This window comes from Strigops habroptila, chromosome 2 (assembly GCF_004027225.2).
Source record: "Strigops habroptila isolate Jane chromosome 2, bStrHab1.2.pri, whole genome shotgun sequence".
NCBI lineage: Eukaryota > Metazoa > Chordata > Aves > Psittaciformes > Psittacidae > Strigops > Strigops habroptila.
This window is the reverse complement of record NC_044278.2, coordinates 79,243,905-79,388,083: the sequence shown is the minus strand read 5'-3', so window position 1 is coordinate 79,388,083 and position 144,179 is coordinate 79,243,905. Positions and strand designations below refer to the sequence as shown.

Genomic DNA, 144,179 nt, shown 5'->3' with positions numbered 1-144,179 from the left:
AGTTGAGCCAATTCTCACCCATTTAGAGAGCATGTCAGAAGGCTCCAGTGACAAGGATATCCAGTTATATACTTCCAGTGGGAACTTCAGACTTCGTCCTGGGCATCCTTGCTTCTCCTAGTGATCCTACTTTCTCACTTCTGCCTGACCAGAAGAGTAACGACACTGGAGGCAAGTGTGTAATACTTTTATAAAGAAATGGTCCCACCAGAGAAATCGCTGCAAGACTGCTTCCTGGCGTCTCAGAGAACCCTGCTCTTCTGCAGATACAACACAGAAACGCCAGTGCCGTCAGAGCACCTTCCCTTCTTCACATCCCTGCCAGTTCCTCCTCTCCCCCACCCTTGTGAAACTTCTGTCATGTGCCCAAGACATTCCCTCATGTTGTGATCCTCAAATGGTACCGCTCTTCCTGGTTTGTTTCGTGTTTTATGTTATTCTGCTATTTCTTCTCCACCTTTATTTTACTCCTTCCTGCTTTTGCTTCTTGATTTCACCAAATTGCATATTTTTGCTAACCCTGTCCTACTCCTGGTAGCACCATCCTATCCAATTTCTTCTTCCCAGAAACTTCTCACATCTTTATTTTCACCTTTATTTGTTTACAGTCAGCTACCCTGTGATGAGTGATATGTCCAAGGTGTACCTCGTGGAAAAATTCTCCAGCTGAATGCGTAAAATATAAGAGGGGTGGAGCAGCAAGTAATTCAAGAAATGAACCAGGCAGGATTGCTAACATAACAGCTTTGTTCTTGTTCTATACGTGCATATACAAAATTTAACATAATAATGCCAAATCATGCACTGCAAAGGTATTTAAGGGCATTTATTTACTTATTTATTTTTAAATAACTGACATTGTTTGGCATAGTCATGAGTGCCAGCTCGTACTAGCATACCATAAATCCTAACAGAGAGAATGTTCTGAAGAGAGGGAGAATTCAAGGTCCTGAATTTTTAAGTTGTTTTCACATGAAAATATCATATACACATACCTTTTAAACACAGTCATCTCCTAGTGTTTTATTGTAGATGCAGAATGTCTTTATTACAGTGTTGGTTAAAACATGGTGGCAGTTCCGGCCCTTTCTTTTGCTACTGTCCCAAACTCTTTTCACCAGTTTGTGATACTGTTTGTGCTTGATTTGGGCCTAAAGAATAAATGGGGTTTTTTGAAAGTTAAAGTGGAACAGCCATGTTGACGCAGGGATGTATTCCAGCCTGCTTCACCTGGGAACTGAGTTTACTTGAGAAGAATATTCAACCAAGGTTGTTTGCAGAGCTCATCAAAGGATGCCTCCCTCTTGTGATGGCGATGGCAATCCCTTCTCATGTCAGTTCGCATTAAGGCAACGGCAGTGTAATCTTTCCCTTACTGTGAGTGGCACAGATGATAGAAACTGTACTTTTTAATTAGGAAATATCATACATGCAGACATAAGTCTGGGCAGGAGCTCTTCACAGCCACTTTGTTTGTGCCGCTGCCCCTCATTTCCCATTCTGTTTGTGTCTATTCTCTTGTCTTGAGTTGGCCCTGATCTGAGGTACAGGGGGAGGAGAGGTTCTTTGTGGTGATAGGAATGAAAGTTTAGATTAAACCAAGCTTGAAGTTTAATGCAACTTTTCCATTAAAGAAAAGTGTAAGAACTCAATTTTATGCTGAATACAATAAAATACCTTGATTTTAAGAGCTTAGGAGAAAAACAAGGACATGAAAAGGTAGATTTGCAAAGAAAGTGTCTTTGTCCTTTTTTATGGTAACCTATTGATTAGGGCATGCATCCAGAGTGTGAGACATCTGGACACTAGCCCCTTCTCACATGAGGAAAAAGCATCTTAAGAGAAACTAAGAACCTGATACCATTGCACTGTCAAACTAGTCCCCAGGGCAAAGGGAGACTGATAGTCACACATCGTCACACAGAAGAATAAGTTGAGCCTGGGGCTCTTATATCTTGGCATGTCCTAAATGGCAGGTTACTAAGTAAAGGAGGAACATCTTTTCTGCCAGTATATTCTACCAAAGTTCACCAGCTCTCCTCTCTTTATTTACCCTTGTTTATTGCAAGGTAAAAGGTTGGGAGAATGCTTGACGAATGGGGCCTACATGTCTGAAAAATAATTAATGACGAATAATTAATGAAAAATAATATACACAGGTTTATAACATTGCCTCTGCCCTTGCTCAGCACTGCTGGGGAGGGATTTCAGGGGTATGTGGATATATTTTAACAAACATAACACTATTGTGATTCAAATTAGTATAGCGTGTTTCATGGAAAATGAAATCAGGAAATGAAATTGAAAAACTCAGCTAAATTTAAGCTAAATTACTCCTCTTTAAAAACAAACAGGCAAAAACAGCTAAAATAACTAAAGCTACTATGAATTAAGAATTTGGGAATGATAAGCATTCATCCTTCATTCTTTTCTCATATAAACATGTGTACATATACATATATGTATATATATTCATATGTATTTTATGGCATGTATTTATATGCTTTCAGCTATGTTTATTTTCCTTATCCTATTAAGTTTGTCACCAATATAAAACACTTTTAGTTAGAATGACTTTCTCTTCTATGCAGTATATCCTGTTCTATACCATCAAGCAGAATTGTTACTGAACAAATTAATGTACATATGTAGCCTTGAAAGCAAGCAGATGTGATCAGTCAGAGTGTATCCATAGTAATCCTTTTCCTACTTTCTACCTCCCCAGATTAAATTTAACCCCTTGGCCACAGTCAGTCAGGCACAGAGGGTTCAGGAATGAGTGGGAGCAAACTGCTCAGTGCCTAACTTGGGTCCCGAGACAGGATTGAGGTAGACTTAAATTAATTGTTTTTTAGGAAACCCAGCATGTAAATTCACTTTTTATGTATATGTCTGAGGTTAAAAATTAGAGATGCAAACCAAAATGTATATCATAGAATCATGGAATCATAGAATGGTTTGGGTTGGAAGGGACCTTAAAGATCACCTAGCTCCAAACACCCTGCTATGGGCAGGGACACCTTGCACTAGACCAGGTTGCTCAAAGCCCTGTCCAACCTGGTCTTCAACACTTCCAGGGATGGGGCATCCACAGCTCCTCAGGGCGACCTGTTTCAGTGTCTCACCACCCTCACAGTAAAGAATTTCTTCCTAAACTCTAATGTAAATCTACCCTCTTTCAGTTTAGAGCCATTCCCCCTTGCTTTATCACTACATGCCCTTGTAAAAAGTCCCTCTCTAGCTTTCTTGTAGGCCCTTTTCAGGTACTGGAAGGCTGCTGTAAGGTCTCACTGGAGCCTTCTCATCTCCAAGCTGAACAAGCCCAACTCTCTCAGCCTGTTTTCATAGGACAGGTTTTCCAGCCCTCTGATCATCTTCACGGCACTCCTCTGGACTCACTCTAACAGGTCCACGTCCTTCTTATGTTGGGGGACCCAGAGCCGAATGCAGTGCTGCAGGTAGGGTCTCACAAGAGCAAAAGGGGAAAATCATCTCCCTCGACCTGCTGGTCTCACTCCTTCTGATGCAGCCCAGTATACGGTTGGCTTTCTGGGCTGCGAGCACACATTGATGGGTTGTTTTTTGCTTCTCACCAATCAACACCCCCAAGTCCTCCTCTGGGCTGGTTTCAATCCATTCTCTGCCCAACCTGTATCTGTGCCTGTGATTGCCCTGACCCAGGTGTAGGATCTTGCACTTGGGCTTGCTGAACTTCATGAGGCTGGCATTGGCCCACCTCTCAAGAGTGTCAAGGTCCCTCTGGCTGGCAACCCTTCCCTCCAGTATGTCAACCTCACCACGCAGTTTGGTATCATCAGCAAACTTGCTGACGGTGCACTCAATCCATGTCACCAACAAAGATGTTGAACAGCACTAGTTCCAATACCGACCCCTGAGGAACACCACTCATCACTAATCTCCACTTGGACATTGAGCCATTGACCACATCTCTTGAGTGCAACCATCCAGCCAATTCCTTATCAACTGAGGGATCCATCCATAAAATCCATATCTCATCAATTTAGAGAAGAGGATGTCATGTGGAACAGTATGTATTTAAATTGTAGGATTGATCTGCAGTCCTTTATGGGACTTTACAACAAGGTATTCACAAATTGGCAGCCTATCCTATCTCTTCAAGGAGCAGACATTTAAAGAAAGCTCAGACAAACAGCAATGTAAGTGAAATTCTTCAGGAAGTAATGATTTACCTGCAGCAAAACAATATACATGGAGAGGTTTCCAGTATCTAAGTTCTGCATTTTGCCTGAACATGAGCCAAGAGAAAGGGGACTGGAAAGCATCTCAGAAATCGGAAACATGGAGGACAGGAGGTTACTCTTCCAGAAATATGTCCTTTAGTTGGAAGAAAAGCTCGGAGGAGTGAATCCCTCATGCTGGTTGAACTCCTAATTTATGAATCTGTATAAATTTGAATCCTGCAAATAGTTGTGTTCATGTCTGCTTGATTTTTAGCACAAGAAGCACAGCTGAAATCAGACTACAATCACACCTGGAGTTCAGATTACAGAACCTCTGCAGAGCGGGGCACACTTGCTCCCTGTGCCTTTTTACATGAGCCAGCATATAACAGTGGTGTCAAGGGGAAAGATGTGGGGCACTGGCAGCAGCAAAGGCCGCAAGTAATAAAAAGTGCTTTTCTAATTGGCTGCAATAATGTTTAAATTTTCTAATAAATAACATTCACACATGTCACAAATAAGCCCTAGGTGAATGTTCCAATACAGATATTTATTTGCTATACTGAACAGATTACATTTACAGAGTTATACTGCACAGCAGGGAAATCACTCTACATGGAGTGGCAAGGCAAGAGCCTTATAGCCATCCAGTCCCTTTTATAGCAAAGCACTTAGGCACATGAGTATTGATTTCAGTGCAGCAGCTTAAGCTTAATGTTATGGATGTGTATTGCTGAACTGGGTTGTGGAGTGATGCAGAAACCCAGCAACCTTTAGGAAAATATTTATAGGATTCAGGTGGGGTGCGATAAGCCCAAGTTCAAGTGAAAGAGGAAGACTGATTGCTGGCTTTCTTGTTCTTAATATTATCCCCTTATATTACAGGTATAACTGTCAGGGAGCTTATTTTTTAAATGTGTTAACAATTGCATTCTGCAGAAGCGTAAATGTGCTCTGTCAAGAGAAATATACTCGCAACAATTAATTCATTTTTTAATTAAGAGATTTTATACTATTTAGTACCTTAAGCTATGCAGCTGCTAGTGTTTACTGCATCTGTGTGTGTGTGTGTGTGTGTTTGGCCCTTACTTTTGTCAAAATGTTCTCCTCTGTGTATTTCTTTTTTTCCTGTTCTGTGCAGGGATGCATGAGGGAACAAGATGAAACCTGACTAATATTGTTTGGTAATATGGCTGCTTGCAGTTTATTTGTTCTCTGGTGGATTTGATTATAGCTGCTGAATTTTTACTCATTAGTTTAATGGTGGTTATTTTGCAGATTTCTTTTATCCTGTATTTTTTATTGAAACCTTATTCACAATACCACAGTGATTTGAATATGCTCTTCATGATGCAAAATTTGATTAGATACTAAGTAAGTAAGTGGTCCATTAAAATATTATTCAGATTGTTCAGGGAAATGTTTTGGTAAACATTTTCTTTGTAAGTCAACTTTTTGGTAAGGGAAATGAAAAAAGACAGATGAATGTTGCTGTTTATTTTGTCTCTCAGCATGCAAAGGGTGAGATAGTGTGCATCTGAATTACATACCCATTTGCAGTGAGGGAAAGGATCTTGCCATTAGAGGAATCATAGCATCCATTTATTATGCAGTTCAGGTCTAGACTGGCTATGCTGTAGTCCATCAAAAAGTATTTTAGGGGAAAGATGCTCATAATGTAGCAGGGAGCTCCACTGTTTGAATGATGATGATGATGCACTGCAGTTGCTGAAGCCACATAATACACATTGCTGGAAAATGTCCTGAAAAAGATTTGAGCTGGAAATAAAGATATACATTGTGTATATTTAAGTATGGCTCCATTCACTAGCAAGAGAGACTTTAATTATACATGGGTTTTCACAAACAAGTTAGTTCAGAGAGTGTTCAATTCACAAAGGTCTCTTTCTCTATACTCTGGGCTCTCTGTTCTAAGCAGTTTTGCAGCTATTGAAACAGCTGCACAATTTTTGATTTGGTCATGGATACTTTTAATGTGCACATAAAAAGAAGGGGAGAGGAAGGGAACATCTCTCTGCCAGCTCCATGCAGAAGAGCGAGCCAGCTTGGTATCTGAAGAATATTGAATGGTCTGTGCTGACCTCATGGAGCTGGAAATCAGATCTCCCTAAATCACACCCAGAGCTTTGATGGCAAGCAGTCTGCCACGTGGGGGCACATCCTTTGTCTGTGAAAGGGAGGGAGAGGGACTTGTTAAGCAGAAAGGTGAATAGGAAGAGAAAAGGTCAACTGTCAGAAGGAAAGAACACCATGTGAAGCAAAGGGACTAGAAGAAATGTCAGAAATACAAGGGAAGACAATTTCTCTCTCAAGACAGTGTACTGAAACCTTTTAGCCAGAGATCTGTGATCAGAGGAAGTCCCTCATCCCCCAGATCAACTATTTGTTTTAGTACCACGAGGCTTCTTTCTGCATTCAAGAGCTCCACGGTGCAAAGCATCAGCTGCCCTCTGCTGAGGTGTGACCATGAGGAAATATAGCCAAATTTTAGTCATAGTATTATGCAGACACAGGGCATGGAAACATTTTTATCTTAGAAGCATGTTAAAACCAATGCTACAGGTAATGGGAATATTGAAGTAGGAGGTAAAGCACCAAACTGGAAGACCAGGAACTATTATTCTTCAATGCTACCATTTGGCAGAGCAGTAGCCCTGTTGTGGGAGAAGTTCATCTGAGAGTTGAACTAGAAAAAAAGATGTCGTCTTAGGAGTGGCAATGGAAGAAGTGAGCCCTTCAGCATCACTAATGGGATTTTTCTTCTATGTTAAAGAACATCTTAGAGGTTCAGAAAGGAAGCCAAACCCAGTTAACATTCAGGGTGGTCTGGATTCAAAAGATAACTATGTCCAGGAAAAACAAAATGGTCTCAAGATACCTCTTAGCAAGACCGGCTTCTCAAAGAACTAACCTATTGGTTTTCTAGCAGTTCCAAAACCTGGTAGATTGTCCATCAGCAGAGTAAATGATACCTCATTTGTTATGAATTTACACCTTCAGGCTTACTTCCCATGTGAATTGTCTGTAGTGTCAGTGCTTGCATTACAGCTTTTCTCTTCTCTGGGGCAGCAATAGGAACTCCTACCTATGTCTATAACCACTTAACTCTTCAGCACTTGTAAAAATGTAGAACCTTACAAAATGAAGTTAAAATTGGGTAAAATATCTGAAATTATTATGGTGAAAATGGAAGATACATATGCATACATGTGTGACAATATATACATACACAGATGGTCACAGAGCGCTATCATGTGAGTTTCATATCCTTGGGAAATCAAATTACATCACTTCAGGCTGAAGAAAATAATTATGTTTGTCTTTTGTTGATGGGAAAGGTTGAGAGTTTGAGTTGTTTGAAGAGTACAAATATTGTAATAAATCAAGAATTTTGGAAACTAGATATTCTAATATTTTCAGGATTTTTTTGTCCCAAAGTATTTGCCAGACCACCACAGTATTGATAACTTTGTGGTTCTCAGTACGTTCTGAAACTTCAGTGGAAAAATTACACCTAAATGTGGAAAAACACACCCTAAACCTTCCACTAAAAAGAACAGAAGAGCCTGAATCATGGATGCAGGTTTCAAGTCAGTTTTTCCTCTCTCCCATGCCATGCTGTAGCAGTTGGAGTCTCTGGGGGATCAGGAAGCTTAAAAGAGTGCAACCATTGCATGACCTTTTTGTCTTCTTGGACAGGTAAGTATCAGAGAGAGAGAGAGAAGTGAAACCCAGAGATGGAGAGAGGAATAAATAGGAATAGGGAAGGGATTCTTCCAAATACAGAAACTGGCCAGATACACATGTGACACTTTATTTGTGTATATAAATAGTAAGAAAATTCAGGAAGGCGTAATACATGTGAAAAAATGCTGAGAACTGCAGGCAGTCTCTACAATGTATTCCAGCAAATGCAAGGGCAACACATACATGCTTATCAGTCACTCTGCCCTATTACAAACAAATCACTCTGTTGGTGCTCAGATTTGAGACAGCTTTGTTTGCAGATGGCTGGGATGCCTGCTATCATTTCCCAATGGCATTTAAATAGTCTTTTGTTTATAAAGTATCACAATATACACTGGACATCTATGGTAGATCACACTGAGATCTTGAGAGCTGATGTTTCTCCCTTTTGAGTGCAGGGGGATCTGGGGGGGGGGAGGTGTTCCAAAAATAGATTTTGTGGGGGTTTTTTGTTTTGTTTTGTTGGAGTTTTTTTGTAGTGGTTGGGGTTTTAGCAGTTGTCAACGAAAACACAGTGGTGCAATTCAGTGCTCCTTTCTGCTGCCTGTCTGCATTTTCTTTTAGAAACAATTTTCTCTTCTGCACCTTAACAGGTGCCTAAGATATGCAGCTGTGTTCCACTAGCAGGCCAGTACTCTTCTGGAGCTTATTTGAATCTTTTTCAAGGTGTAGCAGTAGTTCTTCTGCATTCATAAATCTCTTCCTGTCATTGCTTTCCTAATCCATAGACTCTCTCAGTATACTTTCTTTTCCACTTTGCATTCTGCAGGATGCAGATAGCAAGGCAGAGAAATATGACTTTCGTAATTCTTTCTGCTTTTTTACTAATATAGCTGAAAAGTCACTCTAAGAGTAGTCTTGTGACATAACATGAAATTACTAGAAGTCCTTTCCAACCCTAACTATCCTATTCTAACCCTAACTATTCTATGATCCTATGAAGTGTGTACTCAAGCAATACGAAATAACTACTATCCTATAACGTTTCCTAAACTACATCCTAAATATATCCTATATCCTACAATGTGTTTCCTAAAATATATCCTAAATATATCTTAAAGTATATCCTAAACTTTGTTTCAAAGAAAGAGATATAGCAATAGAGTAATAAATACAGTAATACAGTAATACATAATAGTAACAAACACAGTAACAAACATATTAATAACTATAGTAATGAACACAGTAATAAACACAGTAATACATAACAGTAACAAACACAGTAACGAACACAGTAATAGACATGTGGCCCAGCATAAGTGTTGTGCCCTCTGTCCTGCTCAGGTGATCTTCACGGCCCTGCGTAGATGGAGTTCAGAGGCCAGCTCCCCACTTGGGGAGATGTGCCAGCGGGTGGGCATTTGCTGGCGGAGCTGAGGAGTGAGCCCGCAAGGCCTCCTGCGAGGGCTGGGATGGGTCTGAGGGCGCTGCTCTGGCCCCGGGCCGAGCTGGTGGAACCTTCCGGCCAGAGCAGAAGGACACGGTGACGATGCCCTCGCGGCCACTGAGGTGGTGCTGGGGCCGCAGGGTGGAACTGGAAGCCCAGGCGGCAGAGCTCCTGGGGAATCCAAGCCTCGGGGAATCCAAGCAGTAAATGGGCACCTACAAGGGCACGGTCAGAAAGCGCTGATGAAGCCACGAGGGCAGGGGCGGGCGGGACTTGGCTCCTGGTTTTTTGCTGTAAAAGGGGTCATTCCTAGCACAGGAGAGAGGCACCTGACATCCATGTTCCCCTGAGGGCATGTGCATGCCTCCTGTCTAGGACCATCCTGTGCACCTCAGGAATGTTTCCTGTACTCAGAGCTTTGAAAGATGGAAAACAGGGTCTGCTACATACCCAGACACCTCATTCTTCTTCCCCTGCTTGGAGTGACTCAATTGCCCATCCCTGACAGCTCAGTTGCCAGCATTCTCTTCTTAATGACCGGTTGCCCATCGCTCCCCTCTTTGCAGGTTGCTCTTCTCTTCCTGGTGTCCTTTGAAGAGCCTGGCAGCCTTTCCATTCAATAGTATTGTTAGACAGGTGAAGCCATGATTACCTTGAGCCAGCAAAGCTAGGTAGTTTTACCTTCTCTCCCTGGAAGAGCTCTTCTGGTGTTTGCTTTCGGGAGCGACAGGAGGCACCTGCAATGGCAATGTGTAAGTTAGCAGTGGGCAAGGACCTCCCTGCCCAATTGCTACCCTGGCTCTGAAGGGCACATCCCGTGGATGGGTTTGCTCAGCTCAGCTGAGCCAGCTGTGGTGGGATCACCGCACAAAGCGGGATGGCCAACCTGCATCAGCCTTGCTTTGCACTTTGGCAGAGCTGCAGGCTGGGGGATGACCATGCTTGTCCCTGCGGCAGCAGCCCCACCTTCTGAGGGGGGAGGCTTTTGTTGACACACTGCTTGTGCACTTCACATACCTCTGCTGTTTCTGGTGCCATCTGTGGTGCTGGTGGCTCCTCATCGCCCTTGCTGGCCAGCCCAGCCACCTCCTCCCCAAGGAGTTCCTCGTGGTGGTTGATGAGGAACTCCATGAGCTGCGTCACCTGCACACAGCTAAACCGCTGGTTTCACCGAGGGGGCTGATAAGGGCTCAAACAGCCTTTCCCAGCCTGACCAGCACTTCTGTGCAGGAAGGTGCAGCCGTGGGGCTGCTCTTCTCGGTTGCTGCCCAACGGCTTTGCTGATGGGAGGAGGCAGCCAGGGCCCTCTGAGCAGCAAAGCTGGGGTGGGCTGGGGAGGCTGTATCCGGGCGGTGAACACAGCGTACCTTCCCTGTCTCCTGCACCAGGATGTCCAGGGGCAGCTCCTGCAGGGGGCTGAGGAGGTTTGGCCCCAGGCAGATGGCCATGTTCCCGGCTGTCATCTTGCTGGTGGCCACGTCCCCGCTGATGTGCAGGAGCAGGGATAGCAAGTGCAGGAGCAGGAGCAAATTGGCCTCGGGTAACTTGCTGGCCACCCTGAGGGAACAGGAGCACAACGTTAATGAAGTCGGTGTTGACAACACAGGTCTCCCAGGCTGGTCTCACCCAAGGCCACTGCCTGGTCTACAGCAGAGGGACTGCCTGCGCTGAGATACGGCCACCTGCCTTCCTCCCTGCCCTTCTCAAAGAGGCCCCTGTTGGAGCAAGCCCCAGGGCCTGTGGGAAGTGATCCCTGGAGAGAAATGCTTTTCTGTGCCCCTTTCCCCCCAAACATAAACCCCAGAGCAGCAGGAGGTGGCTTGCAGGAACCATGGCTACTTCAGGCAGGCCATTGCTTTGCAGGCGAGCCCCGGCCTGTGCCAGTCCCTGTGGAGCAGGCAGGCTGCTGCCACACTTACTCTCTCAGTGCTGCCAGCCTCTCCTGCCTCCTGGTCTTCTGCAGGGCGCTCATCCACTCCACGTACAGCTGGACTTCAAGGAGCTTGGAGGGGATCTTCCGCAGGAGGTCCTGCAGTGACAACGGCTCCACGTGAGGCTGTGGCCACTGGCCGCAGGAGCACAGGCAGCATCCCCGGCCCTCTGGCTCATGGGCAGGCAGCTGGGTTTCCGCTTGTGCTCCCGCAGGTGCCCATCAGCACCAAGAGAGCCGGGAGCTGCTGGGCTCCAGGTCAGCAGGGCTCACCTTGAAGATGACAGACAGCAGCAGCACAGGCTGGCTTTGGAGCTGGACCTCCACGCCGCTGTCGAGGGCCTCCCTGATCTCCCGGGAGGCGCGCTCGCTGGCTGCCCGATGGAAGATCCCCTCCGTGGATGGCCCGTGCTTGTTCAGCAGAGCCAGCAGGTCCTGAGTTCACAGAGGAGGAGAGTTGCTGAGCTGGAGACAGGCCCTGGGGCAGGTGCTGGGGATGGCCCCTCTCTGGAGTAGCCGGCGGGATGAGATGGGATGGGATGGGATGGCGGGATGGGATGGGAAGGGATGGAATGGGAAGGGATGGGATGGGGACTCCGTGGCCAGGCTGGCTTACCTGGATGGGCTGGGGCAGCATGCTGTCCTGGCTGCAGAGAGCTGCCAGAGGCTGGCCAAAGAGAGCCCCCTGGCCAGCAGAGCCCGACAGCCCCGGCGCCTCTGCTGCAGCCGAGGTCCTTGGCCACACAAATGGCCAGGGCAGCCTCCTCCTGCTCCTGCAGGTCCCACCTGCTGCCAAGGGAGACGGAGCAAAGAGCCGTGGAGGAGAAGCACCAGGAGAGCACTCCCAGACTCCCTCGGTGCTGTCCCCCCGCCACCCAGGGCACGGGAGAGGCATCATCATTTGGGAACGAGGGGCCCCAGGGCTCAGCTCTCTCCTGCTGCAGAGCGATGGGGATGGACGTGCCCTGCGGGAAGGGCAGCGGCAGCCCCATCGCAGCACGTGTGCCTGCCTGCAAGAGCAGGAGAGAAGGGCCATCCGGCCCCTGTCTTCTCCAAACTCACCATCCACGTGGCCACGTCCGCCTCGACTGCCGGAGGGGACGGGAGATGTCAGCTGCTTGGCACCAGCCTGCAAGAAATGTGCTGCGCTCACCAAGCAGCCTCGCAGCAGAACGGGCCCCCGGCGAGCTGCATCAGCCCCTGGCCATGTGTGAGAGGTGGGGATGGGTGAGATTGCACCGCAAGTGGCCCTGACCTGAGCCTGGCGCTGGAGCAGCTTCTCCAGGCTGCCGGCGTCCAGGGTTGTTGCCTTGGCAAGGGGAAAAGAGCAGAAGGTGAGGAGCGATGCAGCTGATGCTGGGCTGGGGCAGTCCCTGGGGGCAGAGCAGGGACAGGAGGGACACTCACAGCATTGCGGCCACTCAGCTCCTTGAGCACAAGCCTGACGGAGGGCAGCTGGGTGACGCGGGCTCCCTGCACTCCTTCTGGTGGCCTGTGCATGGGGAAGAGGCAGAGAAAGAGCTGAGTGAGACCCAAGCCAGCTCTTCCCTCTGCTGCCAGCCTGGGAAGCACTTCCACACTGCCTGGAACAGCTGGTGCCACTGGGCAGTGGAGCGGGAGCAGCGGCAGTGGTGAGGATGGGGCTGGGCAGGTGTTGGCTGGACACAGCTGGATGAAACAGCTTGGCCAGATGTGCCTGCTCAGCAGTGGGGACACCTCTGCCTGCAGCTGTGGGGGCACCTCTGCCCAGCTCAGCAGAGGTGTTCCCACGTCGTTCGGATGCCATGCGTGGAGCATCCCCCCATGATGGGAGGAAGGCTGCCCAGGCTGCAGTGCCAGGCAGGGCTTACCCAAGGAGGGCGCAGACCCACAGCTCCTTCACCGCCCGGGAACTACCAAAAGAGAGGAGAAACAGCCTGAGTGCCCGCTGTGCCCCAGCCTGCGGGCAGAGGCAGGTGTGGGGATGGCCACAGGGTCAGGACGATGCCCCGTGGGGCAGGACAGGGGTGCTGCCCACCCCTCTGGTGGGATGTAGCACCGAGACTCACCAGAAGGTGACAATGCAGGAGCCGCAGGGCCAGAGAAAGACAAGGGAGCTGCCGGTCTTCCCTTCCCCCTCCTTTTTCTGGGCAGCATCCCCTGCTGACCCCTTCCTGCCGCTCAGCACCTGGAGCAGGCCCAGGGCCAGGCAGAGCTGAGGGCGCGGGGTGCTGCCACGTCTGCAGAGAGGAGCGGCAGGGAGTGACCTGGAGGTGGCCGAGCCTGCTGGCTCCCCTCTAGCGTCTGCCTGCCATGGACATGGCCACAGGTGCATCCAGCACCAGGGTGCCGGGGGCCTGGGGCTGCTCCTTGGCTCTCCCTGCTCTAGTGCCCTGGTGCCAGGGCTAGGGCTTGGGAGGAAAGGCAGCTGGGCTCTGCGAGTCTTACTTGGTCTTGGCGATGACCATGCTGTCCCTGAAGAGGAGGAGGTCCCTCTTCTTCTTCTGGCCGTGGCCCTGGGCCACCCGCACGCGCTCCCGCAGCAGCGACTCGGGCGATGCCGGGTCGGGCTCACGTTGCTGCTCGGGGCCAGGGTCGTCCCTGCAGAGCAGACGGCGTCGGGCATGAGCAAGGCGGCTGCTGCGGGGTCCAGCTGCGCCGGCGCGTCCCCGAGCTGTGGGGGAACCCACCTGGACCCGCAGCAGCAGAGCCACTGGCCCATCCTGGCAGGGCCAGGAGAAGATGCACGAGGTATAAACTCGTGTGTAAAACACACAGAGCAGGAGTGCTTCTCTACAGGAGATTTGCACCCCTAGTGCTGCTGGCGCTGCTGAACACAGCACCGTCTCTGCAGGCACTGGGGCCATTGCTGGGCCAGCACCTTGATATACAACATCATGGTGACCTCACAACATGGGGAATGTGGGGGCCCAGGTGGGGCAGGGCCCTGTGGGGCTCTCCCCAGGATGCCCGTGTCCAGACCCGGCCCCTGGGACTGCTCCCTTTACAACTGCAGTGTCCATCAATGGAAAGTCACAGCTCCTGCAGCCGTGGTCTTGGGACTCACGGGACCAGGGAGCCCCAGGTCTACCATGCACATGGAAGACTGAGGCAAAGCAAAAGCATTAAATGCCTCTGTCTTTTCTTCATCCCCAGGTTTCACTGAGCATCTTCATCAGGTGTCACTCTGAGACTTTCTTTAGGCCTCCTCTTGCTATGAGCATACTTCAGAAAGCCTTTTGTTGTTGTCTGAGAGAACACTGTCCAGTTTCATCTCTAGTTGAGCTTTGGCCTTTCGTGATGTCTCTGTCCATGTGTGAGCCACAGCTCGGTAGTCTGCCTGGGAAGCCTGACCTTGCTCCTAGAGGGCACACAACTTCTGTTCCCACCCCAGTTCCAGGAGTTCCAAGCTGCTCTTCTGCCGCACTTGCTCGACTTCCATTGACACGATGGGCTTGCTGCTCCTTTTCCAAAGGTGGTTCTTGAAAAGTGACCAGCTCTCATGGACCCCTAAATCCTCAAAAGCACATTCCCAGGGGACACTGAAATAAGCTCGCTGTGTAGTTTCAAGTTTGCCCCTTTGATGTCCATTTGTGCTGAACTTCTTTCTCATGACACCCAAAATTTTGAGCTCAAGGTCTTTGAGATTACAGTGGCCAAAACAGCCTCCTACCACCACCTCTCCCACTAGTCCTTCTTGATTCACAAAGAGCAAGTCTAGGAGGGTACCTTTCCTAGTTGGCTCACAGAGTACTCGTGTAAAGAAATTACCTTCAATAAACACTATGCTATTCCCAGCTGAGGTGTGGGAAATTGAAATCTCCCCTAAGGACAAGGGCTACCTATCCAGAGGTTTCTCCTAATTGCCTTTAGAATAACTCGTCAGTGCTATTGTCCTGGCTGGGTGATTGCTAGTAGACACCCACAGGGACATCTTTTTTGTTTTCCACCCCCTTAATCCTTCATTTGATTGTGTTTGAAATTACTCATCAACTCAGAAGTTGTTAAGGGGGATAGATGTCCACCGAAATGGACAAAGCAAGTGTATGAGCCTTATTTCCTTAGGAGGCAAGGCTGACAAGAAATTACTACAATTAATGTCTGGCACTGTCTATATAAAACCTTTTGTCAAAGGAGGACAGAGTAGCCCAAGTGCACTGAATCCCTATAGACTGAGGAGGCGAGCGGTCACGCTTACTTTTGTGCCACTGGCCAGTCAGCCAAACAAATGGGTGGCCTACAATGCCTTAAAAATATTTCCATCCTCCAGATTTCTGCAGTGTTTTCAAGTGTAGCCTGAACACCTTTGAGCCTTGTTACAACAGCCATTCTTGTCTGCCTGTCTTAAACCTGTCAGCTGGTACCTCTGTTGGAGGGACTTTCCGTTATGAATATGGAGCTTTTAGGACTCATTCTGCCCTTCTGGCTGGCAAAAATGGATTAAATTGTGCAGGCTAGGTTTGACTCAGTTGGGTTATTATTATTATAATTATTATAATTATTATTATTATTGTTATAGAAAACCTTCACCATAGTTGTCAATGAAAAAATAGTGGAAATCTTTATTAAAAAAAGTACTAGCCTTTAGTTTTATGGCACTGAATGCTAATTTTGTTTTTCATGATAATGAGCTGCATGTGTTTTCCCCTTGCAGTGAACTGTGCTAGATGTAAGGCTCTGCTGCTAAACAAAGCTATCTTGTATGATTGCTGAAGCCTTAATACTGCCATTGCAAGCAGTCTGTTGGAAACATGCAACACAACTGCTGAGACAGTCATAACCACAGTCAAATTATAACATTTCTTCCCTATTCACTCTCCTCTGTGTTCAAACTGGAATAAAATTAAGCTCCATTTCTTGTTCTAAAAGCTTTTTTGCATATACTGTGGAGTACTTGATACATCCATTAACACTGCTGGCAACAGCGAGTCAGAGTTTTGAAGGGGATTTATTTCCTTGTGAGAAAAGAAGAGCTAGGAAAAATCCTTGCATGAAGTGGGAGCCGCCTCATGCAGTTTTGGGAAAATTTCTTGGTGTCACAAGAAATTCCAAGGTATTTTTCTCCCTAATCCAAATACTACATTCCCGCATTACTCCTATCTTGTAACACCACCCCACCCCCAAAAAGCTATAGTCCTTAACGTAATTTGTTTTGTTCTAGGTCTTACTTGATACCATCGGGATGAAATAAATATTTTTATTTTCCTTTCAAATCTCTCACTGACTAGCTGGTGGGAAATGACAGTTAGCAGTATATCCTGCTTAGGAATGTGGGTTATTATTTCATCATGCTTTTTAGTCCAACATTATATGAAAGGGAGGGAAGTTCACACAGGAGTGTATAGGAATGAGTCGGTGTGTCCTGTGGTGTCAGTATGCAGATGATGCCCAGCTTCATATAGCCTCTGACTTGGCTTCTGCAGTTGAAAAATTTCCTCAGACTGGAATTTAAGTAAGTGTGGACTCACTGAAGTTCGGCCAGAGAGGATGAGCATATCTAGACTGTGATCAAAAAGCAGATCCATCGATAAAGAGCACATGATCTATTATTTTCCTTTGTGATTTTGAGGTAAAGTCACAACCTTGGGTAGTTTACTGAGGAACAGGCTGTGATGTAAAAAAGCCAAACAAATGTAAAATACAGGGAGAGCCCTTTCCTCCAGTCCTCTCCCTGCACACACGTTCTTCAGGAGGGAGTGCAGTGCTGGTGTGATGGGAATGACCTTTTTTGGTTTCAGAGATTGCTGCTACCTCAGTTTTGGCTGTTTTTCTGGTTTTGGCTGTTTTTCTGGTTTTGGCTGAACTTTAGGGTCACACCCACACTTAATAAAGGGCCCTTTAGCAGAACATATTGTCATAGCTATGTGACCTCCATAGTAGCAGAACATACTGTCACAACTATGTGACTTCCATAGATGTGGATGTAGTCTGGTTTTGACTCAGATTTTCCAGATAGCTTAGTGACAATCTTTCTCCTCATATTACAGCAAAGTCTGTGATTGTTGGACACCTGAAGATATTTTTTTTTTTCTTTAAAAGGGCAGAGATTGTTCCAGGAATATGACTTTTTTTTTTTTCTTTCTTTTTTTCCTTTTAGAAAAGGATCCCAATTATGGATTTCCCTCCCTTTCCCCTCCCCCAAATCTGTAGTCTTGTACAAACACTCCCAATTTTCCTCACCTTGTAAAATTCATTTCCACATCTTCGTGTGGCTGACAGCTCAAGACACGAGTATTTCGGGAAGCTGCAAGGACCAGGAGGTCTCGCAATGACTCACAACTGCTACATGGCAATCCCTTCCTGCTGTGGTCCCTCTAGCTGTCAGAGCCAAGCCGGGTGGACAGCTGGGTCCCAGGCCCCAGGATGACCCACTGGACCTGACCACTGCTGCCCCCTCTGACTTGCTTCCTCCCCGGCCATGACCAAAGTGTCTCAGTAGTCCCTAAGCGAGCATAGCCCCGCTCCTGGAGCCTTGCCTGAATAAAGGGGAGGCATTTGTATTCTGGTAAGCTCTGTGCATGGCAACAGCCACAGATTGGCACTTTTTCTAGACTTCTGACCCACTTATTTCCAGGGTTTGTTTTCATGGTGTGTATGTTATCTACTGTCTTAGGGTACGTTTGGAACATGGGAAAGATTTAGCTGTTTACAGTAAGCTGCCTAATAGCTTATCTGCTGTGGCACTGGAGGGTGATAAAGGCAACTCAGCTAAAAATAGTTTTACAGTTCCTTAAATGTTGGGGTCTGAATAAACCAGGAAAAGTGCTGCATAAACTAAAATAAAACTGGGTAAAGGCACCTTTTCTTCGCTAGGCTTTATTAGTTTTGATAGAGCACCAGCATGGTTATCCACTTGGACTTGCTCATGTCATGTTAAAGGCTGGAGAGCACTCAGTTGCAGATGCCTGGGCCAAACAGTCATGTTTCTTTAGAAAATGTTAGAGGAAGAGCACATGTATACAAATGCTCCAGTTTTTGTGTTTATAAAATAAAAGTTTGGAGGTTGCTTGCAGAGTTGAAGATTGGATGTTTTTCAACACATCACCTCCTAGGGTTTGAGGACAGAAAGAAATGTCTAGATCATCTACTCTGCTATTCTACATAGCATCCACTGCAGGGCTTCCCTGAACAGAGCCTTTAAATCAGGCAGAGAAATCTGTTAGACTGTCATCTAGTCTCATGGATGATACTGCTGGTGAAAAAGAAGACATCTCAGTGCTCAATTAATTGTTCCTCTGCAAATGTCACCAGCTTTGGCTTTCACCCAGAAGGGTCTGTAATGTCTTCCTCACCGACACCATGAGGCTGGAGAGAGCGTTCTGTGGGAGAGTATGTATGGAGAGAGGCAGTTCATTAGATCTAAATCTGGGGATGAACTATCCTCTCTTTTTCTTCAGTTCCCTGCCACTTGTCCCTGTAACCAGTTTTGTGTTGGCACTGCTTATGTGGCCATGGGGTGAACCAATTCAGGGACCTGGTGCAGATGAAAACCTTAGGCAAATAGAAACCGGCAGGTTAGCTGTCAACCAGAGCAGCTCCCTGAACTGGCTCATAGCATAATGAAGTTACTGGTGCCAGGACAAATGGTCTGATACCTACACAGAGTGAGCTCTGTCCCTTCGGTCATCACATGACTCTTCTCTACATCCTCTGCAATTTATCAGCATCTTCTGAAGTGCTGATTTCAGGTACTGGTCATTCTAGTAAGGGAATGCACTAAAGCAAAGTAAAATTTCCCTGTCCTTATCCGTGTTTTTATGTTCATCTGTCCAAGGTTTGCATTGGCAGTCCTGGGGATTTAAGAGTCACTGGATTTTACGCTCAGTAAACCACCACTGTGAGGACCTGTCCTCCAAATGTCCCAGTTATCAGTCCAGATGCAAGGCGGTGCATAAGGTGTTTTCTTATTAAACGTACCACCGTTTAACTTCTAACAATTAAACAGCTTTAAAAAGCAAAGCAAAACTAAAACAAGATCTATTTTCTACACATCGGTGTTGGTGGACACTATTCCCGTGTCACATGAATGTTCAGTCTAGTTTCTTACTAGTTATTACATTGGATAGGGAGCTTTCATCTAGATAAATGGATGGCTGAGGATCGATGACAGGCTGGGAGTCTTCAAGTTCCCGAATTACCCAAGTTTTTAACCACTGTCTTCAAACACAGTTTGTTCATTTTTTTTCCTTGCTTTGGAGCTTCCCCAGGCTTCTGAGACTTTCTGCATTAGTAACTACACAGGGTCGTAAAGACACTAAAGGTAAATTGGCCAGACCTGATTAAAAGAAATACTTGTTGCTCATCTTTTTTGGATTAGGCTCAGAAGGGAAATAGTTCATTATTCTCCACAGACGTGCAGAGCAAAATATTTATACTTTTCCTGAATGAACAAGCCTCCAACTTCCATCTAGTAATAAATCAATACAATTTGTAACATTGTTCCTAATAAAATTAAATAATTTTATTCTTAATCATACTGACTGCTACTTTCTTTGTGCTCTTTTTCCTCACCTTATTGAATTTATACAATGCGATTAGTACAGAATTTGGAATTTATAGCTCAGCTCTTGATTCATACAAGTTGTGATAGCCTTCTCTTTCCCTATTAGAGTTTGTATCTATGACTTTTTAATAGGAGGTATCTGGATCCTGTCCTGGGATGTACTGGGTAACTGTAAGTCCTACTGCTCTCAATAAAAGGTGCTGTCACTGCAGGATGTACGTAACGATTTAGACAAAAACCGTGCTGTCTCTTTTTTTTACCTTCCAGACTTTACATTTATTTGCTGAAACTGTAACCCAGGATTTAGAAATATAGTATTTTTAAAGCTAACTTTCTTGATATGCAGTTAGTGGGAATTTATGCCATAATGTTACTTTGTGTTTTGACTGTTTAATCTTGCTCTATCTATTGTGGTGCACATCCAAAGAATAGCTAGAGGATATACCAAAGAAGCATGTAGCACTATTTCGACTCATCTAGAAGTTGCTTCTCCGTTATTTACGTTATTCCCAAACTCCATTTACAGAGTCACACAAGAACATTGCCAATGTGCATTTTGAAGTCCTACACACGTGGCACATGGCTCATTCCTTTGCTCTTACCTGGACTTGCACTCACTGGAATTGGCATTTGGTTTTTTTTGAGGCCCTGCTTCCAATACATTCCTCCTCTACGTATGAGTTGGTTTGGAAATGAGAGGGACAACAAGGAAACTCAGCTGTGCTAAAGGCATGGGGCCAGGAAAGAGTCATTAGTACAACTTCTTGGCTCCTAAGGGCTGTACCCTTTGCCTACCCACCCCACAAACTCATGGTGTGTGGAGGCTGATACTGCCTGGGTAAGAAATAAACACTTAGCATTACAAAGCATAGGTTGTAGTAGCTTTCTCTTACTTTGTGTTCATCAGGTTACTCCTCAAGAAAAGGCCCTATTGTAGGTTTAAACACGATTTTGGCTATAATTCCCTCACTATCATACATACAGTCATCCTCACCATTTTTCCTTTCATAGTCTTTTAAATAGCTCAGTGTTCTTCCCACATTTTCATTTACAGAATTGTTAGACAGGTGAAGCCATGATTACCTTGAGCCAGCAAAGCTAGGTAGTTTTACCTTCTCTCCCTGGAAGAGCTCTTCTGGTGTTTGCTTTCGGGAGCGACAGGAGGCACCTGCAATGACAATGTGTAAGTTAGCAGTGGGCAAGGACCTCCCTGCCCAATTGCTACCCTGGCTCTGAAGGGCACATCCCTTGGATGGGTTTGCTCAGCTCAGCTGAGCCAGCTGTGGTGGGATCACCGCACAAAGCGGGATGGCCAACCTGCATCAGCCTTGCTTTGCACTTTGGCAGAGCTGCAGGCTGGGGGATGACCATGCTTGTCCCTGCGGCAGCAGCCCCACCTTCTGAGGGGGGAGGCTTTTGTTGACACACTGCTTGTGCACTTCACATACCTCTGCTGTTTCTGGTGCCATCTGCGGTGCTGGTGGCTCGTCGTCCCCCTCGCTGGCCAGCCCAGCCACCTCCTCTCCAAGGAGTTCCTCGTGGTGGTCAGTGAGGAACTCCACGAGCTGCGTCACCTGCACACAGCAAACCACTGGTTTCACCGAGGGGGCTGATAACGGCTCAAACAGCCTTTCCCAGCCTGACCTGTGCTCACCCCTCTGGTGGGATGTAGCACCGAGACTCACCAGAAGGTGACAATGCAGGAGCCACAGGGCCAGAGGAAGACAAGGGAGCTGCCGGTCTTCCCTTCCTCCTCCTTCTTCTGGGCAGCATCCCCTGCTGACCCCTTCCTGCCGCTCAGCACCTGGAGCAGGCCCAGGGCCAGGCAGAGCTGAGGGCGCGGGGTGCTGCCACGTCTGCAGAGAGGAGCGGCAGGGAGTGACCTGGAGGTGGCCGAACCCGCTGGCTCCCCTCTAGCGCCCGCCTGCCATGGACACGGCCACAGGTGCATCCAGCACCAGGGTGCTGGGGGCCTGGGGCTGCTCCTTGGCTCTCCCTGCTCTGGTGCCCTGGTGCCAGGGCCAGGGCTTGGGAGGAAAGGCAGCTGGGCTCTGTGAGTCTTACTTGGTCTTGGCGATGACCACGCTGTCCCTGAAGAGGAGGAGGTCCCTCTTCTTCTTCTGGCCGTGGCCCTGGGCCACCCGCACGCGCTCCCGCAGCAGCGGCTCGGGCGATGCCGGGTCGGGCTCACGTTGCTGCTCGGGGCCGGGGTCGTCCCTGCAGAGCAGACGGCGTCGGGCATGAGCAAGGCGGCTGCTGCGGGGCCCGGCTGCGCCGGTGCGTCCCCGAGCTGTGGGGGAACCCACCTGGACCTGCAGCAGCAGAGCCACTGGCCCATCCTGGCAGGGCCAGGAGAAGACACACGAGATATAAACTCGTGTGTAAAACAGAGAGAGCGGGAGCGCTCCTCTACGGGAGATTTGCACCCCCAGTGCTGCTGGCGCTGCCGAACACAGCACCGTCTCTGCAGGCACTGGGGCCGTTGCTGGGCCAGCACCTTGATATAATGGAACACCATGGTGACCTCACAACATGGGGAATGTGGGGGCCCAGGTGGGGCAGGGCCCTGTGGGGCTCTCCCCAGGGTGCCCGTGTCTCTGTCATTACTGGGCAGCCCAGACATGGGCTAAAGTCAATGGTAGCTATGCTAGAATGAGAACAGGTTGAGTTGCCTGCTCATACTTTACCAATGGCTCAGACACAGCTAGGGGATCTCACTTCCTTTCTTCCATTTCCCTCTCCCTCACCACCTGGCAAAGTTCCTCACTGACAACACTGTATCCACAGTTTCTGGTATCTAGAGCTGCAGACCCCTGTTACACTGCCAAACTTGCTCATTACACTGAACTATCTGACAAAAGTGTCTTCTTCCTGTGAGCTATGGCTCAAGCCAGAGATGTTTCAAGAAAGGAGGTAGATGTAGGGTCAAATGACAAACTGCAGAGAACTCAATGTTTTTTTAGTTACAACTGGATCCCTTCATTAAGTGATTTTTTCAGGTGCATTTCCGGGGAAAAAAATCAAATCAAAATTGCTATTCTGCTTGTACAGAGTAGCAGTACACTTTACCATCTAAAATACTGGTTGTGTACCATTCTAATCCTGTACACTTTACCATCAAAATATTGGTTGTGTGCCAAAGACATATGTGCTCATGAGAGTCTAGAGGAGAGGGTTTCTAATGCAGGTTAGCACAAGACTCTTGCAGAGAAGCAACTGCTACACAAATTAGGTAGGTCCGTGCTGAGTCTACCTGGCTCATCCTACCTGAGTAACTTGGGATCCTATCACAAATCACACTCCCAGTGAGGTCAATAGCTGTTATATTTACTTCCAAAAAGAAATTTCAATGCTTCTGCTCTTTCAGAGCTCTCTGTTAACTCGTCTTCCAGAATTTCTTGTGAGAGATCAAGCTATTGTAGGAACATTGAAACCAAGGGGTTGATCTGGATACTAATCCAAAACAAAGGTCTTTGCATTAAAACTTATACTGAGTTATAGAAAAGGTCTTCAAGGGAAAAGAAAGCAGCATGAATCCATTTGCAAAGTTTCTATGCTACATAGCCAGTTTCTAACTACCTTTGATCTCAAAAGGTGGAGACATGGGAAACTTTATCTTAAATCAATGGGCCAATAGTTTTCTGTGGCATGCGTTGACGTGCAGCCATTTTTGGTTATGGGAAAGGTGAACGGGCTTTGCAAACTCTTACTAGTGGTGCTGTCTGTTTATCTACTTTAACATACTGCCACTTAGTGATAGGAGTTCAGTATGGCAAGAGAAGCTGAACTATGCTTCCGTGAAGGAGTAGACATCTGCCATAAATCAGTTCATTCATTTTCACTCTATTGTTGGAAAGACGGGGGGAAGGGGGGAGGAGGCGGGAAGTGGGGAGAGAAAGAGTTTGGTTTGGTTTCAACTGGATTTGGTTTGGTTTTTACACAAATAGTTTGGCAATAATCTTTTGTTTCCAGTCATTAGAGGTTATAAGGCTATTACTTATTGACATCAGCATGCCTCTTAGGTTAAAGCCTTTTACTTGTATATTTACACATTCTTTTCATCATTTCAGACGTGTGTCACTCATGCTTTGTCTATGACCCATCTTTGTATTTAACATTGATTTTGGACCTGACATGTAGCTTGTCTGAATCTTACTAAATCCTGTGAAAATTAGCCTCATAAATAGGGCAGAAGAACTGAGCTCCTAAATTTTGTCTGGATCGTATCTTGACTCCCAAGCTACATTCTTTGGATTTTACCATGTGTGGGTTTTCCAATAGCATAAATATCCCTTGTAGGAGGCACTGCAACTGATGTAAAATTTCCTGTTTGTTGTTATTATCCTGAGCATGAGATAAAATTACTTATATTTGTTTAGTCACAAAAAAAATTTAATATTCCCTGACAGTGGGTTGTATTTTCATTACAAGAAAAAAAAATACAAAAATACAATTAATAGACTCTTCCTGATCTTTCAATCCAGTTCAATATTACCAAGGGTGACTGGGTAGCACACATTGTCTCTATTGTGAGTTTGCCAAAATCCACATTAAAACTGTTTCTTTGGGAGGTTTGTCCCCATTTTTCATGTGGGAAAGCTTTCTTCTTGTCCCTGTACTCAATAGAAGAAACTATTGTAATCTCTTGCATACATTCGTTATGAGTGAAACTCACTTTATGACACAGATGAAGCTTAGCTCTTTTCTCCCCCCCGAAGTTACCATGAGACACTTCTAGAAGGCAGTCTTATCCTGTTTTGGTTCTTGCTTTGGTCTCTTGATTTCCTTTCTAAATGTGAGCTTAGACCCTGTCCTATTGTCTCTTGTGATAGAAAAATATTATCACTTAGTCAGAAGATTAATTTGGAAGGAGAGATTGTTACTACTACGAATTACCTTCATGTTGTCTCATTGGTGAATAAAATGAGATAGGTATCAAGTTTTTGGGCAAGTTCTGCTATCTCTTTGATTAGTTTTAGAAATGACAGTAGTTAAAAGACCTCTTCTCCTGGTGATTGCTTTGTACTTTCCCACCACTTGCACTAATAATTGCAAAAGCAAGTGGTGGATTGTGAGGTTTTAACCCATATTTTATGGGTCACAAATGGGCTCTAAAAACACTGCAGTCTTGCAATTTCATCTAGAGATAATTATTAGATAATGTCAGTAGTAAATTATTTGCTGCTCGTAAACTTCCTCATATTCACTACCCATAGGTAATAAACTACTCCACCATCTTAAAGAGAAAGTATGTTTGAAACTATTTGCTAGCACTTTTAAGTGTTGTACACACAATGAGGAAACCATTGCCCCAGCATGGCATACTCAAAGTAGACATATCATTACACATGCTGGACTAGAATCAGATACACGACTGTCAATCCAGACCAAGAGTCGTGGAGTTACTGACCTGCTTGGAGTTGTCTCTTCATCCCTGATGGATCTCAGCAGAGTTGCTCTGGGTTCGCACAAGTGTAAGAGAGACCAGAACCTGCCTTTTTTGCATCATGTCCCAAATGCACTTATGTCTCCTTCAAATACATGGGAAGTTTTTGGTTCAGAAAACCTGTTCCGGTTCAATTGTCTTGTTTCAGATGACTCCTAGCCAGTATGGGGAGAACTCTTTTAAGACCTTTCTGTCTTAAAGTAGAACTCAAAGGTAAAAGGCCATGAAACCATTTTGACAGCACGAACATAAAAGGTTTAAACTTCCCAGGATAGTATTGTAAAAATAGGAGGATTATCAACTTGCTTTTTTAGGAAAGCTAAAACTTTTAGAAAAGCTACTTGGTGATGGCTGGCATTATCCATTTTACTGCACAATAATCAGCCACATCATTGCCTATAACTTGCATGCAGAGTAGACGGTGCACTATATTTCTAATCAGATCCATGTTCTATTTGCTTGTCCATTCAAGAGACCTCAAAATCACATTTTCTGTTTTAAAATATAATGAATTCAGGCAACCCAGATTGTTTCCGCACTACCACAGACCTGGCTGTTGCTGTTGTGACCCTCCCACAGAGCAGTTCACCTAATGTCAGGTAATTTAAATGATAAATTTAACAGTTAATTAAATTAATCCAAAACACACTCTTTACCTCCAAGAAAGCAAGACTGGAAAGAAAACACATTAACAGCAATTTCATTATATAATGTATTGTGCTGAAAGCTCTGCATGAAGTTGGTTCTGCCACTGACAGAATCACTTAGAAGTAATCAGGTACCAGAGTAGCCTTGACTGAAGCGTTCAATATCTCTGTGAGTGAAGGTCTTCTGCAGAAGTCTTTACCATATCTTTTTTATTAATGGCATATGGGCTCCCTTTCAAGGCAAATTTTCTTCTGTATATACATCTACTGCATGATGCCTCACATGGTTTTGTATTAGGATCTGGAACCCCTCAAAAAATCCAAAAAATCCTTTACAAATTCTATAACATTGTGTAAAGCCTCAAAGGGAAAAAACCCACTTGCTTCAATTCCGACTACTGGTAGCGATGGCTATGTCACAGTAATAGAACTACACTCAGGCCTCAAAAGTGGACTTAGGGTGTTCCCCTCTATTGAAACCACCAAAAATAGATCCTTGCTCAGTGTGTTGGGAGTGCGCTTCCCATTACTGGAGTCCTGAAGAAAAGGAAATAAGCCCCAAATCCAGGGGAACTCTGTGTCAGTATTATCTTTTTGTTTGATTTGCCTCTTTTTCACAAGACTCAGTGCTCAAGCAGATGCCCCTTACTAAAACTGCTGCCGGCAGATGGAGGGGGCTTGTCAGAGCTGTGCCTGGAAGCTCACAAGGCAGGTTGGCACGGTATCTGTGTTAGCTAATGCCATCAGCATCTCTTTCATGAGTACTTAAGTCATCCCAAATTTTTTAAAAGACTTGTCATTGTTTTTCAAGTAGATAAAAGCTCCATTACATTTCAGGCTACTGATGCTGCCTTCCTCATGAGTTAGCTGATTTGTTAAACACCACTAGAAATTGATAAAGAATCAAACCGCTGCCTAATTTACAAAATAACAGTCAACTGACACCACATTAAAAGGCTGATCAGCCATCAAAATTATTGCAGTGTGTTTATTTTTTAGATCATTTTTAGTCTTTGAAATGTCAAATGCAGTGATCCATCTGAGCTGCAAATGTGGATGAACATACACAGGAGTGTCATCCGCTTGGAGAAGAGTTGAAAGCAATTGCATATAGAAGCATTACAGAACTTTTACTTGTTCTGCATAAAATTTATGAAGAACAATGTAACCAGCCATCCTCAGTTCTGCTACTTAATCAATTTAAATTTTGAGAGAGATACCCACCTTTTAGCTAACATGCCATTGAGGCATACAGGAAAGACAGGATCATTGTACCTGGCGCATCCTGCCCCTCTGATTGCTGAAGCTCATGAGCCTACAGCCCCTCATGACACATATCTGATGCCACTTGGGAGCTATATATGGTGTTACATTTTTTAAAAAAGAGCCTTAAGCAAATCTTGTCTAGCCATATTCAGGCTTCGCAGAAGAGTTGAGCTTCTGCAGCCAGACGTCTTTATAAATAGGGCATACAGGGCATACATACTCATCAATTTTGTGTACAGAATAGTTGTTAGGAAAATAATAGTAGAATCATAGAATCACAGAATGGTTTGGGTTGGAAGGTACCTTAAAGATCATCTAGTTCCAACCCCTCTGCCATGGGCAGGGACACCTTCCACTAGACCAGGTTGCTCAAAGCCTCGTTCAACCTGGCCTTGAACATTGCCAGGGACGGAGCAGCCACAGCTTTTTTGGGCAACTTGTTCCAGTGTCTCACCACTCTCATACTGAAGAATGAAAATAAATGAACTTTAGGACTATGCAGCCCAGCTTACAGATATTACAAGAAGTAACATGCATTACTTCTTGTGAATTGCAATTTCTTGAAAGGAATTCCTTTAAATACTCTGGTTGCTACTGGTTTTCTTGCAGAGGCTGATGCCATACAGTAGTAAACAGCTGAGCTCCTTGACCTCGAGTGCTGAACAGTGCACGGGAAGCTCACACCGAAGCTTCCTCACAGCTCAGTTTAAAGTCAGCCAACCATGTGACACAGTTCTATTGGAAACTAAGCTTCATTATTTCTGGTGCTCATGGTACCACTTGTTTTTAATTAAATTACTAAATGAGGGATTACATGCAGAGCCTGCACTGATACTGTAATTGCTTCCAGTGATGAAATTCAAATTTCAAGCCGTGAGCTTCTGTAATACAAATGGATCCTTTATCCAGTCAGAATGTAGAGCTGCAGTCAGTTAAAAATAAGGTAATAGCTTTATTCACAGCAAAAGGGCTGTTCTGACATTAGCATCGTGATTGTTCTGTGACCTTTTCAAATAAACATGCATTTAAACATGCAATCATGCCAATAGATGAGTTGTACAGACACCAGAGCTAAACTTGTATAATAACAACTGCTGCCAGTTTTCTTCAGTTACGGTCTGAGTATGTGAGACAGAAGTATCCGTTTTAACAGATTTGGAGTTTTCAAAGTTAGTAAGGAGTGGCATGAGCACATCTATTCTGACCCCTTTATTACTACTGACTGTAGAACTACTGCATCACGTATGGTAATCGATGGTTGAATTACAGCACAGCATTTAGAAAAGAGTTACAGGAAGAAGATTCATGCTGCTCTTTTAGTGTAAAACAGGCAGAGAAGCAGGTTATCCCAAAACTCCAGTCTCAAGGTAAAAATGCTTACGTGCAAGAGTGGAGCATGTATATGGACGTTCACACAACAGAGAACTGGCTGAGCATTGTTTTTAAGAAGACATCAAATCTTAATTCAAGTATATCGCATAACATTGAGTCATTGTCTAAATTACCATTGTTAAAATTTACCCACAGGGTCTGAAGAGCTTGCTTTTGATGTAGAATGTGTCAAGTCACTACTTCACCTTTTTTTTTACTAAACTAAGTACTGCTTACATCTCTCTGTATAGGGCATATTTTTCAGTTTTGTTTTTATTTTGGCAATAGATTACCATACCTATTATGGTGCAACCAAGCATTCACCAGCTGCTCGCTCAGTTACCCTGCAGTGGGATGGGAGAGAGAATTGGGAAAGCAAAAACTAGAGAAAACCATGGGTTGAAATAAAGACAGTTTAATGAGTGAAAGAAAAAACTCCCAAACAAAACAAGTGGTGTAAAGGCAAACATTCATTCATCTCCTCCCACAAGCAGACCAATGCCCAGCCAGTCTCTGAGCAACCTTGGAAAGACTACTACCCTAGTTTTATTGCCGAGCACAACATCCTGTAGTATATTGAATACTCTTTTCAGAGTCACTTGGGGTCAGCTGTCCTGGCTGTGTCCCCTCCCAGCCTCTTGCCCACCCTCCGCCTCCTCACTGGTGGGATTGGGCAGGGGGGACAGTGAGCAAGCTCTTTTCAGCAACAGCTAAAACACTGGCGTTACAAGCACTGTTTTGGTCGCAAATTTAATACACAGCACCAAATCGTTGACTGTCATGAAGAAAATTAACTGCCTCACTTAATGAAAGCAAGCAAGCTGGATCTGAGATTTGATTCTTATGGTTCACAGAGCGCTGATTCCCTGAACCATGTGTCTGTGGACTAAGGCTATATAGGTGGAAGTACCTGCAGTAATTATTCAGCTTAAATTGCAATGGATGATGCTAAAGAAGCACCTGTTCTAATGTTTCAGAATTATATTTATTTTGCAACACAGATTAAAAAAATTATGAAATGACACTGGTGTTAGAGGTACATGAAGTCAAGAAAACATCCATTCCATTTTGCAACTGTAAAAGAAAAACAGATGTAAATCACTTAACCACTTTTTTGACTGCAATCACATTTTAAGTTGCTGCTGCTCAAACAGACAATTTTGATCCTGATTCCTTTTCTTGGGACACCAGTTTTCCCTGCAAATCATGGCTCTATTTCTGCCTGCTTCTTCAAAAATGGCTGCTCAAATTAAGTATATAGCTCATCTGTGTTAAGTTATGTGATAAAAATCTCATCTCCACAGATATAAAGGTGGACAGATGAGCCATGGTAAGTGGGGTAACTCAAGTAAAACCCTGCCTGGTGACTTCCAGGCCCACCACAGAAGATACCAGCTCCAGGGGTGAAACCCATCACCATCATTTGAGGGGAGCAGTCCCTTTTGGACTGATGGGTGTCACTGCCTAGGGGCATGTGACATGTTATGGGATACAAGGTTCTGGGATTGTGCAGAACTTGCTATAGGATGTGCAGGGGAGGAACTAGCTGGTAAGTAGGTAAAGTGGCCCAGGAACCAGGGGGTATCTGAGACTAAGACCTGGAGAAGAACTGGCTACTGGAAGCACCAGGAGAGTCCTGTTCAACTGTTGGAGTGATCTTGGGGCTTGAAGGTTAACTAAGAGACCCTTGTGTGCACGTATGTGAGGCACTTGGAGACAAGAGGATCCAGGGACAATTTACTGGACAGGCTGTGTGTCCGAGCCCAGCTACTGGAAATCCGTGTTGCATCTATATCCAGATTTTTCCCGCAAACAGGCCTCCATCCTGACCAGCAAGAGAGAAGAACAGGATGAAGCCATGAGTCCTGTTTGTGTTCATGTGTGTCTGCCTGGGTTGATCTGCGTGGCCAGATGGGTATGTTTATTTCTATACACGCATTGTACACACACATTTGTGCATGTACCCACTGGGAATATATCCTCAGCCTTACAGCTGGTCGAAGCTGGGTGCCTGGAGCTATGGCAGCCTCATCTCCATGGGGCTGCTAGATTCAGCAACCCACATGAACCTGTACTGATGTTTCAACACGTTGTTTAACAAATACTGAAGGCCGGATTGCCTTTGATCTAAAGGTACTATACATGCAGAAGTGTAACAGCAGTGACCTTTGTTTTGTTCCTTCATTTTTAAGTATCCCTTTTTTTATTCCTTTACTAAGGCCTGCCTTTCTGCCACATCTATGTTTGTATTATAGTTTGAAAAGGTATCTGGCAACTTACTTCATTAGCACATAAGAACTTCTTGCTCTACGTTGGCAAAGTTCATCCAAGCTCAGAGGTACCTTCTGCCTTGGAGGTATATCACCTCTATGGTCTGTCTCTTTACAGCACAGCAGTAGCATTGTCCTGGCACTGCATGTGGAAGGAAAGCTGTTGAAATAAACTGTGTACAGCATATGCAGAGCCCGCTTATTTTGTTATTCGTATTATAACCTCAGCTCATTCTCATTTTATGTATTTTGATCCAGGTATAAAGCAGGTTTTATTATAGAATATGCTTTATTATTATTCTTCCACCTCACACCCCTAAAGGTTGCAGCAGCTTCCATTTCTACCATTTGACTATTTGCAGTGCTTCAAAATAACCATGGCGTGCCTGTCCTTTTTAGCATCTAATTACACTTTGTAAGGGCTTGATTACCAAAATGCATTAAACAATAATTAGATAAGGATATTTTACATCTAAACAATAAAGTTGAAAAGAACAATATAACTGGTAATTGGCCTTGACCAAGGTAAATAATGGCCTTTTTTTTTATTTACATTTGGTTGTCCCCGTAAACTGCCTACTGGGTTGTACAGGAGTAAGAGGCTAGCAAAAATCTGAATCCCCATCCATCAGTATTAATCTCACACTTTACTGAGGCCCCATCCATTTATCTTTCCGACACAAATTAGAAATTCAAGAGTTTTAACAAATGAGCCTGCAAATGTAAACTTATTAGGCCATATATTTTTACTGCACACTGTGCAGTGCCCTCCACAAAGCTGTCCCTTCAGAGAGTGTTTTCCTATTTTGTGTTATTGATGGCAGCTAACTAATCACATTTTTAATGTTGTCTTTGGGGAGGGCTGTTTGAGTGAATGTGCAAACTAAACTACCCAGAATAAATCTACCTTATTAAATGCTTGAAATTATGTGTCTTTTACGATAAAGAAACTCTCGAGCATTGTTACATTTGCTAACCTTCTTTTTGCAGAAATCAAAAGACCGGGATTAATTAAAATAATACATCAAAACAGGGGTTTGTACAGAACATGTCTGCGCGTGAGAGAAAGGCCAAGAAAAATTGGTTAATTGGTCTCTTCATCCCTGCTCTTTTTCCCTCCATTGAAATATCTTTAAAAAATACTTTTAAACTAACCTTTTTTAGCTAAATATTGTAATTATCTAACTCTTGGAGAATTCACTAGTGAATGGATCAAAATGCAAACCTCGAGACACAGCCCTCCTCCTGCACTTGCCACAAGAGTTTGTCAAAGCTTCCACATAGCAGGAAGACTCTCTGAACAAAGTGTTTGATTTACAAAATCAGGCTATTTTATTGATAACCAATTCCTGAAAGCTTCTGTTAAGTGACATATTTAGTTATCTATCTGCTTCTTTTATGGCATAGGTGTTCATATATGTTGTCAAATTTGTAGAATTTTTGACAAGACTGGGAAAAGAAGGGACTGATCTGAATGGCATAGGCTTTTCTACAAGATCATGTTTAAAAGCTTTTAATATGCACAGATAAACATCTTTGACCAATGACATCCATGCTGTTTTATCTCATCATTCCTGGCATTTAACAAAATGATGTAATTACTTCAAGGGTCTTTATTACTTTGATAAAAGGCAGGTTAAATCATTTTAACCAATGATCAGTAGAAATGCTAATTGCCCTTTTATTGCTCCCTTCCCAGCAGCAAATACAAACATGGGTGATACCTGGATTCTTATCTTCAGGCATATTATCTGTTTCAAAGATTTGAGCAGTGAAGATGGTTTGATTTGATCAGGACCTTTAGTACATTTCATTAGTGACTCCTATAGAAAAGGCAGAGAACATTTTCCAGTTTTCAGACAGGTAGGAAATGAAACTTGAGGATGAATGATTTTATGCTTTAAAAGAAAGGGAAATATTAATTTTAAATATACTTCCTCATATAGAGAAAGGGTGAGAGTTTTAGAAATCAAGGCAGTTCAGTTTGCTTTACACCTGTAACAGTCCAAGTGGCTAATTATGCCCTGATCACCATTTAAAATCAGTTTTCATTTGAAGCAGTCATTTATAGCAGTGTTTCCATGAAAATGGAAATCAAGCACCACAGTTCCTCATATCAGTCCGAAGAAGAAAGACCATTAGCACAGGGCAAGATTAAGCTTTATGAAAGGCACACAAGTTTTATTTTCTCTATTCTTGCTAAAATACTTGCAATGAACTAGTTAGTCACCATCGTTCTTTTCTTAATTAGACTTCAGATTCTACAGTACTTGGTAGTTAATAAATTATTTGGATTATTCTGTATCAACTGTATTTGTACATTGAAAAATATGTAACCATGGGTTTACAACAGTTTTGCAGCTGTTGTACCAAGCAATCTGCTTGTTAGATGCAGTCACATTTTTAGCAAATTACTTGAAATTTTCCTGAATTTTTTTCCTATTATTAATATGTACCAATGGAGGAACCTGTAAATGCCATTACAGTAGTAAAATTATCTAGCTGAATTTCAGAGCAATGAATATTCTGCCATTTCAATACAATATATATCCTATAAATAGCACTCTAATGGATATGAAATTACAAATACTGTTATGTTGTTGAAACCCTACGGCTTGTGCTATAGAGGAGGTCAGGCAAGATGATCATAATAGTCCCATTTGGCCTTACGATCTATGAATTTCCAAGAGTTATAGGTATAGTTTAAGTGCACCCTCAGCATGAGTTGCCTTATTATTTAGCAGAAAGGGGGAAAAAGTAACATTGTTCATGCTTATACTGTAATGCAGTAGGTCAACACACATTTTACCCACAGGGTAAATAAGTTTTCTTTTTTTATATAAAACGAACAGGCAATTTAGCATATGTCTTTCTTTGCATATACCTACAGACCATGGCGATGTGTATCTTTTCTGTGCGTGCTTATTCTTTTCATTTAACTATAGTCGAGAGCTAAGCTCATGGGAAGGGGGTCAGCTTTGTATAATAAAACACATAGGGAGAGATGGACCAGTTGTCTCTCTTACATGCTGATGAAGTTACTTGCAATCTAAAGCAAAACAAAAAGCAAATTAATGGAATTTTGTTTATTCTAACATCCAACCTAAGAGACTGAGCTGAGGAGAAACCTTTATTTACCCAAGCAGACCTGGGAAAATGAGAAAATCCCCATGAATTACAAAAAGGTACTTACAGAAGCACAGGAGACTGGTTTTAATCAAACATCAATAGATATCTAGTTGAAGGATAAATGGAAAGTGTACATTTTATTAGAGCTGAGGGAATATGGCAAAACATTTTCCATTAGCACTTGTTCAAAATTTTAGACACATTTCTTGCCCTTGCTCTGTTATGTTTCTTTGACTTGCCCAGCAAAACATTTTATGGATAAGGATATTGAAGGATGTAGAACTTGAAGAAATTTTGCAATGTAATTTCTGAAATTATAAATCAGTCATTTACATCAATAACCCAGTTTGGAGAACTGCATGTTCACATTTGCTTAGGAGACAGATCAGCTTAATGAAGAAAGTTTAGAATTTAATCGCCTTTTTAAAAAACTGCCTTTAAGTTCTGCTATCACAAGTATTCTGACTACAAAACTTACCCTGAGAGCCAATATTTTGATTTGTGGCTCTTGTAGTTGTTCCCTTCCATTCTCGTTTTCTTGCACTACTTCAGAATAAATCTAACAATACACGTAACTAAGTTTAGAGAGGTAAAGGAGGAAAAACAAGGGATAAGGATTTTTTTTGTAATGAATGAAAAAATTCCAGGATTAACAATAAAATTTCCATGTTGCAGTAAGCTAAATTAGAAAAGAAAACAATAAATTAATGCCCTTTTTTCTTGTTAAAATCTGAGAAAAGGCAGAGGACAGAATCTTACTCACAAGCATAATTCTTCCTAAGACTGATATGGTGCATGAGCCTAAATATTTAATTCAGTTCTACCAGCTTCAGTATCTGTATGAGATTTCTAGATCATATCATTGCATGCTAAGAAGAGATAAAAATTTATCAATAGATATTAATCCTGGTGTTGAAGAACAGGATAACTAATGGATTTTTATTGTTCTCTTTCTATGAAGAAAATGGATTTTGAAAATTGTACCTATTTTCTTGGGTAGATAAATCTTCTTCTGCCTCTTTGATCACACAGATATCTCAGGACATTTCAGCTGTCAGGATGTATTTTTACAAGTGGGAGAAGCTGGGAGGGAATATTAGATTCTTTATGGAACATCTTGTTGAAGGTTACTCAGAATAACCTAAAAGATGTAACAACATTCTGGAAATCTCCAGGCCATATTTTTGGTCTGGACCAAGAGCTGCTGCTTCATTGATTTTCAGAATCAAACCTGTTGGCAATGGCAGCATTAGCTTCAGTTTGTCAAGTACAGAATGAAGTTTTTTGTTAGCTAACTCATTTCTTGAATTGCTGTTGCTCCTCAGTTTGGTGCTGTGCGCCTGACATGCTAATGAATAGTATCTTCCAAACATGTCTGTATCTCTCTTTTCCAAATACTTTATTTTGTAAATATGATTTGTGTATTTAGTGCAATTCATTGGCAAACTCAAGAAAGAAGAGAGGAAAGAAGGTCAACTTTGGAAAACTGTTAATGAGGAAGGACATAAAATAGTATGATGTGAAGGAAGGATAAGAAAAAGGAAACTGATAGTATTCTAGTGATCACAAACAAGCAAAATGTAGTGAGCATAGAGTACAGCATGAGTTATTTCTCCAGCTGCATTTTTAATGAGAGTAGATTTCAGTCATAAAAATGAGGAAAAGAGCAAAATTTAATGGAGAAGGACAGTGATCTCCAATACACTGAGCTGTGAATGTTAATATCTTAAATTGCTGCAGTTAAATGCATCAGTCTTCATCAAAGCCCTTCAGCCTGTTTAGCCTAGTAAAATGAAGGCTGCAATGACATGGCTCATGAACATATCAAGGAAGTAAACATCACGAAGGCGGAACAGCTATTTAAAACAAAGGACAGCTCACCATAGTTAACCTGGAGGTAAGTCCGTTTAGGTGACAAATTATATCATTCTCAATAAACAAAAAAAATAATGCCTTTTTTGGTGTACAACCTACCCGGAGAAATGTATCAAAATGTCCTACAGTTTTAAGATACATCTTGATGAGTTTATGAAATGGCCTACCCCTGTTATCAGTGAACTCAACTTGACATGAAGGTCACTTCGGGGGTTTTTTCCCCTTCACCAACAGAATGAAATGAGATTATAAAAAGGATTTTAAGCAAAATGTTTACAGTTTGGTTTTGGTTTGGGTTTTTTGGGGTTTTTTTTAATTTTATTTTTTAAGTATATTTCAGTCATATCTGCTGACAAATTATTATATTAATTTGAAAACTTTTATTTTGTTATTTTAGAACTGCTAGAAAAATATTGTTTGTACACATCTAAATATCAGCTTTTCTCATCAAGTTTTTTATAGATGCTTTAAATGACCTTGGTAGATTTGTATCCACTATGCCTATGTTATCATCTACCTTCTTAAATGACAATATATGGGCATTCAGGGTACAATCAGTGCTGATACCAAAGGGGTGGATGATTTGGATAGGTAGATGTTTTTTAGGTTGGTTTTTTTTTTTGCATTTTTGTATAGATAATTGTTTGGCTGAACCTCGTCTCCCTTCACAAAAAACAACATGACATTCAACTGTTTTAATTGGTTAGCTTTTGCTATACATTAGAAGAAGCAACATGTAACTTATACAGATAAGAGAAGAAGATACGAAATAGAAGCATGACATCACTTGTAGGTACCTTTGGAAAACTAAATCAAACCCCAGAGTTTTAAAAAATTGTAATAATTTGAACAGTACTCCATCCATGAGCTTTCAGTGCCAGTTCAAAAATAGGTCTTAATTTCAAATGAATACAAGCACCTCTGTAATAGGCTGCCACAAAATACCTAGCAGTAAGAATGTATTTTATTTACTGTTCCTTTTTGAGAAGAAAATCTTAGTCTTCATTTTGAGATAATATATGTTTCTCCAATATAGATAATCAAAAGCAAAGACATTTTCAGGATTTACAGGAGGACAAGCTAAAATGGTGAAATGCAAAGGCATATACCAGTAATAGACTGCAAAATCAATTTAAGAAGTGCAACTGCAGTTGTCTTTCCCAGGTTTTTAATTATGTGTTTGTTTGCCATGGTGGCCTAATTTAGTCAAGCAGATGAGCCAACATTAAAAGCTGGTAGGAGAGGTAAGTAATCCCCAGGGTGGGCTGCTTGTGTAGAGAGTTTAAAAGCTACATGTACAGAAGCAGAAGCCAAGGCAAATTTGAGAAGGGGGTCCACATGATAAACAGTGAAAAGCCGGCAAATCAAATTTTTCACAATTAGTTGAACAACAACTGTGACAGGTTCAGCGCTTAGCATTTTCATTTGTGTGCTCAAATTTGGTTATCTGTCCTCTTTTATGCAAATGTGATGTGACAGGAGAAGCTGGGAGCACTCAAGCAGGCCGATCACTCACAACAGGAGCTAGGTCTGTACAACTGAGAGGCCTGGATTAAATGGACTGAGTGCTGATGGATAAATGACATAACCCAGGCTGAAAGCCTCAGGAAGTGATTTAGAACTTCCACAAGATGATGCCCGGAACATAAATTGTACTTTATCCTCAAATGTAAAAATAGAGGGGAGAAAAACATCAGCTTCTGCTAGTAAATAACCATGCTTATAATCTCACTAAATCCAACATGCTTGTTGCCTACTAAAATATAAAAGTTAGGAAAACTATGTCTAATAATTGTTTATGCACCACCATGTAACTATACAACTCACTGTGGTGTTTTTGTGCCTACATGGGAGACTTGGAAAGCTGATGAGGCAATTAAAGCATTCACTCTACTTCGACAGACAGGAGCATGGCTGGTGAAATACGTGTACAAACACAAAGTATTTTCACAATGTATGTGCAAGTAATCTGGGAACAAAAATTATCTGGTCAGACAATTCTATCCTGCTGCAGAAGATACAGTAATTAAAGTGATATATTGTGCTAGAAAGCGTACTTGCACATGAAGGGCTAAAAGATGAATTATTTGTGTATAGCTCCCCCTTTGTCAGTTTATAGGAAACTGCAATTCTATAGGTAGGCTTGCCAGAAAGGTATCACAGTTTGCCCCTTTGATTACACCATTAGTACTGAATTAATACTTAATACTTAGTGGATCGTTCAAGAGACCTCCAAACCTTGATAAGGTCCTCCTAATGATAGGAAAGTTTGAATATAATGGTCTATGTATATTTCAAGTTTAAGATTTTTATTAATTTCCTTTAATGACGTTTCTTCTAACTCTGTATCTCACAGACCATCATGTGTTTTGCACTTCTCATTAAATCCAATAGTTACTACGGTCTATAAATTTTTGATTGCTAATTGCCATTTCTTTGTACGTTACCTAAAGCACTAGGATTTTTTTTTTTTAAATACCCTTTCTTTTAGTTAGTGACACTTATCACTGGAGAGGATGGATTCCTTGCAGAATGGTGGTGTCAACTGTCATTGCTTTTCCAAACAACAGGTCTTCCTCAAGGCATCTTTGTCTACCAATGGAACTAGATGCCATTATCTGCTGCTGTTGGACAAAGCTTGGCATTCAAACATACTGCACAACTCAGACAACATCTGAATTACTAACCAAACATGCCCAGTATATGTCATGGGCATTGGAACTTCGTTGGTACTAATAAGTTGTTAGGCCTTAGCACCGCAGAGACTTGGATCAGCTATCCCAAGCCAGAGATCATTCCCAGCAGAGAATGTGGATGTGGGTGTCCTGATTTGAAGCCTAATAGCGTGTATGAGAGTTGTTCCATGCCAGTTGGCCTCAGCATCAGAGAACAGTCCCAGCCATGTTTAATTCACTAGTATTGATGTATTCTAAGAGGCTGAGTACCAACATTCAGACAGGGAACAAGACACTGAAATAATCTATGTCTCCAGTGAGTTCTGCTAAAAGCAAAAGCTACAAAGACATACTGAAATGTGATAGTGCCGCATAGGCAGCAGACTAAACCACAGCATGACTGCATGACATCAAGGCATTTGGAAGCCACCACAGCCCACCACCTTGTAAAATCCTCAGGCAAGGTGATACAGGCAGGAGCATTTGCTGTTGCAAGAACATAAATGTGCTTTTGTCACCATTCGATTGTTAGGGTAGAAGTGCAACTTTTAAGCAATCATTTGTCCTTTGTCTCATAAACATTTGGTGTCAAATTCAGAAGGGCCTGAGATACCCACATCATTTAAAATTTTGTTCAGTATCTTTGTAAACAAAACTACAGAATTGATGCTGAGGGTTCCTAACACGTTATTCCCATAACTGCTAAAAAATACTAAACAGAGTGGCTAGGGAAGACTACTCATTTTTTGTTTGGACATTCAGAAGGCGCAAATTGCTGAGTTCATGAAAAGGCAATGTGTATTTTCACAAGTAACAGTAGATATGGCATTTGGGTAACACTATAGATATTTGCATACGTGCTACTGTTCAGTTTTGAGAACTCTTTAAATTGACCAGTGGACCCATGCAGATAGAAGTAGAAAAATACTTTTCACTGTGATTTTTGGACTCCAACAAAGATTTAAGATTATAGTCTACCTTCATATTAGTATTTTCATTTCTAATGTTTTTGATTACCTGATTTTAGAAAGCAGTCATCAAAGCATACATGACCTCTCTCAGATAGGAGAGTACTTTGTATGGCTCCTAATACTTCAAATGTTCAGATCAGTTCCCAGTCTGCTCAGAGAAAGAAGGGCAAGACAGGACCGTTGATTCTTTGGAGAGCTGGAGAGAGAACTGAAAGGAGTTAGGTGCCAAAATGCTTCTAAAGGTTCAACTGACACATGCTCACCTTAAAGGAACTGTAAGAGTTTAGACCTGTAACTTCCAGCTTATTCTGCAGCCATGATGACCAAAGAGGATTCCTTACTCCTATATTACAACAATATCTCATCATCATTCAATTTCCCGTCTGAAATTAAGATCTGCCCATTAAGTTTCTCATGTAACTGCTTCCTAACTTGTTCACTCAGATAACAGGATTAAACGGTTTAAATAACAGGAAAGATCCATTACTACTTGACTTGTTTAAGCTAACCTATCTGACTTGGACAAACAGGTCTGAACACACAAACACTGTCTGACTGGAAAAGTAGTCTTTCAAAGTAGCAAATGACCAATGGCACAGCATACTCTATAAGGAGTCATAACAAGGAACGCTGAATTCTGCAATCCCTAACCCATCCAGAAGGAGTCACTAAGTGAGGTTTCTCTAAAGTGGTATCTTGGATGCTACTTTAAAGTTCCAGATGAAAGCCTCCATGAAAGCACAAGGCACAGAAACACTATTTCTTTGCCCCAGTCTGTGGATTTAGCATTATTTTGCACATCTTTTATTGAAAGTCTTTTCTGTTGTGCAACAAACTAGGCTACCCACAGGTGTGGCAGACAGTGAGTGGATTGCAGGAAAGGAAACATGGAGATAACCAATTGTCTGGTCAAGAACTCAAAACCTCAGCTTCCATCTGCCTTAGTATCTCCTTCCAGCAATTTAATATAGGTAGTTCATTTCACCAACACCCAGAAAACTTGAACAAAACCAGCCTTGACACTAACCTAATCAGAAGTCCTATTGTGCATGGTACATCCTATTCTTATTCCACTTTCTTTGCACCTGCTTGGTTATCTGACTGGCTAAGGTCCCTCAATGTCATCAGGATTGCCTATGTTCCCTTCCAGTGGTTTAGCTCATCTACACAGATCCATTAGTGGCAATAATCTCTTCCTGCTCCAGCCTCGCCTCAGGGCTGTTTTACCCAGCTGGCAAACCCGAGTTCTCCTAGGAAACGAAAGTGCAGGCACTGTGGCTCTGCTGTACAACAATGACTGGGGGAGGAAGCATCTCCTAAGTAGCCTGCTGCTGCTGCATTAGCACTGCATTGACACACAAGCCACACAGCCTTTGACACAGAGCTACTATACTAACAGTAAGCTAAAGGAAGATCCAAAAGGTCTGACAAAATTCTTCCAAGGCTTCTCACACCTTCTTTGGAGGTGATCCTTGATGCATCTGAGAGTGCCTTTTTCCACTACCTCCCATGAGAACCACTGAGGGATAGACCAAAAGGAGCCAGAGCTCCTACAACAAAGTCCGTGTTTATAAGGCTGTTAAAATGACCTTTTTACTGAAATGAGTATAGAGGGTCAGCTGAAATGCAGGGCCATGCAGCTTTCTATTTAGCAGGTCACTGCTGAACCACAAGAAGTCTTTTTTCTGAGGAGCCTGTGCTTATGTTCTCAACCGCTCTTCTAATCTGTCTGTGGAAGCACATCAGCTTCCACATCCTGCTCACTAAGTGCTTTGTTAAATGTTGTTGGAAGCTGAACACATGTAACTGAGAACAGCACAGTGGTGGTATTTCCAGTGGAACTAGCTCTACTGATCCCAGCTCCTCACTCCTGCCCCAACATCCCCTGCCACTGACATCTTTTCAGCCACCCAGTGAAGTAGATTAGGAAGGTAATTCCATTGGACTACTCTGTTTCTAGAACCATAGCCCAGCTCCTCAATTACTATATTATCACACACATGCCTGCTGTGTCAAGCATAAACGATGGGCAGAAGTAACCAGCCAGGGCAGTTTTTTAATGATGCCATGGAATGAGACTATTTATGAGAACATTTTGCACAACTCAGTCCTGGCCATCAAAGAGTTACTACTGCTTTATCTAGAAAATGAGTTCTTGCAAAACACTATAAAGTTTAGTAGTGGGCAGAAATTATTTCACAGAAAGATGCAAAAGCTAAAAGATAGCTCAGTATTTGTTAATTCAGGGTGACTCCAGAGAGCAATTCATAAGCTTCTTAAATTAATATTTTTAAGGCAGTCATAAAATGTGAACTTCAGTAACTGCTACAGCCAATCAAGCTGCCATCAATCCTGCTTTAGACTACTGAAACACTGGTAATTGACACTGGTAAGTCTAACAAAAGCTTATCTACAGATAGTACCATAGCATGATATACCGCCATCTTAAAAATGGCAGTGTAGTAAATGTTACTGTTTAATCTTTTTATTATTTCCGATTCCAGTTTCTAGAACTTATTCTCTATTTCTTCAGTGTTTTCTTGGCAAGCTGCCTTCAAAAAATTCAATATATAGTAAATTTGCAGAGAAGGGCCAGTACAAGAGCAAATACATTAGTATTATCAGTACAGTAAGCATTACAGTAAATGAGGATGGAAAAGAAATAGCACTTACTTTAAACTCACTTGAAAGGATGTTTAGAGATAGTGCAACACAGAAACAGAAGAAACTAACATATTTTAAATTATTTTTAATATTAAAGTTATCAAAACATAATTTAGTGAAGACATACAAATGATATTGTGGGAAGTTCACCAATCCAAAATTGCAAATACAGACAGCATTAACATGTTAAAAGTTAACAAGATCTAATGATGACTTACATTCCTTAATTTTTCCTTATATTTCAACAGGAAAAAAAAGTGCTCTTTTTCATTCTACTATACTGCCAATTATTGACTTAACATTTTAAAAGCAGACAAATTTCCCTCCACCTCCTGAAAGATGCTGAGTAAGTACTCCTGAATATAGCAGCAAAAGAAGTTTTCTATTCTCTCTGTAGAAAGATTAACCCATTTAAAAAGTGTTCCTGTAGGTAAGCAGTTATGGTTCTGTATCCAGGCCCATTCAACCATTGTAATAATGCATGGAAGCAAAGTTTTCAGGTATGAGCAGGTAATATTTCCCTTCATTTTAAGAATTTGCTTGAAAGACAGTCAAAATTTCAGTTACTCAGATAAAGAAAGTCCACCTTTGTGAACATCCGTACTGCACCATTCTATACTGCAGCAAATTTTTCTAAACCTTCTCACTTGCTGCTTACTGGGTATTTCTAATCTTGTGGTCACAATAAAATTGCAGTTCTATTTAAGTTTACACTTCTTCTGTTTTATACAGGACCTATGGACCTATACATGGCCTATGGAGGTGTTTTGAAAACAGCAGAGATGAGTTTAAGATTGTAGAGTTGTGCAAAGAAATAAACAAACAATATCCTACCACTCTTCCCTGGTTTTTAAAGTAAAATATTACCACAGAGAATGTAGATGGAAAAATATAATTAAAAATTGTATCAAAATACATACAAAGATTCTATGTCTTATTTGCTACCAAACTGGTAGAAGTAGCACACGGAGGATATATAATTTTAAACATTATATATTATAATATATATTATATATATTAAATACCTTTCTCAGAGCAGCAATAAGGTAAATGTTACTAATCTATCAGATCTGAATGCAAACCAATAATCGTGGCAAATAAAACCAAGTAAGTTTTTTCAACAGGAATCTCTCTTCTCACAATCACTTCTCACAAGGTTTCCATCTTTAAGTGAACTCAAAGATACCGACTTCTTGGAAGTTTTCCAGCCTTTCATGATGTCTGTCCACAGGTAATGCTATAGCTGCCATCTTGTAAGGAAAGAGAGGGCATAGAATAATCTCCACATAGCTGAATTTGAGAGTTAGGAGTACTGTAACAGAACTTGTCATGCCTCAGCACTTTCTGATATTGCACTAATGACTGAGAGGGAAAACAAAAGAACACAGAACAAGTCACATATGCATCCTGCATGTTGTTGGCCTAAATGTGATTTGTGTGCATGGACGTTACACATTCAGAACTGCACACAGTTCCAAGAGCAGAGAAGCATGGGCTACCAGTAGCTTCCTAATGCACTCAGGCAAGATAGTAACAGACAGTATATAGGACGTATGAGGATGAGCAAGTATTACATATCGTAGTTGAAAAATTGCTTTGTGTACTTACACTGCACCAGTTGGGGGAGCTACAGTAGTAATTATTTGATGTATTTAATGCGAGTCTACTATAAAGCAAAGATAACTGGCTATAGTGGTGAAATTTCTTCATATCGTGTTAAGCTGGCAATTTCTTTTATAGTTTGTATAAGAAATGTAATATCATCTGCCATTTCTGCCTCCCCCCATTCTCCAGCAGTAAGTTTTAGCTTTCAACTCACTGCATATGTGCCATTCTGGAGCACAAACACATGCTTAAAAGATTCATTCTTATGAAAAGCTTTGACAAACAGGATGGAGCTACCCAAAGTTTTCTATAACTTCAACTGTAATCTATCAAAAACTAATTCAACTCCCAGAGTAGAAAAGAAGATGGATATATGCCTCCTGCAAGACAGAAATGTTCTTCTGTTTTATTCAGATTTAAACACCTGGAGTCATGTTTTATCATTGGTACCTAAATCCAAAGAGAGGTACTTTGTTACAGTTCACAGAAATAGAATTCTTGCTGACATAGTAGAGATGTATACAGGTTTCTGCAAGAAATACAAATATTAGTATGAGAACTGAAACAGGAAAAATGTCACAGAAGTGTTGAAATGAGAGCAAATTACTTCCAGTTGTTGTGTTTCACTTGTGTAGCCATAGCGCCCTCTAGCAGCCGAAAGAGAAAACACGGGGTTTTATCCCAAATAAAAAAAAAATAAAATTACACGAAATCAGAACTGTCTTTTTTTTTTTTTTTTTTTTGAGCAGAGAAAGGACGGTTTGCAAATGTGAGGGAGAACATTTCTTCATGTTAAAACAAAGTACATTAATGGAAAGGGCACTCGCCTCAGCTTTTATGCAGCACAGTTCTGCAGAACTGGGAAGCTTTATAAAATGAGAGGTATTTTCTCATACCCTTAAGGCATTTCTGTGCTTCTGTAGATCTCCCCTACACTACACATGCATTAACAGCATGCACACGATTTTGGCAAAAGGATATAGATTTTTACATGCATAGATCAACATACATTTCTGTGAAATCTGTTTTCTCTGCAAGGATGAAACATTTTGGCTCACACATCTTTATTGCACAAAATTCTGCGCAAGATGAAGACTAAATTATGACCTTTAAAACCTAGGAAACTTTTCTCCTTTCCCTAGAGAGCAAATTATTGTACAGAGAGAAGAGTTAGTGTGCCTTAGAGCTGGGAAATATTCTGTCTAGCTGCAGATCATTAGGAAAACATTTGGAGAAGTTACTGTTTCTTTCTCCCTTTACATTTAAAAGAACACTAAGCCTAAGAAGCAGAAGTCATTCTTTAGCAACTGGGAAACGGTCATCTGCCCTGTTTGAGTTTTGAGGCCTGTAAATAACATTTGCAATTTGAAATAATCTCTATAGCTTGTCAGGATGAACTGTAAGTACCAGTTTGCTTCCCTATTCCCTTTTCCTTTTTAAAGAAAAGTATATGCTGGATAATATAAAAAGATCTGAACTTCTAAAGAAAAATTTTACCCATCAAATCGTTACCAAAAAGACTTATGTGAAACTGCAACAGAGTAAAACAGATAAAAGTAAAAATACAATTTTACCCTCTCTGCATCCAAAAGGTCAAAAAAAGCCTACTGCAGACATTTCTCAGAAAAACAAAATTTGAAGAGTACATGCTTCAATTTTTTTTCTCCCAGTTGCCAACAGGGAAACACTAAAATACAGTTCATCAAGTAGCACAGACAGATTTGCTGAATGTGGTATTTCAGTCTTTGTCAGAGAAAGGTGAGAAACTGAATTAGTCAGTTGTGCTAACAAAGCAGGAAGAATCTTGGAATTCAAGAATTCAAACTGTAATATCAAAATCATCATAAAATACCAGGGAGTCAGATGAGATGATTTTCAAAGACATCAACTGGTCTCAGGATTGCAAGCTTACTGCAAGAAGAAGAAGAAAAAAATTAAATTCAACTTCACTCACATGGACAAAGTACCATCATTCAGATAAGCTTTAGCATTAACACATATAGAAGGATTTTACAAATAATGATCCATTAGGGATAAAAAAAAAAAAAAAAAAAAAAACCCCAAACAAATTTCTTGTGCAGTATGTTCTTGGAAGCCTTCTCATTAGTGTTCCAATTAGATCTGAAGAAAATTTAAATAAAAGACCAAAACCACCAGTCTATTTTTGTTGCAAGTATTTTTGATGTCTACAGATTTAAAACATGGTTCAGAATAAAACATGTAAAGGCATATTAAAACAAAAATGAAAGTAATTATTTTATAAAACTACAGTATTTAGGCAACTGCGTGACAAGCACATCAGTGTGTTTATAAAGGTCTACATGAGTTCACAAAAACTAAGCACTCACTTTCACCAAGGATCAGTTTAGAGCTATATCAGCTCAACCGAAAAACATGGGGGTTTTTTATATCTTGAAAAATAGCTTCTACTTTGTCTGACTTAAAGAGGTTCAGATGAAAGCAATCAAGTGCTCTAACATCAGTACAACCAGTACAACAGCCCACTCAGAACAGCATGATGAACAATAAAAATTGTTCAGCTTTTCATACTTAATTACTTTGGTTTTCCTCAAATTCTCTTCTATTTGTTCCAGTTGTTCTAATCTTAATGTGTTGCTGGTAACAAGTTGCTAATTGTAACTTGTTAATTGGAATAAAAGGTAAACAATATTGGACTAAAACTGACTATATCTTCTCTAGTTGCAACATAAAAACCCCGATGTTGAATTACAGTAAATGAGGTGCTTCACTGGAGCTTCACCCCTTTATGTTACTTTGTGTATTGGTACAACAGTAGTATGTGACTGGTAGAAGGGAAAAAAAAGAAATTGCCCTGTCCCTCCCCATCTATTTTTGCTGAGACCTACTAGTTCACAGATTGGTTAAAAAAAATACAGGGAACATCCCAAATAACTTTAATCAAAACCAGATTATTGTGCATCTTTCTGTGCTCTTTTATGCTCATGATATAACTGACAATAATAAATTAACCATTCTAACTACAAACCCATCAAATAAATGTACTGTTATTAAAAGTTATCCAAGGGCTGACAAAAATACTAAGCTTAAGACAGTTTGGGGACCTCTTCAGACGGTCAACAACAAAATCAGGTATTTAAAATCAAGTACAATCATGCTAAGCTGTTCTCAGATACTGAAATCACCTGGATAATATTTTTTGACTCCTTTTCTAGTTGATGAATAGAGATTGTGTTCAGAGTGTGGTTTAGAACAGAAACCTATCTTAAGTGTCTGAAAGTTATACGACTATTTTGCAACAGGTGCTCTTTCTGTTTAAAAAATGGATCTGCTTAGACTTGGTTGTAAAGTAAGCCTTCTACCTTTGCATTTAACTAGTAAATACTGTATTTCTTGTATGGGTTTTCTGATTTGAAATAAGTGAGTTTTAAGCACAGAACGGTTTGGGTTGGAAGGGACCTTAAAGAACAATTAGTTCCAACTCCTCTGCCCTGGGCAGAGACACCTTCTATTAGGCCAGGTTGTTCAAAGCCCCATCCAACCTTGCCTTTAGGAAAAGAACGAATACAAATAGTACTGGCTGTAAGTAATGCTTCAAAAAGGTATTCTTGTTACTTTACTGTTTTGTAAACAGACTGTAATACAGTCTAAATTACTGACTTCCATGGCTTAAAAGTTTTTGTAGTTCAACCAAATATGGTATACTATAATACTGTCATTGAACTAGATGTCAGATCACATTATTCAAGGCCTTTAGCATCTAGCTGGAAAAGAAAATACCTTCTTACGGGTTTACCTTTCCCCCCTCCCCTAGAAATTTTCAACAGCTGTTTGGGGAAAACCAAGGTAACCCCATTGCTGGTGTTCCAGACTAGGAAAATCCATTTGCAGAACTGTTAAAAAAATACAATTTAGGTAATCACTGTGGCAGCATGCTTGGGAATACATTCAGAAGGATCAACTAAGTAAAGAAGGGAATGAAGTCAGCGGGATGTTTGGTTTGTTGATTCAAACAAGGAAGGATGCTGCTCCAGGTGACAACAGATTTCACCAAAGGCTATGCTAGTAAGGACCTGACTGAACTGAAATGACAAGAAGCTGGCTAAGGCAGTAGCAAAAAAATGGAGCAGAGCGCAGAGCTAGAGAAGGAATACAGGGACAGAGCAAGCTGAAAAGGAATCAAATCAAGAAAGTAATTTGATAATGACAGAAATATGTACAGAATCCACTTAGATTGCAACTGGGACTCCATTTCTGATGCTGAATGGCATACAATTACAGATTGGTTTCAACTGAAACAAATATTTGGGGTTGCTTTTAAAGCAAGAGTAAACCAACCCATTCTGACCCAGGTGGTTTTCCATAATTCAGTGCCACAAGGTAACAGCAGGGGACAAAATGCACCAGTAAAAACTCCCTGACACCTTTTATTGACAGAAGTTTGAGGGAAGAAGGCGGTAAAAACAATTTTAAAAGATTTCATCCCCTTACAGGTAGACCAGGGTGCAAACAGTTATTAATGAATGAATCTTGCATGGTTGCATTACCAGGCTGAATTCAAAACAAGCAGGCAAACTTGGAATACCAATTTTAAAATTATGTGATACAGCAATTTCAGATGATTCATAAGAAACATCCCTGTAAAGAACACACTAATAGTTGTCATTAGCTTGTGTTGATTGACTGCAGCAAAAAGGCAGGATTGAACACCGGACAAAGCACGCCAGCAGTCTGTAGGCAGCATGCACAGTCCTTTCCTGTGCTGTACCTGTTCTGTAAGACACACAAAAAACCTTCGACCTCCCCAGCTGTTAATCTGGCACCTTTCAGATGCACTGAATTATTAAAAAAGAAAAGTAAGAAAGCTTGTACTTAATTCAGTGAACTAGAACAGCTCATTCAGAGCACTGGATAAAAAGGTTCTTAAAATATTTTATTTTACCTGAAATTCAGTGTAAGAGGAAGTCAATTTCCCAAATACAATTCCTTATGGCAGGATCTAGAATGTACTGTAAACAAGCATGGCAGTCAACTGTGAAATTTCAATGTGAACTAAGACTATACAAAAACATAAATGCACATTTTTGCAACAAGATATGCACATACACAGGGACTTAGGGAAAAGGACACCGATGAAATGAAAATGAAATGAATGAAAAAATGAAAAACCGAAAATCCCTAAAACCAAATGAAAACAACAAAACCAAAACACAACAAAGAAAAACCCCACAAAAAAACCCAACAAACAAAAAACCTGACAAACAACCCAAACCAAACAACACACTCCCCCCTGATACACACACACACACCAGAAAGCCCCAAACGAGGATCCAGGTGTCAAAACTCCCTCAAATAACTGAAAAGCACAGAACAAAAATTCTACAGCTAGAGCAATTCTCTCTAGGATACTACTCCTACTTTCCTCCATTCCCATTTCGGCTTTAAAAAAAAAAAAAAAAAAAAAAAAAAAAAAAAAAAAGACATTATCTGAGACTTAAAAAAAAAAAAAGAGTGTATATATATATATACATACACTGTTAACTGAAGCACTATCCTCTGCATCTATTTGTTAAATTAAATAGTGGGTTTATGCTGTTCTCATTAATGAGTTAATAGGGAAAAGAACCCCTGCTCCCACCCCCAAAAACCAGAACAAAAATAAACCCCACCACTTTAATACTTACTAAATGGATTGTCTTTTGAAAACAGACCAGCAAAATACTGCTGAATGGGAACAAAATCCTGTCTTTCTAGTGAGAGGGAGCCTTTATTGCCAAGGACTGGGCAGTTCCCCTTCTTAAGGGAAGAATGTTCAGACCTCACAGAACACCCCATTAGAAAGGCCCAGTGAAGTATTTCTGAAAGTAATTCTGTGGAGTATAATAACAATTTTTTGTATGTACATTTTAAAATGGTGAATATACGCTATAGTGTGAACTTAGTATCTGCTGAGTGTTACTTTCAATATAGAAAAAAAGTAATCAGAGCAACACAGGAATAAAAAAGATGCATTAATTTGCATAATCAATTTTTTTTAGAATACCTTTCAAGTATTCCACTTCTCCTAATGAATTTTTCTAAAGTACATTTCAGTACTGCATATATTTCTGTGGGATCAAATTTTCTTCTACAGTTACACAGTGCAGGGATACAGAATAAATTCCTTATTGTTGGAATATTATTCTATTTAGTGTTTGACTCGAATCAAACAGTTTAAAATTCAGAAGACATCCAAAAGCTTTTATGCAGAGTACACCTGTGTGTTAATGTAAATGAAACACCATTATGTTGAGTTTTTTTTTTTTATATTCAATACTATTTTAAGGTAAGTGATAGTGATTAGAGCTCCTTTTGTGAATATGGGGGTGGGGGTTGCCATCTGGAATGGTCTCATTTCTTTTTTTCTTTTTTTTTTTTTTTCTTTTTTTTTTTCTTTTTTCTTTTTGAAGGACCATTGCCTCAGCTTTTTTGGTTATTGCTTTTTTTTTTTTTCTTTTTTTTTTCTTTTTTTTTTTTTTTTAAGACCATTCCATTTCTTTATTTTTTAACATCTTAAAGTCATAAGGACTTATATGCAAAGCAGTCATACACTTTATCATTAAAACCCATAGGTAAAATACGTACACAAATCCAACAAAAGGCTAGTACATAGTAAAGCCTAAGCATACTACTATGCAATATTATGAATACATAACTTTAGAGACTTCAGTTTAGTACTGTTATCTATTCATTTCTGAAAACATTCACAAAGATTTTAAATGCAAATTTTCATCCCGTATCTGGAATAGAACAAAAATTATCTATGTTATAACAAGTTCTGGTCATTTGTGTTCGACCAATTCGGTAAATTACAAAGAACCCAAAGAATTCTGTAACTTTCTGTAGAACTATGTAATAAAAACATTGCATATGTTCCTAGTATGATGTCTTTAGCAATCATTTACTGAAATGTAACTCAAACATCAATCTTTCCAAACGTATAACCGACCAGCTGCATTTTAGTCTATATCTGAATCCAACTTCATCACAAAACCCCTTTTAATACAAAGATGCAGAAGTACATTAGGTAATACTAATGCAACACAGGTGCAGCTCTAGCATAGTCATTGATTAGTTGAATCATCTTCTCCATGAACGAGATTCATTTTCCTCCTCCTCTTCATCATCATCTTGAAGCAGCGAGTCATCAACCAAAGATTCTTCCTGAAACTTCAAGAGAAAACAATACTCTGTTACATCAGAAAATGCTAAAGACCAAAAAGCAAAGTACAACTCTGTGACTCTCACAATTTAAAAAGGAACAAATATTTTTAATAGTAAAGCTTTCAAAAAAATACACTCTATGTGTACGTATTATATACATGTATTAATAAATGGCAAATTAAACATGTTTTTTCTTTTCAATGGTCTTCAAAATGACATATGCACCTCATGCTTAAACAGCTCTTTTTTGGCATGTCATTCATGCCCAAGCTGCAATGTTCCCATGGAACTTAAGATGCTATGCTGAAAAGTAATGTTAGTTTTTGCACGTTCACAGTAACTATGCCTCTTTTAATCCAAGATCTTGACCAACCTGTGCCACAGAAAAATAAAAGGCTGAATCTGAGACACTTTGATTATGACAGCTTACACAAGCTTAAAATCAATATAAAGCTTTAAAATATGGGGGCAGGGAGACAGGTATTTACAAAATTTAGACAAACAATATTACTGTATTTTCAATTCCTTTCAGTGACAACATAGTAACTTGATAGACTTCACAAAACCCTGAACATTTCAGGTCAAGAGTTACAGGCTTGAGAGAGGCAAAGTTGAAAAAACCCCAGAAAGAAACAGTGAATTGTATTGATTTTTATTTACATATAGACACAGGGGTATATAAATAAACTATCCCATCTCAGAGCTTTTTTGACACCGCACCTATCACAGCGATTTCTGCACTAGCTAAAGACATCCTAGCTAAAGTAAGGATGTCTTTGCTTAGAAAAATCTCCCAGCTGTTCAGTAAATTATAGCCTTGCTTATTCTTCTTGTCCCAGTGACTGTAGTTTTTTAGCTACAGAATTTCCAAACTCAACAGGAGGCATGAAGGTTGATTTGCGAAGCTAGGAAGCCTTCTGGAAATGTGAGCATCTAGGCTGAAGAAAGCCTAGAACTAAGCCTTCTCTCTTTCCAGCAGGCTCTTTTATAAGAGGCAGAACCCATCATTACTTTTGCCTATGGAAGGTGTATTTTAAAAAGCATCTCTGTTGACACCTGACCTGTCTGTCAGTGTATACTTGGGTACTGTAAACCAGACTCAACCACAGCTTCCTGAGGACTTAGCCTCTTCCCATGATGTCTAGATATCCAGCAGGCCAAAATACGAGAGTGCTGTCAAAAAGGAGGAGTCCTGGGCAGCACACAATGCCAAACTCTACGGTGCACAAGGCCGAGTGGTAGTAGGGATGTTAAAAATCCAAACTTAGAACAACTTCTATATCGGGGAACAACTATAGGGACTTGGATTCCCTGGCCTGGAGAGAAAGTAACAAAGGGAAAGTATAACAGGAGCCTATAATATAAAAAAATAAAAATATGGATTTTTATATATATATAAAAATAATATATTTATATATAAATATATATTTTTATATATATAAAGTGTCTCAGAGAAAGTAAAGAGAATGATTGTCTTGTTGATGCAAGAGCTTGAAAACATCAAAATTAAACATGTAGGTGGCAAGTCCAATATAAAGATACTTGTTCTGGATAGACATAGTTGAACCGAAGCATTCCTGTTGCAGGACACTCTAGAAGCTATTCTGATTTCAAAGAAACCAAACAAAATAATAAAACAAACACCTATCATGGACTTTCAACTACAGAGACACCACATCTCTGACTTAAAAGGTCCCTGAACTGCAAACCGATGATAATTAAAAGCTTCTGTCTACTTAGTGTTTTATACTCTTCCTAGGCATTGGTTGTTGACTCAGTAGAGCCAACTCTTTTGTTAGGCAGTCAGGTGTAGAACATAAAGCATCTAGGCAGATTAGGCGCTTTCATACTTAAGTGGCTACTCAGCAGGGAATTTCTAAAGCATCCAAGTCCAAAACACCTACTTCATATTTTCATAAACAGAGCAGGAGCCCCCTCTACTCTACTCTACTCTCATGAGACCTCACCTCACATGTACCAGAACTTGTGTACAGTTCTGGTGTCCTCAACATGAAAAGGACATGGAGCTGTTGGAGCAAGTCCAGAGGAGGGCCATGAGGATGATAAGGGGGCGGGAGCACCTCCTGTATGAAGACAGGCTGAGAAAGTTGGGGCTGTTCAGCCTGGAGAAGAGAAGCTGCGTGGAGACCTCATAGCAGCCTTCCAGTGTCTGAAGGGGGCCTTATAAGGATGCTGGGGAGGGACTCTAGCGATAGGACAAGGGGTAATGGCTTCAAACTTAAACAGGGGAAGTTTAGGTCAGGTATAAGGAAGAAGTTCTTCACTGTGAGGGTGGTGAGGCACTGGAATGGGTTGCCCAAGGACGTTGTGAATGCTCCACCCCTGGCAGTGTTCAAGGCCAGGCTGGATGGAGTCTTGGGTGACATGGTTTAGTGCGAGGTGTCCCGGTTGGAACTAGATGATGTTAAGGTCCTTTCCAACCCTAACTATTCTATGATTCTATGATTATTAATAATGTCACTCTGCTGAATGATCTAGTTCCCTTTTTGTTTTCCCCTGCCAAACATCAAGGTACTTAGTTTCACTCAAGTCTTAGGCCTGCTACCCCACTTTAGCACAGTATTCCTTAGCTGAACTAAAATGAAGGTTTAGACATGGAAAAATGAAGGAAACCTCTGTCATGTGTTTACAATATCTATTACAAAATGAAGTTAATAAGTAGCATCATGAATTGTAGGCATGCAGAAACTCAAGACATGAGTATGACTGAAATTCAGTCCACTGACTGTAAGAACCTACCCCACCCCCAATCCAGTCCTGCATAAATACCAAGTTTTAAGCAATAAAACTATGTAAAATTTCTTTCATGCAATTGGTTGAGCTTCAATGCATGTACAAAACTTCTTGAACTCATCCATCTGGGACCTGAGGATCATAACATTATACTTCAAATACTAACTTAAACATATGCTAGAAGAAATACAAAGCTCACAGTAGGAAACAATGGCATTAAAACGCAAAATTTCACAAGCGTTATTGAGTAGAAATCTCTCATGTAAAGAAATATGGTGAAGGTTAGGAGGACTAATTCAGTTTGAAAAATTTGAAATAAAATCCAATCTCACTGCAGGAAGAAAACAGGAGAGCTACATGTATTTGGCTTGTTTTGAGAATAGGAAAGGGTCAGGGTTAAATACATCAATCGCATTAAATGAAAAAAAAAAAAAATCTTTTAATGCTGGGCCAAGTAAGAATCAAACAACACTAACAAAAATATAAGCAAACTAACACTTTTCTATTGCACATTTGCTATTGCAAAGGTTTCAGCAAGCAAAAAAATACAAAAGCAATGATCAGCTGGGTTTGTAAGCCAAGATCAACTCCTACACATTTTCCACAAGAATAATTAGCTGAGGAATAACTGTACAAACAGTCCAGAGACAAATAAAACCAGTTAAAGAACAGAATCAGATCTCAAGAAAAGTGTTAGGAAAATAAACGGTCAGGATAAAAACCCATAAACCAACCAAACAATAAAAATAAATACTCTAATAATGAAATTATTTCTTACATAACATTACTACCCCTTTTTACTTCAATTTTGAAAATTTGGAAACTTTTAGATGAGTCCATCAATTTATGAATTACAGAAAACAGTCCCATGCAGTCTTTTCCCTGAGGGTTTTTTCCCCCATACCTGATGACTCCTGCTAAGGAGAATAACCATCAGCTAAAACAGATGTATCCCACTGCCACAAACACTTCCCAGCTGACAAGGCCTGAGGTCTTTGGAGAGTTTGTAAATCTGTCCTTTTAACTCTGCCAGAGCAGCTAGTGCATGTTGTTTGTTACTATTTTCATTCCCTTTCCCCTACTACCTATACCCCAGAGGCTTCCACCTACACTCAGTGTCTTCAGGTGGGGTTAAAAGATTAGTCTCTCCATTGTTCACCTACCAATGAATCTGTCCTTTCCTTCCTTTACGCAGCTGAAGTGTTTGCATATCCCTGTATGCCCTTCCTTCGTTATGCAAAATGGAGAACTCTCAGTGAAGTAGTTAGTTAATGAGACCTCTCAATAAGGCAGACTCCTTGCAGCAACACTATAGCAACAAGCTACATTATTTCATCTTAAAAAAGTAAATGAAAAAAAAAAAAAAGCAAGCTTACTTCTTCTTCATCAGGTTCAGCTTCTTCTGTTTCAATAGCTGACAAGCTAGCAACAGGCTTGTTCCATGCCAACTTTAGCTCTTGTCCTTTAAAACGAGATCCATGAATTGCAGCCTAAAACAAGTTTACACATTTTAGTTATATATTCTATATATATATCTCTATGTAGTCTTTCTCAAGGGAAAAAGTAACTTCAGCAATACTTAAATGCCAGAAATAAACCAATAGCCAGCTTTTTCAGAAGAAAATTCAAGCTGTAGTATGTTCATACTGAATTACTGTTAAAAGGTTAAAACAAAATAACTTCATTCACTACACATGGAATTCACACATCCTTTCAGGAAAATGATTAAAATATATTTAGAAGAAAATTAGCTTGGAAAGCCATAAACCATTTGGTGATGTGGGCAAAATACTGAACCAACACCTTCTGTTTTTTAGTGTTATCTTGATGGTTCTTCATCTTTCTAAGACGGACACAAAAATGTTAATGCATAACTTATTGGAAGATGTAAGACATCCCACAAACAAATGATTTAGTATATTAAAAAAACTCCAAACAAAACCAAAACAACTAAAAAAGCCCCTCTGTGATTACAATTTAATCTACTGGAAAATGTTCCACTTCCTGTAAAGCCACTGTAATTGAAATGTAAAAATTTTTAACTTATGGGATATTCATGCCTTTCTAAGTACCAGCTGCATTAAGTGGCTGCTTTGGAAATAGTATGTTCAAATTAAAGTAACATGAATGAGCATAAATCAGCGTTAGCAACATTCCGAAATAACCATCATGGTCACAAAAGATTTATAGTACAATCTGAAAGCACAGCATAATGTGAAATGTAGAAACAATTACATGTTCAATGACATCTGAACATGAATTGTGTGATATTAAAGTCCCCAGGTATAAATTTTAAATCTGTACATATAAATTTATGATAAATTTAGAAGATTCTATGCTTATTAAAATGCAGCTCAGGAGCTTTTTGTCCATGGTCTCATCACAATGTCACACAACTAGAATTTTTAAAAGTACTTATATGTGACACTCAGGTCCAGAAACAACTTGTAATCTTTGCGAGAAATTACTACTACATAAAAATGCAACATTTTACAATTGGGAATCCTCCTCTTCCTTCCAGGCTAGAACATATATATTCATAAAGCGTAGGCCTATTCTCATTTAAGAAGGTAAAATATTAACTGCATTTACTTCACAACTGGCCTCAACAGAGGTTTTAATGATTACCTTCCACAACTTCTCCAACTGCCAGTCTTAAAGTCTGCTTTAGTAGTAAACACAGAAATTCCAGAAGAAATACATTTAATATATAAGACTATCTTAAGGAAAACACAGATTTCACTATATTTGATCAAACCCAGTTTTCATAAAATTTTATTTAAAATTGAAGGTGCAATTAGACACAAAGTCATTTGAAAATTAAAAAGTTTTAATGCTAACTAGAATGTGGACACCTCAAACACTGATCATTCAAGAAAAGGAAAGGGAAAAAAAAAAAAAAAAAAGAAAATCCCATCACATCAAATCACATTTACACTATCACAGGTTTTCATAGAATCATAGAATAGTTAGGTTTGAAAAGGACCTTAAGATCATCAAGTTCCAACCCCCCTGCCATGGGCAGGGACACCTCACACAAAACCATGTCACCCAAGACTCCATCCAACCTGGCCTTGAACAGTGACAGGGTTGGAGAATTTTCAGGCAAAAATAAATCCAACTGATCAAAAAACTGAAACAAAATATATAGGCTCACTCTGCAGGATGCTAGTGAAATTTCAGGAAGACTGTGAGGGTACCAAGTCTCCAGGTGGGAAAAACTGGTAATTAAACCAAGACATCCTGCTATCAATTCTCAAGTGTTTCTCTTAATTTCTCTTACATCCTGTACTTGAGTTTCCTATAAACATCCTCATTTCCTAAGTATTTCAGTTATATGCCGTTCTGACAATTTGTTTAACCTCAAATTAAACTTCTGTGTCAGACTTCTTTTAAAATGTTTAAAAATAATTAGCAGTATTACATTTAATCAAATATAGAAGTATAACATAACTAGAAAGTAGGTGAATGTTGCAGAGTATTTTCAACAACGACTTTACTCACAGCTTCAGCTTCTGCTCTTGTTTTAAAAGTAATCACTGCATGGAGAGAAGAGTCATCTATCTGGCAATCTTCAATGTCACCATATTGCTTTTAATAAAGAAATGTAAAAAAAAAAAAGCTTAGTGAAATAGTTTTCCACCTCTAAAAATGCTGTCCTAAATCAAATGCCTTCAAAAATCATATAAATTTAGAAAAGTGTGCCTTTCATAGCTTTAACGCCAATCAGAGTACTTGTCTTTGCAAGGAATACTGTTACTTTTACTTGCACTTCTAGAACGCAAAAGTGCCGTAGTCTCTGGACTTCCACATTGTAAACATACAGGTATGAAGCAAAATTATAACAGAAAAAGAGGTTGTTCTGCTTCAGTACTTTTCTCTTGATCAGAAAGAAGGGATCTTGAATTCCATTAATCTGTTCTGAAACTCTTCCACAAAAATATTTATTAGACACAGGGACTGTAGCAAAAGTTTCAAAACTTAAATTGGTTTCAGCATCTTAAGAACCTGACCCATCTATTCCTGCAACGGCCTCTCTAGTACTGCTACCTTTCATGTGCCATCTCTGTAAGCAGCAATGCCAAATACATCTGTAGAGGTAGAGTGCATTGCTGATGTGCAGAGTTGTAGTATCATAATAGAAACAGAAAATACAGCTCAGTATTTCTATGGAATTTGGAGTAAGTTTAAAACAGCAAATGCATAACCTGCAAAATGAAATAATTTACATTTTTTTCTCAGTGTTATACTACTAACACTGTGAATAGAATTTTATTTGTTGATGCTACTCAGGGTTTTTTTGTTAATGTTTTTGTTCATTAGAAATAGTAAGTTTAATATGCAATAAAAACAAAGTATAAGAAAATACTAAGTTCTGAGCAAATTTATGACCATAAACTGACACCACAGAGCAAACTTTTAACAGTGGCAGATTTTTTGTCTTCATCTTTATAGTCTTTGCAGAGAAGTACATAATGAAATAAAAAATATGAAAGCTGACCAGCAGAATTTACTTTAGCAATATTCATAAAGCATATTAAATCACAATATAATGTTGTAGATTAAAAATAAGTTTTTTCTTATACTTATAGAAATTGGACTCAGAAACATCCTATGGTTGACCAAGTGATTATATTGCTTCATTTTAGAGTTATATGTTCTTAGCTTTACATGAAAAATTTGTGAAGTCATTGCTCTGCAGTTCAGTCCATCATACATCTCTATAGAAAGTACTCATAACCAAAACCCAATGGGAGGGGGGTGGCAGAGTGGCAGATGAAGATTCACACAAGTTATGCCACTAGATATTCTTAGCATTTATTTCACAAAATAAACAAGTTTCCTTTTATTATAACCTTTTTTAATGGAAAGGGTTTAGAAATGTATGTTGATTTCTCACTTTATTATTTTTGCAAGTAAAAATTTACTAAAAATTATGTATCCCAATTTACTACTGTTTAGACTAAAACTGGGGGGGGGGGGGGGGGGTAAGAAAAGGGAGGTGTAGAAAAAGCTCTGATTTCTTAAGCTTAGAGACATGAACAGACGGAAAACCTCTGGCTGCCCTGCCAAACGTAGTTGCCCAATTCTCATCCTGATTATTAAATTCAGAAAGCTAGGCAAAAGCACCAAAAACTTTCTGTGACAATTTTCATTAATCACTTGTTGAGGAACTTCAACAAAGATAAACTGACTTCACATATTTAAAGTTTGTCATGGAATCAGTCTTTTTTCTCACCAGTCTTTTTTCACTTCAGCTATTTTATTTACCTAAAAAATTTTAACAATTTTACATATATCCTGAACAAATTAATATTTTAAGTCATTATTTTGTATTCCAAATTTCCTTTCTTTTTAAGAAGAACAAGCCTTGCAAATGCTATGCAGTTACAGTTACAACTAGCTGAATCAATGGAGTAATTTCTCTGTTTCAAGTTTTTCAGATGCATCTTTTTTCCATGAACATCATGCTAAAGATTCATACCTAAACAGTATCTCCAGATTAACTGAATCAAGAGAAAACAAATCCTTCAACAGAAGGACATCATCGAAAGAACAGAAAAAGTGAAGTTGCCACATACCGCAAAATGAGGAAGAAGATCTTCTCTATCACTTTCTGTAAATGCAGAGATTTCTAATGCCCTAGGTCGATGATCCACAACTGCATGCACAGGAACTCCTCTGCCTCTACCCCGGCCTCGTATTCCTCTACCTCTGCTACGTGATGCACCCCGACCTCTTGCATGAACCCCTCTACCACGAACTGAAGAAAGAATCCCTCGTTTGGCAGCCTAAGATGTTTATACATAACATATTGATGTATTAAAATTCATAATCTAAATATTTAGACAAAATTACAAACATATAATCTTATGTTTCCTATAAACATCTCCAAACAAGACTCAAAAGGAGCAGCTTACAGGTCTTAAAATAACAAAAGGTGAACGTGTTAGTAACATCGAAAAGCCAAGATTGTTAATAATTAAACAATCAGAATGGAAAAAGGAAAAAAGAACCAGGTATTAAAAACAGGTATCAAAAGAGCCCTTATCTGTGAGGATAATTCCTCACAGAAGAAAGGAACTGCTGTACAATATTTGCAATTTCATTAGCAAATTCCTTTGATGTGGTGACTAACTACTCAATTTGTCTCTTTAACTTCATCTCTTAATTGTCTCTGAACATCTAGCCAGGACTTTTATTCTGACCAGAATTAATGCAGCGTAATAGCTTTTGGCCACAGAACTGTGAGGCAGGAAACAGAGGCTCTAAAAAGCACCTCCAAGGACAAAAAAATGTGACTCTACATACTTACTAATTTCCGCTCCCACCTGTGTATCCCTTCTAAAGAACTGGCATGCACTCTCCAAGAAAAGTCAAAAGGCCAATGACAGTATCTCTGACAGCCATTTGAAAAATAATTTGCATTATTGTAAGTTTCAAAAAAGAACTTTCAAGGATTTAATTTCATCATTTATAACAAGGAAAAAAATATTTTCAGCACAAATAGATCTGCTATAGGAGTAAGATGTTAAATGAAATCACTGTAACAATGTTTTTAATATATCCTACTGTGTTTACAACTGAAGCACTGATAACAGTACTTAAACGCATGCCAGCGATATTACTCTTAAGAAGCTCAAATTTGTTACGGCTTTATTCCTGAAATTATTCAGATAATTTTACAGTATTATGTAGTTCTGTAGTTCACTTTTTGTGTGTGCGCGCCTGTGCGTGTGTATGTCTGAAGAGAAACCTGCAGGTTCTGGTGTTTTTTAAAATTTTTTAAATGGTTAAATGAATAATCCAGAAAGTTAAAGATTATGCTAACTCAACAATCAAGCTGTATACCACTTGGCTTTTCTCACAGTAAAAGCAGGGTCACCTGGAACAGAACAGTAAGTTAGAAGGCACAGAAGCAACACAATTATTGTGGGAGTTAAAGTCACAAAGAGAATGTGTGAATAGAAATTTTTCTAAAGAATTTGTAAGAATACTGAATAATCAAACAAACACCAAGGGGGAAAAAACCCATATTCCTTGTGTAAATTATACAAGGGATACATCTTGTGCTGTTCTCTGAAACATACAGATGTGCCTTACTAATAACCCTGGTTTTCTCTATCTACTTTGATCGGTATTTGCTAAAGGTTTCAGAATATACTTTTTACTAGCATTTTCTAAAATATAAGATTTATAAATAAGCTTTCAAGACACTTACGAAATATTATCCACCATCAGTATATATATTAATAACATAAGCTTTTTTGTCATCTCCATTGAATTGGTTTGGCTTATTAACAACCCTATTTTCAATTACCAAAGCTGTGTTACAACTTCATTTTAAAGTAAGATTTTAATGCAACTTAGCCATAAGTATGTGCACTGTGTTCATATGTAGCTACACATAAGACATGACCAAACTTCATTAAGACAAAAGGGACTTAAGAGACACAGCAGCCTGCTTAACAGTAAAAACAGATAAGGTTATCATGCAATTAAGTAGATATTACACAATCAGATAAGCAAGACAGTGCAATATAACACAGAGCAGCACCCACAGCATTCAGAATTTCTCAACATAAGACATAGATATGGAACATATTGCACAGCCTTTGCAATTTTTTAAAAAGCAAATAGTTTAAGAAAATTATGTTTCTAAATATTGAACACTTCTTGAAACATTGTATTTGGTTTTGGTAAATCCTCCTTCTCCTGAAACCAATGCTGTAATATTATTACTTTTGGCACTTCAACTTTTTTGGTTAATCTTATTAAAAGGATGCTAGCACTTAATAATAAAAGATCAAGCAGTGTTTTTTAATTCCTTTATCTCAGACACAATACCACCTACAGGCAACGATTCAAAAACACTCCACACTCTCAAGGAAGTATTACTACCACAAATCTGTAAAAAATCATGTCATGTAATAGTTACAGAATTTAACTACATTAGCCGTCAAGCTTGAAGACAACACTATTTCTCTACCATCAGTGGAATTAGAAGCTAACATTTTAAAAAATATAAACTGCTAATTGCCTCCATCTACATACAACTTAATATTGCACTCTGGAAAAAACAGTTTATGATACAATAGGTGAGTTAATAAGCATACATGAAAATATTTGATTAAAAGTCAATTGCTACAAAAGAAGAGACAAACATACTTCCAGCTGTAGCTCTGTATATTTTCGTCTTAATTCAGTAACTTCCTCCCCAGCTTGCATCTTCTTGTATAAATCCAGTTCAGTATCTAGTAACTCTTTCTGCATCTAAGAAATTGTTATGGTAAATTATTAGTTCCACAGTTCACATTTGCTACTGAGGAAACAACATTCCGTTAAGACCCAGGAATCTACTGCTATGCCCCTATGAGCAGGCTATTTCAGAAATACACAGCAATTTAAAGGTTGGCCAGTGCTGGCCTTCAGGTAAGGTACAAGACTGCCACAGCACCTCTATCTGGAAAAGAGATTCCTAAAACTGTAAGGAAAGGGAATTTGAAAACTAGAAGGTATAGCTTCTGTAAGGTTTTAAACTTAACCAAGTTGTGACTTATTAATTCACACCACAGCTCTACCTTTGCAGGTATACTGCTTACTATGTTAGATTTCCACCTTCGAAAACAAACAAAGCCCAAGTTTAGGAGCCTTCTTGGTAAGATAAAACTTCAATGCGTAGTAGTATGTTTCTGAGCTTGGTGATGTCAAACCTTTTGGACTACCACACAAAGCCAAAGCCAATGGAATTTTTTCTAAACTAAACGAAATAGAAAAAATGCAAAATTACATGATAGTGATGATGAGATAAAAAGAGATTCCAGAAAAAAGAAAAAAGTAGTAAAATTATGAATATAAAATCTATAATCAGACTGGAGAATAAGCATCTAAGTTGATCACAGTTCCATAATGCAAAAGCACACATGGCAGTTCTGTTCAGACCACAGTAGAAAAAAAAAAAACACCCCAGTAACAAGACCTCTGTTAATAAAGGGTTGGTCTCTGATGCACCCGGAGTTACCTTCCAGCACAAAGTACCTTAAAAAAAAAAATCTATTAGAAAGTTCAAAAACATATATGAAACCAAAAGGTGTCTCTGATCCCAAATCTAGACATGTTCATTGCAACCACTGAGGTGCAGGTTCTGGTGCAGGTACAGGAAATGGCTTATGTAACCATGAATATTTTATTTGAAGTTCTGTTCCAAATAGAAAACTTTCTACAGCAGCCAAATGTTCCAGTGACATCACAAATGAAGGATAAAAATATAGATGATTGTGAAACAGTTTTACGTTTATACCCAGATTCAAAACCACAGCATGTAATGCATTCAAAGGCTGGTTTTCAAGAGATGAAGGTTTCACATCGTGATAACTGGAAACCAAGTATCACAACTGAATGATAAATGGGGGTTCTGGTTTGGTTTTTTTTCCCCCTGGAAGCTTTAAGAGAAAAAAAAGCTGGATTATTCAACTGACAAATTATTCAACCTGATCTCCTTTTAGCCCCATTCTATGATTACAGCAACCACAGAAAAAAAAAAACCATTACCTCCTGTATAACAGTTTTCAAAGTTTTCACAATTGGAAAGTGTGTTTCTCTCAAATCTCACTGTGCTGCAACACACCAATGACATGGCAACGTAAGGACTTCTGAAATTTAGTAATGACCAGCAAGCAGTTAGAACTCACAGACAGAGGGATCAGGCCCAGTCAGCATGGGTTGATGAAGGGCAGGTCCTGCCTGACCAACCTGATTTCCTTCTACAATAAGTGGCCCACCTGGAGCAGGAGGAACCTCCTGCATTTCAACAAAAGAAAATGCCATGTTCTGCACCTGAGGAGGAATAACCCCAGCCACCAGTATAGGATGGGGGCTGCCCAGATGAAGATGACCTGAGGGGTCCTGGTAGCAGGAAAGAAATTCAACATGAGCCAGCAATTTTCTCCTTGTGGCAAAAGTGGCCAACAGCCTCCTGGAGTGCATTAGGAAGAGCACCACCAGCAGGTCAAGGGAAGTGATCCTTCTCCTCTACTCTGCAGCAGTGAGGCCACATACGGGTGCTGTGTCCAGTTCCAGGCTCCCCAGCGCACGAGAGAGGTACTGGAGAGAGACCAGCAAAAGGCCACAAAGATGATTAAGGGACTGAAGCATTTACTGTATGAGCAGAGGCTGACAGAAGTGGGATTGTTTAACTTCAGGAAGAGAAGGTGGCAGGGGGGAATCTTATCTACGTATATAAATACTCAGTATGAATGAAAAAAGACTCAGTATGAATGAATCCAGGCTCTTCTCAGTGGCAACTAGTGATAGAACGAGACAATCCCCAGAGACCCTTTCTGATCTCAACCATTTTTAGCAATTTTGTGTTATCAAACGATTTTCTTGTCCACTTCAAGAATTTACTGGAACACTCGTAAAATAACTGTCATGGGTTAAAACGCTGCATTGAAGTTTTCTGGTCAAGAATTTTTACCAGGTTTTCAAGTTGCTTCTTCATTTCTACGGATCGGGATTCATTTCCTTGCATGTGACAAAATTGATATAAACTAAATTTTCTCCTGTTCAAATTTATGAAGCACTGTACACCGCCAGTAGAAAAGTATTCCTCAGAACCATGACGCTTTAACAATCAAATGCAGCTTTAAAAATATTGCCGATTTCTAAGACTTTTACAGTTCAAATTCACAGACTGGTAATTTCCTTCACACTTCTCAGAAATGTTTTCTCACCAGACAATATCCACTCTCTCTCAAAAACGAAACAAAAATTATCCTCTCACCCCCAAAAAGAGAGTTTAACCTTATTATAGCAGTGCCTGAATTTTGGGATTATTACCCTTAGTCCCCCCCCTAAAACACAGTAGAATATTCCACTGAAATTGTTTTAAGAGGTATAAACTGACCTCCACTAATAATAATCTATGCCCACTTTCAGGATAAAAATATGCTGCTTCAACTTTTACTGGATAGTGACGTAAGAAGCTACAGTGAGTACATACAGGTCATTTCAGTATTTCTTTTTCACATTTCTTTTAAAAACTGTACATCACTAATTTACACTGCACTCTTAATGCCTACATTTCTATGTAAAATAAAGCAGTAGAAATGCTGCTTCAAACTGAGACTTAATAATCCATTTAAATTAAATCTGGGCTATAATGTTACAACAGATTTTTAAAACAGAATCACAAACATTAGAAGACTGAGCATTCTGAAGATTTAAGAACTGAAAACAGCAAGAAAATACTTTTTTCGTTACTGGAAAACACACTATACAAGAATCTGCTCTTCTATGAGTATCATCTTCCTCACTTGATAAATCAAGAAAAGCCTGTGATATATTTAAAGAACATTAATCGATTTCTTAAAACATTATTTCTCAAAGTCTCGCTTAATTCTTTATCACCCTGTGACCTGCTTAGGAACATATACTTTATAAAGAGCAAAATACTGCATTTTGAAAAGGTAATACAACCTTAAAGCAGTTGGGAAACTGGTTATAGCCATATACTAACACAAATGATAGCAGAGAAGAGAAACTCCTCGTACAGGTACAACCCAGATATGGGTAGCTAGACAAAGGAAAACTGACCAGTGTAACCTTCAATCTAAAAAGCTTAATATATTGAAACATTTCAGTGACATGAAAAGCCCCTGGACATTATGTACCAGTACAGTAGTCAACCAGTTTCATGAAGCAGTTTGTTTTGTGTATGAAACCTGATCAGAAGATATCTGTGTTGCCTAATGACAACCCTTTTGCATAACCTACTTACATGATTTCTATTAAAAATGTAAAAAGCAACAGACGATACACAAAAGATTGGGTAAGGCAAAAGTAGTAAGATTTTTGTTTTGGTTTTTGATTTTCGAGGTGATGCAATACCTGTGTAACACTGGGTAAACATTTTAGAAAATGGCATAGTTTTAAAATTAACTATGTTAGGTTAAAAACAAGGTAAAATCAACCTCCCTTCAAAGATGACTTCAAAATTAAACCAGTATGGTTTTAAATACTGCTGATGTGGCTGCATATTTTTAATTCTGCTGACATAAGCATGTGAACTTGTCTTATTAAAAAGCTGACCAAAACTTGAGTACCTGAGTCTTAGTTTTCATGCTTTTTAAAGGAGTCCCTCCTCCTGGTGATACACCTTTTAATTCATCCTTTAACTTGGTAATGCTATTAGTCAAAATTTCCAGTGTTTTCATGATTTCTGCTTTGTCTTCTGACTTCATGACTTTATTCTTCTCCAGCTTTGAAATCAGCATCTGTTCAATTCAAAAAGATAAAACAAAATGTTTTTACTTAGCAACTACTATTACAGATCTGTTTTCCAGTATTCAGTATTGCATCACTTCTGTTGTGATATTCAAACTCAATATATAGGGCTTTTAACAGCTTGTAGTGAGTTAAAAACTTTGTCTGAATCTCTGATTAATTATTTGCTAATGAACATCTGGTATCTCCATTTCACTTGGACAGATTTGCTCAATAGACTTAAATAAATTCAACTTCTAAATTTCTACTCTTAAGCAAAGTGCAGTCATGCACACTTTACTACACCTGCTCAAGTAGAACAGTCAGGCTTTCATTTCTCCCAAAAAACGTATGCATGTTGCTCCCAATTTAGGCAATTTCAACTAAAATTGCTCCTAACTAACAAGACAAATTATCCTAAAATTCTAAACTTAAAACCATGTGGTAACACCATTCTAAGAGAATGCTTATTTTATAGGCCAGTTTTGCAGCTCATGCTTACAAATTCTGAAATACTTCCTAGTGAACTGAGATTTTACAACTGAATTGCTCACTTTCTTTAACGCTAACATTTTACCTTCTGTGTTTCAATGTGCTTTTCTAAGATTTCCTGCTTCTTTTTCCTCACATCTTGTTGAAGTCGTAATGCATCCTAGAAGCATAAAAAAAAAAAAAAAAATCATAGAAAGTTTCTGGATTTTGAAAAATAATGCCAGAAGAATAACATAGGGTACCTGACAACTCTACCATAGTAACTTACAATATGTTTTGAAAACAATGCATCACCAAATGAGCAATAGGTCTAATATCTTTCTTAGTCTGATCTGTGCTGGGAAGACTTCATTATTACTTACGTACAAAGTAAACACAGAAGTCCACTGAAAGCTGGAAGGAAATAATACACTAGTGCAAGAGGTACAACATACAGGAGTTTAAATGTGTAAGGTCAGTATCTTGAAAGCAATTGCAAATCAAGTCCATCAATTAAAACACATTCTCCAGTACAGCTCCAAGCAAAGAGAAAATACATCCTGTTTTCTCAAACTAATGCGTTACCCAATGAAAACCATCTCTCTTGCATCTGACTGCTATAACTTGGAAGTGACAAGTACTACCACCCCATCTGCTAAAAACAGAAACTTGACATTGCAATGGCAAATCAAAACTAATTGAAACTGATAAATTTGTGATATATTTCACTCGAAAGGAGAAGCAAGAGGAAATGCCACAGCTGCTGTGCTCAGCTCCTATTAATGCTGCTTGAGAAAGCAACTGCTTCTTGCCCTAAAGTACAGAACGTAGAGGTCTTAGCAGGATACTTGCAGAAAACAATTAAGAGCTTTGATATCAACATACTTAATGGGATAAAAAGAGGAGAGGCAGAAGATGATTTTGCACCTCTAGATTATCAATCAACTGGGGTCAGACTGGAAGCAGATTATTTTATACAAAGAGCATAAATGCACAACAGCCATAAAAAAGAAATAGTAAGGTTTCTGTATGTCTTCACAAATATTGACAAATTCTGCTGCATGAAATGTTAGTTTTGCAATCCAATGTGCAATCTTTTTTCTGAAGGGAAAAGGAAGATAGGACAAGGGGATGAATGCTAAGAAAAACTAGGGAGACAGGAGGAAAGATGACAGGGAATCCCACAAAATCATGTTTTTCCACAAGTACTAGTATATTTTAACAGAAATCTCTGAGGAGAGGAAGAAGCAGAAGAGCACATGAAAAAAGACCCAATCGCTTAGCTTGTCTTCAGTGTCTTCTTTCAAAAAAAAAAAAAAAAAACAACCCAAACCCCAAAACCAAATCACCAAAACCCTACAGCTGTTATGAGTCAATTTTATTACAAGGCTTTTGCCATTTCACAGGCATTTAGCACCTTAACTTAAAAGGTAAAGCTTCTATTTCTGAAAAACATGTTTCTTCTTCAGGGACAAATATGAAATGAAATCCCAAAATTAGAAGTAATTTCTTTAAAGTCTGAACCAATGCCACAATGGACATGCAGTTATAAACAGCTATTTCAAATTATATTAGACATCAGTTACACAAGTTTACCAACAGGCTAAAGCCTTTGTTTAATGGTTATACTGACTTCAATATGTCTGTTTGAATCCAACTTAGTATTGAACTCTTAATTTCCGGTTCGAAACCAGCAAGACAAATGTCCTATATTTAGTTTTTCTAAATTAGAAGAATAAATCTGAAAAAAGGGAGGTTTACTGGCCTTTTCTGAAAATTCTAAGCAAGCTAAATTACAAGTGAGTGAGCTATTCAAGGCCAAATGCATTTTTGTTGCATTTCCCCTCTAATAAAAAGAGAAAACCTAGTACTACACAAAAAGTAAAAATGGATGCAGTAGACTTATAGTTTGGAAACAACAAAATGCAGGGTTACACAGTTTTTAGTTCTCTCAAGTGAAGAAAATTAAGGTTGCAAGTACAAAACACACCGAGAATAAAGGCCAGTTCCAGAAGGGCTTAAGAGAGAAGAAAAGTGACTATACTATACTCCCTTCTCACTCACAATAGACAATTTGTGCCTCAACATGGAAATCCTGCTTGCAGGAAAAAGCATTTCACATTTTGAACTTGAGAGTTTTAAACCTGCTTACGCTGTCTGAACATACGCTGGAAAAACCTAGGAAAACCATGCCGAATTTTCTTGTCCTTTGAAAAGAAACCATCATAATGAATGTAATCTTGTAACTAGTTTCATCTATGCTCTTCAGATGAACATACATAGTGCACTATCTCTGGTGGTCACAAGTTCCCAATCTAGGTCCATTTTATAAAGAAGTATATTCAATTTACCTGTTTTTTCTTCTGTGCTTCATTAGAGTCTAGCACGGAAGTGGAAACAACAGGCAAAGATTTCTGTGCTGCCTTCAAAGCAGCAGGGTTGTACACAGTTTTTGTCAAGCCAGTAGAAGTGGATAAAACCTATAGGAGGAAATTATTTTATTTTTTTGCCAGTGAATTTCAGTTTCTTTTAAAAAAACATGAGTGCTTAAAAATACATAAGCATCTTTTCTTTTGTCTGTTTTGATGATATGGAATATAAAAATTTGGTGTAACAACTATATTTGGAATTGCTGAAGTTAAACATTTTTTAAAGAGGCAGCACCACATCAGGTATGTAAGGTTTATAAACATCAGATTAAAAATCCTTTCCACTGAGATGTCCTATGTACTTCCAAGTTTCAAATACATAACATTTTATGTATTTGAGCATAATTAAGGAAACAGAAGACTGAGATTTTCCAAAGAATAACTGAAGTCTTTCTTTTTTGAGTTCAAAATATAATTTTTCACGGCTGCATGAATTTTCCGAGCAAAAATTCAACATAATTTTAGAGACTAAGGTCCCAAGTAGATACAATAGTTCCTTTTCATATTCAGTTTATGCAAAGCAGAGCTTGCACAATCAACAAGAAGTAACTCAAGTACAGAGAAGTCTTCAACATCATACAGCAAAGGAAGAGAATACTATGTCTCTCTGGTCTCTTTCCTACATTTGTAACGAGGTATGAAATTTCTCCCCGACTTACTGAGAACACATTTGTCAGCTTTACAAGCTGTCTAGAGTACACTATGTACACCTCCACAATACCTGAAGATCTGGACTATTCTGTTTTCTTAGGATGTTCCTTAAGCACATTATGGCCATATTAGTATTAAAAAATCCATGGCTAAGTGCTAGAAATAATATAGGCATGATCTTGTCCACCTTGTTAGCAAATCACAGCAATTACGCAATTGGTATCATTTCCAGGAGTTTAAAAATACTTTATATATGTGTGCAAAATTAAAAGATACAGGCAGACTCTACTGGTCAACATGCACTCCATAAAATAAGACACGAGGCCCACCAACAGGAGGCGGAAAAAAAAAAAGGAAAAAAAGCACAAGAGAGACAGCCAAGAAACATTAGAAAGACAGAAAAGATCAAGAGATCAGAAGAATTTCCAACAAGAATGCTTCATATAAAAGGTTTTCACTTTGTTGTGCTATTTATACTATTTCTTCCCACAGTAAAGTTCTAGAGTATGCAGAGCAGAGAGAACAACAACAAAAATCGAAGCATGTTATAAGGTATTATAAAAGGTGATATAAAAGGCCCTAAGCAGGCCATTAAAAAGGAGATGAAAGAATTGTTTTTAAACTTATTAAAGCACATCAACATATGCACATCCAAATCATACAGTTCCTATTACAAAGAAGATTTAGGACAGGCTACATCACAAACAAACAGAAGACCAAGTAAAGACACAAATATTTTCCCCTGAACTGTTTTTATGGCAGAGTGAACCATGCTTCCTCATCTCTTATAATTAAGGAGAGATGCCACAGTAGATTACTTACATCAACTAATCTACAAGAGCAGGAAGCAACACATTAATGTCTTCTACATCTCTTACTACTATTCAAGAGAAGAAATAGTGTAAATTTTCAGAAGTTCATAAAACAGGTCAAACCAATCTTCAGAACCCTACTAAAAATGCCGAAGGAACTGCTGCTTCACAACCAGTCCAGAAAAGAGCCCAACATTTAATCAAAATCAGTCTGTACTGTAAGAGCAGAAAACCATTTTAGGATGAATTTACTATTTGTAGAAAAAAGTGTTTCGGGATAACTCTACTCTTGTAGAATAAGGGGGGAAAAAAAAAAAAAGTATTTCCACTCAAACTGAAGCAGACTCCTTTATTTCTAAAGTATATAGTTTGTATGTAAAATGTAGTTCAGAAATTCAGAATATACATATCTGCAACTAACTTAGGGCAACAAGAATGCAACTACTCAAACCAAGCACAAAATACAGGCAAGAAGCCAAGGCGAATGCATTTTTGTGGACTGCCCAGCTTGAAATGAGTCAAAGAAACATCCTCCAATATTACAACTCAACATTAAGCATCATTACTTTCGCATGCTAAGTACAGCAAAGTATCTTTGGGGCTAATTTTATTTGTTAGATTCCACTAAATGCATTATAAATGCCATACTGTAAGGGGGCACAGGGGACATGGGAAATGCAGTGGATGCTTCATTTATTTCAGATCAAGCCAATTCCCAATAGAAAAGATATATACCAAGGCAAAGGAATCTTGTTACTGGGTAAAACTTGCTGCCTTTCTACCAGAAGTCTTCACGAATGAATATTACAAACATTGGGGAAGCCTGTCCCCTGTGGTGCTAAACAGATCTGGAAACATGTATCACAAACTTTGCTGCTAAAGTAAACACATCAACAACTCTCTGTTCTGAAAATTGCAACCGCCAGCCAAAATACATAACCCATAACCACCTTTTCCACCTTACCTCTCCTTTGTCCTTTCTATACTGATTAATTTCCACTTTTATCTTTCCACAAGTACTGCAAATTTTAAGACCAAGTAAGGGTAAATGTTTACAGCATCGCCTTTGAAGGGGCACAAAAGCCCCAAAACATTTTTATAGAAAGGTTTTCTACAGCTTCATACGTAGTGTCAAAATTTATTTATTTTAAAAATTTATTTCTGTATTCTTCTAACAACTCAGGACCCTGGAACATATGTAATTATTTTCATGCCTGAATGAAACCTACTACAGTAAAACAAAACCCACAGAATAGCAGCTTCTGTCCTAACATGGATTTTTTTTTATTCTTATAATCATTTAGCCATTTGCTAAGCTGAGGTTTGGTATATAATACTTTATAAGACTAAAATAACTTCATTCATAGTTATGAAACAAAATTAATATTGACACCAAGGCTTTATAATAGAATTAATACTGAAATTAAATGTCAGAGGAAGAGAATGAGACATTCTCTTACCTTCTCAGTTGTTGGAGTAACTGGCTTTGACACAAAACCCAGTCTATCCTTCACAGATAATTTAGTCACATTCTAAGAAAGCAAAACAAAATTATAGTACATATAATTTATTAATATTTTACTGTTTACTACGTAATTTCAAATGTTACAAATTCAGAAAGCAGCATTCATCTAATAAAACAATAGACTTTTGAGCAAAAATACAAAAAAAATAATTAAAGCAGTTGATAAAACAAATTTTAGATATTTGATTCAACAATTAATATACATCTATAAGTAGACTGGGTAAGACAACGATAACCCCAAATTTGGAATTGAAGATCATACTACATATTTTTTTGCAAGAAGTCCATGACACACTAGTCAGCAGAGGATTTACACAGGCCTTTTTAGTACAATTCAAATCTTGTGTTTAACAATCTGCTATTTGCAGGCATCAGTTGCAGAAAGTTGTCATTTGAATATAAACTACAAATGTTCTCTGAAGCGTGGTGATCTTCCTTTTCAGATGTAAAACTAAAGCAGTGGTACAATGCTCATAAAGAAATACTTCTAAGATAATAAAAATTTAAAGGCTATTTCCAATGGGAGTAACATGCCAGATTCTATCATTATTCATATTAGTACTGTGGATACATTCTCCCTTTTATTAAGGGTGGCATACAAATACTGAAATTGTTTTAGATGCTGACCACCAGACTCTAATGGTTTTAGCTGTTTAATAGATACAATATTAAAAAAGGGTAGCTTTTAGTTCTTGATAGAAACCAACTTTATTTTGCAATATGAAAACTGCAATTTAACACAACGCAAATGAAACATTTTCAGTTTAAAAAAAACTAAGTAAAAAGCTACGATATTAAAAATTAAATACTATGCTTGGGTAAGAAAACCAAATATCATTGCATTGAAGAAAACTAATATCAAAACATCGCTTACTATCAAATTAGACGCATTTATCAGTAGTAAAAGTGTACTTGAACTGTATGAGTAACTGTAATGGATACATTCAGACACTACAGAACCCATTATAGAAAGAAAAATGTGCAACTCATTTTTTGACTATCATACATACCTGAGCGACTTCTGTGTTGGCACTCTGTGCTTCTGCAGGTTCAATATTACTTGCAGGTACCGGACCTAATCGCTCCTTGACAGACTGTTTCACTACCGGTAAACTAGGTTGCTGAACTAAGGGTTGTATTACCTGTAACACCACCCCACCCCCAAAAGAGCACATCATAGTATTAACAAGAAAAACCTGCTACACATGTAGTTCAATAAATACACAATGAAATTGCTGTAACGATATTTAGATTTACACTTCTTCCTTTCTCTCATTCAACAGCTTTTTCACCTGATGGCAAAAATAAACACTTCATGAGATTTAGGATGTTATACCGACTATTTGTGTAGTGCATACAGCAATAATATCTATTTTGCACTTGCAGTTCACAGAAGCAATCAAACAACTCTGGTCTATTTCTATTAATCATGTCTCCTTAGACCATCTTAATTTCCACCTCTTAGAAGTGAATAAAAGGTAATGAGCAGTCTTCCGACTCCTTTCACAAATCTTTCATCATCAACCATTTAGTTACGGAAAGGCAGAATACAAACATGTATCATAAAGACTCCTGCTTTTTACAGTGATTGTCACTTTTCATCTGCTATATGTTTAACTTGGACAGCTTAGAAAAAGAAAGATACGGAGACATGCACTCATGAGACTGAGGAAGAAGAAAACAGAGCAGCTGATCTTCGAACCTACAAGGGATATGCCCCAACAGGTAACACCTTGCCTTTTTTACTTTGACAAAAACATTAAACACTTAAGAACAATAAAAAATATGCTCCCAGCCAAGCTTCCTGTTATATTTATGACCCTCAGGATGTCACCTAATACATCCATCCACTCCAGGGCAAAACCAGCTATACCTAAGCCATTACTGACAGTATCTATCAATCTAGTTCTTAGAGATTTCCAATGAATAAGGTCCTATCACCTCTCCAGGCAAAAGTATTTCAGTATCCTTTAGCATTAGAAAATGTTTTTTGACATCTAACCTAAATTTCCTGCACTGCCTTTTAAGCCAAATATTTCTTGTTTTAGCTACCACAGATGGAGAGCATATTTCTGCTTCCTGGCAGAAGCCTTTTATTTGATGATTTACTACGGTTGACTCCCACCATCTTTACTTAGCATTTCCACTCCTTTCAGAATTCCCACAGTAAGAATTTTCTGAAGTAATCCTGCTGAGGAAACAGCAATGCTCAAGAAATTGTGGAGGACCAAATACTACTGAAGGGACAACTTAAAAGCCAACTGACTTTACACTGCAAAAAATTCAAAAGTCTGTCTTTAATGCCTGATGGAAAAAATCTGGCTGTAAACCATTATAAATACAGGTGAAATTAATTCAGCTGTAATTAATACACCAGAAATCTTGACAAAAATTCAAATACTTAGGGAATGTGAAGTACTGTAAGAGTTACCACAGTACTTGTAGATATAACATCAAGTACTACTTTCAATGTAAAGGGAAGTAAATATTAATGTTCCTGAAAGGCATATGAATTAAAAATACCCGTTTAATGACTCAACAATTCAATAATTGTTATATTTGGGGTAGAAGAACATGAAAGCACTGCACTTAAAAGCTGAATTTCCCATTTACATTGTTCTTGTCACTGTGCACCCTCTGTCACTTATTTAAAAATCCATGTTTTGCAAAACAACAAATATACAGATCAGGTATTTGTTTGAAAATACACAGTTAATACTTCAAGCTGTAATAGCATAATCAGCAAATAAGCTGATGGCAGTAACTGTTCAAGCTATCCTTCTCAAGTGAGATAGTGTTTGTACGAATACAAATGACATACTCCGCTGCCCTCTTCTGGCTGATGAGATGTAAGTCAGGCACTAGTAGCACTAGTTCAGCTCAAGAACCAAGGATATTTATAAATTTTATTCCAACCTCAAATTTGAAGGATGGTAACTGGGCAGGCAGTGAGATAGGTGTTGTTAAAACTGCATTTTGGTAGATAAAAAGCAGGGCATTTGTTATGAAAAGAGGAAAGCAAACTGTTAAAATGTCCTACAGCAGGACTGCTATGGAAAACTGGGTCTTTGATTCTGAATGATGATGACATACATCATCTAGAGAAAGGAATTCAAAACTTAGAACAGCAGTTGAAAGAAACCTCTAACAACTAATTTGTTCATTATATCAGTGTATATAAATAAGTGAAGGTTTCTTCTACAGTCTCCCTCACGTTTTTCTCAGTCTAGAATGTGGCATTCCACACTGACAACAAATCCAATAAAGGAGGATATGGGAGTATCTAGAAGGACCTGCTACACACCGGCAGCTAACTGACAAGACTCAGTAACCTACAAGACCTGGGAGAATCCAAGCTCCCTCTTACATCTGAGTAGAACCACTATTCCTGCTAACAAATCTGATTTGGCTTGCCACAAGTTATGAATCTAAGCTCCGCAACAGCAATTGCCGTTTCATATTCTTAAGAAGTTGCCAATGCTACTATGCACATCACAACTACCAACAGGTGCTCCACTGTGCAATTCACTCCAGAAGTTCAGTTCAGTTGGAAGGGACCTATAACAAACATCTAGTCCGACTGCCTGACCACTTCAGGGCTAACCAGAAATTAAAGCATGTTATCAAGCATATTATTCAAATACCTCTTTAAACACTGAGAGGCATGGGGCATCAGCCACCCCTCTACAAGGACTGTTCCAGAGTTTGACTACCCACTCGTAAAGAGACGTTTCCTAATGCCACCTCTGAACCTCCCCTGGCGCAGCTTTGAACCATTCCCACGCATCCTGCACTGGATGCCAGGGATATTAATACCTCCCTCTCCGCTTAAAAATGTAAAATGTCCCTGATCCATTCCCACAAAATTAATCTAACACAACTCTCCTCTTTCACTGTTGTCTGCATGTCCTCTCTGCATATACATGTATGTATATCTGTACATACATATAGGTACCTTTGTGTAAAACAAATTGTACTGCTTCTTCCTATAGCAGTATGCATGCTCAACAGGAAAGGAAAAGGGAAAAGACTGGAAAAAACAGCACCTTTTGGAAGAAAATGGAGATTATCTTCCAAGAACAGGTATATAAGTCTGTCTTATACTAGTTAAAGGAAAATAGATGTTATTCAGCAGACAACAGCATGAAATCTTGCTTCACATGAGATAGAGCGGAATTCTCTGTAAGTCACAGAAGGGCTTTCTTTAAATACCTTCAGTCTTATCAACTCCTGAACCTTATACCTGAGTTCAAAGAATCTACAATTAAAGAGTAAGTTTTGGAAAAGAATTACATGAAATATTATTTCTGAAGTACTTTGTTTCCTTTCTATAAATATTTTTTTAAATGTTTAAGAGACTGCATTTTACGTAACATTCTAGAGAGAATAGACTTAGATCCTCTACCTTCTGTGTGGTAGTCTGGATTTGCGGTGCACTGCCTTCTCGATGCCAATAAACTTTAATAAACCGATTATTTAATACTGCTTCTGTACTTGATATAGCTTTCTTTGCTTCCTCGTGTGTAGCAAACTGAATGAGGGCACCCTCTGGATCACCTTGATATGCAACCTAAGATATAGAACAGAAGAACAAAACTTACTGCATGTAGGATTTTCATTTGTGCCTCCATTATCCTAAAATCACTAGCCTTAAGGCTCAGAAGCTTACAAGTCAAACCCAGTACAGGTCACTAGATAAATACTTCCCATTCATGATTCTGTTTGAAAAGCCTGGTATAAAGAAGCAATCTTGAGATTAAGCTAATAAACTTTCAGAATAGCTATAAGAACAAACAAGCTTAAGTAAAATACCTAAACAGCCAAACAGTATTTCTAATTGAGAACACGAGTAGTTGTTTGAAAGACAAGAGGAAGCATCACTGAAGTAAATTGCTACAAAAAACCCAGGGGTCTAATATCAGAGCTAGACAAAGTAGCTTATTTTGGTTTTCCTCCTTTGAGAATTAACATATTATTTCAGATGCCTTCAAAGTACAAAATTATACCTTTCGGAAGAACATAGTTTCCACTATCTACCTGCATATCTATTTGTCTCTCAATACACATCCACACACAATTTTACTTGCCTTACTGGATCATACTGCCTGCTAATATGCTCATATTCTTGAGTAAACTATGGAAAGGCTTAAGAAATATTTAAGAGCAAATAAGAGATTTAAATTCCCTCAGTGTTCAGACAGGCACAGGAGGTTTCTTGTGTACTGTATCAGTACACACAAACATATTCTATTACACCTCTTCATTCAGCCTCTCAGTGCAAACAAGAAAGCCTACATAAAAACACAAGTTAGCATCTGAAACTTTTTGAGAATGAAGCATGATGACAGATCATTCTGAGCCCCTTAGAGTTGGTCTGAAACACCAACATTACACATACAGCAAGGCCCTAGTTCTTTGCATCTCTTTCCTATCTTTCTCAAATTGTTTGCTTATTCCCATGTGGGTCACTCAGATACAACATGAAGTAATTATAAGGAACAAACACTGCCACTACTATGGGACTAAAAAGCAATTATACCACAGGGACTGCCTTCTGGATGAGAAATACACGTTTTCTGTATTTACAATTTATCTCAAAAAACAAACAAACAAAAAAACCAAAACAAACAAAAAAAAAAAAAAAAAAAACAAAAAAACAAAAAAACCAAAACCACCAAAAAAAACGAGGGTTTATGATACCAGATCCAAACTTGAGAAAAAGGGTGAAGGAAAACACACTCCCAATCAGTTTTCAATGTTTTCAACAATATATCTTAAAAGTCTTATCTGTGAGGAAAACATTTGTTCAAAACCTGAAAGACTAGAACATTTCATTTCTGCTTCTTCAATGACAATTCCATGAAAAACAATGAGATCATGTTTAAGGAACAAGTTAGGAAAATAGTGAGAACAATTTCGGGGAACCAGGTAAAACACAACTGGCGTTCTCCTTTTATCAACTACCTCTATCATTAAGTTGAAGCCTACTGCCTTCTCTTTGTTGACTCTTACCTGCAAGTTGACCAAGTTTCCAAACTTGCTGAAGTGCTCATTAAGTTTGCTGATATTGTTAAGTTCTGGGGGAACTTTTCTCAATTCAAGTTTTGTATTTTCATTTCCAAACTGCACCTTCTTCTGGAAACCTGGACTATTTGTTCTGTTAAAACTTTGCCTGCAACAAATAAAAATCAAGCCAGAAATCCATAGCAAGCTAGAAAACACAATATTAAATTGTATATGCTTACATAAGAGCATGTGTGTATGAGACAGAGGTTAAAAAAAAAAAAAAATCAATAAATAAATGCAACTTTAGGGAAGTGTAGAAGAGTACACCATACAAGCCCAGGCACCTGCAGTTTTATCCATTGATACTCTCAGCATATCCCAGGCATAAATCTGTGAGATAATTCACAGTTATCTGCTTGCGTCAGTAAGTCCTGCTTTCCATACTGCTTCCCTCCAAAAACAATTTCTCAGCTATTCCATGGAATCTCCCCACTAACAGTTCAAATAACTATTACTTCGAGGCTCTCCTCAGTCCCAGTAATCTCTTAAAATCCCTTCCAACTTTTGTCATGCCATGTATATATGGACACTAAGCACTTCACCCTGTATTTTTGTCAGTAACATACCTGGCAACTCAAACCAAAACAGCAATGATATAATTCACATTTCAAAACTAAAACCAGTCATCTCTAACCATCACACTGCAGCTTCTCTGTTTCTTAGATAAGTCCAGTTTTCAGGGAGTAGATCTTGAGAGTAGATCCAAAGCAACTTCAGCTATCTCTATACTGCCTTTGAGAGAAGACAGTCAAAACCAGACCACTCTATAGTGTGATTTATTTTAGTACAATAAGCTTATTCAGTTTAACTTGCTCACAATTTATATAGACTTATGTATGTTTCACATTACAGCAAAGAGCTCCACGGAATTCCAACTATTAAGCCAACCTTGTGTTAATCATCACTCACTTGTCAAACCAAGTCTTCTTTGTAGGAACTCCAGCATCACCTGCACCAATTGTTCTTTTCCTGGATTCAGCATCTACCACTATTCTCATACTACTCTTATTAGGAGGTTTTTCTGTAAACAGATGAAAATATTTTACAATTTTTTTTATTTTCTATGTATTTGATTGCAAAAAGTGTTCTGCTCACATTGAATTTGCATTGAAAAACACAGTTGTTTATTTTGAAATTATTATAATCCTTTATAATCCTTACTGAAACTGCATAAAATCTTGGTCACAGACTTCTCTTAACTATCGACAGATGCTGGGACAGACCAAATAGCTAATAGCTTTCATTTCGTCACAATAACATCACACATAAGGAAAACAAGAAGTGTGACAGAAGGCACCTGCCTCAAGGTGACTGCACTCTGCTCTGATTCACAGTATCCCATAAAATACTCTGAGGCTCACACCATTTCTGATAACACCTCCATCTGATGGCATGCACAAAAAACCTCACGATAGAAAATGTACAGTACTCCAGAGCACTAATACCCAGGAGAAGATTTAGGGATGGGGTGGGAGAGGAGTGACTCTTACAGAAGAACGGGAATACTACTGAAGGACTCCTTGCTGAAAATACACTAACAGAAATATAGTAAGATTAAATCAAATACATACAAACGTAAATAAAATCACATTCAAACAAAAACGGTTTTATCCTTCTTCTCTTCTCATTTTGTGTGCTGGTGCTTCTCAGGGCCACAGGAACTATGAGGTTAAGATTACTCACGAATAACTGCCTGCTACCAAATAAAAATGACTCCTTCCTTTCTGCAGCAACAATCATCCTAAGATACTGAGAATCAGTAATATTTTTCTGTATAGAAGAGTACAAAGTGATCAGTTATTACAGCCAAGTGTAAACCGTGCAATACTCTAGAAAGAGGTTTCATTTTACGTGTAAAAATGCACACACAAAGCAACTATGATGAAAATTCCCTATTCAACTGAACTTCTCTTAATTCCAGAAGGTTTTAAAGAAATGCAGAGTTTTCCATTATCGTATTCTCTAAAAACTGCCTCAATCTCCATTAATAAAAGAAAACCAGCTAAACTGAATATAGCTTTGAGAGCATACCTCTGGGTGGTAGATCCATATCACCTGATGTGAGTCCTATCAAATTTGGTCTTTGGGCATGTACTCTATGTCTATACATAGGTCTTGAAGTATTTGTTATACTTGGAGCTTCTGGATTATAGCCATCTGTGTCATACGTTTCTGGTAACAAAGAAATTGTCTAATTAAAATAAATTGCAGTTAAACCCCCTAAGCTTTCAGATACAGTATTTCATTTAATTACAAGATACAATTACAATGGAAGAGTTATATAACAACTATCTTAAAAGAACCTGCCATGCCACGTTTTCTGCTTAAACACAGTGAAAATATTATTCCATTGTCCAGATTCACACTTTACATGCAGATTTTACTACTGTCCTGAACTATACTTTGAAAAAAACAGTTACTGTCACAGTCTAAATGATACAAACTTAATTGTCCCAAATTACACAGTTATAATCTCTAAACAGTACAATATAATATGAATCAATGTTATTCTATTTAGCAAACCTTGTGGGCAAAGCCTCAGTACTACACCTGCTGTAAAAAGAGAGGGTGGAGCAGGAGGCGGCTGGTGATGAATACCCGTTGTAACAACGGTAGGAACTGAGCTAGTTGCTGAGTTTGGGGGGGCATCCATGCCAGCAGGCTGCAATGGGGGAAGTGGAGGGGGTGGTCCTGTCAAAACCAAAGGAAAACATTGTATTCATTTAATTATCCACTACGCTTACATTACATTCAACACATAAGGAAATTGATCTGAAATGTTTGTAAGGCTATTTAAAAACAGGGTGTGAGAGGGTAGGAATAGGGACATGATGCCGTAGCATTCGTTCATATGAAATCATCCCTACCAGCCAATGACTCAGAACTTAGATTACAGAGAAAAGAATTTAATAACATTTCTCCAAACACCTTCTTGCTATAAGCGAAATGCTAACCTAGTGTTTACCTTCACCAACAGAAGAGCATTAAAGCTTTGTAAAACCCCTTCATAGAAACAAATTCTATTTTTTAACAGTGCATAACAAAAATATCTTACAACGACAATAACCAGCTTAACTGAAATTATTTTTCTGAACACCCAAGAAGAAACCTACAACTCCAGTGGAAAGTCAAAGGGACCTTCTTAAAACTGAGGGATTTTTTTGTTTGTTTAGTTTGATTTTTTTATTTTTTTTAAACAACAGGTAATGTGACACTTTCGAAGCTGAGGAGTCACATATGACCTGCAATTTAATCACTGGCAAAATCAGTTTTCGGAAAAAGATACAAAGTCACATATTTGGACTTTCCACACAGATCTAGAAATAGCATGTGAGGCAGAACTGATCACCCCAGCAACACATTACTCTCTGTACTAAGTGAAATAAATACATTCAGATCTTATCCTATCAACTGGAAACGAAAACAGTTTAAGAAACTTCCAAGCAATACCAAATATCAATCACTCTCAAATAATTTTACCAAGCGAGATGTCTAACTTGCTTTAAAAAAAAAAAAAAAAAAGAGAGAGAAAGAAATAATCACATAAAACTAAAGTCACAGTTTTTAAACCACACAAGAGAACTGAACACTAAACTGCTGTCTTATAAAGGTGAGCCAGGTACACAAGTCTTCATGTAATTTTTAGTGCTTGAGCCAAAGTACTTTCGAATACAAGAGTAAACAAGCTGAAGAATTTATCTTTTTTAGTTACTTTACAAGTTTAGTTTCAAAATCAACCACAAATTACAATTCCAGGTGTAAAGCTGATGTGGCAATGAAATCTCTATTACTACAAACAAAATGCCAAATCTGTTGTTTCCAGGATTTTCCCTTCTTCTCTAACAGCAGTCTGTTGTGGACTTCAATAAAACTCAAGGAATTGAGTTTTGCCAAGCCATGCTTTTGCTTAAGCACAATTAGAATATTATTCTATATTCAAGGTCCACATTTAACGTGCAAATTTTAAAACAATCAAGTTTGCAACAATTACTGGGGGGGGGGGTTACTGGGGGATACTAAAAGAGGGGGTTTAATCTTTTTAATTACCTGTTACAGGTGGAAGGCTAGGTGGTAGGGGGCCTGGTGGCGGTACTGGAGGTCTAAGGTTAACAGGAGGAGGACTCAGAATTGGTGGAGGGGGAGGAAGTCCAGGAGGAGGTGGTCCTTCGACTACAGGGGGTTGTGCTGGAAAAGGCAGAATGCCAGGAAGATTTACATCTTCTACCACTACTGGATCACTTCCATGATCAAAAGGGCACATGTCTCCTCGCATACAGAAACCCTTTTCTGAAAAAATCAAAAGCAAAAGGAATTGTTGTTAGTATTCAAAAGCTGTAGTTTGATTCAGAGTAGATATGAAACATTTTATGTGTAATGCAGCAGTTTGTACATTAAGAGCCAGCAGAAATTTATACTGGAAAATTAAATTGACTATTTGACTTTATTCTTAACAATCAGCACACAGAAAGACTGCAGCAACATTCCAGCAGAATAAATACAGAAGATAGATTTTTCCTTGAAGAATTAATTCTACACTGAATTGTAACAAATTGTGAAAGCAAAAAATGAAATCTAGATATCATCTCATTAACAAAAGCACAGTGCTTCTAAGTGCAATTACTGGGATTGAGAAGCCCTTATTAAAGTTAATATTACAGAATTCTGACATGGGAAAATTCACTCCAGTTCTTCTTCCTCTTTTGCAATTATTTCAGGAAGAATGAGCACATTTTGCTGTAGTTAAATGAGATTATGTAAAAGCGAATATTTGTTATTTACATATATATGTATTGTATATGAATATATATGCATACATGTGTAAATATGAAATACACATACTCAAAAATGAATATGAATTCATTTATTTTCTTTTACACTGAATTGGAGTAGGTCCAGAGGAGGGCCACAAAAATTATCAGAGAGATAGAACACCTCTCCTATGAGGAAAGGCTGAGAGAGTTGGGGTTGTTCACAGCCTGGAGAGAAGGCTGCAGGGAGACCTTATTGCGGCCTTTCAATACTTTAAAGGGGCTTGTAAGAAAGATGGGGAGAGACTTTTTAATAAAGAGCCTACAGCAACAGGACAAGGGGTTACAGTTATAACCTAAGAGTATAGAATCAAATTAGATATAAGGAAGAAATCTTTATGATGAGGATGGTGAGACACTGGAACAGGTTGCCCAGAGAAGTTGTGGATGCCCCATCCCTGGAAGTGTTCAAGGTCAGGTTGGATAGGGCTCTGAGCAAACCTGATCTAGTTGAAGATGTCCCTTGCAAGGACATTGTCCATCACTGCAGGGCAGATGGACTAGATGATCTTTAAATGTTCCTTCAATCCAAACCTATGATTCTACAATTACCTGTTTAGCACCAGCCCCCCCCCCGAAACAGAACGAAGAAAAACCACGCAATACAAGGCAAACAACCCACAAAAAGAAAAAACCTAATACAATTCAATGTAATATGGAGCGAAAGTTCAAAACATCTTCTGGTAAAATAGGAAGAAAGCTGAGTGTCCACTTCCTAAAACATGCTGTTGAAAAAAAGTCTGTATCACCTCATCTTCAGGAAGAGCTACCTAACATATAAATTAAAACATTAAGAACTAACAGAAGTTCTGCAGAGACTCAAGTAGAAAATGGAAAAGCGCACATAGGAAGAGCAGTCTGTTGGAACCACGTAGCCACTGAAGAGAGAGATGAGCTTATAAATTTAGAAGACACAAACAGACAGAAGAAAAGCAAACGGAAGAGGCATCTACTGAGAGATTTTAGTAAGAGTCAGAAATGTAGTGTGGCAAAAATCAAAAACAACAAAACAGTAAAAATTTGAGGACAACTACATCCCAGTTTTTCAACACATTACCATTTGCTTCATACTCAGAAACTGGAAACAATAAGCTGCTACAGAAGACAAAGTTAGAGGAACAAAGTCCCAGTGTCATGCCTGGAAATGTTATTTCAAAAGTTTATTAGCCTGCAAGTTTTGTTCCTTTCTAAAGAAAAAACCAAAACAAACAAACAAACAAACAAAAAGGGAAGGCAAAAAACCAACCAACCAACCAGAAAAAAAAAAAACAAAACCCAAACCAAAAAGCCAAACACAAAACTGTAGAGCTGGGAGACCATGATGACACAATGTTCTGCAGCTCAGCATGCGTTAGAAGAAAACTTCAAAAGAAAACTACACTTTCACAACTCTACCTGCTCCACAGTATTGCTGTGACATATACTGGCAAAGCCATTCTTCACAAGTACAACTCTGCCAACACTTGAGAGCTCAGCCTCTCATTTTCTTTACTTAAATAAACCCCAACTAATCAGAGTTTGAATGCAAACCTGGATCTTAAAGTCATCATTGCGGTATACAACAACAAAAAAAGCTCAGAAAAACACTTTAGTGGGAAATTTAAACTCTTCTCAGCTAACAGGTTGACTGGCTGAATTTAATGAAGACACTGCCAACTGCAGTAGCCTCTTGTGTGGATTTGGCACAAGACATGCAAAATGATAGCTTTAGACACAGATAAGCACAAAACCCCACACGATTTGAAGAAACTTCTACACAGAAAAAATGGATTAACACGAGCCTGGCAAGCTGTGGCTCTAGACCCTTCTAGTTAAAAATTATCTCTTGGATAGGATCGAAAAGTTAGGAAGTCAATAAGGTGCTCACCATGGTCAAAACTACCAAATACACTATTTGATGTGAACATGACATAAGACAGAAAACCTTGGTAAAATTGGATTTTTATTTTTTTTTTTAACTTTTTAATATATTATTTTTCATCAATGTAAAATAATTCTGGTAACTAAAAAGACTATATAAACCCTAATAAACAAAGCTGTCTAAAGGCTAAGTTAATAAAAAATGGGACAAAATCTGCATTCAACAGTTGTATAATAGAAACTAGTATTAGAGAAGATCAGAAAAAGAAAGGAATATTACCTCAATCTTTTCAGAAAGGGGCCAATCACAGCTGCAGGAAGCAATTAAAAAAAAAATACAGACTTACCATCATAATCTCGACAGCGCTTCTTTGGCAGCGGAGGTCTTCCATAGGAGTTGTGGTCCAGCTGCTCTTCATGGAACTCCGACCAGCTTTCAGTAGTGTTATTTCCATGATGAGCAGGAGCAATAACAGTAATGGTGCTGCTCAGCGTAGGGACAGGGTAGTGGCCAGATGAAATATTTGTCACAGAAGAAACTGGAGTATAATTGTTCTCTAACGGATCTGTTCTATCCATATCATATTTTGGCTTTCCCAAATCCCTTTCTGTAATACAACAAACAAGTTATATTGGATGATTCCTTCTGCACATTTTCACCACTAAGTCACTAACCTGCGTATCTTTATTCCAAATCAGTTCACTTCAAAATATACGAATGATAATTGAAACATTCTACAGGTTGCCCAGAGTGCCTGTAGAGTCTTCACCCTCAAGTTTTTAAAAATCCAACCAGACAGGATCCTGAGCAACCTGCTCCAGTTCATCTGCTTTGAGAAAGGGTGTTGGACTACATGACTTTCAGAGATATTTTCCAACCTCAACCATTCCATGATTTTACATTCCAAAGGTTTAATCAGAAAAATAATAATCTTAAAAGTACACAGTCAGCCACTGGGGTATTTCAACAACAGCTATATCCACAGTTAAGCAGAAACCCTATTCAACTTCAAGCAGAGTACATCTTCTATAGAGATGCATATATATCCTAAGAACTTCGGATGGAAAGTTACTCTGAATAAACGGAAGCTACGGGCAAGAAAAAGGTAGCCACCACTCGAAAAAATTATAAAAGTTACACATCTTTTGTGTTTCAAGATATGATTGTTATTGCATCTTCATGTTGTTTATCTTCATTCTATCTGCATTCAAATGCATGTACTTATCACATGCAAAGCTTTGCAACGACTGGACAAGTAATAATGCTTGACAGGTGTGGAACACTCCAGGTCAGACGCAGCAGCAACATGACCTTTTATTCTGAATACATGCAAACTATTCTCTTCATTTTCTAATATTACCATCAAATAAACAGTAAGTATCCAGATTAAGACACAAGAGTTCTGTCATGAGATAAGCTGGTAGACTCAAATAACCCCATATTAAAGGGACATTAATAAAAATGCTTAAAGATGGCAGGTAAGTGTGGGTAAAACAAGCTTTTCTTAATGCGTTTAGAAAAAGAAACAAAGCTTTCCCTGTAAGATATTGTCTGTAAGATATTACCATTGTAGTTCATGTAAAACAAAGCTTAAATTAACATTGAATCATATTGCAATCTTTCAGTTAAACTGCTGAATGTTATTTAACTTCGTTTGCAAGTTGTTTGGAAAACACCTGCTCACATATTTTCAGGAACTCCACGCACCTACTTTTAAGGCTGAGTTAGAAAGGCCCATTCCACACAAAGAAAACGAATATACAGGAGACTTAAACCAGACTATTTTTATATTTACATTGTCTTAAGACAGGACAAAGATATAAAAATACTCTCAGTATTCTTTTCCAACTTACAGTAACAACTACTGGGAGAAAAAGCATACTTTTCAGCTGAATAAACAGCTTTGCTTTTAAAGAAGTTTAATTTGAAAAACTACTGTACTGAAGTCCTACAGATGTGTGCACATGCAAATATTTACTGTAATAATTTCAGCCCCTCTCTATGTTGCCAAGGAGGGGACAAGACAAAAAGAACAGAGTTGTACTGTTCTGCTTGACAGTCCTTTGCTGGTAATTTCTGTCAGTTCTTTCTTTGTACATGGTTATTAATTTCTGTACCTTCCCAAACCAGATTCTGAGTTTCTCAAAACTGGATTTTTCTGCCTGTCTTCCAAACATTGCTTAAAAGTGGCCAACACAGTCAAAGGTATTAGAGAAGAATGGAGGAAAAGAGGTGAAAACAAGCACTGAAGATATAATCACATACGCCTTATTTCTACAGAAAACCAAGCTAAATTTGAACAAAGAATTTGGTACATCATGAACATAGTGTAGGCAACATTCACCGTGTCTTAGAGACCAACTGTTGGTACCTCTGCTTCGTGTTCTGCTCCGGCTTCTGCTCCGGTCTCGATCTCGGTCCCGCAATCTCTCTTTGCTCCAACTTCTACTTCGACTCCTGCTGTAGCTCCGACTCCTTCCTCTTCTTCTGTTATATCGATCCCTATAGGAATCTCTTCTGGGAGGATTTCGGTCATAATCCCTCTTCCGAGAACGTTCATCTTTTTTTCTTTCATCACGGCTCCTAAATATGTAATTTTGTAAATTAATTAGAAGAATTATGAAGCCATAATTTAAAACCTTAACCACCATTATAAACCTCGAGAAATGGTAATGGAAAATTAGAAAAAAACCCCTACAAATAGAACCTAACTATGGCCCTTCCTTTCTTCTCAGAAGACTTCTAAAATTCTTTCATTTGGTTTATGTATTTCACCATCCATAAATCCTGTTTCTGCCCGATAATGCACCTTCCTCAAGTTGGAAACACCAAAAAGGAAACAGTTACTGAAGGGAAGGCTTCCAAATAAAAAAATATCACAATTCAATCTCAGTATCTAGCACAGCAAGTGTTGCAATACAAACCACAAATCTAACATAAAAGTTAACCTTAAAATTCAAATGTGATAGTTGTGCACAACTCTGAGATGATTTACACTATCACTTATACACTAGCCACCTAACTACATACGCATAAAAGCGATAAAAGTCTTATTTTTAGCCTTATTAGGTAACCATACAGACAGATCATCATAAAAATCCATCTTATTACTGATGTAATACAATAGGCTAAAAAAATTTATTACCTGGTATCTCTGTAGCGAGAACTTGACTGAGGAGGGCTATGATTTAATCTTCTGGAGAACTTTTTCTCTCGCTCCTCCTCTTTAACTACCTGAATTTAAAGTATATACATTAGATTAAAACATGAGGACACTACAATGGAGACCTCTGCACAATCAAATAAACTCAAAATACCAAGCAAAGTCAGCCGTAACATTGAACTGAAACAACATTTTTGCATATAATGCAATTAGAGAACCTTCGTAACATACTAGATTTCTATTTCTAGGAATATTCAAACCACAGGTTGGGAGAAATGAAGCAGAATAAGCAACCCCTATTGTGCTGCACTGAAAATACACCTCTTTTGCTACAAATAGACAGAAATCCATACTAAGGTGCAGTGACAGATCTGGAAAGACGCGAATATTCAACAACTGACACGTAAGGTCTTTTCTTCATGAGCAGGTTAGCGGGTTCTGATCATATAATCATAGAATAGTTAGTGTTGGAAAGGACCTTAACATCATCTAGTTCCAACCCCCCTGCCGTGGGCAGGGATACCACACGCACTAAACCATGTCACCCAAGACTCTGTCCAAGCCGGCCTTCAACATCGCCAGGGAAGGAGCATTCACAACTTCCTTGGGCAACCCATTCCAGTGCTTCACCACCCTCACTGTAAAGAACTTCTTCCTTATATCTAATCTAAACTTCCCCTGTTTAAGTTTGAAGCCATTACCCCTTGTCCTATCACTACAGTCTCTAAGGAAGAGTCCCTCCCCAGCATCCTTATAGACCCCCTTCAGATACTGGAAGGCTGCTATGAGGTCTCCACACTGCCTTCTCTTCTCCAGGCTGAACAGCCCCAACTTTCTCAGCCTGTCTTCATATGGGAGGTGCTCCAGCCCCCTTATCATCCTCATGGCCCTCCCCTGGACTTGCTCCAACAGCTCCATGTCCTTTTCATGCTGAGGACACTAGAACTGTACACAATATTCCAAGTGAGGTCCCATGAGACTTTGATGCAGTCAAACGTAGGCTGCTGTCGAAAAGGACAAACCTACTCTTCTGGCTCAAAGAGCAACATAAACACTTGTGTCAGAGTAAGGAGGTTATCTGGATAAAGCAGCTGGAGGAATGAGGACTGCCATTTGGAATGGCAGCCTGGATTTATGCTGAATAAAAGGGCAGCATAACTACAATGGCAATTCTGAGCAAAAAACCTAATGTAGGTTGTACTGCAACTCCTGCACTACCCAACAGCTTTATTTACATTTGGCTAAGCAGAACCCCTTTGGTTTACCTTTGAAACACCCACTAACGTTTAGAAAAATTGTGCAGCAGTACTCAACATACTAGGCACAAATCTTTTGACATATTTTAATGCTGCAGGACAAGTTTTGGGACTATTCTTAATAAACAAACATGATGAAGTTGAGCCATGCAAGCAAACTACAGGAATGAGGAAAAAAAGACATACATCTAAATTAAAATCCATGCCTACCTCTTCTTTTTTTGTCTCTTTTTCCTGGTGCTGAAAAAATTCTACTTTCAGGCTTCCTGACGATGGCTGTTCTGGTGGAGGTAGATAGCTTTTTGTATTCACAGCATCAAACAGCTTTTCCACAAATATCTGAGTTTCTAAAAGTAAAGAGAGTGTACAAATAGCCATTATTCAAGACTCAGTTAACATTTGATTTAAAAATTAAGAAAATTATGTACTTAAAAAATTCAGCATTCACCAAAAAGTTAAAACAATGAAGAGTTTGGTTGTTGGGTTTTGGTTTTTTTTTAATACTCTGCTGCTAATTTTGTATTTTAAAAGGACATTCACAGAGTCAAGAAACATGTCAATAATAACGTTTCACAAAGTTTTTTAACATCTGAAAGATTTATGGAATATATACAGAGCTCAAACACTCCTAATTCTGGCAATAACTCTTCACATTTGTAATTTTCTTCCAGGAATACAAACAGACACAAAACATAGACCTAATACATACATATACACCTGTTTTTAAAAAATGTCATGAAAACTGAATTACATACTTCAAAGCAACAAAGCTAACAAAGACAGAAATGCATTATTCTACAGTAAAAGATTTTTGAATTAATTAAGACAGACTTTTTCACTCGAGCTTAATTGCTATGACAAAAGACCATACCTTTCTGAAGAAATACATCCAGCTGATCAACACACAATGCCTTCAGTTCCTTTTCACTTTTATCCTTCTTTACCAAAGCCAGAACATATTTAGCTAGGGCAGATGGATCTGCATCGCATCTGCAAATAGATTAAAATAGTAACTAAATTACAGAAGTTAACATCTGAAACTGATACAACCAATACATATAAAAGACCAAAACATTTCCTACCAAAGTAATTGAAAAACACTCAAGAGGTACTTCTTAAAACAGAGTACAGATATGTAAGATTGCCCAGTATCACCTTTCTTTTCCAGAGAAATAATTGCCTAGAATATATCCAAACAATATTGCACAGAGGACCTCACAGGAAGATAGAATGAACTATTCAGAATGAAACAGCGTCAGCTGCCTAAGTCTCCAAAACAAATGCAAAAAAATACTTCCGTAACTCTCCAATGATGAAATCAGTAATTCTGAGTGTAACACTGGGTGACTGCTAATGGGGAAAAGTCAGCCCTGCCTCATTACAAATGAATACACTTACACAGAAGTGATCTAGGCTATTAAAAAAAAAATTAAAAAAAAAAAAAAAAAAATCACTCTCTGACTCTTAAATATGATTTTAAAGAATCTTATTACTACCTACATATGAATACCATAAAAAGCAGATTAACTGAAAAATCCTGATTTTGAAATCCTAAAGAAAAAGGGTTCATATAATATTATCATGTGATCTCCATAACAGGTACAAAGACAATGAAGGGAAATTTAAGAGCTCATTATCCATTTTAGACATCTAAATTCAATCTACAAGTATGGAGCACTTCAGTATAGAAGCTGATGGTCTCATGCACACCAACAAAGAACTTAAAATGGCATAAGCTGTATATGCACGTTAAGTAGCACATTATTCAATATGCCTGATAAAATTTTATTATAATGTTTCATGAGCAGTAATCTACAATGAACTCCGTAGTGGTGTTACAGAGTAAAACCTGACAGAGCATGCAAGAATACTGCAGAAAACAATTTAATGCTTCATAATTCAAAGACAGTAACTAATGAAATGGTGAGACAGTGATTTATCAGGCAGAACAGCAGCGTTTTCTTAAACCATCTAATCCCATTATGTAGCATAAACCAAAGGAAGACCTCAAACCCCACAAAACCAGGCAGGATTTAACAAATACACACTGGTTGTGTGATACAGTTAGCTTGTTTGGGTGGTGATCAAAGTTAATAGTAGTGTTCTAACGAACTACACCAAGAGGGGAAAAATGGCACTGGGGCATCTAACTGCACATTCTGTCTAGCAAAAATAACTAAGAAAAAAGTAAAATTAAACTGTGGTTAGGAAGTTGCACTGAATATGAGCATCACACAAACACTGTTCCAGCACAGAAGTCCACTAGTTGCAATGCAGACTAAAATGACAGTTCCCAATCTCTTCCACATTAAAGCAAACGAAATTTCAATGCTGAAGCTTAATTAAAAATCTGAACGTAGTTCATTAAAACTACATGAATTTTAGACACTGGGCAGAAGAAACCAAATCCACCACCATATGATGCTGCCTAATTCCTCGCCCCAAAGACGCTATCTCCTGCACAGCAAGCAACATCCTTTATGCAAACATATCCACTAAGCAAAGGAAGCAGATCAGTCAGAATCCAACCTCAGATCTTCTGGACAGCCTGGGTCCAGCAGCGCTCTGAAGATAAACATCAGAGCTTCAGACTTAACTCAGCATCCTCTAGAGAGCAGGCAGTTTCAGAATTTCATGCTGTCAAAGCAACTTGAGCTGCTAGGGGTGATACCACAGCATTCTGTGGCATTCAGATTCTACATTCTGGAAGAACCTGCACACACTAAACTGACAAAACACGAATATATACTATTAATCAAAAAACAGATTGCAAACCAACTGAAAATTGTTCAGAAATGTTTTCCTTCAAATATCACATCTGATTTGCTCCCATTCAGATTTAACAATTCTTTATCCAGAAGAAAATACTGTTCAAGCAGCAAGAAATCTTGGAAGCAGGCACATAACCTCCTCTAGCAAGGGCGATAGGACTGCATGGTCTCTTTCACACTGCTAGCACCTGAGCACATCATCTGAAAGCCCGATACTGAACAGTGCAGCCCCCCAAAGGCCCTAAGGCCTCCTTTCATAACTTCTCAATGTTAGAATTTGCAAATTTTTCTTCTTATTTTTCCTTTTTTTATTTTTTTTTTTTTTTTACTGTTCCTTCATGCCACTTTAATGTCACTACAGGAGAGCTTCAGTCCTCTCCCAGTCTCAAGCTGAATTATGACTCAGAAAATTACTGTGCTATTTTCATATTATCTATCTACAGTCATAACAGGAAAACAATCTTTGGGGGAGAGGACAATTTTCACATGATAACACCAAATTCTTTTCTTCGCCTTTCTATTCTCCACAAAAATCAGATAGAACATTGCAAACTGGGGTTTTTTTATTTCCATTTCCACAAATATGGTTATCATCTGATAACAGTCACCTGACATTGTTCAAAATCTATTACAATTGACTTAAATGACAACACATACACTCAAAACGGAGGGGAGGAGAAAAAGCAAGAGTAGTTCTAGAAGGTAAAAACTCACTGCTGTTAGCTACTGCAACATACTTCAATATGTACTTTAATTCTCCAGCTCCTACAGTAGCAAATACATAACAACCTCATGTGCAGTTTAAAGTAATTCCTCTCTCATAAGCAGAGTAGAAAAATGAAAATTCTTGTCTGGAAAGCCACACTCCAAAAGGTGTAACAAAAATTAAACCACCAACCTCAAACCCAAACAAATTCAAAAAACTCTTTAAATACAGCAAGCAATGAGTGCTTTCACCCCTCCCCACCATGATGATTTTGGAAATCTTAGGAATACTGTCCACCCCACAATGATCTCAGAATTTGAATCCATCCACCCAACTCCAAGATACTCTGAAGAAAATATCCTCAATGAAAATAAGCATACTTTGAATTTGCAAAACACAATCATTTTCTTCTCTGGTAGTGTCCTAGCATTTATCACTCTGTATGCGAGACAACCACATACAAACAATGCAAAACAATCATACTGAACTCTAAGTATTACTCAATATGTAAGTGTAGAAATCCCCCTGTACACAACAGGAAGAACTTACATGCTTCCAAGTTAAAACTCTGTATTTATTTTGGCTATTGAACAAGTACTGTATTTGAGAAGTACTAATAGATGATATTAAATAATCAATAATGAATACCAATTCATTTTGTGGCAGAATGAGATGGAGAAAATGTTTTTGTATTTTGACAGTATGGTTTGATTTCTTTTCACTTTTTAAAATTAAACTGCAAATCTTTACACAAGCCAAAGGCTGACTTCCTTTTTTATGCACCGACTTGAAACAGAAGTCTCCTCTTCTATGTCTGTTGTTCAAAGCTTAAAAAAAAACAACCATAAAAAACTGATCTGTTTTCTCCACACTGTTGTGAAAACCACACTTGTTTCTGTAACTAGTATTTTAGATAGATGTAACAAGGTTATAGTCTGATCTTTTACTGCTTTTCAGACTTCGCTTTTTAAAAAAAAAAAAGATAATGCTAAAATTAGATTTCTGCAATGTGAAACAGTAGAAGAGAGGAATAACAGGTCTCATGAAGTAAACTGTACAGGACTATCAATACAGGAGGTCTGCCTGAAAATTTCTGTTCTTTACAGCTATTAAGAGTTCTGGATTATCATCATTAATGGTTTTGTCTGGGGGAGAGCTGCTTTTTTAAGAGCAATTCCTTTCTCTTTTTCAGCAAACTGAATTCCAAAATGTTGTCTATAAATTCTCCATCCTTTGATTTAGTAAAAATTCTGCTGGTTTGGATTATAGGGGCCTCGAGTTTTTCTGATAAACGAGACTTTATGTTCTCTAGATTGACTGTAGTTTCTTATAGAATAGCAATCTGTGTGTGTGAATAATATGCAATATGCTTGTTGTATCTTTGTTACGCATACATGGATTTTTCACCCATTTTGAGCATGCTTTATCAGTTTTTCTAAACCTCTCTCTTGTATTTTACACTCTTATAGTCAACCTGTTTTAAGTGATGTCTCTTTAAAATAAACAGGAAAGGCACCCATGCTGATGACAGCAAAATACACTGTGCAGCAGGATTTCCCATGCAGTATGTCTCACTATATTCTTGCAGATTGTAAGATTAATAGAGAAAGGTCCTTAACCAACAATTCAGAAAAATTAGAAAAATCAGAATATGACCTCCACATTTCACATCTGCATTTAAAATTAAAAATAAATTTCTATTTCAATTCTAATGTTCACTGAATTATATACATTTTCAATTGTCAAAGGTTTGAATCCTTAGCATAACTTCAATATGGTGTGGTACATGACAGATCTCAGCATAAATGGCATGTGTGTTATAAGTGTGACAGAAGTTTAGACATAACTCTATTCTTATGCTAAAATTTGGCTGCCGGAAAAACATTCACATGAATTGAAAGATGTAAAACAACATTTCACAACTTTGAGCCCCGTAACTACATCCTCCCAACTTTTTGTAGGCATTTGCTGCAACCAATAATAAGCATAAATAATCATAAATTTCTCCTCCTGCTTTCACTTTTGAGTTTTCTTTCACAAGCAACACAAACCTGTTGGCACAAGTAACCTGAACTCATTTCCACTGCAGCAAGTACATCCCAGTGCCAGTTACAATTAAACACCACAGCATGTATTCTTACACCCATTTTCTGAATATATGACCCTAACTAGTAATGCTAAATGGTATTACCTCTAGTACTGCTTTTTTGTAGCCTATACTCTTTCAGTCAGAGAACGTGCAGTGTTTACTGTTCTATATTAAATAAAAGAGATGGCTCTTGTAGCCCCACTTTAATAAACAACATTTAATATACAAGCATGGATGAAAAAATTCTCTTGCTAGAGCTCTGTATGTTCTTCAGAGAAGAATCCAGACACCTCCAACTGCTACCCACCACAGAGGAGTTTTAAGAAGGAAAGTAACAGTCAACCAAATATTTTGTTCAATTGTAGGAGCACGAATTCACAACTGCAACAAGCCTCATAGAAAAGTTCAAAATCCTTTCTTTCTGATCTCGTCCAGTTTTGAAGTTATTACATGAAATTACCATTTCAGATAAAGAAATTAAAGCAGAAGAGAAAAGCTGAAATTGCTAGAGTAAGCCTTAAATATATACTTGTTTTTTGTTCTTTTTTTTCCCCCGAAATAATGAATGTTTGAGAAGGGAAAAGTAATTTGGGTGAAGAGGACTCATTTCTCTGTACAGTCTTTTTATTTGAATACTTTGCAATTCATTAAATAATACTCAGTATATCCACTTCCAATACTCAGATTTACATATTTTTAAATATAAAGTACTAAATATCTTCTGAAAACTCACTTTGACTTTTATAATCACCATGCAATTACAGACATCAGCCTTAACTTACAAATGCAGTGGATGTGGAATACATATTGAAGTTCTTTTAAAATAAAAACAGAATGTTACTGGTATAGCTGTACATACAAAACCCTTATTAACAACAGAGCTTATACAGACTTAGAAAGACTTTGCCAAAACAGCTAAAAGAAATTAAAAAAGGCAGATAAGCTAAACAAACATAATACTTTTGCACATAAATATTACAGAACCCTTTCAAAAGATATTGAATACAAGCATATAGTAAATATCTTTCAAGCCGTAAGAGAGAATAAGCACAAACTTTGAATAGTGTATGCTGAGGAAACATTTTGTGAGGTTAGTGCCCAAGAATGTCCCTAAGCATCAGTAACAAAAATACATCTTCAAACGAAAACATGCTGTTTGAGTATTTTGAATGCAAAAAGTATCATGAGCAAAGGGAGATCTGAAAATCTGTTGGACCAAACACTCTGAGAACTTTGGCAACGCCTCCCCAACAGGGCCCTGAACTCTCCATCAAGAAAACACTGAATAAGGCCACTAGGACTCCTGTTCAAATACTCACACTGACAGCAAACACACCCCCACAAACCAACCAGATGAATTCTTAAATCAAGAGAAGGACGAAGAAGGAATTAAAAAATGGCAAGCAGACTCAAGAATGATAGTTTTGATGTTGATAACATACCTGAAAAACTCACACACATAAACAGCTTATTAACCTTGCCTATCCTACTCCAGTCTGACTTCCTGACAAAGTACAGAATGAGTAAAGATAGACATTCGATGTTTCCTACACATAAACAAGCTGAAGCCAATTAACTTGAGAAAAGGTCTGAAATATCTTTTTCCCTCTCAGAAAATCCCACACAGTGCTATGAAGTTCCTCATGCTGCAATTCTTCATTTCAGTCAGTTCTTAATAAGTGAAGTAGCCACTTAGAGTGACAGACTCACACTAAGAACTGGAGCCTTAAGAAAGTAATTATTTCTGGTTATTCTTTTAAAAGTAGTATCTACAGCATTTGGTGCAGACCTGGTACTATGCTGCTGTAGTCAATACTACAGAAATCGGTTTAACAAGAGGATAATCCTTTAATTTGCCAAAAGTATCACTGGCATGACGAGACAAACTGCTGCTTAAATTTTACAGTTATTTGACAACTACTCAACCATCACATTAAAAAAATCATTTTTGCAGTATAACCTAACTCACACATTTCTACGTGCCTTTTCTATGAAAGGGAGAAGAATCCGCTATTCCAAAGTCTACCATCTCATGAAAATATTTGGAAAACAGATGCAAATTCCCAAGAGGAGATATACATAAGCAGCAATAGGGTACATAACCTTTCACCATGTGGGGAGAGAAAGAGTAAAAAATTCTCATGCTGAAGCTGTCAAACTGTAATCTGACAGTTTTCACAAAATTAACATGGTTACTCACTTCAGGGAAAAAGTGGGCTTTGGGGAGGGAGAGGAGTGAGGACAGAAAAGAAACTTCCATACGGTTTCCTTGCAACAAAACCACTGCTTGTTCATTTCAGATACATTTGATTGCTTTTATTTAAAGCTCATGACAAGACCCTCAATCCAGACTTCATTTTGGACACAACCGTTGTGCACACACAACTTTTAAGATGCTAAAAGAAATCATGTGAGGGTTTTTTTCTTTCATTTTTTAAAACAAATGTACAGACCAAGAAGGTGCTGCAAGTCCTGAAACTAGCTGCTTAACAAATTTAAACTACCACAGTACACTGAAACCACAAAAGCATGCTTCAAGTCCTCCAGGCAGTGAACGATCTCTCTGTAAAGGAAGTAACATGTAGGTGCATGTTATTTGTCATACTCTGATCCTGAGAATTTACAACCTAAATTTCAGTCTAGTTTTCTTGCCTAAAGATTAGTATTTATACTCCTCTAGAACACTGCTCAGTTCTTGACAATTATTCAAGTGGACATGGTTATGTTTGCAGGCTGACAGAAATGCTTCGTATTTGCAGTGCTGAGTGGGTGCGGAAAAAAGCCTGCTGCTTATTGGGCAGAACAGCTTAGTCTAATTTAGGCAGTTGTACCATTCTGTTGTGTTGCTACTAAAAAAAAAATAAATGTATAAAAAGCTACAGTATTCAATAAGTAAAATGAATGACAGACTCACTCAGCAAGATCCAACTCCTGAGACACTACGGTATATGAGGACCACTGTTATAATGCTCACTTTCATTAACTCTTTAATAATACAGAAATACACTGAGCAATGCAACAGCCTCCAATGCTGTTACATAAGTTACTGATGTCATTACAATAGTTCTAAATTATCATGATACCCAGATCTGACATATTCATATAGCTGCAACCAGCAGCTTAAAATGCCACCTCTAGATTCAAGAGAGCTCTCATGAGGCAGAACAGCTGTCAGCTTGCTGGCTGGCTAACACATTCAGTGCAGAAAGCAAAAATCATCACAGCGTCTCTGCGATGATGTGCAATGCAGAAAAGGGGTTCCATTTTGCTGTTGATATTCAGTGCAAGAACAAGAGAGGTTTCTGGTAACAGGAATTATTTTCTTCTTTATGTTCTGCTTTCAATTATACCTTATAACACAAATATTTTAATTCGATCATAGTATTTTTACAGAGAAGCTTAGCGGTATCAGAAGTATCAGTTAAGGACCTCAATTTCCCAAATACAGCAGCTTCCCACTTGTTCTGTGAACAAAACATCAAGTTTCATAACAGACGCCTAAGCGTATCTTCACTAGTGTTAAGACAGTGACATATCAATAACATGTATTTCTGGCTTTATTTATCTTAGCTATAAATAGCTTAATATAAAGCGTTAACAGAGTAAATATAAAGAAGACAAACATCTATAGCTTTTGAACTTCTTGGGAAGTTTCATGGGAAATGAGAGTGAAAGCTCCTGGTGGGGTGATGAGTGCTATAGGTAGGACAGTGTGCCACATGCATTATGCAAAGGAATGCCGAAGTTTTTCATTTTATCTTACTTATACTCTTTCAGTATCCTGGCTTATTAGCATATTCCTTACATCATTATTAGATCTTTTTTTATTCACCACCTTTCTTAAGTAACTGTGTGAAGATAACTAACCAGTAACTTATTAATAATTAAGCAAAGATCCAAACAGCCAAAAACTATTATGAGATTTAACAAAGGTTGAAAAGCATGACAAATAAAAACAGAACAGTGAAGGCATAACTAAACACCAGAGCATACTGACTGTTTGCCAGAAAATATTCCAATAACAGATATACTCTAAATAGTCTTCATACAATTTGGATTTTACTCCCTCTGACATAAGTAGTTCGAGCATCATGATCACTTACAGGATTAACCAATGCAAAAAACCTTTCCATTTTAATTAGGTATGACTAAATAACTTATAAACATTGTTTTAGATATTTTTTCATCTTCAAGTCTGATTTAGTACATGAACCTTCATAAAAACGTAATTATAGCAAAGTGGAAAAAATTAGATATGGGAGCCTTAATCAAACTGTAAGCAAAATTCACTGGGCCAGCAGACGATCTTAATTAAAGTTAATTTACACAAAGTAATTAAAAAAAAAGAAAAATTTTCACTGCAAAGAATTAGGGCAAGGGGGAGAACATTACAATGCCTTACAAGGCAAAATGGTGAATTCAGCTTTAGTACAGAAAAGCTGATTTTTTAACAGGTTGAGATTCAAACAAATTCAAGAAAAAAAATGAAAAAGACAGCCCTACTTGGAGCTTTACCAAGCCAGATCCTGGTATTCCAGCAAGGATTATACAGTTTATGTAGGATCTGGAATGGAAGTGCAGAAAAGAAACCCATCGCAATAGATATGGCTCAGTGAGAACTTTGTTAGTGCAGAAATTAGAAGTGACAGACAAAGTTATATTCCAAGTTTAACATTATTTTCAAAAACTTCATGGGAGCCATGCCATGGACAAGAAAAAGTGTATAACACTAGAAACTAAGCATATTGCTGTCTGCAAGCAATGCAGAAGACTGTTGAGAAACGCCTTCTTCACAGAGCTGACTAGAGTTGAACATACAAAATAGCTCTAGTCAAATACAGAGCAGCCACCCCACAAAAATAATAATCTTGCCACTTTGTTTACACTGGTACTACATTCACATAGCTGTATCTATAGTGGGTTTGTGTGCATATTCACTCATTTTCTGTACACCAAACTGAGCAGCAGCTCAGTTAGGAGTTATTTCCAAAGCCACTAAAGCAGCAGATCTTTGGAGAACCGTAGAAAGTCACTAGAGATCTACCACCCTTCAAGCAGAGCTGGACTGTGTAAATGCTCCAGCATGGTAGCATTTGCAGTTTCTGCCTCACTGCAACAAGACTGAACTCAGATAAGGAGTGTGTGCATGGAGGATCACCAAGGCTTTGCCAAAGGCATTTGAGACGTCCAAAATAAACAAACCAAAAAACCCAACAACCAACCACAAACAAAAAATTCAAAAACTTAAGGCCTACATCATCCGCCTCCTCCAAACATTCTTGTCTATGAACAGTGTTTCCCAGGGCGCCATGGGAAAGCAATCCAACAGCCAAATAACTTTCAGTCCATACAATCACGTAACATGCTTCATTACACTGAAAAGTTAGCATTCCTGCTAATGCCTTGAAATAGTTTAATGATAAAACTTCATGATAAAATAGCAATATCCATAAAGGTTGTTTCATCTTCTAGTTCTAGAAGATGTTTCAGAAATGCATGTTTTATGGCCTTTGAAGCAAGCTGTGCATCCCAATTAAAAACTGTTAGCTAGCTGGAAACAGACAACTTAGAAAATAAAGTATATTCTAACTACTCAGCTCTAGATAACTAGCACATATAGACCTATATAAATGTGTATAAAATTTATTTGCATATTTTCTCAAATGCACTTCTCCCCTTAAAACTACTGAGACAACACCTACATAACGATCTAATACAGTGGTGTCTTCCTTAGTCTAGTTAGGAAATTCAGCTGCCTATCTTTCAGCTAAAGCTTTCTGAAAGAGCCACGAGATAAAAAACAGTTGGCACATTTTGTGTTTCATTACAAGGAAAAGACAAGTTAAAAACTATTTGCGGGCTATGGTAACACGTCCAGACAACCAGCACTTTGGGCTTTGTTGTACTAGCACTGCACTTACCAACTAGATCAACAGCACTTACTTCTTTAGAAGTAACTACACACTAAAATTTTCATACAGCCAAAAGCATGGCTGTAGGCACACACTTCAGATAACTGAGACCAGAAGCAGCTCCAAGACTATTTGACTGCTGGGAAATGACAATACCTCTCTACCAACTCTAACACTTACTGGAATAATGCAGTTACATAGGACACAGCACAAAACTGAATGTGAATTTAACAGTCCCTTCTGGCCTTTTTCCTCCCAAAGCTAAAAATTCAGAGAACTCATCCTCCAGGCCTGCAATTCCCTATGCCATTACATAGTTTTCCAGCACGAGAACGATACTTGAACTGCTCACACACAACATTTAACTTAACAGAAACATGGTGGTCCTTTTACTGCTAAAAGCAAAAAAAATCGCACTGATCACAAAAGCTGGAAATCACAATTTCACCCTTTACCTGCCCTCTATCACTAGCAGATATCACAGTTCAGCATGAAAACAAATAGAGAAACACGGAACAATCAGAGTTTGTTACCAGAACAAGAAGTTACTACTGCACACCACTAATGAATGGAACTTGAGGGAAAGACTGAGGAACCACACTGACCTCTAGGTAAATAGTATTTCGCAAACATTCGATACTTATACTGCAAGTAAGAAACTTATTATTCAGTGGTGAAAGTTAAACTTCAGCTCCTGATGCATAAACACTCATGAAAAAGCAGAACTGTATAAATTAATTTCAGATACAGATCTGCAAAATCCAAAAAGCCTATTGTATTTACTCAATAAAGGGATTTTGAAGTCAGTCGAAGCCCTCCTGTAAATGTCACAAACAGATTTCCCATTCCAGATTTCACAGAATTTAAACATGCTCCTTGTAAACTGTTTGAAGTTAACAGATCAATCTCCAGCTGCTAACCAACTGAAAGGTAAGTGTGTACAATTTATCATTTCAACCTACCAACATATATTTTGGAAATCACAAGGTTCTTCAAAGTTCAATATTGTCTGTTGCAAGCCTCCTGACCAGCGCATTCTAAAATACTGGTATCATACTGCTCATGACCTTTTACAGAATATCCATGCAAAAAAAGCATCCACAGACTATCAAGGAGCATCCAGAGGACTACCTGGATCTACTACCACCTAACACAGTACGTTCTGTTATTCTAATACTATCTTACCAATGTGTTCCTTTATTCTGCTCTTACTTTGACTCAAGAGTAACATTAATTCACCTCCCCCAAACTAAACCTTTACAAGATGCTGCTTTTTTTTTTTTTCCCCAAATAACAACAACATAATCCTACCACAGTCTTAAGGGTCAAACCTTTTACATAAAGGCACCCGGCGTAATTTCCTGCAGGCCTAATTCAAAGTCCACTGAAATTAAGTTCAAGACTCATCTATTTCACTGTGGTTTGGATTAGGTCCTATGGAAAAAAAAAACCAAAACCTACAACTAAAACACCACACCCACTCCCTCCCCAAAAAACCCACTGAAAAGTGTCCCAGCATTTTTTTTTCACTTTTTCAAGTTATTTCAGCATAAGTCAAACTATAAAAGTACATATATATACTTAACTAATAGCTATGGAAGCCATAAAGCAGCCTTCACACACACACACACCCCCCGTTTGATAGCATCAAAAACTGACACTGGCCAAACATCTCAGAAGTTAATACCAGAAGTAACTGAAAAGTTCTACTTCTATTGACTCAAATCAAGCTGCAACAATTTAACCCACACATATTAAAATGGGGTTTCAGAATGACAAGTGCATGCTTTGATCTAAAACATCCGTAGGCACCGTATCTCCAGAAGGCAAAACCTTTAAAACCAAGTTCGCATCTCAGTTCCACTAAACTATCATTCAGAGAAGAAAGATGTGGACTATTTGCAAAACAGCCCCAATTACTCACATGAATGTTATGCTTAGAGGCCAAGCAGGTACTCACAAATAGGCAAATTATTCTCTGGGGCTCCTACTGATGCAACTTTTATTCAGGGGGGAGGGAAACAAAAGAGCATCCAATATTCAAAACAACCGAGAAGGACGTGCAACGAGTCTACGGAAAATGCTACTGGGAAGATCTCAGGATCCTGTAAAACGTCCCATGGCACCTGAGCTCTCCCACAGAAGGTCACTGGACAGGGCGGCAGGCTGTGGTTATTCACCTGGCCTCTACGGAGGCTGAGAGCAGAGAACAGGGAGCTGCACACACAGACACATTATCTCCCGCTTGCTCTGGGCTACACAGGGAAAGATGAGTGCGGTCGCTAGGGGGGGAAGCTGCAGCCTCTGGAGAAAGACGGACCTACCTCCCGGCCGAGGACGGCACCGGGAAAGCGGGGCCACTACGTGGCCCCCCACCGAAGGCGGCCGGGTGAAAGGGGCGCTGGGCGGCCATCTCCCGGGATGACCCTCCAGGCTCTCCGGCACTACGTTCCCTTCCCCTGAGGATCCCCGTCTTTTCCAAGGGAAGGTTTATTTTGGAGGGGGCGGGAAAGAGAGGAAGGGTCGCAGCTACTCACATGGGCTCCAAGGTCTTGCTGAGCCACGATTTCAGCGCCTCGAAGTTTTCTATGATCATTTTAACCACCATCCAGAGCGGCCCGGGCCCCCCGCCTCGCCGGCAGCAGCAGCACCAACAACGGCGGCGGGGTCCGCGCCGCCCCGCCGCCCGGGACCCCGGCTCCCGCCGCGCCTGCCCTCACCCGCCGAGACCGCGTCCGCCTCCCGGTTCGGCAGAGGCCGCCAGGCAGGGGCCGGAGGCCCAGCACCACGAAGGGGGCGGAACCAGCCGAGCAGCGGCTGCTCCCTGAGGGCCCCGCTCTCGCCTCTCCTCAGCCGGGGAGCGCTTTCCGGCCTCTCCGCGGTTTCTCCCCCGCCTTCACGGCGAGCGGAGGGCAGCGCGGCCGACGAGCTGCGAGGCCCGAGCGCGGCTCCGGAGCGCACCGCGTCCCCCCCTCTCCCCTCAGCCGCAGAGCCGGACAGAGGGAGCGGGCAAGCAGGTAAGATGGCGGCACCCCGCTGTCGCGAGAACAGGGAGTCTCGCGAGGGTGGGAGGCGCGCGGGGCCTGCCGGGCGGGGCGGGGCGGGAGGGGCGCCGAGGCGCGGGCTGTGGCGGGGCTGGTAGTGGTCGCTGGTGCTGGGTCCCGGGGGGCTGTAATACGGGAACGCGCCGTAGGGAGGCAGGAAGGGAGGTACAGCCAGTGCGCTTTCCCCTGTGGCACGAACTTCTTCCATAAATAAAGGGACCCGATGGTCAGGGGTCTGGAGAATCTCTCTTAGGAGGAGAGATTGCGGGAGCTGGGTCTGTTTAGTCCAGAGAAGACAGAGGGGATCTCATTAATGCATACAAATACCTCAAAGGCGGGTGCCAGGAGGATGGTGCCAGACTCTTTTCAGTGGTGCCCAGCAACAGGACAAGGAACAGGGGCCATAAACTAAAATACAAGAAGTTTCACCTCAACATGAGGAAGAACTTCTTTACGTTGAGGGTGGCAGAGCACTGGCTGCCCAGGGAGGTTGAGGAGTTTCCCTCTCTGGAGACATTGAAAACCCGCCTGGACATGTTCCTGTGTAACAGGGGTTGGCAGGGGGTTGGACTAGATGATCTGCACAGGTCCCTTCCAACCCTAATGATTCTGTGGTTATGTGACAGAAAAAAAAATTAAAAATTAAAAAATTGTTTTTTTAAAAAAGGCTGGAGTGAAAAATTTCTCTGAAAACATGGACGTTGGCACTAAAGGCCTGTGCCTTCCCGAGGCTGACCCTGCATAGGGTGGGACACAGCACTGCTGTGGGCCAGTGGGTGCTGACGCCATCAGGCCCGTGAGGAGGACCTGACAGAGGAGCTGAGCCCATGTGCCTGCTCGGTCACCCCCAGAGGCAGCAGCAGTGGGGGCGCACAGACTGGCCCCCCAGAAACCAGTGCCCACTGGTGCGGGCCCTTCCATGGCAAGTTAGTGTACGCCACTGCTTTTGCCAGTAACCTGGACTAACCAGGTGCTGAAAGCAAATGTCCCTGGTGAATGTATCTCGGGCAGTTTGGTGGGCTTCTGAAAGACTGGCTTCTCACCTGAGCTCCGAGTGAGGAGCATATCCATTCTGCATAGTCAGTGAACAAAGGTGAATGTTTCAAGGGAATTGTTTGCTCTGCTTTTTTCCAGGCAGAGCGGTTGACTGTCGAGCTACCTGCCTGGTTTTCTCAGATAGAGGGGAATTTCAAGTAACTGACATACATGACATGGCAACCATGGTCTTGGCTGACCTGTCAATTCATAAGCATCCTACCTTTGTCATGTAGAGTCCAAATCACAACAGTGGGAGCCCTAGAGAGGAGCAGTGAAGGCAAGATGCGTTTGGATAGAAGGCAGGATGCCCGCCTGTTCTCCTGGCATGGGCGCTCCTTCGAGGTCTGACCCCAACTTCATCCTGCCCATGGAAACCCACCACGGACCACTAGTTCTGTTTGAAAAAGCTCAACATTGCTGCATCTGTAATGGAGCAAGGGTCATTGGCAATTATGACACTTATTTACAATCTTCCATGCCACCGAGAAGCAATTGACCTCAGGAAACAGTGCGCCAAGAAATCCAGTATCTGAGACAGCTAAATAAAAGCTGGAGGAGGCTAAGGCTGCCTGCTTGTGGCTGGATTACCATTCTTGAAAGTTTGTTGAAAACTGGAGAGTGTAGCAAGCCAACCAAATAAACTGCCAGCTTAGTATGTACTTCACTGAGGACTTCCCAATTACGAGACAGACTTTTTCTTTGTGGAGAGTGAACAGCACATCCAGTCAGTAGACAGAAAATCACCAGAGCCTGAAATTCTTTGCAGACTGTGCTGTAGACATCTAAAGAGTCTTTGGCTCACAGTCACGAGCTTGTAAGTTAACTCCCCCTGAATACGTAAAAAGAGTCACTAAGCTTGGGATTCTGATGGGTCTTTGAAGGGATAGGCACATAGAAATTAAGCATTGTGATAAGAATCTAAATTTGGTTTTGGATCTGGCCCTTAATCCCTTGCAAAAGCCAGTGTGTAGTGGAAATAACTCAGGCAAGCACTGTGTCAGTCCACTTCACTCTCATCTTTGTAACTACCTTTGATCCTTGAATATACAATTGCTAGCAAGAAAACACAGCCCCTAACGCTTCCCCACATAAAATGTATGGATATAATCATGGTAGCAACTTTTCTGTCTTTGACATTTTGTTTTCTAAACTGCTTTCCTACCATTCAGAAGCACAGCGCTGTAAGTAAATGAAATTTGTGATCAGCAAAAGGATTTCATGAATACATTTTATGCACTGGATAAGACTTGTCTGCATGGGGTAATTTTTGAACATTACTGTTTTGATAGAAGTATGCTTTTATCACACTTCTGTGGTGATATTCAGAGTAACTGTAATAAATAAAAAAATAAAAGGTGCTGACATTCCCAGTTCTGGAGTTTGCAGACTTGAAATTCTTAAGGCCTTATAAATATTTAGATGCCACATCTTCAGAAGTGACTGCAATGTTCTGTAGTATCTTTCAGGCAATTTTCATTTCATTTCACAGCAGGAATTAGAGGAGTACAAAGCAAAACTATTAGATATGAGAAAACCATTTCCATTGAAATACATAGTGGCTTCTATACATAAGGTGGTTTCTATTTATGGCACAACATTTTTAGGTTCTTAATAACAATTTAAAAAACACAAAATAAGGAATAGTCTTTAGTTAAATCAAACTTCAGTCACACGTGAGATCAGTACTTAAAAAAGTCTTTGAAGATCATGTTTCATGTAATGCAATATAAGAAAGAGTATGTGCAAAGGATCAAAGTAATTATTAACTTCTACAATGTCGTATTTGAGACAAGTTTCTATTTCTTCTGTAGCTGTTCAATGTAAAGTTAATGAACTGTCCAAGGGAAAAAACCCCACATATCCTAGATTTCATCCCTACCTGTACAATTAAAGCTCTGAGGATGAGAACAAGGGAAAAATGAATCTTTGAAAAGATTGAAAAGCAACACGAGAAGAATTGGAACATGCTCTCCTTAGGTTTCAACAATTCAACACCTTCATTTAAAAAATCAGTGCCTGTTGGTAAATGATGGTGATATTCTGTATCATGTATATGATCTATGGATACCAAACATTTAATAGGAACTAAATAATAAAATCACAAAAATGTGAGAATAAACATACATATTCTGTGGATTAATATAAAAAGTGCACTTTAACATCAGTAATCTTAAAATATAAATAATTCGTTAATAAAGTAATACAGATCTAATTACCTTATTTATTCATGCATCAGAATTACATATTCCTAATTGCAGTTTTGGCTTATAAAAACTTTGTTAAGTTCTTCAAAGTAGTATAGATATTTTCACATACAATAACTCCTGAGGTTCATAGGTTTTGTGTGTGCTTAGTTTGCAGTAGTCGTATCTAAGTCAATTTAGTGACCTTTGGTATCTAAAAATAATGAGTTGTATTTCTTCACATTTTTATTGTTTCACCTACTCACTTGAGAGCTGAATGTTGCCAGCCAGGACAGAAACATCAATCCTTCCTGAGATACCTGAGATTTTATTTCTGCTGACTCTTCTCCAAAGCTATTGGACTTGTGCTTATAAACAATCTTTGTCAATGTGTAAAGCTGCAATTTTTAAGTTTTAAAGATTCTTCTTTGAAAGCTGATATTTTCTTAAATGTCTATAGATAATTTTTAACTCAGATTCATCCCTTTAATTTTTTAATACAAAAAGCAGTTGTAGAAAATAACTTTTGGGCGCATCCATCTTTTTGCCAAACCTATCCTATCTTCATCCATCGGTGTTTATATCATACAAAAAAAGGTTAATTATTCCTTTTTGTGTGTGTGTGTTTGGTGGGTTGGTTTCGATTTCTTTGGGGTTTTTTTCTTTTTTTATTTTTTTGGTCAGTTGGGATTTTTTTGTTTGTTTTGCTTTGGGTTTTTTGTGGGGGGCTGCTTTGTTTAGGTTTGGTTTAAGTGAGTTTAATTTTTTTTTTTTAAGCTGCCAGACTGGTCTATGGCATTATGAAATTCTTCGGTATAATCTTCTACCGCTTCATCTTTTCATTTAGAAAAACGCAATTGCGTTTTCAATTGGATTTAAGCATTCATCTCTGACTGTAGGTTTTCTACTAGTGTTAAATTTGATTCTGGTTTTGCATAGAGGATATAGTCCACCAGCTCCAGACTTGGGGCTCCTAATGTCTCCCAGAAAAATCATTTAGGCATTACAGGCCACAGATATATTTCTGAGTGGGTGATCTGCAGATCAAGGGTTCAATGTCCTTGTGGTGTACTACAGCCCCTAGCATCAACACACAGGCTAAAACAGCAGGGCTGATGAAACTGGGTGTCATCAGGATGGCTTGATAGAACAAAAACATTTTTGTATGTTGTACAGATTTTTAGTTTGTACTTCCATTGTGTTTTGGAGTTTGCTGATTGTTGCTATTTAGATATGTATAAAGGTACATCTGTATATCTGTGAATGTGCTGCCTTTGCTTTGTGTGGAAGGGTTGAATGATACTCCTCCTGATACTCCTTGTCTACTTGATAGTGAGTTTCATCTCAGGAGGCATCAATATGAGTTTTGAGGATAATGTCACAGAATGGATCCAGGCCTGAAGACTCCCCCTTCCATCCTTGATAAGTAGCAAATATTTATCACTTCCTGAGCATCTGAAAGATGAGGCACTTCTGCCTTTCCCCGTAGATACACCTACTAGTGCTTTAATGGAGCATCAGGTCAGCTTCATATTACTCTTATTTGACTGTGCCTCAAAAAGATCAATATTTATATGAAAGCTTAGTCCTTTGCTTGTTGACTCCTGCATAGTGAATTGAATAAAACTGAGCCATTGCTGCTTAAAAACTGGAGCCTGTAAAAGCTCTCAGAGCAGATGATCTTTAAGATCTAAATGTCTTCCTCTAATCCTGAAACCACAAAAATTTAATCATGAAATAATCTGTAAACATTAGATGACTTTCTATGACCATAGCCTTTCTATACAACAGACGTAAGCTATGGGACTGCGTATCTCTTCTGCTTTCTATTGCTACAGGAAGATGAGTGATACAGCTGGAGAAAAAGGCTCTGTGTGGCCCTTCTTGAGCAAGGGGGTTGGACCAGATGACCTCCAGAGGTCCATTACAGCCTCAACCACCCCATAATTCCATAAAAGACTTTTGGCATAATGTCCCTAAGCCACAGGTGTTTGAAGTATTTGTAGCTGGTGCGTGTAGCATTTAGCTTGAGATTGCGAGTCGTAGAACTGAGCATTGCTTTTTTGAACTGACATAACACTTGTTTAACAGGTTTTCTTGAAAGCCAAGGTCAGAACAAGTTGTTACAGTCAAAAGTCAAATCTACAAACTCTGTGGGTTTTATTATTGTTTAAATATAGAGACATTACCATTAGTGGATATTTAACAACACACATCACACTTCTTAAGTCACACTATACTAAGTCTATATTGTGTTCTCTAAATGGCCTGTGTTTTAAAAAATAAAGTGGGTCAGTTTTGTAATACAAGATGCTTGTGTGGTGGAACCTCATTAGCTTGGACTAATGCGGGGTGAGATTGTTGTGTTCTTACTCATTAGCTTGTGCTAACACAGAGACAGGATTTCTCCACTTTGCCAGTGGCAGCAAAATCAAGCTTAGCCCCTGCCTGGGCCTATGGGAAGGATGACTGGGAAAGGGCCCAGGGTGTAATTAGTACCCCCTCTTCTTCCCAAAATGCAGTGGAGCAGGAAAGGAAAGACATAGCTCATAATTCTGCCCCTATGACACCAACTGGCAGATCTTCACCTTCCAGAAATCTTAGTGCAGTCAGCAAGTACCAACTGTGTCATTCTGGTCTGTGCAAGCAAACAATTACGGGGCAGAGCCACACCTGCATGTGGGGTAAGCGGCTGCCCACATTCCCCAATTGCCCTGGGCAAACCAGTGTGACGGAGGCAGCCACAAGGTCCCTGTGCCTTGCAGGAACACAGTGGCTCCGTGACCCTGGGCGAGGCTGGAAGCAGCTCTGATGCTGATGACGGTGCTGTGGTCTCAGCACTCGTGTCATGAAGCACATGCTCTGCGTGTGGGATTTACTGCTAGGGAAGAGAGGCTGGCTTCCTAGTAATTAAGTAGGTCCATCCCAAATGCGATTTCCAAACTCCCATCTGCTGTGCATCTTATACACCAGCTAATGTTCTGCCCCATTTTTGGCCATAAGCCTACAGTTTTGGGCCACATTGCACAGCATGTGGACTGTTGACTCCTGGAGCAGCAAATTTTGAGTTAGCTAGTGTATTTTGCTGTGAAAATCCTGTGCAGAAATAGTAGACACAGTATCCTTTCCATTTCAGATGTTAGTCATGCACAAACCATAGAAGGAAGCAAGCAGGATCTTGATTTTGCCCTTCCTGCTACCCCTTATGCGCAGCCGACCTTCCTGTTAAATTGAACAAGCGTAAAGAACATTTACTGTATTTCTGAGCCAGCGTTTGTGCCAAATACATCATGCCGGAGGTAAGGCATCCCTGAGCCACGGCATGTACTTCCTTTGCATCTGAGATGGCTCAGCTATCTAAGATCATATTTGAACTTGTAGTAAATGAAAAGAATAATCACAAGTGGCAGAATGAACTTTATCCATTTATCTTGAAATCACTAATTTAGTTTTAATTATAAATAGTCTTTTCAATTAAAACTGAGTGCCAGCCATTGTTAAAGACTGCTCTGACAAGCCACGTGACTAACCCAGAAAAGATGGCTTTGGCCTACAGATCTAAGAGCTCCATATTGAACATATTAGAAACACTACCAAAGAATTTTAAAGAATGCTTTCTGTCATATTTGATGTGAAAGTTGGGTTGTTTACACTATCTATTCTTCACAATAGACTACTGTATACAGAATCACATATGATGAAGCCTCAAAGTCTTGGTTGTATGATTTCTCCTGAGGGGATGAGGCTATCTAATTTTTATTTCTGTTACTGTTTGTTTTGGGAGAGTTTCTGGGTTTACAAATAGACAATTAAAAAGAACCTAATTTTAGCATTAAAAAGTTTATTTAAATCTTCCTTGTGAAAAATTTATTGGATAAACTTATTTTAAAATTTCCAGATTGCCCACCACAGAGATCAGGATTTCTATAACTGATTGGATTATGAAAAATTACTGCAGTATTACAAATATTGAAAAAGCTCTGTCCATCGTGCAAGGCATTTTTGTATTTTTCAACTGTCAGATCTTGGGGAACATGTCAGATCTTGGGGAAAAAAACTTCCAGGAAGTTTGCAAGCAAAATATTTTTTTAGCGATTTTAATTTCCATTTGAAGCAACTTTTAATTTTTCTCTGTAAGAAAGCGGAAACTGTACACTGATGTGCTTTCTGTTCTTTCTGGTGTGCACAGGCCTCATGTCCTGATGTCGGCATGGTTAGGATTTGCATTAGGTCAATGCTGCTTCAGAGCCAGAAGAGGGAGCACAGAGATTGTTCTTCCTGGTCATGCTGTAGAGGCAACATGGATTATTTCGCAGAAGAAAATAACTAAACCTATTTTTAAAGGCGGTATTGTAGAATACGTTTTTCCTTCTTAAAATATATATATATTTAATTAACAGAAAATCGAGAACTTAAAATTTTCATAAATTCTTATCAAGCAAATCTGTTTGTAATTTTATGAATGGCTGGTATAGTATTTTAACATTTTTAACACCTTTTACGGAGTATTTTGTCATTTTCTTTTGCAGCCACAGAGGAAAGTGAAACTTATCAAAATCCAAATATAGTAGAAAAGCTTGATTCACTTCAAGCTTCTTTAAGAAAGCTTCTTTAAGCATATTCTTATATTTGTAGTCTAACTTCAGATTGTATATTTAATCAGTAATTTTCAGAAATATTTGTGTTAAAAATAAAGATACAAAGGATACACAAATTCTCTCCAACTTTTCAACAGTAATTGTTAGAACTTCTCATATCTCACCTCTGTCACAAATCTTACTGAATTCAAAATGTAATAGAACATGGCAGCGCATATTCTGGCAGCTGGCACAGAAGTCACTGTCATTAAAGATGTGATGGAGACACAACATCCCAGAAGCACTGTGGGTTACAATAGACAAAGCACTGGTCCTGCCCTCGTTGCACAGCATCAGCTAATGCTATAGACTAAGGACATCAACTCCAGCAGTCTGTGGTTTTCTGTAGACTAACGAATCCAAACAGATTTGAGCAAACACTCAAATGATAGCCATACTGCATTAACATACAAGCATATGGATGAGATATGAAATGCTGGTCCTTTGTGCCTATCTTACTATGTTATAAACAATGTGTATATGTAGCTACACCACGCAGGCTGTGAGTTTTCACATTTGACCAGACAGGTATTCTGGAATGATGATACACCTATTAGGTGTTAACTATATTGCCATATCCCTCCTTAGCCTGACAGTGCTCCAAAGCCAATTGCTTCGAGCCCTATAAAAAATAAAACTAACAACAATAATAAAAATCGTAAAAGTTGAAGTCCTGAAGCGCCTCCAATGTAAAACTTGTACAGGCTTTAATGGAAGATAAGAACAAGCAACATGGAGGCAGCAAATGGTCTGTAATGCAGTTTACATAAACATAGAAAAGCCTGGTATTGCATTGGCAGTTTTGCTGCACAGATATATATGTAATGTAGAGATTCATGCTTTATTATAGAATGAGAATCTGTCACACGAAAGGTTGTTTATGTGAAAAAGTGAGATTCCTCATATTAAACTGTGTTAGTTGCTATGTACAAAGTATCAGAATAACCGGAGGAAGATTGCGTTTCACCTTCTAATATCTTCAGGAGTTTGTTACAGACAGCATGAAAGTTCTGAATGGAGACTCAGATAGCAGTGATACTCCATTGGTGCCTGACTTCATTCATGGGAAAGTAAGCCTTCCTTGCAGTCTGGCTGTCTTCCCTTCTCTCTTTCTTCCTCTTTTCTAAAATAATGAGCTATGTACCAAAAGAAGCAACACTGTCCTTAAGGAAAGCTGAAAATGTAGTTGATCAGGAATTTGAGATAATTGATCAGCTAATGATATACATGGTTCCCAACACGAGACATAATCCAGTGCTGTTTCCTCCTGCGTCATAGAATGGCGCTCATATCACCTGGCTTTCTCTACAAGAAAATTAATTATTCCCATCTAAGCCTGTTACCCAGAATCTCTCTATGATCTATGGTGAAAGTCAGCCACATTGAAGACAATCCAGCTTTCCTGTACTGCTACTCCAGGATAAGACAAAACATCCTTTGAAGGTACCAGTCTGTCTTCAGTACCTGTACAGAAAGAATTTGTATGGCTCTGTATTCAGGCTACATTTCAAATGGTTAGAGAAAAGAGATAGAAAACCATACTCTTGGCCCTTCTCCTACCAGATCACACAAATGAATACTACCACACAAGAGTGTTTATGGAAGCCATTCTTATGACAACATTTTCAATACATGTTCAAAAAAGTGAGTTTGCATTTTTTAAGTTGTCTCTAGCTGTCCCCTCAGCTGTCCCCTCTGAAGGGCTAGTCTGTCCACAGGTCCTGTGTCAGACCTGCTAGGCTCTAAGTGCTAGTTTCATTAGGGCATCTTAAATGGCATTAAGTTGCCTGTATCTAGGAAATGGAAACGAGGCCCTAGTTAATCCAGTCAGTTAAGGCTAAAGGTGTCCTAAAGATATCTACATTTAGGACAGCACAAATAACTTTTTACTCCACTACCTAGAATGGCATCTTTGCCAATTTTTACTATCGCTACCTGCAGTATAATTACCTAAAGTCAGAGGAGGTGAATCCCAGCCTGGGTATTTCGTTTTGGAGTGGGTGGTCTCAGCATCTCTGGCTAGGTCTTGAAGACAAGCCTTTACTACTCTCTTCCATGTCAAGGCTGACTGGTAGTGTTCCCAGTCTACACCTCCAGGATCCATCTGTCATGGTTAATGGGAAAGAGCAATGTTTTACTTGCAGAGTCTCTTGGAGTGGGCTATGGCTGTCCCTGATCAACTGCAGCTGAAGTGCTTTGGAACATCCAGGGAGAAATTTATGTTCTTGAAGAGATGATTACCAAAAAGTTGGGTGCTGTCAAATGATGTATGTCACCATGGAAGAAAAATAAAATGTTTTAAGCAGTCACTTGGGGTTGCATGGCAAAACCACATTTCTGTCACACATCAGGTGAGCATTTTCTCTTGTGAATCTGGAAGTTATGCAGACAAGCTTTACCATCCCTGGTGCAGAATAGCGAGAGAGCATCACTGCTCAGAAGGTCCCAACAGGCTGTTCAGGAGGGATAGGCAGGGCAGGAGAGGTGGAGGAGTTGCACTCTGTGCAAGGGAGAAGTTGGACTTTACAGCCCTTACTCTCATTTGAGATGCATTTGAGAGCCTGATGGTGAGGAGTTGGGGGATGGAAAACAAAGAAGACGTCCTTGTGGGTGTCTACTATCAATCACACAGGCAGTATTCTATAGGCAATAACGAGAAACCTCTGGATAGGTAGCCCTTGTCCTTCTGGGAGATTTCCATTTCCCACACCTCAGCTGGGAACACCATACTGTCACTGCTGGGACAAGTAAGGCTGTGAAATCCCTGAAGTTTGTTGAAGGTAGTTTGTTTCCACAAGTACTCAGTGAGCCAACTAGGAGAGGAACCCTCCTTGACTCATCTTTGTGAATCAAGAGGGACGCGTACGAGGTGTGATGGTAGGAGGCTGTCTTGGCCACTGTAATCTCAAAGACCTTGAGCTCAAAATTTTGGATGTCATGAGAGAGAAGATCAGCAGAGTTGCTACCCTGGATATCAAGAGAGCAAAATTGAAGCTGCAGAGGGACCTCTTAGCAGGGTCTCCTGGACATGAGCTTTTGAGGACTTAGGGAACCATGAGAGCTGCTCACTTTTCAAGAACCACCTTTGGAAAGACCAGGAGCAGCAATCCCATTGTGTCAATGGAAGTCAAGCAAGCGTGGCAGAACAGCTTGGAACTCCTCCTGGAACTGGGGTGGGAACAGAAGTTGTATGCCCTCTAGGAGCAAGGTCAGGCTTCCCAGGCAGACTACCGAGCTGTGGCTCACACATGGACAGAGACACCATGAAAGGCCAAAGATCAACTAGAGATGAAACTGGACAGTGTTCTGTCAGACGACAACAAAAGGCTTTCTGAAGTATGCTCATAGCAAGAGGAGGCCTAAAGAAAGTCTCAGACCAATACTTGATGAAGATGCTCAGTGAAACCTGGAGATGAAGAAAAGACAGAGGCATTTAATGCTTTTGCTTTGCCTCAATCTTCCATGTGCATGGTAGACCCGGGGCTCCATGGTCCCGTGAGTCCCAAGACCACAGCTGCAGGAGCTGTGACTTTCCATTGATGGACACTGCAGTTGTAAGGGAGCAGTCCCAGGGGCCAGGGCTGGACATGGGCATCCTGGGGATAGCCCCCACAGGGCCCTGCCCCACCTGGGCCCCCACATTCCCCACGTTGTGAGGTCACCATGATGTTGTATATCAAGGTGCTGGCCCAGCAATGGCCCCAGTGCCTGCAGAGACGGTGCTGTGTTTGGCAGCACCGGCGGCACTGGGGGTGCAAATCTCCTGTAGAGGAGCACTCCCGCTCTGTGTGTTTTACACACGAGTTTATATCTCGTGCATCTTCTCCCGGCCCTGCCAGGATGGGCCAGTGGCTCTGCTGCTGCGGGTCCAGGTGGGTTCCCCCACAGCTCGGGGACGCGCCGGCACAGCTGGGCCCCGCAGCAGCCGCCTTGCTCATGCCCGACGCCGTCTGCTCTGCAGGGACGACCCTGGCCCCGAGCAGCAACGTGAGCCCGACCCGGCATCGCCCGAGTCGCTGCTGCGGGCGCGCGTGCGGGTGGCCCAGGGCCACGGCCAGAAGAAGAAGAGGGACCTCCTCCTCTTCAGGGACAGCGTGGTCATCGCCAAGACCAAGTAAGACTCACAGAGCCCAGCTGCCTTTCCTCCCAAGCCCTGGCCCTGGCACCAGGGCACCAGAGCAGGGAGAGCCAAGGAGCAGCCCCAGGCCCCCGGCACCCTGGTGCTGGATGCACCCATGGCTGTGCCCGTGGCAGGCAGGCGCTAGAGGGGAGCCAGCGGGCTCGGCCACCTCCAGGTCACTCCCTGCTGCTCCTCTCTGCAGACGTGGCAGCACCCCGCGCCCACAGCTCTGCCTGGCCCTGGGCCTGCTCCGGCAGGAAGGGGTCAGCAGGGGATGCTGCCCAGAAGAAGGAGGAGGAAGGGAAGACCGGCAGCTCCCTTGTCTTTCTCTGGCCCTGCGGCTCCTGCATTGTCACCTTCTGGTGAGTCTCGGTGCTACATCCCACCAGAGGGGTGGGCAGCACCTCTGTCCTGCCCCACGGGGCATCGTCCTGACCCTGTGGCCATCCCCACACCTGCCTCTGCCCACAGGCTGGGGCACAGTGGGCACTCAGGCTGTTTCTCGTCTTTTGGCAGCTCCCGGGCGGTGAAGGAGCTATGGGTCAGCGCCCTCCTTGGGTAAGCTCTGCCTGGCACTGCAGCCTGGGCAGCCCGTGCTCCTGTCACAGGGGGATGCTCCAAGTGTGGCATCTGTTCCGGGGAAATCGAAGATTCCGGTGAGGAAATAATGGAACCCACAAAAATGAGTCTCTCCTTTACTTTATTACAATGGTTAGAGTAGGAAAGGAAAAAAAAAAATGCTTAAAATGGTTAAAGGGTGTTCAGGTTACTTATTAAGTTATATGCTTACCGACCCCATTAAGGACCCGATGATCAAGAGACCAGCTCTGAGATACATCGTAGCAGGAGATGTGGCAGGTACTATCTTGGCGGGCGTCCCCGCAGAGGCAACGTGGACCTCAGTGGTAATGAGATCTGCCTCCCCTCCTTCACGAGTCCTGGGCTTTTATTAGTTAAAAGGTGCTGACTCGTCTTGGCTCAGGGGGCCAGCCTGTGCCAAGAGGAGCGGCCTAGTAACCTATTTGGCACTAGTTTGAGTTTGCGTTCTAAAGCAAAGAGGGTCTTTTAGGGGTCGGCAACTTCCGGTTACTTCCTTCCCTTCCCTCCTCTTCATCGCTATCTTCATCCCAGTCCAGCATCTTCGTCTAAATGTCCTTGGCTGCCTTTTATGGGCAACAGTTGGCTATGGTAGCTGGTTACAACATCCCCTTCTGATGAAAATGATGAATTCAGCACAGCTCTCTGCTCCTTCTTAGTTACAAAGTTACAGTTACAAGGCAGAAAAGCTTGGGATGTACACTTTCAAGGAAAGAAAGACTCGGGATGGGCCATCATGGACCATTAACTATTGTGTCTCCGGATACATACCACCGCGTGGTCCGTGAGTGGACCATTTCCAAGTTAAATTAATCGCTTGTATTTGTAAAGGAAAAGAAAACCAAAAAAACTTAGCTAAGTGCAGTCTAAGGTAGTTTGTTTTAAGTGACCCTCGTGAACAGGGGGTTGCCAGAGGTCTTGTCCAGCTTGTTGCCACTCAGTGACTCGTATTAATCACAGGCAGCTTGGCCTACCCTTCCCTCTGAATGGTCCTCTTATAACAGAGGAGGCCATTCCTTACATCAAGGTCTGGTATGACATGTGTTTCCACTGCTCAACGCCTATTGGGTTGCAGCCAACAGCGGAGTTAAAGGTTCTTCTTAGTGGCAAACACAGAGGCCAATCCAGTCTTGCCCTTGACCATGGTAAGGGCATCTGGCCAGCTTTCAATTATAGAGTCATAGAATGGTTTGGGCTAGGAAGGACCCCAAGAGCATTCAGTTTCAACCCCCTTGTCATGGGTAGTATATTCCACATCAAACTATGCTGCTTCATTTACAACTTTCTTTGGCAATCCTATCGACAATGTAGAGTTTTATCTACCTCTTCTATTAACAAATTACTATTGTAACAAAGTATACACATTTTGCATTAGTAAACTAATTATTACAGGATGTAGTAGCGCGTTGTAGGCACTGATGGCAGTGAGGAATAAAGCCAAAAAACTGCTCACCAGTGGTGTTAGCTATGGTGTTTTCGGACACATGCCACTGCGTGGTCCGTGTTGGGACCATCACCGAGTCGTATTAACCTGCCTTCAAAAGGGGTCATTAGTTGTGATATCATTCATCGCATACAGGATAACAAAACGGGAATACAACACAAAATACAACTGAAGATAAGCAATAACAATAAGCCAAGTAACAATAGTTTTTGTAGCCACGGCCACCCCCATCGGAGGTTGCTAAAGAAATTCCAACTATTATCTACTTTCAATTGTTGAGTCAAGTTGTCTAGCTCAGCCAAATGTGCAGAGATAGATTTAGAGCGATCAGAAAAATTCATACAACATGTCCCCTCGAACTCCTGACATCCATGTCCATGTACTAGTAGCAAAAAATCAATAGCGGCCCGATTTTGTAGGGTTGCGTGTCGTATGGAATCAATGTCCGCTAATAATTCCTTTATGGCACTTGTAGTAGCATTGGTTTCTTTGGCTAACCAACATCCTAGTTTATGCAGAGAAGTTAAAGCCTGAGCAGCAGCTACACCAGGCACAAAGAAAGAGGCAAAGATGGTTTTCTCAGCGTTCCAAAAGGTGACTCTGCTATTACAGTTTTTCTGAAAAGTGTCAAGGCTGCGTCATTTTCTATGAGGCTGCCGCAGTATTTGTAGTGCGGATATGTTTGGCTGTAAGAGGGTGAGTCGGCCTAGGGTGCATGGACCTCCCCGTATGGCAGCGGGGAGTCCATACCAGGCTCTATCACCACATAACAAGAAGAGTCCATCAGGTAGAGTCATTGGTGTGTTAAATGAGGTTGTGGCGTTCACACTACTAATGTTACACCATAGTGTGTGGCTCAGATAAATGGGTTTTGTGGCATTGACAAGAGTTATACTGACATCGATTACGGTGGCACTTGCATAGTTAAACCAAGTACATACTGCTGATCCGGGTAAGGTGCCAAGTAGATTAAGCTCCTGTGGAGGCAACACATGTGTGTGGCCTACATGAGAGAGCCATAGGTTCCAGTTCTGCGTGCCATCCCAGCTCTTAAAGGTGTTCTGTAAGGTTGTGGGGAGGGTAGCACTTACCACTTTGTGGAGTTCCTTTTCTGTCAAAGGAACTCCCACGAAACACGTCGAAAATGGGTTTGATGGTGTTGCAGTACTCAAACAGAGAGTGTCGTGGTGGGTGATATTGGCAATGGTGATCCATATATTGGTTTGGGGTTGTATCATCGGCCACGGCCAGGCCAAAAGTCTGTAGGGAAGGAAACATAAAAGATGTTATACACCCCCCTCCCCCTCGCCCCTTCATTCTTATTCTCTTCTACGAAGGTGCTCAGCTGGGACTCTAAGCCATTGCTCAGATTCGGGACACATGATAGTGACTGCTTGAGAGTCATCCGCAGCTATTACTTCTGCTGGTATTGGGACATGTGTTCCAGGCTTCTGATACCAAACTCGACCTCCACCAAAGGATTTTCCTGTTGATTTTAGTTCTATTAGTCCAGTTACGTAATAAATATTGCACCGTGTTCCGGGGGGAATGACTTGTTGTTTTTCAGATTGATTCTTCAGCCCCAACATTATGGGTTTTTTATAATCTGCTTGTGAAGGATTTAACAACTGTATGTTTAATTTTTTCAAATCAGGATGTAAGACAATATGTCGCAGTAATACTTCTGTGCTGGGTTGTATATGCACTTGGACATCAGTTCTCAACCAGTATTCCTCCTTTGGGCCTAAAGTTAAAGGTTGTTTCCGGACTAAAACTATGCTTCCGTTTTCAGGAAAAAAAGTCCTTCCCTCCGGACACGGTGACGGAACCATGTGCTACCCGTGCTAGTGCATGGGTCTCGCCCTTTAACAATGTTAAAGGTGTTAGTGTAGGGGAGAGCATTCGATTATTGAGAATTCGTTGGGCTTCGCTTAAATGGTCTACCCACTTAGAGTAACTACCATTTCCCAGACGCTTTAATTGGGCCTTTAATAGGCCGTTCATTCGTTCCACTAAACCCGCTCCCTAAGGATGATGTGGTAAATGCCATGTCCAACTAATATTTCGTTCATTAGCCCATCGGGCTACCTGTGCATTTTTGAAATGTGTTCCATTATCGGACTGTATCTCTGTTGGAGTTCCATAATATAATTCAACAGTTTCTAAACATCTGATAGTGGCATGGCTGTTTGCATATCGAGTGGGAATTACCACTATAACACTAGAATAGGTATCTACGGCTACACACGCATACCGTTGTCTCCTATGCTCTGGTAAAGGACCAATAAAATCAATTTGCCATATTTCACCTCCCTTGGTCCCTCTTTTCAGCTTTCCCACTGGAGTCTGAAAGACTTTTGCATTTTTTAGGAGTTGACAAACTGAACAATTTCCAATCACCTGTTCAAGTACTGTTTGGGATAATATGATTCCACGAGCAAGCGCCCACACCCGTGTCACCTCTCGTCCTACATGACCAGCCTTTTCATGGGCCCATCGACTAAGACCCAATTGTTCCTCCTGATCCAGGGCAGCCGATCGGATTTTTGCCTGTTTGTCTGCTTCTTCATTCCATTTAGCAGTTTCTGTATCTTTCTACATGATAGTCTGGTTTGTACACTTCGTACAGGAGCATCTCCTAATCCCCATACAGTTGTTTTCATTCCCTTATGTTTAGTCGGGTTTCCGTGTAAAATAGTGACCTCCGCCCCAGTGTCCACCAATGCCCGTACCCGTTGTACATTGTTATCTGTCCACCAGATACAACATGTGACAAAGGGGCGTGGGTCATGTCGAGTTACACGGACTTGGGACTCTGAGGCTTGGCCACACCCCTATTCTGCCTTGGGGTGAAACTGCGCAACAACTTTGTCTACCTCCCGCCATGGGTATATCATCTTATCCAAGCCAGGGGGTGATCCTCCATTTCCTTCTTCCACAGAGCCTAACGCAGTCACACTACAAACCTTCCCCCCCTTTTCCTTGGCCATTCTCCTCAACACACTGATGGGTTGCCCATCGATATCTCTCTTGGGAACCCCCTCTTGTAACAATTGATGGAAAAGGCGGGTACGCTCTCCTGGATCCCCCTTTTCCTCCTGCCTAGTCTTGGGTACCTCATTTCTTGGTAGGTCGGAAGGTTTGTCCAGGCCTGGTAGTTCCCCCAACTGCCCTATCTTCTCAATCATATCACTTATGGTCATTCCTTGTGCTGTCATTACCACTGGGATCATATAGGGTTTCCAGGCTGCTGGGCAGCCTTCTAGCAACAAATTACGCACTGATGCTGTAAAAGGTTCTGCTAAGTATTTGCCAGGGTCCCCTCGCTGAACAGCCATTTTCATCCCTTCCCATTTCAGGAGGGTTTTTGCTTGGGCTAATGTTATCCACTGATTAGAAACAGGGGCCATGCACCATCAGAAGTGTATCTTTGATTTATTCCATAAGCTATGACTGTACTTAAGGGAACATTTGTGCCTGTTGGCAATGCTCTTAAGGCTTGCTGAACATATGGATCGTTAGAGATTCCACTGAATTTTGTAGCATGGATGCTACCTATCATGACACTATCGGCCCCTTCTTCCAGTAATCGTACTAACCACTGTTGTGGTCTCTCCCTGGTCGCTGACTAAATTTTGCTAACAAGTTTTTTACATCCCCTGGTGAGAAAAATCTTTCCATGGTATCTGCTCTTGCCCACCTCCCTGATACAGGGTCCATCGCCCCCTTCGCTTTACTACAGGGGCAGCTCGGGGTGACTCAATACCCTGTTCTTCCAATTCCCCCCCACTCTCGTCTAAATCCGAAGAGCTCCAGATATTACCATCCCAGTTTCAGGGTCCCAATCAGGCTGAGCATTATGCTCTAACCCGTGGACCCAGATCTGTTTTTTTCCTTAGGACACCTCTGTCGGCGTTGGGCAGCTCGTACTGCATACGATGCTGCCAATTTCTCTAATTTGTCCTGCCACCCTGCTCCCATCTGAGTGGCAGCTACTAGTGCCTGCTGTTGTACAATTCCTCTGGCTTTTTCAGCCTGCAATTCTTGTTCTAATCGTCCTACCTCTTCTGTTAATCTGGCTTTTTCAGCCTGCAATTCGTGTTCTAATTGGCCTATCTTGTCTGTCAATTCTTGTTCTAATTGTCCTATCTTTTCTGTTAACACTTGATTATGTCCCCAAATAAACTTGAAGGCACTAAGGAGGCTGCCCCCTATTCGCCCAGCATGTTGTAACCTCTCTTTATTTTTTTGTATTAGGTCCCTCTATAAACTGTCCCCAATATTTCCAAATAGTTCCAGTGGATTTTGCTCCTTCCATGACTCAGGACATCCTGGACATCCTGGTGCAGGAGACAGGGAAGGTACGCTGTGTTCACCGCCCGGGATACAGCCTGCCCAGCCCAGCCCAGCTTTGCTGCTCAGAGGGCCCTGGCTGCCTCCTCCCATTCAGCAAAGCCGTTGGGCAGCAACCGGGAAGAGCAGCCCCATGGCTGCACCTTCCTGCACAGAAGTGCAGGTCGGGCTGGGAAAGGCTGTTTGCGCCCATTACCAGACAGCTCGGTGAAACCAGTGGTTTGCTGTGTGCAGGTGACACAGCTCATGGAGTTTCTCATCAACCAACCACAAGGAACTCCTTGGGGAGGAGGTGGCTGGCTGGCCAGCGAGGGGATGAGGAGCCACCAGCACCACAGATGGCACCAGAAACAGCAGAGGTATGTGAAGTGCACAAGCAGCGTGACAACAAAAGCCTCCCCCCTCAGAAGGTGGGGCTGCTGCCGCAGGGCAAGCCATGGTCATCCCCCAGCTCTCTGCCAAAGTGCAAAGCAAGGCTGATTGCAGGTTGGCCATCCCCGCTTTGTGCGGTGATCCCACCACAGCTGGCTCAGCTGAGCTGAGCAAACCCATCCACGGGATGTGCCCTTCAGAGCCAGGTAGCAATTGGGCAGGGAGGTCCTTGCCCACTGCTAACTTACACATTGCCATTGCAGGTGCCTCCTGTCGCTCCCGAAAGCAAACACCAGAAGAGCTCTTCCAGGGAGAGAAGGGTAAAACTACCTAGCTTTGCTGGCTCAAGGTAATCATGGCTTCACCTGTCTAAACAATACTATTGAATGGAAAGGCTGCCAGGCTCTTCAAAGGACACCAGGAAGAGAAGAGCAACCTGTGAAGATGGGAGCGACGGGCAACCGGTCCATTAAGAAGAGAATGCTGGCAACTGAGCTGTCAGGGATGGCAATTGAGTCACTCCAAGCAGGGGAAGAAGAATGAGGTGCCTGGGTATGTAGCAGACCCTGTTTCCATCTTTCAAAGCTCTGAGTACAGGAAACATTCCTGAGGTGCACAGGATGGTCCTAGACAGGAGGCATGCACATGCCCTCAGGGGAACATGGATGTCAGGTGCCTCTCTCCTGTGCTAGCAGTGACCCCTTTTTACAGCAAAAAACCAAAAGCCAAGTCCCGCCTGCTCCTGCCCTCATGGCTTCATCAGCGCTTTTCTGACTGTGCCCTTGTAGGTGCCCATTTACTGCTTGGATTCCCTGGATGAGCTCTGTCGCCTGGGCTTCCAGTTCCACCCTGCGGCCCCAGCACCACCTTCGGCGATGGCGAGGGCAGCGTCACCGTGTCCTTTTCTGCTCTGGCCGGAAGGTTCCACCAGCTCGGCCTGGGGCCAGAGCAGCGCCCTCAGACCCATCCCAGCCCTCGCAGGAGGCCTTGTGGGCTCACTCCTCAGCTCCGCCAGCAAATGCCCACCCGCTGTGCACATCTCCCCAAGTGGGGAGCTGGCCTCTGAACTCCATCTACACAGGGCGTGAAGATCACCTGAGCGGGACAGAGGGCACAACACTTATGCTGGGCCACATGTCCTATTACTGTGTTCGTTACTGTTGTTTATTACTGTGTTCATTACTATGTTTATTAGTATGTTTGTTTGCTATTACATATTACTATTATATATTACTATTATTTATTACTGTGTGTATTACTGTGTTTATTACTGTATTTATTACTCTATTACTGTGTCTCTGAACAAACTTTAGGATATACTTTTGGATATATTTAGGATATATTTTAGGAAACACGTTATAGGAATATAGGATATATTTAGGGATGTAGGTTTAAGGAAACAGTTTTATAAGATAGTAGTTATTTCATATTGTTTGAGTACAACAGGATCATAGAATAGTTTAGGATAGGATAGTTAGGGTTGGAAAGGACTTCTAGTAATTTTCGTGTTAAGTCACAAGACTACTCTTAGAGTGACTTTTCAGCTATTAGTAAAAAGCAGAAAGAATTACAAAAGTCATATTTCTCTACCTTTGCCATCTGCATCCTGCAGAATGCCAAAATGGAAAAGAAAGTATACTGAGAGAGGTCTATGGATAGAAACAAATGAACAGAAAGTAGATTTATTGAATGCGAAGAAGAATGGTAGCTTATCACATATGTGACTGACACTTCTGAGTGGGTGTCAAGAAGGTGTGGATAATGCCAGCAAGCTGATACTGCCTTTTGGTTACAGAACAAACCACTACACCTTGAAACAAGATTCAAAAGATTCATTCTTTTGCAGAGAGATGCTGAACTCTCCTTATAAACAGCGGCTATCTAACTGCCATTGGGAAATGACAGCAGGCATCCCAGCCATCTGCAAACAAAGCTGTCTCAAATCTGATCACCAACAGAGTGATTTGTTGTAAATAGGGCCAGAGTGACTGACTAAGCGTGTATGTGTTGCCCCTTGCATTTGCTGGAATACAATTGTACAGACTGCCTGCAGTTCTCAGCATTTCTTCACATGTATTACGCCTTCCTGAATTTTCTTACCATTTCTATGCACAAATAAAGTGTCAAATGTGTATCTGGCCAGTTTCTGTATTTGGATGAGTCCCTTCCCCTTTTTATTCCTCTCTCCATCTCTGGGTTTCACTTCTCTCTCTCTGTCTTATACTTATCTGTCCAAGAAGACAAAAAGGTCATGCAATGGTTGCACTTGTAGAAGCCTTTTCTTTCTCCCAGGAACTTTCTTTTTTCTCCTAAGAAACCTGAGGAGACACTTGCATCCAAGAAAAGGTCTTGACAAGGAAAGAACTTGAGTATGTTACTGCTTCTTGTAATCTGAGAAACAAAAGCACTACTTTTGCCCAGTCTCTATCTCTTTTTCACCTGGAAAAGATAGAAAGAACTGATAAGTTACAGGGGAACAACCACTTCAAATCTACCTCATCTAAAAAGTAGCTGATGAATTAAAAATGTTCTCTATTTATATTCATATTTATGAATTAAAATGTTCTCTATTAGCTGGCAATTATAGGAAAGACTCCTCATCTTCCTCCTCAGGGAAGAGTAAAACCCCCAAAACATGCAGGATGTTGAGAACAAAGGGCTGAATGAAAACTGAAGTACCCATGCCCTTACTCCATTAAGGGGCAGCAAGAGAGGGCAGCTGAAGGGGATTTGAAACACGTTCCCTCATCCCTACTGGATGTTTTTACCTATTGGAGGAAACTGGAATGCACGATCTGGAGCACCCAAGTTGACCATGATGTCCTCTAGGTGCTCATTCTCAGCTACAAGGTGCTGGGATGACTGAATTACGCTGAGAACTGTGTGCCTTATGTATGCACTCATACTTACAAATGTGCAAATCTGATTTTATTTCTAGAAATAAGCACATACTTGGTAAACATGACTTGCTGCTCTATCTTCCATCTTGAAATCTGTATTTGCTCCCCACGTGCTGGGAGACGAGAGGTATCTGGGAAACGGATGCTCGCAGTATCAAAGCCAACATCAACAAAGACCCTAGGTACTGCTTATGCAAGTCCATTCTGCATTCTTATCCCGCCCCATCAATTCCAGTAACTCAGGAGACCTGTCTTGCCAATCATAATACGCTGTGCCTCCTACGAGAGGTCTTGTGCAGAGAGCAGCACGTGCGCCCCATGAGAATTTCAGGAAAAAGAAACTCAAATAAAATGGTGAGAAAGAGAATTTTAATAAAATAGGAATGAAGTAGATGCACCTCTGTATGCATTTGAATTTGCCTGGTCTCATACAGCCAATGTTAGCTGCTGGTTCTAGCTGTTCCACGTAAAAACCTCAAGATCATAGAATCACAGAATTATAGAATCATAGAATCATTAGAATAGTAAGGGTTGGAAAGGACCTTAAGATCATCTAGTTCCAACCCCCCTGCATGGACAGGGACACCTTGTCCTAAACCACGTGGTCCAAGGCTCTGTCAAGCTGGCCTTGAACACCGCCAGGGAAGGAGCATCCACAACCTCCCTGGGCAACCCATTCCAGTGCTTCACCACCCTCACTGTAAAGAACTTCTTCCTTATATCTAATCTAAACTTCCCCTGTTTAAGTTTTGAAGCCATTACCCCTTGTCCTACCATTACAGTCCTAAGGAAGAGTCCCTCCCAGCATCCATATAGGCCCCCTTCAGATACTGGAAGGCTGCTATGAGGTCCCACGCAGCCTTCTCTTCTCCAGCTGAACCAGCTCCCAATGCTCTCAGCCTGTCTTCATACGGGAGGTGCTCCAGCCCTCTTATCATCCTCGTGGCCCTCCTCTGGACTCGCTCCAACAGCTCCATGTCCTTTTTTATGTGAGGGCACCAGAACTGTACAGAGTACTCCAAGTGAGGTCTTCACAAGAGCAGAGTAGAGGGGCAGGATCACCTCCTTTGACCTGCTGGTCATTGCTTCTTTTGATGCAGCCCAGGATACGGTTGGCTTTCTGGGCCTGCAAGCGCACACTGCCGGCTCATGTTAAGCTTCTCATCAACCAACACCCCCAAGTCCTTCTCTGCAGGGCTTGCTCTGAATCTCTTCTCCGACCAACCTGTAGCAGTGCCTGGGATTGCCCCGACCCAGGTGTAGGACCTTACATCTTGGCTTTGGTTAAACTTCATAAGGTTGCATCAGCCCACCTCAAAGCGTGTCAAGGTCCCTCTGGATGGCATCCCTTCCCTCCAGCGTATCAACCGAACCACACAGCTCGGTGTCGTCGGCAACTTGCTGATGGGCGCACTCAATTCCACTGTCCATGTCGCCGACAAAGATGTTGAACAGGACCGGTCCCAGCACCGATCCCTGAGGACACCACTCGTTACAGGTTTCCAACTGGACATCGAGCCATTTACCACAACTCTTTACCTGCAGCCATTGAGCCCAGTTTTTTATCCACCGAGTGGTCCATCTATCAAATTGATGTCTCTTCCAATTTAGAGACAAGGATTTTGTGTGGGACAGTGTCGAACGCTTTGCACAAGTCCAGGTAGATGACGTCAAACTGCTCTGCCCCTGTCCATTCAGGTCGTGGCTCCATCATAGAAGGCCACCAAATTGGTCAGGCAGGATTTCCCCTTAGTGAAGCCATGCTGGCTGTCACCAAACACCTCGTTGTTTTTCATGTGCCTTAGCATGTTTTCCAGGAGAAACTGTTCCAAGATTTTTGCCAGGCACAGAGGTGATGCTGACTGGTCTGTAGTTCCCTGGGTCTTCCATCTTCCCCTTCTTGAAAATGGGGGTTATATTACCCTTCTTCCAGTCATCGGGAACTTCACCTGACTGCCAGGGTTTTCGAATATGATGGACAGTGCGTTTAGCAACTTCATTCGCCAGCTCCTTCAGGACCCGTGGATGGATTTCATCAGTCCCATGGACTTGTGCACGTTCAGGTTCTTAAGAATGTCTCGAAACCTGATCCTCTCCTACAGTGGGCCTAAGGTCTTCATTCTCACAGTCCTGCATTTGCTTTCCAAGACTTTCATGGTGTGGTCAGAGCATTTGCTGGTGAAGACTGAGGCAAAGAAGTCATTAAGAACCTCAGCCTTCTCCAAATCCATGGTAGCCAGTTCTCCCGATAGCTTCCGGAGAGGGCCCACATTGTCCCTATCTGTCTTTATTTGCTACTATCTTAGAATCCTTTCCTGTATCTTTTACATCCCTGCCAAACTTAATTCCTAGCTGGGCCTAGCTTTCCCAACCCGGGCCCTAGCTTCCGCGGGCAATGCTCTTATATTCTTCCCAGGCCGCCTGTCCTCGCTTCCACCTTCTATAAGCTTCTTTTTTCCCCTCTAAGTTTCCTCAGCAGCTCCTTGTCCATCCATGGAGGTCTCCTGGCCCTCCTGCTGCACTTTCTTCTAGTTGGGATGCAACACTCCTGGGCACGTTAGCAGGTGATCCTTGAATATCAACCACAGTCTTGGGCCCCCCTGCCCTCTAGGACGTATCCCATGGAACCTTACTAAGGAGGTTCCTGAAGAGGCCAGAGTCTGCTTTCTTGAAGTCCAGGGCAGTGAGCTTGCTGCATGCTCTTCTCACTGTCCTGAGGATCTCAAACTCAACCATTCTCGTGACCACTAGAGCCAAGGCTGCCCTGGAGCGTCAACATTTCAACCAGTCCCTCCCTGTTGGTGACACGAGGTTCTAAGCATGGCACCTCTCCTTGTCGGCTCCTCTATTGCTTGAAAGAGGAATTGTCTTCCACACAATCGAGGAACCTCCCTGGATTGCTTGTGCCGGGCCGGCCGTCCCTCCAACAGATGTCAGGATGGTTGAAGTCCCCATGAGGACAAGCGGGCCTGCGAGCGTGAGGCTGCCTCCTATCTGTCTGTTAGAGCGCTTCATCCACAGAGTCCTCTTGATCAGGCGGCCTGTAACAGATCCCACCGTAATGTCCCCCATTGCTGTTTCCCTTTGATCCTGACCCACAAACACTCTGTTACCTCATCACCCGTCCCCAGCACAGAGTTCCATCCTCTCTAGCCTATCACTGACATAGACAGCAACACTCCCTCCCCGTCTGCCTGGCCTGTCTTTTCTAAACAGCCTGTAACTTCCATTCCGACACTCCAGTCATAGGAGCCATCCCACCATGTTTCTGTGGATACCTAATGACATCATATTCCCGTAGCCCTTGCACACATCTCTAATTCCTCTTGCTGTGTTCCCCATACTACGGGCGTTTGTATAGAGGCACCTTAGCCGAGCTCCAAATGCAGCCAACTCAATGGCTGGGGCAGCTGGAACTCTCTACATCACTCAGCACTTATTACAGTGCTGGCAACTGACCAGGAGTGGTGGGATGGATCAATGCTCCTCTCCCCCAACACCATCTAGTTTTAAGCTTTCTCGACCAGCCTGGCAGCCTTCCTACCAAAACAGCTCTTCCCCTTCTTTGGTCACGCACCAGTCACCAGCCTCCAGTAGAATCTGGCCTCCCAAATGGGCCCCATTGTTCTAAATAGCCAAAACCCCTGACTAGGGCACCACCACTTCTAACCATTTATTAACCTGCCAAACGCGCCTAGCCTTTATAAGGTCTTCCCCTTTGTCCTGGAGAATCGATGAAAAACTATCTGAGCTCCAGAGCCCCTAACCACCTCTCCCAGGGCTCTGTAGTCCTTCTTAATGTTCTCCAGGCTACTACTATCTATATCTCTAGCAACCACACGGACCACCTAGAAAGGGGGTAATAGTCAGCAGGACTTACTAGAGCAGGCAGCCTCTCAGCAACATCCCTGATCCGAGCCCCTTCCAGGCAACACACTTCCCTCGAGACTGGATCAGGGGCCGGCAGATGGGTGCCTCTGTGCCTTTCAAAGTAGATTCCCCTATTACTATGACCCTCCGCTTCTTCCTGGAGGCACCAGTAGTGATCCTCTCTACTGGTGCATCAGCAGGATGCTCATTAGTGTGGTGGGTGGCTTCTCATTAGCCCCTGCAGAACTGCGAAACGGTTTCTGGGTGGGGACATCAGATTTAGGAGGAATCCCCTTGTCGTTAATTGTCCTCTTCCTCCTTTTTTGTTAGTTTTTCTCGTGACTAATTCCCTGCTTCCTGGGTTGCTGCCCTCTTCTTTCCTGTGTGAGCAATGCTGGGCGTTTGCGGGCCTGGAGCAAGCAGCCCAGCTCCTCTCAGCTTCCCTGGCATCTCTTAGCTCACCAAACAGCCTCCCGCAGCCAGCCACCTGCTGCAGGAGGACCTCCCCAGGGCGGCAAAGAACAAAGAGTGCAGCCCTGTCCATTGTGCACCCTCGCCTCAAGAGACCATCGAGGCACTCTCCCACACTCCGAGGTTCTGCGCCGCAGCCTCCCCTCTCATCGGCTCTGTCTGGGTGCCCTACGCTGGCCACCGCCGGGCAGAGCCTCCCAGAGCGGGCCCTGCTCCCTGAGGCGAGTGCTCACCACGCCCGCTCCGCCGCCCGCTCGCCCTGCCGCGCCGACTGCCGCGCCACGTCCCTTGTTTGCCCGCCCTGGTTCCGCCGGCCCCTGGTCGCTCCGCTTCCCTGGGATGGGTTTTTCCGCCCACTGGGGGCTGGTGCCGTCCACTCCTGGCGCCGGCCCCTGTGAGTCAGCTGCTCGCGTCAGCTGAGCTGCCGGCTCCTGGGCAAGTCCCGTCGAGGACTTGAGGCTCCCTCGGTGGCTCTTGCCGCTCCGAAACTGAGGCTCCTGGGCGCTGTGCTTCCCCCCGCTCCGGTGTTAAAGGCGTCCTCTTCGGAGATACCTCGGCAAATTTCTCCCATATTTGCTTACAGAAATTGTTTGCTTTTCAGATAATTACAAAGCTTACTAAAATCTTCCCACAATTGTTTCTATAACTGTAGTCCTTTGAACTGAAGATGCCCATTTGTTCATTCTCCATCAGATCTTCTTCAGGTCAGTGCTATATTTCCCAATATTCCTGTTGCGCTACTCCCATCTTCTTCAGAGAGTTACATATGCAGTGCTTTTATCACCAGCTCTTTGCTGGCCTCTTTCAGTATCAGACCTAAGGAGTACTGAAAAAGAGAAGACCCAAGAGAAATGTGACAGCAGTCTCCATGAAGAGTGTGAAGAGTGTGAACAGAGATTAACTGCTCATTTGACTCTTGAGAAAATAAATAAGGGGTATCAAATAAAGGTGGTGGGTGACAGGTAAAAACAAACACAAAACAGAAAAGGAAATACTTCTTCACACAATGTACAAGTCCTGGTCATGTGGCACTGAATATTAAAAATGTCACAGGAATTCAAAAAGCAAATGAACAAATTTACTGAAAAAAATCTTACCAGGACTGGTAGATACAAAGATGGTGCATACAATTTGTAAGCCGCAGGCTACTGGGAGTTGTGGAATGTGTCACTTATATGCTTGTCCTTGTTCTTTCCCTCCTTCTCTGTGCATCTACTATTGGCAGCTTTTGGAAGCAAGATTCTGAGGGAGTGGGACATTTTGTATGATCTAGAGGCCAAAGACAGATTTGGCCTCTCTTCTGCCTTATCATATTTTTCAGAGATTCTCTTTACAAAGACACATGATCTTTGAGGCACATCAGTTCTCAGTTGTTCTTTTCCAGCCTTTATCAAAACCCTGTTCATACCATTACAGTTGCCATGCTATCTGACAGCCTCCTTATCTGTGTCAAGTTCAAGCCATAACATACATGGTGTTAAAATCCATAAGCCTTATTATCTGACATCCCTATCTTCATTTGGATTCCCCAAACACTCTATTTTTATGAAGCAACTCAGCTATTTCTTTCCATTCTTTCTGTGGCCAAGGCTTGGAGTTGTGGCTTTTCTCACTGCCTTTCAGCGCTTTACAGCTTCACAGTCTACTTCCCTTATTAGTATTCTGACACCACTAAAAGTTAAGTGGCCACCAGCTGGTGTCATAATTTTTCAAAGCATCTTCTAAACTCATCATTTTGTGTACGTAAAGCATATCTATAAATTTGATGTATCTAAAATAGAAAAGAAGTCAGTCAACATGAGTAATGCAAGCTAAAGATTTTCCTTAAATATTAAATGGCTAAGAGGTAGAGGCTATTAGACCACCAATTACTGTCCATAGTTTTTAGTTTTCACTAATACTTGATTGGAACACAATCAGATTCCAGGAAGGTATATTATAGGGCCAAATTTTATTATCCAACAAATCTCAGGGGAAAAAAGGTATTTTCCAACTGAGCCAGATTAATGGCTATGAAAGAATCTGACAGCTCAAGTCCTGGCTGTTCTCAGTAATCTTGATCTCTGCTCTCTCTCCTCTAAAGTTTACCATTTATTTGGTTTATAAAATACCGTGTGGGAAGTAGTGTTTGTGATTTTCATGATAGTCTCAAGAGTAGAAACGTGGCAAGACCTGTGGAAGAGAGATTTCTATTTACTAGATCACTGCTAGAACTGGAAACCCAGGCAAGCATAAAAGTCCTTTGTCAGGATTCTATCTCTCCCTACACACCTTTCCCTTTTATGAACAGCTGCATAATTTAAAATCACTCATATTTGTCTGGGGCATTTTCTTGTAACAGCAGATAGCTAATGGAAATAATAGTTATGGATCTATACAGGATTTTGCTCATCTGCTTGGCCTTCTTGTCAGGTTGTCACTGTTTCATTTCTGATGATTTGTTTCTGTGATAACTGAAGCCAGTCCTGTCCATGTTTTAACCCTTTGAGAAACTTTGGTTGGTTTGGATTTTTTTTTTTTTTAAGTTATCTCAGATTAATTTTATCAATTAAAAAATGAACTGTTACTCTGAGCTCCTTCTCAGTTTCTTAAGAGGCTTCCTGAAATGGGTGGGGAGAATGAAGAGAATTAGACAGAAAAGATACCAAAAGGCTGTTTCAGTTGCCTCAACTTTCAGTTGCTACGTCAAAGGCCTGCAGGTATCTCAGATAGATGCTGCCTCAAGCAGCTGAGGTATCTCCTAGGCTTGGCTAGCCCTATAAGGATGTCTTGGGTATCCTCAGGCATTTCAGATGAACCTCACCTAAAGTCTCAAATGATGGAAAAGGCATGGGTTGGTTTCTTTGTTTTTAATCGAGCATTTCCAGTCGATTTGGTAAGTTGTGTAGTACAATTACAACGTGAAGGGAGCAAGGAAAGGAAATAATTGCAATAATCCAGTGTTACTTTCCCATGAACTGGAGCAAGTTTAATAGCTGCCATAAGTTAATACTGTCTTGCAACTGCTGGTTTGGGTTTTTTTAATCCAGTGTCTGTGTACTGACTCATGGGATACCTACCCTATTCCAGAAAATAATTATTAAAAAAAAGTTTTGAAGCAATACAGCAACTTGATGACACCTAAGAATTTATCTCAGAGGGATTTACCAGTCCTGGTTTTATAGCTGCTTCTTGTCTCTGCCCGTATCAAAACAGTTAGGGACATGCAAAGTATCTGGCCATTACAGTTCAAAGATGTTTATTTTAGCCTTGCTTATTTTAACATTAGGAAGTTCTACTATTGTGGTACTAACTGTTGTTGCAGAAGGCACTATCGCCTATTTCTAGGCTCATTTAAAAAGAAATTATAGTGATCACTGAATGGATTATTCACACTTGGCTGAAGTGACGACATGTTATTGTACCAAGATACAGGAAAATATAAAATTGTATTTGTTCTTTAGCTTTGGACACATTGGTATTTAAAAAAAATCAAATACTAATGCATACTTTGGCACAACATCTTTACCATTTGTGCCTCCCTCTGACAAAAAGTGATGTAAGAACTTTCATCCAGCCTCTGAGCAGACAATGATACTGCTTCAGGGGAATGCAGACTGTGTAGTAGCTCTTCTGTAGTAGCCAGGGAAAACATACTTCCCTTACAGTTAGCTGCTAAGTAACCTTGTTTTTATCGTCTTTCTTTTTTAAGTACCCAATTCTGCTATCATCGAGGTGAGTGAGAGCTTTTGCAGGAAATATGCTTTTGTTCCATAGAATTTACAGGAAGGAAACAGTCCTTCAGGAAAAAGTTCATTCCTGAGCCTTTATCAATTTGCTATAGCATGGTTCACAGCAACAGCAATTCCACTACATTTACCTGCAATTCAGAGATAACCTTAGACTATCGTTGCTGTCAACTACATGTGTGTTTAGCTGTCTTAAAATCAAGACAGCCAGTTAAGATCCTCCTATGGCCTAGAAATATACCTTTATATGCTTTCAAAACCCACCCAAAACTCCCACTTTATCTTTTTGCATCCATCACAACCCCCTTGACGAGATACCTGGTGCTGAGGTGCTGCACATCAGATGCCTCTTCTGTTTTGTTCTCGTAAATGGAAACTGGACAGTTTGTATTATTGTCTGTGTGTTCCTATGACAGAAAATTAGATTTCACCTTTGAAGTAAAAAGAAGAGAAAGTCATGGCAGATTTTACAGTCTAGAAGAGATACTGAGTCATGGAGAGATTATTCAAAGATCACGAGCAATAGCTACACTCACTTTTGCTTGTTTCATTTTGTGAAAACAGCAGAGAGCATCTGTGGTTCTGCATCTTCCCTTGGTTATCATGGACATAAATCATTCACAGATTTGGAGGCAGGAATCTTGAACTCTGCATGACATTCAATACAAAGTCAACATAGAGTGGTTTATTTTTCTGAAGAACCAAGTTTGAACACTTGCCTATGAATATCACAGCTATGGTGTACATGTACTGATATTTAAGACCTATTCTAGTTAGCAATGCCTGTTGGGATTGTGCTTGTGTCCTGAATATTGCCAGATTTCTGAAGACATGAAGAAAGAAGCCTAGCCACCACTAAGTACTTTTTTTACCTATTCATGCTGTTGGGAAGTAAGCCAGTCACTTATTATTGGGGCCACTGACAGGCTCTGACTCACTGCCATTTTTTTGCTAGTCATTCGCTTTTCAATAGAAAGTCCTTTTTTTCTTTCATATTGGTATAGGTATTTAATCTAACTCTTTCAGATTTAAGATCTCTTACAGCATTGCTGCAAGATAATGATCACATAATCCAATTTAATGGGGTTTACAAACACAGGCACTAAATGTAATTACTCACCTTTAGTGGTAACAGTAATAACAGTGAAATGAATTAGCAGCTCGATCTATTGGATATATTATTTTGCCAGATAGATTTGGACAAAAGTAGTGTAAGAGAGTGTGGTATCAAACTCTTTATCCTAAGAGATAGAGGATACCAGCACTGATTTCTTGAATACTGACTGATTCACTATTGCTCTCTCTGACATATGAATCACTACATTTTTCAGTAATAAGTGTCAGGTATAATGTTTAGAAATACAAGAGTAACAAGTTACAGCAAAGATCCATGTTAATTTTCCCCTTGTTAAACCTGAGCTGTGCATCAGTTATCTCCAGCCTGGTGATAAGTAGCCTCCTCAGAATTAGTAGAGGTCAATTCTGTGCATATCTCTACACTCCCAGTAAAAAATATCTCTTTCCTATTTAAGTGGTACCTTTGTTTCTCTGGTTCAGAACAAAAGCCTGAAAACCTGTCTTTTTTCCTCTCTTAGCTCTGTTCTTATGGGCATCTGGTTCAGATAGAGTTAAGGGTCTTTTAGTTCATTCAAACATCTGGTGCTATAAATATTCGTACCTTGGCAGGATTCCAAATATTTTGTGTCTATGCGCTTCTTTTTCTAAAAAATATATGAGGAGTTTATATGAGGGGGAGCTTTCCTCTATCTGATGCTTGCTCAGTTGTGACCATATCTCCAAAAACTGCTGAAGGAGGAAGAAAATGGAGGCTGTATAAAAGCAGTACACTCAGGCAGACAAAAAACCCCCAAACATTTAGACCAGCATCCTTTCTGACACTGATAAACAGCACATGACTATTCAACAGTGCTAGCATGATTATACATTGAGTTCTTCAAGGCTTCATTAAGCCTTGTCTGAAGTTAGCAGAGAAGCCCTTCTTACAGCCAAAAGAGACAACAGAGTAAATGTGGACTCCAGTTGAAACAGATTCTACATCCTTGCAGATATCCAGTTTTTGACTGGGCAAAGCCTGAGTAACCTGATCTAACTGGGCCTGCCCTGAGCAGAGAGTTGGACCAGCTGATCTGCGAGCCTACATGAGTCTGTGACTCTGGCTGTTGTATTTAGCATCCATGAATCCACCGCTAATCCCTTGGTAGGAGTAAAACCAATCCTTCTCATGCTTATCTGTCATCTTTTCAGTTATGCAATGAAAACATCAAAACACAGATTCAGGAGCTTTTTGAAGGCACACAGGGTACAGGCAGGTGCCTACATATGGGTTAGATGTCCAAGCTCCTGTTATAGTCAATGGAAATCAAATCAATAATTGATAGTTGCACCACATCTTAAGAAACTAGGTTGCCCACATTCTCCACAGACTTGCCACTAACCTGTTGCATTTAAATTACAGCTTAGGTCACTCCTGCCAATTTGGTGTGCTACAACTTGTGCAGTTTATGTGGGTCACACATGTTTTATGCAGAACTGGGAATTTACTGCTAGTCTAATTAAAAGTCTTGTCAGTCTAATGAAAGAATGATTATTAGTCTGGACACAATGATACTAACAATTACAATTCAAAGTATCCAAACATTATGGCTCCTGCCAATAATGATACGGAGAAAACCAAAATACTCAAACTTTATAGTAATCGTCCCTTTCTCTGGAATTATGCTCACCCTTTCACTATCACTCTGGTGACACACAGATCATGTCCTAAGGTTGATGGCTTCTGTGTCATGGCAAGGCATCCATGGAGAAAGCATGATGTTGGGGGGTTCTTCCTTCTCTTCTCTGGAAATATGATGTTGGTGTTGATGGTTTCTTCCTCCTTACTCTTGGGTCTGCTTAGTGTCATTATTGCCCACTTGCTAACGCAGTCTACTTGCTCCTTATTCATTGGTTCCCAATCCCATATTACATCCACATCTACTACATATGGTATGTTCTACATATATCAGATACCTGTTCTTTGCTCTTTTTGTTGCAGCTAAATTGTTTTACCCAGCTCTCAAGGTTGCATTCCATTGGCAGCCAGTAACAGACTAGTGCTGAGGTTTTTTACAACCCAGGGGCCTCTGTTATCCTGTGTCTGCACTTTCAAGCCTCCAGTTAACATCCTATGCTGTACATCTCTACACTGCATTTTTATTCTAGTGTGATAAACAGATCACTAGAAACAGAAAAATTACATGTTGTATCAACTACTTATAAAAATGCATGTTACAATAACTCTTACACCATTCAACTGTACAAAGCTAAGCAAAGGCTGAAACAAATCAGGTAACAGTCACGTGGTTATCAGACAACTGCTGTTACAGCTAAACAAACTAAACCCAACCTCCAGACTGGTCAAGTCAAGATGAATCCTTACTGTCCTAATGCCTGTGTTGTCATCTTAACACAGAGCCTGCAGCCTGCTCCTTGTAATGGTAGCAAAGTACGCACTAGGCTGTAAGGCTGAAGAGTCTGGAGAGCTATTTAGCTCACCATGTAACAGACTGAAGAGCTCAGTCATGCCTATAGTGTCCTGAATGTGTTCTGAATCATGACAACGCATCCTTGATCTTCGAGGAGAGTGAATTATGAACATTTTCTTTATCTAGTTCTGATAGTGCTAAGATCAAACGTTTCAAAAAGTCATCCTGAAAAGCACATACTTGGCAAAACTGTTTTGAAATGTAAATACCAATGTCTTACCTACACATGCTTTACCTCTGTAAGAACTCATACTTCAGAACAACTGCTACATTACACATTTGGAAAAGAGCTTTTCTATCACTCCTATCTCTGGTGTCCAAAGGAGCCCAAAAAATAACATGCTTCCTTCATGACTGGGACATTTGCCTCAGAGCAGAAACAGCTGAGACCAGCACATAATTCCAAGTGGATATTTGTGTGTTGAGCTGAACAACATTCTCTGCAGCTTGTCGACAACTGAGTTGCAGTCATACTCTTGTAGTACTTGCTGACTTGACACTATGTCACTATACCTGCTACCTGTAGATTCACTCTTACACAAGACCCAGATCTACATCTCCAGTTGTAGATATCAGAAAAAAAAATGTTGGTAAACACTATGGCTCCCATTTAGCTTGCAATTCTGGGCATTGCTTCTATTGACACTTGGTATAGTATATATCAAAGGCCAGGAAATTTGGTATAATACATCCCTGAGTCTGTCCTTCAAATGGAGCTGGGATATAGTCAAGGGAAACAGGACCTAAGAAAGCAAGCTTAGATCCGTACGTATAGGGAGCAGAGGACTACTTCTTAGTTCCAGTCAAACTCTTGAAATATTAGCCAATATGGTTTCTCACATCTGTTGGTTTCTAAGTTTCCAAAGGTTCTTGCAAATAATTTTTCACCTGTTTCTCTTCATCTAGTGCCTTGTTTTTAAGACTTAAGATCACCTGCAGATTTTACAGAGGCCTCCATTTTTATTTCCCACCATCTTGCTTTTTACTTCATCTGTCAATGCAAACAGCTTAATAGCAGTATTGTCAGCACATGATTCAGCACTTCTGGAAGCTCTCACAGCAGAGTATTCCAAATGACAAGGAAGTAACTTCACTTAATTCTTACTCAGTGTACTTATTAAACTATATACTTACGGCTGGAACATGCCATGGTCCTGATCCTCACTCACTCACTCTCCTTTCTGATATAGATTTTTTTCCTGTTATGACCACATGACAGAACTAGCACTGTGGTTCATGCCCACAAGGTTTTCACCTCCAAGAGCATACGGCTGGCATGTGAACACAGTTCCTTCCATAAGTAGAGGAGACTAGCCTCCTATGCCTAGAATTAAACTCTTGAATATCCTTTCCCTCTTTCATCCTTTCCCCCTTATCCTGGCACAAGCAAAATTAGCCCTTAATTGGCCTTCTCTTCGATTTTCTAGCCAGAAAAGGCTGATCAACTGACATATCATTAATAAAATAAAAAACATAAAAAAAATAAAATGAGTTCCAACACTGAGATGAATTACCTTCTGCGATTATATTCTGCACACCCTATGGGTCACCTGCCAGTTTCCTCATCTTGTGCACTTCCTTTTTATGTCCAAATTCATTTAGGAGCTCCTTGTAGGACTCCTGTTGCCTTTGATCTCTTACTTGTTGGGATGGACCTTTCTTCAGCTTGCAGGAGGTGACCTCTTGTTCATATTCAAAGATCACTTTCTGCCATTGCAGTCCTAGCTCAGCTCAGATGTTGACAGATACGTCCACTCAGATTCAGCAAATTAGGCACTGTTCCAGAAACCTACGTGCTTTTGAAAACAAAAGTATGGGAAAGACTTGAACAATTTTAGTTATTGTGACTACTTATTTAGTTATTGTGTGTTTGCGTATTACTAGTTCCTGAGGTGTGTCTGGATAAAATTTAGGCAGCTGCCTCTAGATGAAATAGTACAGTGAATTCTGACAGTGGGACATGTTGTTTGACTGTCAGCATGCTAAACCATTTTTCTCCATGTTTAACAAGTTGAGGTAAGCAGTCATATTCAGACAGCTTCAACAACCACCTAATCTCATGTGTCTAGCTAATAGGTAGAAACTATGCATGTCAGAAATTCTCTAGAAGTTGTCTCAAGGGCTTTGCAAGATACAGAATGCTTACTCAACAGGAAACTCGAGGCACAGGGCCTTAGACATAATTTAGGCTGACTTAGCAGTGCAGCTGGCTAGGTCTGGTTGACGATATGGTGGTTAATGGCACAGCAATGCTCTGATTTTGTTTATATTCTTACTTAAGTTCAAAGGAGACTAAGCTCGCATTACAAGGAACCACTGTAACAGCACGACACTGTGTGTTTTTTAATGCAGTTGTATTGCAAAGACAGAATAAAAGGGTGGTTCCTAATCCAAGAGGTTTATTATTTATGCAGAGCTTTATTTTATATAGAAGAAAATCAATTTGGGCATTAAGCCTGCTCAGGAGCTGTATATATGGGAAACATATATAATGATGAGCAGACTGAAAGTTATTTATATCAAAACCATTATCAGTACTCTGCAGGACAGTGTCACAGGACATCTAATTCGAATGATCAGCATCATTTTGATACTGAAAAGACAATTTTTATTTTATAGCTTTCTCAAATAGATTTTTATATTGTGTTATAAGCATTAGGAGAAATGCCAACACATTAAACTTACTGACCTAGCAGTAATTTACTGTGAATATATACTCAGCTTCCCCCTGTTCCTCTAGGACAGAGACCATGCATTACAGTTACTATTTTAAAGCAATTCTGGCACTACAAGAGCACGGAATTACTTCTGCATCTATTGCTTGGTCTTTCCTCTTCTAGTTGATTAAAAAAATGATTTTCAGGTGACATCCAGTCCTCAACTGTTTGGATTTTTTGTGTCAATTTAAAAACAAAGTCGCTTTCAGATTAATGGCTGAACAAATGTTTGAATAATCTTTCTCCTAAGGAATACACATTAATCTGTTTTCTGCTTAATCATATCTTATTGATAGTCTGAAAAAAAACAATTATTGCCACAATCAGAGTGGAAATGTCTTGTCCAAATAGGACTCTTAACATCAATGGATTTCTTCTTGCAGCATCCATCTGTATTGACTTTCCATCCACAAACCGTATTGCCAATGGTATTTTCTACCATTTCCTCCATTTATTTTGTTTTCCAAAAGATCTCAAGGGTTTGGGGATTTTTTTTGTTGTTGTTTGTTTTCTAACTGGAGGTATTTTCTCACAGATTTCCCACATTCCTTCACAGTTTGGTGTGTATTTACATCCTATATCTGCATTTCTGCTCTACTGTCATCAGTTTTATCGACTCTGCCTTACTCCTGCACATTCCGTTCTACCACATTTGTTAAATGGAAACTTCAAAGCCATATGGGGATTTTTTTGTTTGTTAAACACTGTGTATTTCCATAGCAGCACGTTGGTCATTGTCAAGACTATGTTTTTAATGTTAGATCTGTATCTGAAAAAAACACCGAAAAACTTTACCATGTAAGCTTTAAAAAATTGCAATTGCTTCTCGGTTTTGTTGTTTGTTGTTTTTTTCAGGCAGTGCCCAACGTTGGTGTTTGTTACATACGAGTATTCAAATTATTATGTTTTATTTCAAGGCATTTTCAAAAAATAAGTTATAAACTTACAGAGTTTAAAGAAAGGAGATAGTTTTAAAGAGAACAACTTCAAACTGGCACACACTCACGTGTTTACTCCCCGGATTCTTCTGCTTTGTACTGACTTCTCTCAAAGTCCACATGCCTCTCCAAAGAGGTAGGACTTAGCAGGTCTTTCCTACTTAGTGTCACACACTTCCCTGTCACCTGTGTGAAACACTGTCAACCTTTGCATCCATTCTTCACAGCAACATCTAGTCTGGGTCACATTATGTGGAAATACAAGTTTTTAAGAAAAATCTACTCTGAGAGACAAGCACATGCTGCCTCAGCATTTATTTATGGACTCTGTACCATTTCCTCTAGATTCACAGATTGCTCTGCAACACTGGCTAAGCACTTGTCTTCCAGTGGCGGCTCTCTATGCTCTTTTTTTCTGCAAAACCATCGAGCTACACTGAAAAAGCTGTGCTGTTGCTAATGTGAGCACTGGCTCCCTGAATTTGTCTGAAGTGTAGCTATGTCTGCCAGATAATGTTCCTTCACATCCATGGTCTCCTGCTTTACAGCAAAAGTTATTAGTGTAGGTTGTAAGGGAGACAACAGAGACACAGGGATCTGACCATGCTACTAGTTTAGACAAAGTGCAGCTATACACTGTGACGAGCTTGTCAGAATATACCTGAACTAGTTTCAAACTGCCTCTGTGACTAACAGGAAATAGCTGTGGCAGTACAGAGGTCCATGCAGACTACAAAATCCACCCTAGACCAAGGCAAATACTTGAGACGTTTCCCACCCTGAGCTCTGTGTTGCAGCAATGACATTTAAAGCTGGTTCAGGTATATCAGCATGGTATTTGGACATATCCAAGGACCAGATTTATAAGACTATACACATGTATATACACACTGAAGAGAGATATCTGTTGACAATGTAATTGAAAATCTGTATTCACCTACAAAATCTTAAAAGTAGCCCAGTATTGCTATTAATGATGCCTCTGGCATTGCCTATGTTGCCTAAAAAAAGGAGAGGAAAAGATGAAGCAAACCAAGACAACCTCTCGCTGTTTCTTTCTAAGAAGTTCAGTCCCAGTGGTTTCTTTAAGCAAACTTCCTGCTTAAAGTAGCTATCTAAACCCATACAAAGATCAGATATCTTGTGCAGTTTACATAACCAAGAACATGGAATTAAAGAGTTTATAAACAGAGTTTGAAAACAGTGAGGTAAACAAATACAGTCAGTAAATTCAGAGCCTGCTTTCAGGTCAGTCGATGAATAAATTAGGTACATTAATTACATTAAGATTTACATTCGGAAAAATCTGTTTATTTACCACTGAATTACCTGTACTCGAGGTTTGAAAACCAATGCTTAAGATGCAAAACAAAGCTATTCTGAAAAAACTCCTGAAATCTTTTCTTTCTTTAGTCTTTGAACAGAAATTAAATAGAAGCTTTTATTCTAAATGATTTACAAAGACAGCAGAATAGGGCAGTAAGCATAATATTTACTTAAAATAGTACAGAATTGTAGAATAACAGAAATACGCAGTATGGTTTTATGTGTGTTTATTATGATAAAATGAACCTAGTTCTGGAATCTAACTAAGTTCCATCAGAAACCTTAAAAAATTGAATCGGCTTATACAGGTGAAGAAGTGTAAAGTTCAATATAGTTCTTTCTGATTTGCTGGCCATTGTCTCAATAACGAATGAAAAACAAGTTTAAAATTGCTAACGGTCTTGTACTGGTTGCCTTTGTGCACTTATGTTCAGACTTGTCTGAGCTCAGATCACATCCTTCAAGTCAACTTTTCACAGATCTGAGCTGCAACAGCTATTACTACCAAGATTCTTTTCTTGGCTTGTTTTCATGGCAGAGCGAAGTTGAAACTGTTGGAAACTTGCTGACTAAGAGCAATTAAGCTTCTTCTTTCCTAAAACAAATCTGAAGCCATACTTTCTTTTAAATGCCATTTTGATACTATTTTGTTTACAGGCCATTTAGAACACCATTTATGTTTCCTTAAATACAGATATTTTACAATGAACAATTTACTGTGTGATTGCAGTGCTAACCATTACTGTCATTGTAGGCCTTTATGGTTTAAGAAGGTCAAAATGAAAAAGTAAACCTTAAAACTAGTATTGAATTGTTTTAGTCAACATGGCTTATTCTTTTAAAAAGTCCTAACAGTTCTGATATGCACATTTCTCATATTCAATATATATTTCGTACAAGTGAGTACAAGAGAGACATAGACATACTGGAGAGCATCCAGCAAAGGGTCACCAAGACAATGAAGGGACCGGAGCATCTTTCCTATGAGGAAAGTCTCTGAGACCTGCGACTCTTAGCTTGGAGAAGAGAAGGTTCGGGGGGATCTCATCAATGTATATAAACACATGAAGGGAGGGTGCAAAGAGGACGCAGCCAGGCTCTTCTCAGTGGTGCCCAGTGACAGAAGCAGAGGCAGTGGACACAACCTGAGACACAGGAGATTCCCTCTGAACATCAGGAAGAGTGTTTCTTTTTTACTGTGAGAATGACTGAGCACTGGCATAGGTTGCTCAGAGAGCTTCTCATGTCTCCATCCTTGGAAATAGTCAAAAGCCTGGGCACGGTCCTGAGCAACCAGCTCTGTGCTGCTTGAGCAGGGAAACTGGGCCAGAAGACATCAAGAAGTCACTTCCAACCTCAACCGTTTTGTGATTCAAAGGTGCCTTAGTGCTTGCCCATTAGTTTCCATTATAGATTAATATTATGCCATAGTCAAAACCTCTGGAACCAGACAGTTAAATTAAATTATAGAAATAGCACTATTTTGAAAATACAAACACCTGTCAGAAATTCATGACATCCTTTCTCAGCCTTCTACCATCACAATGACATAGCCTCCTACCCAGTTAAGAAAAAAGTACAATGTTCCAGAAAGAATAAGAACTGAAAGATGGACATACTTAAAAGCCTAAATTAGTCACATTGTTTGTTTGGAGGATGTGTCCTAAGTACACTTCCTGAAGATAACATTCCCGAAGAAAAAGAAGTTGGGTCTCTGTGTATCTCCTAAACTCTATCACCCATACAAAATCTGTCCCCAAGTAAGGAACTCCCTCCCCACACACACCTTTATTACCTGTACTGAATCTACCCCTGCCTCAACTGACTCTTTTCCCAAGCTCTATGGAATATTTTCTAGTTTCCCTATTAAAGATACTCTGGTTCTTGCCTACTGTCTTTTTTTCCATTAAAAATGATTTGCACAAGTTCAAAACTGCAAGTACACCTCAATAAATGCTTGCTCAATTGTATTCTAACATTTATAGACCGAAATACTATTTGGCAGCTATTAACTGCAGCCCAAGTTGGAGTTTCTAGGACAGTGTGTTCCACAGAGCTGAGGTACAAAAAAGCACTTGCAAAACCATGGAGGTCAGGTGACATCTTCGACCTTTGAGATCAACACTCCATTTCTGATTTGAACACCACTTTCCTGGGCTCAGATGTCACATGCAACACTTCAGGAATAGTTTACTTTGGGGAAGTTTGTTTCTAACAATATAGAAAATACTAGAAGTTAAACCTCTTATACGAATGGTCCAAATTCCATTTCCCATGAAATCTGGTCATATAATTAACACATTCTCTATTTGGTAACTGAAGCACAGTGCAGTACTCTGTACAAACTATTCTTAACCTCAATATGACCTCTGCTAATAACTGTTCCTTCTAAGCCAGAATAATTAAACACAGAAACTTTCATTATGTAGAGAAGTAAAGAGGAAAAAGGAGGAAATCCTGATAGGAAAATAATAATATTAATCCGCTT

The 144,179-nt window shown here is 40.4% G+C and overlaps 1 protein-coding gene and 1 long non-coding RNA gene across 13 annotated transcripts; both read right to left on the bottom strand.

Annotated features, from left to right (window-relative positions):
* Positions 1-45,756: 45,756 nt before the first annotated feature.
* Positions 45,757-49,098, bottom strand: LOC115602120. The gene is made up of 3 exons (XR_003989606.1): positions 49,086-49,098; positions 48,721-48,725; positions 45,757-46,264 (listed from the first exon to the last, which is right to left on the bottom strand). It is a non-coding gene; the product is annotated as an uncharacterized LOC115602120 (long non-coding RNA).
* A 1,011-nt stretch (positions 49,099-50,109) lies between these two features.
* Positions 50,110-103,462, bottom strand: RBM26 (RNA binding motif protein 26). 12 transcript variants are annotated; one of them, XM_030472804.2, is made up of 23 exons: positions 102,946-103,462; positions 89,802-89,920; positions 89,141-89,277; positions 87,657-87,745; positions 86,856-87,094; positions 84,858-85,118; positions 81,890-82,129; positions 80,366-80,533; positions 79,874-80,014; positions 78,752-78,863; positions 77,789-77,948; positions 76,182-76,346; positions 75,989-76,054; positions 72,787-72,918; positions 71,712-71,783; positions 68,711-68,839; positions 66,466-66,540; positions 65,729-65,899; positions 61,794-61,898; positions 59,207-59,416; positions 57,129-57,215; positions 55,001-55,114; positions 50,110-50,876 (listed from the first exon to the last, which is right to left on the bottom strand). In XM_030472804.2, the coding sequence occupies exons 1-23, from the start codon at positions 103,014-103,016 to the stop codon at positions 50,787-50,789; spliced, it is 3,153 nt and encodes a 1,050-aa protein (XP_030328664.1). In that variant the 5' UTR covers positions 103,017-103,462; the 3' UTR covers positions 50,110-50,786. The 12 variants fall into 12 exon arrangements, with proteins under 12 accessions (XP_030328664.1, XP_030328683.1, XP_030328674.1 ...); XM_030472823.2 differs by having other exon boundaries at positions 80,393-80,533; XM_030472814.2 differs by having other exon boundaries at positions 86,883-87,094.
* Positions 103,463-144,179: the final 40,717 nt, after the last annotated feature.

Excerpts from the sequence above, each read along its gene's own strand:
- RBM26 (XM_030472804.2), bottom strand. The coding sequence starts at position 103,016 with ATGGTGGTTAAAATGATCATAGAAAACTTCGAGGCGCTGAAATCGTGG. Across the intron at positions 89,921-102,945 it reads AGCAAGACCTTGGAGCCCAT|ATGCGATGCAGATCCATCTG; the intron begins GTGAGTAGCTGC and ends ATCTATTTGCAG. Across the intron at positions 78,864-79,873 it reads TATGGATCTACCACCCAGAG|AAAAACCTCCTAATAAGAGT; the intron begins GTATGCTCTCAA and ends ATCTGTTTACAG.